The sequence below is a fragment of the Cydia fagiglandana genome, chromosome 21 (genome assembly GCF_963556715.1).
Source record: "Cydia fagiglandana chromosome 21, ilCydFagi1.1, whole genome shotgun sequence".
Taxonomy (NCBI): Eukaryota; Metazoa; Arthropoda; class Insecta; order Lepidoptera; family Tortricidae; genus Cydia; species Cydia fagiglandana.
Genome location: NC_085952.1, coordinates 4,001,427 through 4,145,605, shown reverse-complemented (window position 1 = coordinate 4,145,605; position 144,179 = coordinate 4,001,427). Strand labels below are relative to the sequence as shown.

The 144,179-nt window shown below is 38.3% G+C and overlaps 6 protein-coding genes and 1 pseudogene across 6 annotated transcripts; 5 read left to right on the top strand and 2 right to left on the bottom strand.

The window, feature by feature from the left end:
* The first annotated feature begins 7,236 nt into the window (after nt 1–7,236).
* Nucleotides 7,237–10,684, top strand: LOC134675360 (myrosinase 1-like). Its single transcript, XM_063533571.1, has 4 exons — nt 7,237–7,249; nt 8,227–8,927; nt 9,374–9,679; nt 10,436–10,684. The coding sequence occupies exons 1-4, from the start codon at nt 7,237–7,239 to the stop codon at nt 10,682–10,684; spliced, it is 1,269 nt and encodes a 422-aa protein (XP_063389641.1).
* Nucleotides 10,685–16,251: 5,567 nt separating this feature from the next.
* LOC134675201 (uncharacterized) lies at nt 16,252–18,222 on the top strand (annotated as a pseudogene).
* Nucleotides 18,223–47,137: 28,915 nt separating this feature from the next.
* Nucleotides 47,138–50,903, top strand: LOC134675359 (uncharacterized protein K02A2.6-like). The gene is made up of 2 exons (XM_063533570.1): nt 47,138–47,495; nt 47,716–50,903. Exon 2 carries the CDS (start codon nt 48,102–48,104, stop codon nt 50,901–50,903), a length of 2,802 nt encoding a protein of 933 aa, XP_063389640.1. The 5' UTR covers nt 47,138–47,495; nt 47,716–48,101.
* A 1,258-nt stretch (nt 50,904–52,161) lies between these two features.
* Nucleotides 52,162–104,135, bottom strand: LOC134675181 (facilitated trehalose transporter Tret1-like). The gene is made up of 7 exons (XM_063533379.1): nt 104,019–104,135; nt 59,561–59,716; nt 58,313–58,515; nt 56,315–56,501; nt 54,976–55,358; nt 54,348–54,456; nt 52,162–53,983 (listed from the first exon to the last, which is right to left on the bottom strand). The coding sequence occupies exons 1-7, from the start codon at nt 104,068–104,070 to the stop codon at nt 53,676–53,678; spliced, it is 1,398 nt and encodes a 465-aa protein (XP_063389449.1). The 5' UTR covers nt 104,071–104,135; the 3' UTR covers nt 52,162–53,675.
* A 6,235-nt stretch (nt 104,136–110,370) lies between these two features.
* On the top strand, nt 110,371–111,355 carry LOC134675308 (small ribosomal subunit protein mS25). The gene has a single exon (XM_063533513.1). It carries the CDS (start codon nt 110,476–110,478, stop codon nt 110,977–110,979), a length of 504 nt encoding a protein of 167 aa, XP_063389583.1. The 5' UTR covers nt 110,371–110,475; the 3' UTR covers nt 110,980–111,355.
* A 949-nt stretch (nt 111,356–112,304) lies between these two features.
* Nucleotides 112,305–134,522, bottom strand: LOC134675307 (ornithine transcarbamylase, mitochondrial-like). Its single transcript, XM_063533512.1, has 7 exons — nt 134,388–134,522; nt 128,306–128,426; nt 118,664–118,812; nt 117,840–117,993; nt 116,797–116,922; nt 113,252–113,428; nt 112,305–112,594 (listed from the first exon to the last, which is right to left on the bottom strand). The coding sequence occupies exons 1-7, from the start codon at nt 134,465–134,467 to the stop codon at nt 112,418–112,420; spliced, it is 984 nt and encodes a 327-aa protein (XP_063389582.1). The 5' UTR covers nt 134,468–134,522; the 3' UTR covers nt 112,305–112,417.
* Nucleotides 134,523–135,511: 989 nt separating this feature from the next.
* Nucleotides 135,512–143,953, top strand: LOC134675039 (facilitated trehalose transporter Tret1-like). The gene is made up of 7 exons (XM_063533185.1): nt 135,512–135,566; nt 136,194–136,349; nt 136,820–137,018; nt 137,226–137,416; nt 137,945–138,327; nt 143,145–143,256; nt 143,691–143,953. Exons 1-7 carry the CDS (start codon nt 135,524–135,526, stop codon nt 143,951–143,953), a joined length of 1,347 nt encoding a protein of 448 aa, XP_063389255.1. The 5' UTR covers nt 135,512–135,523.
* The last annotated feature ends 226 nt before the right edge of the window (nt 143,954–144,179 follow it).

The following is a 144,179-nucleotide window of genomic DNA, read 5'->3' as shown; positions in this document are numbered from 1 at the left end:
TTCGGCCCTACGCGGAGCTCAGCCTCCGGCCTTCGCATTTAGACACTTGTATTAATTACCTGTGTTTAGAACTGACCTCCTGGATGCTTCGGGCTTTCGGCCCAATGCGACTTCAGCGTTTGGATCTTGCGACTTAGACACTTGTACTTAAAAATACTTGGAAAAGTTACGGGAGGCGCGCGTCTGTCGGACGCTTCGGATCTTCGAATCGCTTCTTCGGCCTTTGCATTTAGTTAGATTCTTGTACTATTGCTTTGTGTTTGAATACCGAAGTCGAGCATCTCGCAAATGCTTGATGTATTATAATAATTTAGAGTAAGGCCAAGCACGCACCACGATTTTTTGTCCTGCGATAATTTTGTCGCAGAAATGCAACGTATGTGTTTATATGTAAGTGCGCGCATATGCGACAAAAAAATCGCTGCGATTTTAAAATTGTGATTTGTCACATTTTTCCGCGATTGTTCGCGACGCGATTGTCGCAAAGTGAATTGCAGCACGCGGAGTTGTATGGCCCCGCGCGCACTATGATAATAAAATCGCAAACCGGCCGGACCTCAGTCGGCATTTCGCTCTCCAAACCCCAACATCTCGGCACCTGCATCTCCAATGGAGTCTCAAAATGAGACGCTAGATGTTGACCATTTAATTATGGAAATAGACGGGGATCACCTGTGTGTTATAAATGCTCAAAGTCATACAGCAATCGCATATTAAAGACACGTTTCATGACAAGCAACTGCCGGCCTAGCCAAGGTTACAATCGCTATCGCTTCGACAACGAAAAGCATTATGTCTCTCTATCACTCTTCCATATTAGCGCGACAGTGACAGTTGCGTTTCGATCGCTACGGAGCGTAAGCGATTGGCATCTTGGCTACGCGGCCTGGTACGAAATCCATGTTGAGAATGAACAAATTAATCGTCGACTTTTTCATCGCAGTGCGCGCAGTGAATTTTCTGCGATATATTACAGCGCGATTCTAAAATCGTGTCGCAAAAATTAATATCGTGGTGCGCGCTTGGCCTATAATACCTTAAATGTATACTCCTTCAATTTGAATTTAGAACTCATTATTATTTTTTATTTCATTTTGTTTATAGTTCTATGCCATATATATATAGACTTTAATATTATTTAGAACTGCTAAAAAACAAGATCGGCTTACTTTAAATATTTCGTCAATTTTACCTTTGTTTCTAAAAACTGTGATATTTAACTGTCATATTCATATACTATTAATGTCTTCCAAAATTATTTTCTCGTAACAGGACTGAGGGGCTACCGCGAAAACCGAAATTCGCAATTTGCGGGGATCTTTCTCTTTTACTCCAATTAAGGCGTAATTAGAGTGACAGAGAAAAATGCTCGCAATTTGCGAACTTCTATTTTCGCGGTTATAGCCCTGAATCTTGTTGCTCACCGATCCGTTCAAAAATATACATAAGTACTGAATATAATTAATAGATATTATAATTATACAATTAATACAGAAATGTAATGGTACTTAATGAAAAGGAATATTGTGTATATTGTTTCGACGAATCAGATACTCTCAATAAAATCTATAACATGAGGCCAAAGCTGTTCATAAATATTAAAAGACTTTATTATCTCTATACGCCTTACTAACTCTATGTGTCCTATTGTGGAAAAAAAAACACAACGACAGTCAAGAACGGAATTCTTAATTTGAATTTGTCAGATTTTTGAGTCCATTGGTTGGAAAGCCCGTTCGAAATTGAAACTTATTTGCAATATAATAAGGTCGTATTTTGTACATCTCTCTCATACTTATAGTATGCTATTGAGATAAAATTAAATATCCCATAAAGATAAGCAAGCAGAATTAAACTTTGTGTCAAAGACATAAGTCATAAATTTCAATGCCAAAGTTTTAACTAAGGATGTTTCTCGCCTAATATGAATTGACCAGTGTAAGCATCAGTTAGCTAGCCCTAAGCAACCAAAGGTCAAGCTGCAGTTGAAAAACTAATAAAGATAAAGTTAAGCTGATAATTTTCCCGCCGTCTCCATGCTTCTTTAAGTTGGGTATTGACTGGTCAGCTGCCTGTTAGCTATAGTTTTCGCGAAAATCGCCAGGACAGAGGTGAAAATTTTTGTATGAAAACTTGCAACTTTAAATGCATTTTTTGACGAAACTATTGCAGTCTAAAATGAAGTCAAAATCAGTCCATCGACTCAATTTTTTGCAAGCTTTCTAATGGTACCCCACACGATTCTTACAAATGAAAAAAGTTTCAGCCTACCCCTCTCAACCCCCTAAATTTCCCCCTTTAATAAGAAATAAGCAGTTTTGACTTATTTACAATATGAGTGGTGGTAATTGCTACAACTGTTCCAAATTTTAGGTATCTATGTCAAACGGTCTCTGAGAAAAACGTATTTAACTGATTTGCAAGACCGAAGTGATCCCATAAGTGTTCCGTAAACAAAGTTTTGTACGGAACACTAAAAACTACTACTAATTTACATATGTGTACCAAATTTCAACTTAATTGGTCCAGTAGTTTCAGAGAAAATAGGCTGTGACAGACGGACAGACAGACGCACGAGTGATCCTACAAGGGCTCCGTTTTTTTTTCCTTTTGAGGTATGGAATCCTAAAAACGTAAATACTTACTTTATTGATGAAAACACAAAAATCGCTATATGTATGCCTACTTATAAGATTCGAGGAGTTCGGATAGACCCATCATCAGAAGAAGAAGAATTTGATAAAAACTACGATTCTAACCTACGAGTAAGTAGTGGTTTACAAAATTAAAAATAGGTACTTTCCAACTTTCATTATAATATAGTTTTTGAGTAAAATTGCTGTGGCATATGGACAGATAGACGGACAAGCATGACGAAACTTTAAGGGTTCCGTTTTTGCAATTATAGCTACGGAACCCTAAACTTACAGTGCTTGGTATATTTCAACTACCTATTATTGATCAAAAATTAACTATTATTCCCAAGAAGAAAGTAAGTAAGTATGTACGAGTATATAGTTTATTTTTTGTAACTGTTAGACAATTCTACCTTAGTGTACTTATGAGCTTAATAGTTAATATTTACTTACTTCTTTTTTTTACTTTGAGACATTCTTAGTGGCAAACGTATTCGCTATGGCCGAAAACAGTTTATAGATGATTATCTTATATCGATACTTTAAAATGTTGTTATACATTCCCACAGCCATCGGAAATTTAAGGCTTGGCCACATACAGAGCGCGACGCAGCGCCGCGTCCGCGCCGCGTCCACGCCGCGCGACCGCGGCACATGCTAACAGGTTACCGACGTCAAACAGACTGCGTCCCGCCGGTATCACGCCCCGCTTCTGTCGCGCCCCGCGCCGCGCGGCCCCTTGCGTCCGCGCGGCGCGTGCGCAGCGTCGCGCAAGGTCACATCAGTAGGATCGGACGTTAGGCAGCGAGCGGTGCGCCGCGTTCCCGCGCGGCCGCGCCGCGTTCACGCGCGCCTTGAGGGCGTGTTGAGAGCGTGAGGCCGGCGCGATTGGCGCGCGCCCTGTTTGACCAGGCTTCGCGTCGGCATCACGCGGCGCTGCGTCGCGCTCTGTGTGTGGCCAAGCCTTTATTCTCTTTTAAACTTTCGTTTTTCACGCTTTCCTGAAACCATAAAGTAACTATAATCTGTGCTGAAACTGAACAAATCTGTACACATGAACACTGAAGAACGTGAGATTGATGGAAGAAAATAATGCCAAAACCTGAAAAGCTGAAATCTAAATTTGTAGAATGCATTGAGCACTAGTTTGTTGATATTCCATATTCCATAATATCAATATTATCCAGAGAGGAAAATTGCGACTACGTTTGTATGGAGAACTGGACATCCCCTTGCCTCTTAATAATATGCTTCGGCACATGATTACATATATTTATATGTAGGTATTGTAGGTACGTGCATTGTATTTCCATATCTTTCAAGCAGAGAGCCAAACGGTGCTTGCTGGATATTGGTTTCTGAAATCTTCGAACAAGTCTTGGGTCATATGAAAATAAAGCTCTTTAAATAACGTTGTATAATATTTTCCTTTTTCTGAACGTGTCCACCAAAGTGGATGTACGCCCCATTACCTAGAGCATTACCAGAAGCATATAGGTATAAGGCGCTTTGACAGCCTCTCATAGAGGCAACGCGTGCTAGGCCGCCACGCCATCAGGGCCCCAGGTTTCTACCCCAAACGCTACAAATCTGAGCTAAAGTCTTAAATTCGAGATGATGACCATGAAATATTGTGCACTAGTAAAACTTAATGAGCAGTAGGAGACGGCCGGGCTGTGGTCGTGGTAGGTGCAGCATGCGTGTGCCAGACAAGCCCTGAATTAACTATTTAACTTTAACTTTGTTCACCTGTGTATCCTTTCCAAGATAATCATCTTTTTTTAAATGTAACTTGTATAATCGGTAAATCATTTCTATGCGATAATATGATTTTGCATTTTTTTATTGGATATAAATTTCTTCACTTCGATTGACGTGTTTATTATTTCCGTTACTATGACAGCGTAAATATTAAAAAAAATATAACGTGAAGGTTGAGTCCGCAGGTGAAGGCACAGTGACATTTATAAGTTGGTCAAGCAGATTTTGTCAGTAGAAAAAGGCGGCAAATTTGAAAAATGTAGGCGCGAAGGGATATCGTCTCATAGAAAATTTGAATTTCGCGCCTTTTTTAACTGACAAGATTTGCTTAACCATCTATTAATGTATAAGTATTATAATATCGAACCTCAGTATAAGTCAGTAGTAATAATAATAACCAAAACTATTGTTAACTATATAACTAAATGAACTAAATTGTTAACCACCAATTTTGCTACACCCTTTCCAGGGTCCATGTATATAACATCTGTACTATGGTATGCAAATAAAGATCTCTTATCTCTTATAACTCACACAAGCAAGAACCACGGACGACCATTTAAATTAATATGATAAATATTTAAATACCAACTTTTTGGCGTTTATCGTGCGTACTTCTATTCGTGATTTCGGAAAAATTACCACAAACAAAGGGCCTACCGTGAAACACGAAATTCCAAATTTCGTTAACTACCTACCACTCTATCACTCTTGCATATCCGAGCGATAGAGTGGCAGATAAAGAAATTTCGCTTTTCGGGTTTCGCGGCAGGCTGTAAACAAACCGCCTTGATCCATCAATGTTATATAGTTGGTCAAACCAATTTGTCAGTCAGTAATAACCGGGAAAACTATAGTCGTCCTTTTCTTTCGGGTGCTAGTACTAGTGTAAAGTATAAGACAAAGATTGAATGATTGTCTGAATCTCTGTCTATGATTGAAAGGAGACAACCTTTGAAAAAACTATATTTAGGTATTCGAAACATCTGTGAAAACTTGATTACTTATGTATGCAAATTTTGAGCTTAATTGAACACCCGGGAAGTGGGTCTTTAGATTTAATTGTTACAAACAGACAACGGGGCAAGTGAAAGTGAAACTACATAAAAGCTTGTAAAAATGTGGCTTCTGGAATTTCCAATTTCTATTCGAATTTCAGATGAAATGTCCTTATTGCATTTGAAGCATAAAGACGTACCCTTAATATTTTACGGAAAGCCACAAATAACAACCAATTCGAGGCTACTAAGGTGGCAAAATACGAGTAGGTTAAAGTAACTCGTAAGTCTCGTAACACAAAATAAGTTACACAGAACAAAATTACTTACATATAGGTACCTAAACATATTACTTTTCTAATAAAAGGACTGAAGTGTAGTGCTGCGAAGAAACGGTATTTTAATGACATAATAATGGATACCTATACTTCTTCTTCCTCGCGTTATCCCGGCATTTCGCCACGGCTCATGAGAGCCTGGGGTCCGCTTGACAACTAATCCCGTGATTTGACGTAGGCATTAGTTTTTACGAAAGCGACTGCCATCTGACCTTCCAACCCAGAGGGTAAACTAGGCCTTATTGGGATTAGTCCGGTTTCCTCACGATGTTTTCCTTCACCGAAAAGCGACTGGTAAATATCAAATGATATTTCGTACATAACTTCCGAAAAACTCATTGGTACGAGCCGGGGTTTGAACCCGCGACCTCCAGATTGCAAGTCGCACGCTCTCACCGCTAGGCCACCAGCGCTTTATGGATACCTATACATGGTAGAAGAAGTAGGCATGGAATCCTCCATTTTGCGTGGTCTGACGCATCTGGCCGGGTTTTCCCGATTTTCTGTCAATGTCTGTGAAAGACCTTTCCTCAAAAAATACCTAAAATAATAAGTTTTAAATTAATCTAAAACTCTCCAGTTTGCTATTCATTCAAACTGATAAAATCCAAATTTCTAAGTCGGTATACGACCGGTGTCTTATATGCCATTGAAAATTCAACATTAATAACAACTAATTAGGCATAGCGTCCAATGTATAGAGAATGGCACAGGCACTAGTTCTTACGAATTTTACCCGAATTTATTAATCAAAGGAACTGACCGGTTTTCCAGAGCCCATTAGCCCCTAATCATGCACCTAACATACCCTGGCTCATGGCTTAGGGCTTTTAGCTTGCTGTTGTGACAACTTAAAATTTTATAAAAGAAAAGTAGTCTAACATCACAATAAGTTCTTATTTTGCCGCATTCTTCACTATCTCTCCCTGCCATCTAACCCAGAGGGGAAAAATATATAGTACCTTATTGTGGCTACTCCATCTTCCTCATGATATTTTACTTCACAGAAAAGTAATTGGTTAAGATAGTTACATTACAACAAGTTAATAGCCGGGCCTTTTTACCTATATGATTTGTAAGTATGTTTATAATAAATCTGTTTTCTTTTTGCCATTTTGAAGTAAGTATATGTAAATTTGCTTTATGTTATTTGTCAATTATGTTTTTAATCATAGACAATTGTCACATGTTCGTTTCATGATAGATCTACACCCACGCAACTGCATGTCATGTTCTTGCGGTTTATTTTTAAAACGCCAAGATCGAAATTTGACTGCTAACTCCATCTTGCGTCCAGTAGAAGAATCAAAGTATTGTAGAAAAATGAGCATGCAGTTTACTCTATGCCGTAGGATCCCCTTTTGAATGTCATAAATCCAAATATGGCAGCCATACCCATCGACAAAAAAGTCTAGTTTCATTGACAGTTACGATCACAAGTTGTCAAATGTAACAACTTGCGATACATTGTGATCCTAACTAGAGCTGGGACACGTTGGCAAAATGCGTACCAAAAGTACGTTTCTATGAAAATACCAGTTTTACGTGTACCACCCCAAATAGGCAATTTACGTGTTTACCGTACTTAAGCGACTTACAAATAAGGGTTATTTATGCAAATATCGACTTTTCATTAGTAGGGATCTGACGTATCGTGACGTTTTGAGTCAAGGCCATTAATCAAATGACATATTAACAATGTAAAAATTATTTCCATTATTTTTTGATCCAACAGACACCCAGACGACTGTCTGTTAACAAAAAAATATTTTACTTAAAGTAAAAATAAGAATGGAGGTACGAGGTGTTGGCAACTTCATATTTGTTATATTTCGAAAAATAGAGTCCGTGCTTTTAAATACTCGACAAACAAAACGTCGTCCATTAAGAAAAACCTGTCCCAAAAACTATTTCAGTACAACACCCCCACCTCTAGTGTGGATAGAGTTCACTGACAGGTGGTGATTGTACGCGATTCCACAAGTCATGATTTATCCGCATCAACTGGATATCCCGCGGATACGTCAAATGTGCCTTCTCGAATACACCCCCAGAACTCATCATCATCATTGTTCTTAAGAGCCTAGCTCTTGTCGGTGGAGTAATCGCCATTCCGTTCTTTTCTCTGCCACTAACGAGTAAGCTCCTGATACGTCAGTACATTAATTTTCTCTTTGGCCTGGTCGAAAAAAAATTGGCTGTTTCATTCATGTTGGCTGGTACATTTTCTATGGGAGGGTAGGTAAATGTTTTTTTCGCGATTTCGGGGTTGGTTCCGTAGTAAAAGTTGCTCAGTATAATCCAAAATACTCCCTGGCAACGGGAATGCACTTATTTTTAGCCACCGTGTATAAGCGCCGGGGTATGAAAAGTACCCCGCGGCAAACAACATAGGAAAAAAGAAAAAGTGATTTGAGTCAAATCTCATGAAATTTTAGTATTATGTAGATTCAAGTCTCTGATTATTTTATTATAAGGGTACAACTCTCGCAGAAGTATACAACCCGGTTACTTCCCTTTCAGGCAAAGGCGAAAATATTTGGGACTACAACACCCACCGCGACCCGACCATCATTGTCGATCAGAGCAACGGCGACGTGGCCGCTGACTCCTACCACAACTACAAGAGAGATGTCGAAATGATGCGGGAACTCGGTCTGGACTGCTACCGTTTCTCACTGTCCTGGCCCAGAATCCTCCCTTCTGGCTTCCCCAACCACATCAACCAAGCTGGCGTCGACTTTTATAACAACTATATCGACGAAATGCTGAAATACAACATACAACCTATAGTAACCCTATACCATTGGGACTTACCACAAAAACTCCAAGAGTTAGGTGGTTTTACGAACCCTTTATTCGAAGAATGGTTTGAAGACTACGCAAGAGTTGCATACAGCCTTTTCGGTGACAGAGTCAAGTTGTGGATCACTTTTAACGAGCCGAAGGAAATCTGCTATCAAGGATATGGGTCTGTGACTAAAATGCCTCAAGTGAATGCTACTGGTATAGGAGAATACCTGTGTGCTAAGCATTTAGTGATGGGTCATGCGAGGGCGTACCATGCCTATAATAATGATTTCAAGCCGACCCAAGGGGGGCAATGCGGGTTTACGATTAATTTGCAATGGTATATGCCTGATACGGACTCGGAAGAAGACGCACGTGCGGTGGATTTGATGAACCAAGCTACTGTAAGAATATTGTTCAGATTCACAAGAGATTACTTTTTGTTTTAGATGCATTTTGTTACTGATGTTCTAATGGAAAGAAATTTTCTTCATCGCAAAATTTCTCATATTTTTGTACATACTTAAATGGAATCTTCCTTATAACTTTTTGGAAATTTCCCATCATAAATATTTAATATGCTCTTGTCGGTGGAGTAATCGTTATCGGCACTTCGCTTTGCTGGGCCAGTCTTTTAACTCCCTCGTACGACACGACAGAAATTCTCTCTTTTATTTGGCTAAGATAAGTATGTGACCCTAGGCTGTCCTCTGCGTCTTTAAAAAAATCAGATATTGACCCTTGAGAAGCCAAGAGTTCAAAATAAAATTAAAATTTTATAAGTCATGGTATAACCTATATAAATCAACATTATTTCTTTATCATATAAAAGGATTTTCCTTATTTACAGTGGGCGCTTTACACCGATCCTATCTACTCACCTGAAGGCGGTTTCCCCAAAGAATTATCAGACATAGTCGCCAAGAAAAGTGCTGAGCAAGGTTACCCTCGTTCCCGAATGTTGTCCTTCACAGAAGAAGAAAGGGTTTACGTCCAAGGCACTTATGATTTCTTAGGACTGAACCATTATTCAGGGAACATCGTTTCAGCGACGAGGTATAAGGAACCGTATGCGGTGCCATCGATATATGATGATATAGATGTTGGATGGACTGTTAATGAGTCATGGTTGAAGGGCCAAGCGGCTTGGAATTATGTAAGTATGTGAGATTACCATCTTAAGGCCACCCGAGGTTTTTATCGATTTTTGACAAGTTTAGAAATCTTATCTCCTACTTTTGCACTACAGATAAAATTATAAGACAAACGGCTATCACTTCTTGAATCTTTTATCTTCATTTTTGTGTACCCGATTTTGTAAGAAATGAATACCTACTTATTATTATTATACGATTTTTTTAAACTTTAAAAAAAAAAACTTTTTTCGTACCTATCTCGATTTCTGTGAAAGATCTTATATATATATATATATATATATATAAGTATCTAACTACGAAAAATACATTTTTGGGTACGTCTTTGACGTCTCTAAAAACTGATCAGAGGTTTTAATTTTAAACTAATTAACACAAAAGTTATGGGGGAGGGGGTGTAGGGGTGTATCTCGTTGCTGCTGTTAGGGCTGAATCCCTGGAGCTTGGCTCCCGCGGGCCGGATTGGAACGATTCGCGGGCCGGGGTTTGGAGAGCCTGGCTTTAAATCATAAACTAGTCTTATAAAGTGAAGGAGTCATCTCTAGATATACACAGATTTTCAAACAAAAGTGAACAAAAGAGGAGTTCCTATTATTCGCCGTTATAACCGACTGCCGCCTTGTTGTCGGCCTTAATGTCTTGCTATCGGTGCGGGGCGAATCACTAGTTTACTATAATATCAAGTAAATACCTACATAACCTTACAAAGATTTCTTTCTTAACATTCTGCCATATCTAAAGTCTGAATACCCTTACAGCTAGTCCCCGACAGTCTTTACAACTGCCTGACCCTCCTACGCCAGCGCTACAATGACCCGGACATCTACGTCACCGAGAGCGGCTGGTCGGGCGCTCCCGACGCTAGTCTCATAGACGAGGACCGGGTCACGTATTACGCTACCATCATGGAACAGATGCTGGCTGCTATAGATGAGGGGGTCAAGCTGAAGGGTTACATGGCTTGGAGTTTGCTGGATAATTTTGAGTGGATGAAGGGATATACGTGAGTTTTTATCCAATTTCATAAATTTATTTTTCTCTAAACGGAGATGGCGGGACGACTTTGACACATTTTGTACATAATAGCGGTGTGTATATACGTAAGGTTTTGCCAATTTCATTAATTTATCTTTCAACGAATATGACCAAAACGGAGATAATATAAGAGTGGCGGGAGTGTGCATCGGATAGGACCAAATAGCGGAAAAGAAGGAGGCCTTTGCTCAGCAGTGATACATTCTTTCTCTCTCTCTGATCTTAGTGATACGCTTATCTTGGCTGAAGCCTCAAATACTGTTTCAGAGCCCATTTTACTTCGAAAGATACAAAAGCTATTAGATACCGTAAAAGCTAACTAGACTACGACAGCAGTAAAGTTGGCAGCACTAAAGTATGAAATGAAATGCCATTATACTCGTTGCCAAGTCTAGTTCGTTAGATTCTATAATCTATACACTATTTCTAATTGGTGCCGTGACCAGGATACAACAAAATTATTATTTTAAATCTCGGTAGCAGAAAACAATCTTGTAGAAATTGTAGACGTGGAAAGCGACACCAAACACTTTAACAATTGGTATCTTACGAGTTCCCATATTCCACAGAGAATACACACGAATACAGATGTAGTGCATAATTATTTTCCATCATATTTTCACGGAAACTTAAACGAACGTGTCTTGCTATTTCAGTGTCGGTACGTAAAGCACTGACATTGACTGAACTAGCATGACAATTACGAACTTTTCCGAGGAAATACGAAGGAAAACAATTATGCACTACATCTGTATTCCTATGTAACACAATATTTGTGTCCACAGCGAGCGTTTCGGCCTGTACGCCGTAGACTTCTCCTCGCCCGAGCGGACGCGCACTCCCCGGCTGTCCGCGTTCTTCTACAAAGAGGTGTTACGCACGCGTACTGCCGTCGCCGCCGACTACCGCCCTGAAGAGTTTACTATGAAGATCGATGAGGGACATTGATAGAGAATTAATAATAGGTCACTCAGGTTTTTTAAGTCATAGAGAATTAGTAAGAGTCGACGAGAGAATTTTCGACTTAAAATAGGGTATACTGTACTACCTATTTAAAAGTTACTGATTTGACTAGTAGGAAAATACCCTGTGATTATAGTTCGTTTTTATGGTGCGTACGGTATCGGCCTGCCAGTTTTCGGAACTGTCAATATTTTGTTCTAACTGACAGGCCGATATCGTCCGGCGCGGCGGACTGCTAATCAGTGGGCCCCTTTAAATACGTGAAAAACAAACTACTTATTTCATGTTATCCATTTGATAAAAGATGACTGCAGTATAGATAATATGGATAAAACTCAAAGACTTTTGATCTGGATCAAATTGCAATATGTCAAATCAAATCTATACCTAGATAAGACTAATACCTGCAACTGTGCAGCTTATATAAATGATAGCATTGACATTTCGAATGAAGTGCAGATCTGGTATCGCATTCAGACTTGTGTCATGTGGCTTATCTAGGTATAGATGATCAAGATAGATCTTGATTGAGATAGATATGATGCGAGATGAAGTGCAGTTGGCAGTCAAGCATCTGTATTATTTTTAGAAGAGGATCAAATGTAGGTATTAAGGGCCCCCCCACATCTGGCGTCTTTCGAGTGTCGGCGTCTACAATTCTATGGCCGACGTCGACGCAACGTCGACGCAGCGTCGACGCAACTGCGCAGCGACGTCATTTTCCATAGCGCTGGACCGACGCCGACAGACGCCGACGCTCGAAAGACGCCAGATGTGGGGGGGCCCTAAGTATTAACACCCGGGTTAAAAGGAAGTAAAGGAACCTAAATTAGTAAGTTTTTTGCCAAAAATTAAATTTTTGATACAAGGTTTTATTGCTGACTGTACTTTTCTATAAACAGACAGCTAATATTGCTAGGTACTCCTAGGAGACAGTTCTAAGGTGTAAGGCGCTGTATGTACTCTAACTATTATTTGAATCAATGATGCTTTTATTCGAAACACACATACACAACAACACTAAATAAAATAGGCATAAATCTTAGCCAAGGCTAATTCTAAGCTTTACCCACTACAAAAAATAAAGGGGACGTACTTAAGTCTTAAAGATTAGTTAAAGAAACAAGAGAGAATATCGTAAATATTTTAATCAATACTTTGATTAACTTAAGTTACAACTATAATAACACTGAACAGATAGCATAGAGTATAAATATACGTACACATTTTGAGTGTATTTAAAACTACGTATTAATCCTTTCGACTCATCTTCGTTTACGTGCACACACCACATACAGCTGATCTGTAATATAAAACATAATATTAAAGATGCGTAAAATGCGGTGAGTGAGGATAGGTAAATTAACTTAAGAGATAATATGTGACTTTTCATGGGAAAAGGTACCTTAAACCGGTCGGCGCTTACGTCACGTAGGGGCTGTCCATAAATTACGTCATCGATTTTTGACGATTTTGGACCCCCCCCCCCCTAAAATCATCCAAAAATCATGCTTCAAATCACCCCGTTTCCTCCTACGTCATGCTACCGTCATCCGATGCCCAGACCCCCCCCACCCTAATTTGAAATGACGTAATTTATGAATAGCCCCGTAGCACCACATTGGTATTGGAGCGTCGTATTAACGACGCTTCAATACTCTATTAGTTATTCTGTGCCATTACCCCACCTGACCTTACGCTATTATATTAAATAATAAATAATACATTATAAATAAATAAATATTATAGGACATTTTTTTAACACAAATTGACTAAGCCCCACGGTAAGCTCAAGAAGGCTTGTGTTGTGGGTACTCAGACAATGATATATATAATATATAAATACTTAAATACATAGAAAACAACCATGACTCAGGAACAAATATCTGTATCATAATACAAATAAATGTCCTTACCAGGATTCGAACCCGGGACCATCGGCTTCATAGGCAGGGTCACTACCCACTAGGCCAGACCAGTCGTCATTATCTAATTAAATTAGGCACTGGTCCCACCGCGAGCTAGTAAGCTATGAGCTATCGGCTATAAACACGAACAAAAGATAAGCACTCCCGTGTAAATAAAAGATAAAGATAAAGATAAAAGATAAAAAATAGTTTATTCAAGTAGGCATATTACAATGCGCTTATGAACGTCAAATAAATTTACCGGCTCCAACCGTACACCTCTGCCCCGAGAAGATTTAAATCCCCCCTCAATTGGAGGAGGGTATCCCAATATGGGACCGGCAACAAACTCGGCGGGACACATCTTTTCAAAACATTATTACATCTTATAATTAACATGCATTACGAGTAATTAATACATACATACATACAATAAAAGAGACACGGCGATATTTATAGTTACTCGCCCAGCGGTGAGCTATAAATATCGCCGAGTCTCTTTTATTTACACGGGAGTGCTTATCTTTTGTTCGTGTTTAATAGCCGATAGCTCATAGCTTACTAGCTCGCGGTGGGACCAGTGCCTTAGTTACTATAGTTGGTCAAGCAGATCTTGTCAGTAGAAAATGGCGGCAAATTTGAAAAATGTCGTCTCGTAGAAAATTTGAAATTCGCGCCTTTTTCTACTGACAAGATTTGCTTGACCATCTATAATATTTATCTTTATTTATTTTCTTCATTATTATTAAATAGCGTAGGGTCAGGTGGGGTAAATAATAAAACACGGGTAAAAATAAGAGTACGTTTTTAACACTCAAATACTTATTCTATTTTATTACTAAGTATCCCATTTAAAAAGAAGCCTTGTACGTAGGCATCTTTTAAATGGAATAGGAATGAAATACAGTAAGTTTTTGAGTGTTAGTCTTATTTTTAGCCGTGTTTTATATTTACCCCACCTGACCCTAATTTTAAGTGCCAACCGCCATAAGGTACCTTTGTCCGTGGAATGTCACAGATTTATCTATTTTATACCGGGTATAATTGACAGGTCAAGCCAGGCAGAACGACAGGACGTATGATCCACTTAATACAGTGGATAGTTTTTGAATCCTAGTTTGATCTTAGTTTTTAGGGTTCCGTACCCAAAGGGTAAAACGTGACCCTATTACTAAGACTCTGCTGTCCGTCCGTCTGTCACCAGGCTGTATCTCACGAACCGTGATAGCTAGACAGTTGAGATTTTCACAGATGATGTATTTTTGTTGCCGCTATAACAACAAATACTAAAAACAGAATAAAATAAAGATTTAAGTGGGGCTCCCATACAGCAAACGTGATTTTTGACCAAAGTTAAGCAACGTCGGGCGGGGTCAGTACTTGGATGGGTGACCAGTTTTATAGATAATGGCACGGAACTTCGTGTGCGAGTCCGACTTGCACTTGGCCGGTTTTTATTATTTTTAGGGTTCTGTACCCAAAGGGTAAAACGGGACCCTATTACTAAGACTTCGCTGTCCGTCCGTCCGTCCGTCCGTCTGTCCGTCTGTCTGTCACCAGGCTGTATCTCACGAACAGTTGAAATTTTTACAGATGATGTATTTTTGTTGCCGCTATAACAACAAATACTAAAAACAGAATAAAATAAAGATTTAAGTGGGGCTCCCATACAGCAAACGTGATTTTTGACCAAAGTTAAGCAACGTCGGGCGTGGTCAGTACGTACTCGTTCCGCTACGCTTCGCTTCGCTACACTCGTTCCAAAGGGTCCAAAACGTCCCAATATTCTAGCTACAACAGTGGGGGCAGAATCCGAAGTGAAGTACTCGTAGAATCCCATTATCCTAGCTACAACAGTGGAGTAGATCCATATTTAGGATGGTTCCTAATACGTATCCATAATCGTCTACAGTTTTTGTGTTGTTGATGATCCGATGTGACTTTAACCCTATTTAAAATAATAAATATATACTCTAATGCTTATGAAAGTATATTATATTTGCATATTGCCTTTCAAGTTTGTTGCACGTGGCTATTGGTAACATGAAGTTTGTAAAACAACCTCAGAGATTGCAGTTGGATATCGTTTGTTCTTCGCCCAATAAACGCTATTTTCGACATGGTTCTCTTTTACCTGATACTATTCGCTGTATAATATGTGGTCCGTCCAACTGTGGAAAAACTAATTTAATTGTTAGTTTGCTGCTACATGAACAAGGTCTCCGCTTTCAAAATGTTTATGTATACTCTAAAACCTTATTCCAGCCCATGTATCAATTCCTAGAGCAAGTTTTAAAGCTGGTTCCATCAGTTTCATTTCAAAAATATAGTGACAATGATGAAGTACTAAGTCCTCACATAGCTAACATTAATTCAATCATGATATTTGATGATGTTGCATGTGAAAATCAAAACAATATACGCGATTACTTTGCAATGGGAAGACATAAAAATATAGATAGCTTCTATCTGAATCAAACGTATAGTAAAATACCTAAACAATTAATAAGAGATAATGCTAACTTAATCATTCTTTTTAAACAAGATGATATTAATTTGAAGCATGTTTATGATGAACATGTAGGAAGTGATATGTCGTGGTCTCAATTTCGCGAAATGTGTGGACAAGTATGGAACATGCCGTTTGATTACTTAGTTATAAATAAAGATTGTAATAGGAATTCTGGATGTTATAGGAAAGGTTTTGATACATTTATCATGCTAGATTAACATAGATACATAAAGCATAGTATTTATATTAAAAACTTATTACTTAAAATGAAGTCGACTAGTTCGGACATGAAACATACAATTAACGAGGAGAAATTATTTAAACAAAAAGTACTCCAATCAGCTGAAGCAGTAAGAAAAAAAGTTAAACTCATTCGAGATATGAAATCAAACGATAATATGATGTTGGAAGCAATGTTGAAACCAATCACAGATCCACTTAGTGAAATGGTAAAAAATAAAAATAATAATAATAATGATAACAATCTAAACATTAGTGACACAGCTTTTGATAACGATAGGTTTAAATGGAACAAGTCAGTAAAAACATTGAAATACAGTCCTTCTGAAGATGGAATGAAAGAAAGTTTAGATAATAAAACATTACTGAGAAAATCACCTGAATCTGAATCAAATTATAGTGATAATGAATTAAATGACAGCGATTCTATATCACATGAAAGTGTCGACCAAAATGATTCTGACACAACGAATAATGCTTCATTTAGAACGTCAGACTCGTATGCTTCTCCTCGCGAACATCCCGCTTGGCAAAAACAATATTTTAACATAGACATTCCATTCGGTATACGAAATGAGCGTGGTAAGCTAATGCTTGGATCGTATCCAATTTCTGTGAATGATGGCAAACTCATGATAGGAGGAGAAAGTTATTTTTTAACGCAGGGCTTAAATGATTTATTGTTTAAGAAAGTACCTGATTTAAAAGTAGTAACTGAAGATGATAAACGAGCATATAAAACTTTGTTATTGAAAACGAATGCACATAGACGTGACTTCGATCCCAATAAACCAATAAAAAGTAACAAGGGCATGAAATATTTATACGTTATAAAACCTCTTTTCAAATTAACCAAACAACGTACCGTGAGTGAAGAATTATACCTATGTATCCGGTAAAGGTTTGCCATCAATGAAAAAATTTAAAAGAGACATCTCATATGTGTATTGGGATGATCCAAACGAATTAGTAGAAAGATTAAAACTACTTATTGCATCGCGTGACGCTGGCAATACAGGGTTAGATAACGAAATAATATCTATCATTGAAGAATTACGTGAAGCAGGCTTAGTAAATAATATATAAATGAATACTCTTGTTTTTTTCATCAGTTGTTGTCTGACTATCAAGTATAAAAATGAATATAGACAAATTCGGTCACCATGTTCATAAACGCATGCGTGCTGGTGAAATCTCTGAGCTCAAATACAAGGCTTTGCTTCGAACAGAATCGGGACATTTTGATTTAAAATCTTTAAGATTAAAAGGAGTTGGTAAACCAATGTCTTCCGATGATGCAGTTAACAAGCAGTACGTTGATGAATACATTCAAAACATGTACGAAAAGAAGTACATAGACTCTTTCTTTAACACAATAAATAATCAAATTCATCAACTTGCATCTCAGTTAAAACTGAACTTTTACACGAAGAAGGAGATAGATGATATCTTTAAAAACTTAAATAATGATAAAACATCAAATAGTGAACGAGATCCATCGATCAGCGCGAAGAAATTTTAAGCGACGATCGGTTGTACTAAAAGGAATTGACGATTTATGGCAAGCTGATTTAATCGATTTACAAAATCTGCATACGGTTAACAGGGGATATAAATATATTTTAACTGTTATTGATACATTTTCAAAGTACGCATGGTGTACACCTATTAAGTCTAAAACTAAAATGGAAGTCAAAAATGCATTCGAACTAATAATAAAAATATCTAATCGAAGACCTAAAAACTTACAAACTGACCTAGGAAAAGAATTCTACAATATTTTTTTGTCGCTGACTGTACTTTTCATTCAATAGCCAAATAATATTTATCAAGACTATTCTAACAAACACAAAAAACTATTTAATCATTTTATTTTATACCATATTATAATAGCAACCATTAAATTATAATTATTATCATATATATTTAAATTTTAGGGATTAAATTGTAAGGAATTAAGATAGATAAGATAAAAAAAAATATTATTGAACAGAAAGAATACAGTGGCAACAACTCGAGTTTCTGGTAAGAGTTGTGTTGTGCATAACTAACTTGACATTCAGAAATTCCAGTGGCCTATTTTAATACAAAATAAATATTGCCTTCAATGTACGCTGACATTAGTGTGTGTCACGCTTTTAACATAACAAAATTTGCAATACATTCCGTCTTAGAATAAACTTTAAAGTCTAATAAAAATCAAACCATGAGTTATTTTCAAAAGTTGCTGAACAAATGTTGGTCAGTCTGAGGAGTACAGCCTACAGTTTAATTTATTGCTCCTGTTACAGAAAACACACTGTATAATATACAGGGTGGAAAGATAAGTCGGGCCCTGGAGGGAAACTACCTTAAATCCTTAAGCTGGCTCATTTTACTTAAAGGAGACATTCCTTTATTTTTTTGTAAGAAACAAAACTGCATTCAAAGAATTTTTATTTTTTTCTTCAATTTGGCTTGTCTAAAAAAATCTTAAGTAGGTACTAAATATTCGATTTTATGGATATTTTGTACGACAAACGAGTGTAAGACCTATGCCCTCTTTATCAAAAACTTGTAACTTGTAATACAAGTGGAAGTCCTTCTCTAACAAACGCAGTCAAAAAGGGACTTCCACTTCTAGTACAAGTTACAAGCTTTTGATAAACAGGGTACTAATGTTTCTTGGAGAAATGTTATCCTTAACATTAACTTTATCGACTAGTAGAATAAAATGGCGAGTTTTTATTTTTTGGAATTTTTAGTCGGTTCGAGTCTCGATCGCGGCAAGCGAGTTTTAGAAAATCTTTGAATGTAGTTTTGTTTCTTTTTTAAAATAAAGGAATGTCTCCTTTAAGTAAAATGAGCCAGCTTAAGGATTTAAGGTAGTTTCCCTCCAGAGCCCGACTTATCTTTCCACCCTGTATTGCTACCTACATTTGTAATAATGATACTCACCAACCGCCGCCGTGAGGAAGCCGATAGAACCAATCCAGGAAGCATCATCAGGTGTTAAAGGGTGAAGGAGAACTGTTTCCGAAGAATTCACCAACTTTACTAACACGGGGGAAGCCCAGGAGGCTCCCAGGCCTAGGCTTAGGCAGTTCAGGTTTACTACAAAAGTGGTATATAAATATTAGGTATATATAGGTATAGCCAAAGACATGTAACTTCGTATAAGATGAATAAAGTCTAAGGAAAAAACGTGCCTCGGAAATCAAGAAAAAGTCCTTCCCGGATAGATGCCGCAAACACCTTTAGCCTATGCTCGGCTAGATGGCGTGACGACACCGTTTCATATTTAACAGTTTTAACACATAGATATCAGTGAATGAACATGGATCAAAATTATATAAAAATAATAAAAACATTTATCCATATATATACATTTTTTTGATAATTTTATACGTTTTCATTTTGAGTTTTAGTCGTGTGTCGATAGATGGCAGTAAATTTACTGTGACTACAAAATTTACAATGACAGGACCCCTCTATATTATCTATTCTTGTTGCTAATATAAACCAGGTAAGCAGTTTGTAAAAATATCTAACCTAAAAAACACTTTACTCACACGCAAACACCACTGCATATTGCCGAAAAATTGCACTAGTAAACAAATTATGCATTTCTTATTGAACGAATAACACGACTGAACTAAATATAAATATTACAAACTCATTCGACAATAACTGCTGGTAGGGATCATCCATTAATTACGTCACACGAATTTCTAAGTTTTTTTTACCCCTTTTGGGTCCTTGTCACTCTTGCTTGTTCACATTTGGCAAACTTCTCCCCCCCCCCCCCTGGTGTGTCGTCACATCATTTCAACGAAATCGGCAAATCGAATTACGTATTATTAATATTTTAGCAAAATATTTTTGACAAAGAAATATTAGTCATTAGGTATATAACCCAAAATTGATTAGGATAAAAAATTTAACGAATAAACACTATTATCATTCCAATAATTTGTTATTTAACTGTAGGTACAGATACAAAATATAAAATAATATATTAATATTTTTTTCGGTTACTGATGAAGTTAATGTGACTCCCTCCTAGGGTTGAAATTTCTCGAAAAAACTAAATCAAATCGTCTCGAAAAATTCGCAAGTTCTTTTCTAAAGTACGTTTTTCCGTTTATTTCCGATTTTTTTGTTTTTTTTTTCGGATAAATATATGTACCTATATAAACTAGAAGTAACATTGTTTTTTTTTCCGAATAATACTTAAAATAGTATTTTATGCAACAGTTTTATAAGAGGGGTCAAAAAATGTGAGTGGCGTGGGTAATAAATACGCCATGAGCATTTTTTGACCCCTCTTATACGTACAACGTTGCATACAATGCTTTTTCTATGAGTAGACAATATTAAATAAAATACAAAAAATTATAAACAAAATTTTATTTATAAAAATGTCAATGTAAATTTTGGATAGTAATAGGTATTACTATATGTATGTAGCTCTTATCTGCGACAAGCACCCATAATACCAAATATTACTGCAACCTGTAACAAGAAAAAGGATTTATTAAATTTATTAAATAATTATTCAGTTTCAATGTAAAAATATAAAATGTACATAAATACTCGTATAGCTCGTTGTACTGTATACTCTAAATCAAAAAAAAATATAACATAATTATACCAACCTTGCTTAAAAGTTAGATCTGATCCGGTGCTTCCAATTAGTCTTTGAAAATACATCAATAAGACGTTTTCAGAGAATGACGAAGTTTTTTGTGCTCCAATCTCCACGCCATGAACTCATAAGATTTGTCGTATATGTGCTGCGATTTAGTACTTAGGCAACACATTTTGGTCGCTGCTTGTGCTGCAGCGGATATTTCTTCAGGTGTAGAAACAATGTTGTCCTCTTCGTCCATTTTCAACACTTTTTATGAACGCAAATCAAATGATAACGCAACGTACTCAAAGAACAAGAAATTACCGGGAAAGGCAGGAAACGTAAAAACAAACGAGTAATGTCTATGGTTATGTTTTTTTTTAAAGCCGTTACACACTATCGCACTGCACCAGGGTCATGGTGCTGTAGGGTATAAGTGTGTTACAGGCCTTAGAAGTCCACCTTCCAATAGTGATGATACCATAAAAAGTATATTTTATTATGTTGGTATCAATGAACTCAGTACAAATTTGTTTTTTTTTTTTAAATAACAACCGTATGCATTCAATCGTTTGTCACGTTGGTAGCAATGTACCGTGTCGTAATGTCTCTAAAACGACACAAGTGCTTTTTTGGGCAATAGACTATAGACTTTTAAGGAGTATTAATAATGTATGGCCTTATATGTTCGTTCGTGGCTATGTAAATGACAGATAAAAGTACACGAGTAGAAAAAAAACATAATAATATGGCATTTAGAAAAAAACGGGAATTTTTCCGGGTTTTTTTTAACCCTACTCCCGCCTCTCCCTTGTCAGAACATGTCACATTTTCTTGACTCAGCCCCCCTCTCTGACGTATGATGTAATTAATGGATGACCCCTAGTTCGTGTATATTTGTATATTAAGAAATAAATACTTTCATACACTTAATTAGCGTTTCTAATTAATTTTACGCGACAGATGCAATTGTATTGTATATAAACAAAGAACTATAAATTTCAGTATTTTAAAGAATCATACCTAGTTACTCTTGACGTCTCTGACGTATGTTTAAGAAGTACTAGTGCTCGACGCTGCACTAGTATTCGACATGCCACTTTATGTCAAAGTGACAAGGAATAAAGAATGCAGAAAAATATTCGGCGTTCAAATTTAACCTATGTTATTTTGACATAAAGTGCCCATGTTGAATACTATAGTTCGTTTTTTTTAGCATTAGAAAGAACTTGCAAGAAGGTAAGCGATCTTGACATGTCTTTTAATTGAAAAACGCTTTTTAAAAATCAAAAACTATTACTTATGAAAGCAGAAGAATATAAATGATCTTATTAGATTCATAATTGTTACATATTTGTATTATTGTAATTCATTTTTAAAATGTGTTTTTCAATTAAAAGACACATCAAGATTGTTTACCTAATTTCTAATGCTAAAAAAACGAAGTATAGTGCAGCGTCGAGCACTAGTACTTCTACCTTACACATAAGGTCATAATGGTCAACCGGGGTAAATGATACTATGGGGTTAATGCGTCTATTTCACTTTCTTTTGAACAACGTTTAGTTAGTTTAGTTCGTTTTTTTAGCATTTCCACAGAAGCAAGCGTGCAGTTTTTGTCAGGCTCTTTAATTGTTAATAATTATTGAATTATCTGATGTAGCATGGTCAATACATACATATATGTAATTTACTACAAATTATTACCGGTATAAGTGCCGGATTTGAGTAGTGTGTTTGTACCGGTTTTGGACCAGAACTTTTCCGCCAGAGGGCGACAGTATGTATGCGTAAGGTAGTGACAATTTAGTTCACCCTACTCCCCGCTAGATGGCGCCACTGTGTATGCGCAACGTTAGTTCCAAAGGTCGCCGCTAGATGGCGCCACTGGTTAGTTCACCCTACTCCCCGCTAGAGGCGCCACTGTCTATGCGCAACGTTAGTTCCGAAAATATCCGCCAGCCCCGCCGGAGGGCGACAGTATGTATGCGTAACGTTAGTTCCAAAATTATCCGCCAGCCCTGCCTGGGGGCGATAGTATGTATGCGCAACGTTAGTTCCAAAAATCCCCGCCAGCCCTGCGTGGGGGCGACAGTATGTATGCGCAAGGTTAGTTCTAAAAATCCCCACCAGCCCTGCCTGAGGGCGACAGTATGTATGCGCAACGTTAGTTCTAAAAATCCCCACCAGCCCTGCCTGGGGGCGACAGTATGTATGCGCAACGTTAGTTCTAAAAATCCCCACCAGCCCTGCCTGGGGGCGACAGTATGTATACGCAAGGTTAGTTCTAAAAATCCCCACCAGCCCTGCCTGGGGGCGACAGTATGTATGCGCAACGTTAGTTCCAAAAATCCCCACCAGCCCTGCGTGGGGGCGACAGTATGTATGCGTAACGTTAGTTCCAAAAATATCCGCCAGCCCTGCCTGGGGGCGACAGTATGTATGCGCAACGTTAGTTCCAAAAATCCCCACCAGCCCTGCCTGAGGGCGACAGTATGTATGCGCAACGTTAGTTCTAAAAATCCCCACCAGCCCCGCCTGGGGGCGACAGTATGTATGCGCAACGTTAGTTCTAAAAATCCCCACCAGCCCTGCCTGGGGGCGACAGTATGTATACGCAAGGTTAGTTCTAAAAAGCCCCCGCCAGAGGGCGACAGTATGTATGCGCAACGTTAGTTCCAAAAATCCCCACCAGCCCTGCCTGAGGGCGACAGTATGTATGCGCAACGTTAGTTCTAAAATTCTCCTGCCAGAGGGCGACAGTATGTATGCGCAACGTTAGTTTCAAAACCATCCGCTATGAAATGAATAGATGTCTCCACTTTGTATGTGAGTTGTTGAATCGCTTAAATGAATAGATATCCCTAGTGGCGCCTTCGTCGGTGGACACCGCTAGTTAGTTCCAAAAATCCCCGCCAGGCCCGCCAGAGGGCGACAGTATGTATGCGCAACGTTAGTTCCAAAAATCCCCGCTAGCCCCGCCTGAGGGCGACAGTATGTATGCGCAACGTTAGTTCTAAACTTTCCCCGCCAGAGGGCGACTGTATGTATGCGCAACGTTAGTTCTAAAACCATCCGCTATGATATGTATAGATGAGCAGCCGTCTGAGTATTTCTAAAAAAGTCCGCAGAGTCAGAGGGGGTTCATGGTAAGTTAATTAATCTTGGTCAAGCAAATCTAGTCAGTAGAAAAAGGCGGCAAATTTGAAAAATCGTGGGCTACCAACACTACGTTTGAATAGTTCGAAAATCGTGTGTCATTTATATCTTATCTGTGGAACTGTTTTGTTTACATTTCATCGCTGTTCGATGTACATTCCTGCCTTTTGTTCGTTTCCTAGGGTTACCATACTTTAGTTTGCTTTACATTGCTGCTGACATATCCGGCTTGACAGACTATCGATTCGCTTAACAATATAGATGTCGCTAGTGGCGCCTCGTCAGTGGACACCGCTAGTTAGTTCCAAAAACATCCGCTATGAAATTGCAAAAAGGCCCATCATGTTTGTTTTAAAATATGAGACATATATCGGCGTTTTTTGTTAATACCACGTCAGTGGCAAACAAGCAGACGACCCCGCCTGGCAGTAAGCAGTCACCGTAGCCTATGAACGCCTGCGAATTCTATAGTTTACACGGATGCACTTTTATTTGCGGTTGGTTTTGTCGCTTGTGCTTATCAAATGTATGGAGTTTGTAGTTTACCAACCGTAAAGGGGTTTTTCTTTTATTATACCACATTGGTGGCAAATAAGCATACAGTCCGTCTGATGGTAAGTTGTTACCGTAGCCTTTGGACGCCTGCAACTCCAGGGTGGATACAAGCGCGCTGCCGACTGCCCAAAGATTCAATAACTTTGTTTTAAAATATGAGGCTTATATCGGCGTTTTTTTTAATACCACGTCAGTGGCAAACAAGCAGACGACCTCGCCTGACAGTAAGCAGTCACCGTAGCCCATGGACGCCTACGAATTCTATTGTTACCACGGATGCATTTTTATTTGCGGTTGGTTTTGTCGCTTGTGCTTATCAAATGTATGGAGTTTGTAGTTTACCGACCGCAAAAAGATCCAGATTTTTTTTTTTATATACTACGTCGGTGGCAAACAAGCATCCGGCTCACCTGATGGTAAGCAGCCACCGTAGCCTTTGGACGCTTGCAAGTTCAGACTTTTGAAACCTATACATCATCATCATCATCATCATCATCATTATTATCATTAGACCCTCAGGAAAACCTCGACAGGGGACACCTCCGGCCCCCCCCTGCTCATGTAGTATTTAGGGTTTCTAGCACACTTATTTACGGTTGATTTTGTCTCTTTTGGTTATCAAATGTAGTTTGTAGTTTGCAGACTGCAAAAAGGCCCAGATTTTTTTTTTTTAATAATACGTCGGTGGCAAACAAGCAGACGACCTCGCCTGACAGTAAGCAGTCACCGTAGCCCATGGACGCCTGCGAATTCTATTGTTACCACGGATGCAAAAAGGTTCAATAAGTTTTTTTCTTTTTTTATATACCACGTCGGTGGCAAACAAGCACACGGCCCGTCTGGTAGTGAGCAGTCACCGTAGCCTATGGACGCCTGCAATTTCGAGATGTTACATGCGCGTTGCCGATCGTTGAGATGTAGACCGTGACGTTCGAAAACAAAAAGTCGTATGTGACTGTAAACTTCCATTCACCGTAGAATTTGACAGATAGAGAGAGAGTTTGAATTAAGTATTGTAACCTTAGTCAGATAATGAAGCTTATTTGAAAGATTATTAACTCTAAGTACTAGAAATAAAGTAGATTTTACTAATGCTGTAATTCTGTAATGCCACATGGTCATGAAACTCGTGCGATGTTGGGGGTATACTCTTCAATCTTTTCAATCGGAATGGTCAGAGGACAGAGGTCAGAAAGTCCGTGAGGGACGGAACATACGCAAAGTGACGAAATTGAAAACACGTTTTAATATACCTGACAACATATCAAGCATAACCTACGTAACTTGGTCGGGTTATTTGTTACCTAACATAAACCATACTAAATTCACTGTGGGGAATAAAAAAATGTGAAAATGTGACAAGGACAAACAATAATAACGCTTTCTCTTCTACTCCTACTGAAAGATTACATAAGACTATCTCGTTTGGTCATTTCCCCCTCCCCCTCCCCCGCACCAGTTCCAATTATAATATCATAAATGAGATCACAATACCTGCAATCTGTAACTGACGCATACGCTTTCTAAAATTAATTAAAAAATCAGAAAATAACAATGGAGTACGTCATTGAACTCGTTGCGAGGCTGTGGTTTAGTAACAAGGGGTTAGGGTACAATTATAAATGTGGAGATAGCGACGAAACAAATATTGCATTCATCTCATCAATCGAGGCGCTGGCACCTGACGTGGACATTTACAAGTGGGAGGCGGCCCGGATCGATCTCAAGAAGCTGATCAAAGAACTTCTGGAGGAGAGGAGCATCCTTCAGTTACACTCGGGATACCATGCGGAGGGGCTTTTGCTGGAGGTGCTAAGAAAACACAACATTAGATCATTCCTCTCCGTGCCTCTTAAACAGAAAACTTTAATCTGGAAAGACGCGGGGGTGTGGTTCGTAGAGGTGACCAACCCGAAAATCATCAAGAGAACTTATGTGTTTTTTGACTTCGAATAAGTGTACGTCTGTGTATGTCTGAAATAAAAAAATGTTTAAAAGTGAATGACTATTTATTTATTTACCAATCATTTAGGTATTTTATAATGTTCCCAATGCGAGTACAAAAAAAAATGCAAAAGCTGGTTTTTCAAAATTCGTTGTTAAGGGGCTCCTTGGCGCTAATGACATTCGATCTGAATCCTTTAGTTTTCTAATGTTTTTAAAGTGAGAACTTCTTTAGCGGCGTTGGGCACTTTCTGAGACAGCGATCACGTGATCGTAACGTTTAGATGGCCACTCAAATAGATGGCAATTAAATCAATAAAGAAAAACTCAATGACATTACATGAAAAAGGTTCTAATCTTGTACGGGTTGAAATACGAGGATCTCACAGTTACATTCAAACTTTATATCACTCAAATATAATTCAATAAAGCTACATCTTGATGAAATCGCTAATAAAAGTGAACTCTAGTAATGGTGAATAAAACTCAAAATATCATGATCAAATATATTTAGATGCGTGATCTGCAAGGTAACTTTACAATTTCTATTCGAATTTTAAAGAATTAACTGTACAAATTTGAATTTTAAACAAGCTCACTGACCAGCAATTTCGGACTAAAGTTTTTCAATAGAAAGGAGGATACATAGTGCTGCAGACATTTTGGCCTAGTCATTGAGTTTTCACTTCTGTCGGCACTCCCGGAGTGCAATCCGTTGTTTTTTTTGTAGCTATAATAGCAACGACTTTTAGCAATATAGTATGCCATATTTACTTCAAAGTTCATTGTCTTCGAGATATTCGACATCAAGTTGAACAATTTTAGGCCAACAACCTGGTTTTCAGGCCATAGCTTTTGTGTTAATTATTTTAAAATTTACATCTCTGACCAGTTTTTAGAGACGTCAAAGACAAACCCAAATATGCAGATTTCGTACATGTAAGATCCTTCACAGCAATCCAGCTACGAAAAAAGTGTTATTTTTAGACAATGTTTAAAAAAATCATAAAAAAATAAGTATTCATTAGTTTCAAAATCCGGTAGACAAGAATGGAGATTAAAGATTGAAGAATCGGTAGCCATTTGTCTTATAATTCTATCTGAAGTGTAAATGTAGAAGTAATGGCTCAAACCTTGTCAAATATCGATGAAAACCGCGGGGAGCCCCTTAAGGTGAGGTTGTGTAGAGCAATGTTTCAGAGTTACTAAGCGTGTGTCATCATCGTCGTTAAAAATATATCAAGTTCGATTTCAAACAAAAACAAGACCTAACCTAATCAAAGCAAGTGCTATACCATCTACATATTATGCATAGTAGGTTCTGCCATCTTGTGGGTCCCATTGGAAGTATAAACGTCACATTTACGTCTCGCGCCAAAAATCAGATGGCTCCTATGCTGTATAGTTCATGCATGCTCCCTATTGTCAGTTCAGTACGGTGGCGCTTAAGCAATGTCAATGTGAAAACAAATCCGTTTAAAATTACAAGGAGGGATCATCATCGCTAATATACGGCGAGATCGTCATCCGTCGGTGTTTGACATCACTACGATGACCGACAATGTCACATCACTAGAGGTGGTCGTCCATCTTAGATTGGTTTTACGCGAGAGCGTCCTCGCATATTATTTTCAGATCTATACTCTCATATTGTGATTCCCTAATAAATCTTGTTAATAAGTGGTGCTCTGGTGTTTTTACTCTTACAGCTTCAGAAGTGCGATAGTGATTCCTCGCCTACTATGATATGATTTGTCGGAAAAGTCATTCCTTGTTTCATTGTTGTGAACGTTATCGTTATATAAAATAATTACTCTGATTGTAATGAGTAAACGCATCAACACCACTCATCAGTTAGGGATTAAAATATACAATGTCTTACCGTCTAAGACCTACAAGGATAAACTTACAAAACTAACCTAACTAAACGAACCTACTAAACTACTGCCGCCTATCTTTTCCTTGTGTTGTGTTTGTGTTTACTTTCAGATACCCATTGCAGTTATGTTGCAGTGTATGTGTTTACGTTGCATCATGACTGTCTAAAAAAAAACACATATGGACAGTGTAATACAGCTCCAAGATGATGATGAATGATGATGATGGAGATTACAATATTCACAGCAGAAGGTTACAAGACATAGACTGACAGTATGGTGTAATGTATAATAAAATAAATCCTTGGGATTACAAAGTAAGAATTAAAGTTGACTCAGGTAAGCAGTCGTTGATCCAACACCTAAGAATGCTCCGGGGCCAAAGTGGTAAATATTCACTGCCTCTCTTATATGTTGTGTTATTTTTGTGATTCATGTGCTTTCAGATACATAACATAATGTGATTATATACACCTGACACATTAACACAATGCTATAATCATTTTCTAAGATTTGTATTCCGGTGTGAGAAGTAAATTCAAGTAAAAGTCATACAAAACAATTTTGGTAATATAAATTTAGCCTTGATTGATACTATGTGTATGGTGATGTTATGCTTTCACAATTAACAATAAGCGCCACTTAATACTTTCCCTTTACAGTCAAATTAAAATAGATTCCAAGTTTTCAAAAACACAAACCGATAAGGAAAGTGAATTGTTGTTTCACATATGTGTGTGTGTGTGTGCTTATTGCAACTGAAATAATGCTTTGTTAGTATGTTTTTGAGTTGTGTAATTTCCAGAAATTTGACAGCAATGATTCTTGAAGTGAATTACCATACCGTTGAAGGCACTAGAGCGGTTATCAGCTCAGACCTCTATAATGAACCCGGACATGGATAATATTTCAAAGTTAGTTGGTTATGGATGCCAGTTATATTATGTTCAAGTAATTCATTATATGCAGAAAATGTTGATAAGTGACTAATCTCTGATGCCATGGAAAATGAGGTATTTATTTGGAAAAAAAATGATTGTTCATGTTTTACATGCATACTAATGGTTAGTATGTGTTACATGGACTGTGGGTTGGTAAAATGCGCTTTGTGAATAAGCAAAAGGAATTATTGGCATCTATTTTATAGCTGGTTAGTATTGTCTGTGACAGGTTTATTCGCTCCATGTTTCCGGAGCCTCCTCGGGCTGAATATTTAAAAAGATGTTCCATATCTCATATAACCTCATACATCCTTACAATTCATATTAAGTTGGAGACAAACTGATATATATTATAAGGTAGTATCTCAGTAGAAGTGTCAAAAAAATTAACAAGGATAATTTCTGTCTGTACATAATAAATATAGATTATGAATTTATGAATAAAAGGTCTATCCAACCATTGCATACAACATATAGTGTGTTGACATGTTGTGATTGTTGTTTTGTTCATGGGGATGTTGGTTTAAGTTGAAATTGCAAATATTTTTCACAAAATGTCATGTTATAAAATTAACCAAAGACATATATTTAAACAGACTTACCAAACTAATGAAAATTTTATTGGCATGATATTGTCAAGTGTTTGAGTTATTGACAATGAAATCATTTGTGTTCTAACAGTATTTTTCAGATGCATTTCCTTATAACAAAACTTGATTGCTGGTGAAGTTTTGACCATAATTGTTTTGTTCATATGGGGATGTTGGTTTAAGTTGGAATTGCAAATATTTTTCACAAAATGTCATGTTATAAAATTAACCAAAGACATATATTTAAACAGACTTACCAAACTAATGAAAATTTTATTGGCATGATATTGTCAAGTGTTTGAGTTATTGACAATGAAATCATTTGTGTTCTAACAGTATTTTTCAGATGCATTTCCTTATAACAAAACTTGATTGCTGGTGAAGTTTTGACCATAAGGTGTAATCATATACTTGCACTGATGAATTATGATTACAGGAGATTCCAATGTTTAAATCTTGTCAAAAAAAAAAATGGACATATTGTATTAGATATTAATTGCGCTGATTGTTAAAGCAGGTTGCTGCTAATGGTAAGCAAGGTGAATTCATTCAGGAGTCAATATAGACTTTGACGGTCTACATGATGTACATGTCTTTTACATACAATTGCTACTGGACTCTAAACGTACCGGTCAGTTAAATGTTAAATGGATGAATATTAAACGAAGGTAAATAGCTTGGTTAAAGCTTTCTAAGTAACTATTTTAACCCGTTCACTGCTGCTGAACATTGACCGAAGGATATCATGTCATCATGAGTTACTGTTTGAAGTTATTAATGGTTTTCGTCTGAACTTGTAGTGTGTTATGGTACTGTTTGCATTATAAAACAGTACACTTATTGCTTCTGGGTTTCATAAATCAGGTTTTCAAAGGGTTTCAAAAAAAAAAAAAAACAATAATAATTATAATGTTTCTTGTTTTGCAAACTGCATAAACTGTGGTTTATTATGTTATGAACTCATTTACCTTTAAATGTGTGCTTGCATGGCATTTAACAAAATTATTTAGTTTTGTGCAGGTATAAGATGATGTGATGAGTTACCTACACATAAAATGCACATATACAGCTGAAGAAAATCAACCATGTGTCTTGGGATTGAAAGCTTTATGGTTTAAGCATATGTGCCATTGATTCAGCTGATTGATCATTATCAATATACACTTTCATGATGGTTGAAAATACAAATTTGTGAAACCTCGGTAAGGCGAACCTGGGTAACAGAGGAACCTCGATAACATGAACTTCTGTTCAGGCTCTACTGTAGTTCAACCGTGGTATAGTAAGAGTGTTGCCTTTATTTAGGGGCACGGAAGAGGCACGCCAAGTTGCACATGATCATTTACATTGGTTGCATAGTAGCAACTGCTTATTATCTTATATTTTCCATATTAACGCCAAATGCTGCTATTTCAGGTACCGTTTTCAGATTAAGAACTGACGACAAGTATATTCTCAGATTAAGAACTGAGATATAATTTTATTAGACACTCGGATTGAGAACTGAGTTATTATTTTATTTATATTACTTACTCTCGGATTAGGAACCGAGTTGTGACTTTGTTTTATTTCAGATTTAGAACTGGGTTACTGTTGTCATATTAATGTATTTTGTTAGCGGGTTTGCCGACTAATGAAGGCAAATGCTGTTATTTGAGGTACCGTTTACAGATTAAGAACTGAGATATAATTTTATTAGACACTCGGATTGAGAACTGAGTTATTATTTTATTTATATTACTTACTCTCGGATTAGGAACCGAGTTGTGACTTTGTTTTATTTCAGATTTAGAACTGGGTTACTGTTGTCATATTAATGTATTTTGTTAGCGGGTTTGCCGACTAATGAAGGCAAATGCTGTTATTTGAGGTACCGTTTACAGATTAAGAACTGACTATATTTTCAGACTAAGACTGAGTTATACTTTTATTAAAAACTCGGATTGAGAACTGAGTTTTGATTTTATTTATATTACTTACTCTCGGATTAGGAACCGAGTTGTGATTTTGTTTTATTCCAGATTTAGAACTGGGTTACTGTTATCATACTAATGTGTTTTGTTAACGGGTTTGCCGACTAAACCTAGAAAATAAACACATTGTGCTTGATTAAATATTGTAGTAACCATGGTAATGCTTGCGGTATGTTATTTATGCCACCCCACTGTTAGCCATTTTACTCTAAAGGCTGGTTCATAATTCTACCGGTTGCTTCAATGTCTGCTATAGAGCTTTAATTATTGTGTGCTCTTTAAGAAGTGCTATTACTTTTGTCTTGGCAAGGGATGCTATCCTCAAGAGGCTAGTTCCTGGCGCCGGTAATCGCAACAAAGGCTTAAAGGAGCGGTCTGTTGCTTGTCACTATCCTTAAGAGGCTAGTTTGTTCCTGGTATCTGCAGTGCAGGCCTAAAGGGGCGGACCGCTGTATGTGATATAATACTATCCTTAAGAGGCTAGTTTGTCCCTGGTATCTGCAGTGCAGGCCTCAAGGGGCGGACCGCTGTATGTGATATAATACTATCCTTAAGAGGCTAGTTTGTTCCGGGTATCTGCAGTGCAGGTCTTAAGGGGCGGACCACTGTATGTGATATAATACTATCCTTAAGAGGCTAGTTTTTTTCCTGGTATCTGCAGTGCAGGCCTAAAGGGGCGGACCACTGTATGTGATATAATACTATCCTTAAGAGGCTAGTTTGTTCCTGGTATCTGCAGTGCAGGCCTTAAGGGGCGGACCGCTGTATGTGATATAATACTATCCTTAAGAGGCTAGTTTTTTCCTGGTATCTGCAGTGCAGGCCCTAAGGGGCGGACCACTGTATGTGATATAATACTACCCTTAAGGGGTTAGTTTGTTCCTGGTATCTGCAGTGCAGGCCTAAAGGGGCGGACCACTGTATGTGATATAATACTATCCTTAAGAGGCTAGTTTGTTCCTGGTATCTGCAGTGCAGGCCTTAAGGGGCGGACCGCTGTATGTGATATAATACTATCCTTAAGAGGCGGTCCATTGTATGTGATATGAGATTATCCTTAAGAGGACCATTATTTCTACTACCGATAACTGTTTTATCTATATCGTACTATTTGTTGTTGACCTTGAGAGGTTGGCTTGAGACTTTGTTTACAAAAGGATATTTAAATGACCTTAAGACTGATGATCTCAAGGTTACCTTGAAAGGGTTGCTTGCACTAATACCTTCTAGAGATCGCTGGCGCAGTTCCGGATCCAGTAGACGTTGAGGTAGTGCCAGTTCAAGATGCCCAGTAGAACGAGTGCGTGCAATGGGCTCCGTGACAGCCTTATCGTGAAGGGCTGACTTCTACGGTCGTTGCCTCTACAATGGCAGTGATATTCTAGCCTGCATGTGGTATTTTAACACGGTAATGTTTTCTTTTTGTCCAATAATCAAATCTGTGGTTATATGCCATTAGTCACGATGCTAGAAAGCGGTGACATGAAGTACCTACTTGATTACGTCGCCATTAAGGGTGATTATGTAATTTATTAACAATGTTGCTAAAGAGTGCTCATGAGTTCTGTCCAATCATAACTGCATCTTTCTCATGTATTTACAGAAGTAGACCTTTTGACTGTGATGGTTATTACGGTATAATTTTATGGCTATCAAGCCGGACCTGTGAACAAAGGGTCTAACTGTGCCATTTGCGCATTAATATATCGTCGAAACCTTATCATGATTATTTTGAACAACATTGTGGTATGCTAATGTCAAAGCCTGTCGATGGCGCTAGGGTGAATTATAACGCCTTGTTATATTAAGGAACTGAGGCTTTTCACATGTATGTTATAGAGTTTCGTGAATAAGAGTTTGACTGTTTACATGTGCTGTATTGGAGGGCACCTATGCACAAGCATGAGACGTGTCCCACGTTAGCCTCCCACCAGTTGAGGAGCCAACTCAACGGAGGAGCCAACTACCGCCACCTGGTGAAGGCCCAGCTTGCTGCGACTGCGTTGGCTGCGGTAGTCTTCAGTGGCGGCCTTGATAACGGTGACCTGACGGGACGTAGGTCGGGTCAGAAGATGGCCGAGCTATACGGCGAGATCGTCATCCGTCGGTGTTTGACATCACTACGATGACCGACAATGTCACATCACTAGAGGTGGTCGTCCATCTTAGATTGGTTTTACGCGAGAGCGTCCTCGCATATTATTTTCAGATCTATACTCTCATATTGTGATTCCCTAATAAATCTTGTTAATAAGTGGTGCTCTGGTGTTTTTACTCTTACACTAAGTAGGCGAAAGTGTGTCTGTCTGTCTGTTTGTCTGTTACCTCTTCACGCTTAAGCCGCTGAACCGATTTAGTTGAAATTTGGTATAGAGATAGGTCGAGTCCTGGAGAAAATCAGGGAAATCATTCCTGAAGAGAGTGCAAAGGCGGGTGGAATTGAAAGGGTTAATGGCATTGCCTAATAATTGAAGTAAGCAATGAGCATATTGAATGATTGCTATTAGCATTATCCAGGCGCTATACCTACTTTAGCTGCTGTCACTAATTCCACGCAGACGAAGTCGCGGGCAAAAGCTAGTATTTCAATATTTTCGCTAGGATTTTTTTTATTGTTTAGTACAAAAATCAACTTTACTTAAATGTAATAAGGTTGACATCTGTTGCGGGGTAGCAGAACTTCTGTGATTGTAGCTCAACTATGCGACGCTAGATGGGCTACTCGTATCTTCAAAAATAAAAATCGTAGATGCAATTTCGACATAATTTCCTTTACTGTAAAGTTCAAATTATTGTAATGGGCTAGGGCTCATAGGATAATCTCTTTCGAAATAAGAAAATATGGTCAATCATCCTTTAGATAGCGTTGCGTTTGTAGTAGTGTGCATGTTGACGACATAGGTTTCCAGACCGCAGGGAAGCATCATATATTTGTTAATGCCTGGAAGATTGAGGCCTGTCTGCCCATGCTGATGCTAGCTCTGAGCTTATTGAATTGCCTTTCTTGGAACTCTTCAACGTACTTTCGGTCATTGGTTCATTTGTCTTAGAGTTTGGTAAAATGACATTCGGTGTATATGTTCAGTGGGCATGCTAAGGGTTATATTTGCAAAAACCCAGGTGTTGAGTTTGGTTAATGCTTGAGAGCTCCATGTGCATTTGACCTGTTTAGTGTCCATATTATGCAGACGCACTGCTTGCCACCATTTGAATATTGTCTTTAGAGCTCTTTGCATTAGGTTGGATATCGTGTGGAAGAAGAAGTTTTGGGTAGAAACGATGTTAGACTAATAATGGACTGACGGATATAGGCTGTCAGTAGTCCTTTTTCCCTGCTTTTGCTATGAAGTTTACCTTGACCCGAGTCCAATTATCTGGTACGATTCACCACGTGAAACTTGCTCTGAATATTATGGCCAGATGCAGATTGCTGTAAAAGCGCCGCTGATTTAAATCAAAAAGTTTGGTCTAAAGATGTTTGTTGCTATATTCCAGTCGATATTGCGTGCCACTGTGGATTCGAGGATTCCTATGGGCGCAAAGCTGTGTTTATTACTGGTTGAGTATGAACCGGGGAAGTGGGTGTCTCTGAGCAAGTTCCTCTTCCGTGTTCATAAATGTGCCATCTAGTGTTTAAGGAGACCGAGATAGTTGGTTGGTGTCTTGGAGAGTATTATGTAAGTTCATGCTCCTTTATGAGTTTGGGCAATATCAGGAGGCACCCCGTACGATTGCCCTGTCTAGACGGAACCACAGTAAAAAAAGTAACAGTGAACCGACGCTCTTGATGATTGCGTTAATGCAGACACCTCATAAGAACACAGTAGGGTTGTGACAGACTTTAACACAACTGCTCATAAGACAAAGAACATTTCAAATAAGACCCGCTAGCCCTGTAAGTGGTACCGAGCTACTAACAATGGCAATGTATGCAACTCGGGTGCGCGCGGCAACAGAACAAGTCACAACAGAACAGGTCACAACAGAACAGATCATAACAGATCAGGTTAGAACAGAACAGATCACAACAGAACAGCTCTCAACAGAACAGGTTAGAACAGAAAAAGATAGAACAGAACAGAACAAGATAGAACAGAACAGAACAAGATAGAACAGAACAGATCACAACAGAACAGGTTTTGGAATTGATCTGTTTTAATTGTTAACAGAATGGGTATGGTACTACGCGTATCATAGAGCATTGACTGAATATAATAAACAAATATGGGAGGCAAAAATAAGATAATGGAGAAGGTTCCGTCTAGACAGGGCAATCGTACGGGGTGCCTCCTGATATTGCCCAAACTCATAAAGGAGCATGAACTTACATAATACTCTCCAAGACACCAACCAACTATCTCGGTCTCCTTAAACACTAGATGGCACATTTATGAACACGGAAGAGGAACTTGCTCAGAGACACCCACTTCCCCGGTTCATACTCAACCAGTAATAAACACAGCTTTGCGCCCATAGGAATCCTCGAATCCACAGTGGCACGCAATATCGACTGGAATATAGCAACAAACATCTTTAGACCAAACTTTTTGATTTAAATCAGCGGCGCTTTTACAGCAATCTGCATCTGGCCATAATATTCAGAGCAAGTTTCACGTGGTGAATCGTACCAGATAATTGGACTCGGGTCAAGGTAAACTTCATAGCAAAAGCAGGGAAAAAGGACTACTGACAGCCTATATCCGTCAGTCCATTATTAGTCTAACATCGTTTCTACCCAAAACTTCTTCTTCCACACGATATCCAACCTAATGCAAAGAGCTCTAAAGACAATATTCAAATGGTGGCAAGCAGTGCGTCTGCATAATATGGACACTAAACAGGTCAAATGCACATGGAGCTCTCAAGCATTAACCAAACTCAACACCTGGGTTTTTGCAAATATAACCCTTAGCATGCCCACTGAACATATACACCGAATGTCATTTTACCAAACTCTAAGACAAATGAACCAATGACCGAAAGTACGTTGAAGAGTTCCAAGAAAGGCAATTCAATAAGCTCAGAGCTAGCATCAGCATGGGCAGACAGGCCTCAATCTTCCAGGCATTAACAAATATATGATGCTTCCCTGCGGTCTGGAAACCTATGTCGTCAACATGCACACTACTACAAACGCAACGCTATCTAAAGGATGATTGACCATATTTTCTTATTTCGAAAGAGATTATCCTATGAGCCCTAGCCCATTACAATAATTTGAACTTTACAGTAAAGGAAATTATGTCGAAATTGCATCTACGATTTTTATTTTTGAAGATACGAGTAGCCCATCTAGCGTCGCATAGTTGAGCTACAATCACAGAAGTTCTGCTACCCCGCAACAGATGTCAACCTTATTACATTTAAGTAAAGTTGATTTTTGTACTAAACAATAAAAAAAATCCTAGCGAAAATATTGAAATACTAGCTTTTGCCCGCGACTTCGTCTGCGTGGAATTAGTGACAGCAGCTAAAGTAGGTATAGCGCCTGGATAATGCTAATAGCAATCATTCAATATGCTCATTGCTTACTTCAATTATTAGGCAATGCCATTAACCCTTTCAATTCCACCCGCCTTTGCACTCTCTTCAGGAATGATTTCCCTGATTTTCTCCAGGACTCGACCTATCTCTATACCAAATTTCAACTAAATCGGTTCAGCGGCTTAAGCGTGAAGAGGTAACAGACAAACAGACAGACAGACACACTTTCGCCTACTTAGCGATGATGATCCCTCCTTGTAATTTTAAACGGATTTGTTTTCACATTGACATTGCTTAAGCGCCACCGTACTGAACTGACAATAGGGAGCATGCATGAACTATACAGCATAGGAGCCATCTGATTTTTGGCGCGAGACGTAAATGTGACGTTTATACTTCCAATGGGACCCACAAGATGGCAGAACCTACTATGCATAATATGTAGATGGTATAGCACTTGCTTTGATTAGGTTAGGTCTTGTTTTTGTTTGAAATCGAACTTGATATATTTTTAACGACGATGATGACACACGCTTAGTAACTCTGAAACATTGCTCTACACAACCTCACCTTAAGGGGCTCCCCGCGGTTTTCATCGATATTTGACAAGGTTTGAGCCATTACTTCTACATTTACACTTCAGATAGAATTATAAGACAAATGGCTACCGATTCTTCAATCTTTAATCTCCATTCTTGTCTACCGGATTTTGAAACTAATGAATACTTATTTTTTTATGATTTTTTTAAACATTGTCTAAAAATAACACTTTTTTCGTAGCTGGATTGCTGTGAAGGATCTTACATGTACGAAATCTGCATATTTGGGTTTGTCTTTGACGTCTCTAAAAACTGGTCAGAGATGTAAATTTTAAAATAATTAACACAAAAGCTATGGCCTGAAAACCAGGTTGTTGGCCTAAAATTGTTCAACTTGATGTCGAATATCTCGAAGACAATGAACTTTGAAGTAAATATGGCATACTATATTGCTAAAAGTCGTTGCTATTATAGCTACAAAAAAAACAACGGATTGCACTCCGGGAGTGCCGACAGAAGTGAAAACTCAATGACTAGGCCAAAATGTCTGCAGCACTATGTATCCTCCTTTCTATTGAAAAACTTTAGTCCGAAATTGCTGGTCAGTGAGCTTGTTTAAAATTCAAATTTGTACAGTTAATTCTTTAAAATTCGAATAGAAATTGTAAAGTTACCTTGCAGATCACGCATCTAAATATATTTGATCATGATATTTTGAGTTTTATTCACCATTACTAGAGTTCACTTTTATTAGCGATTTCATCAAGATGTAGCTTTATTGAATTATATTTGAGTGATATAAAGTTTGAATGTAACTGTGAGATCCTCGTATTTCAACCCGTACAAGATTAGAACCTTTTTCATGTAATGTCATTGAGTTTTTCTTTATTGATTTAATTGCCATCTATTTGAGTGGCCATCTAAACGTTACGATCACGTGATCGCTGTCTCAGAAAGTGCCCAACGCCGCTAAAGAAGTTCTCACTTTAAAAACATTAGAAAACTAAAGGATTCAGATCGAATGTCATTAGCGCCAAGGAGCCCCTTAACAACGAATTTTGAAAAACCAGCTTTTGCATTTTTTTTTGTACTCGCATTGGGAACATTATAAAATACCTAAATGATTGGTAAATAAATAAATAGTCATTCACTTTTAAACATTTTTTTATTTCAGACATACACAGACGTACACTTATTCGAAGTCAAAAAACACATAAGTTCTCTTGATGATTTTCGGGTTGGTCACCTCTACGAACCACACCCCCGCGTCTTTCCAGATTAAAGTTTTCTGTTTAAGAGGCACGGAGAGGAATGATCTAATGTTGTGTTTTCTTAGCACCTCCAGCAAAAGCCCCTCCGCATGGTATCCCGAGTGTAACTGAAGGATGCTCCTCTCCTCCAGAAGTTCTTTGATCAGCTTCTTGAGATCGATCCGGGCCGCCTCCCACTTGTAAATGTCCACGTCAGGTGCCAGCGCCTCGATTGATGAGATGAATGCAATATTTGTTTCGTCGCTATCTCCACATTTATAATTGTACCCTAACCCCTTGTTACTAAACCACAGCCTCGCAACGAGTTCAATGACGTACTCCATTGTTATTTTCTGATTTTTTAATTAATTTTAGAAAGCGTATGCGTCAGTTACAGATTGCAGGTATTGTGATCTCATTTATGATATTATAATTGGAACTGGTGCGGGGGAGGGGGAGGGGGAAATGACCAAACGAGATAGTCTTATGTAATCTTTCAGTAGGAGTAGAAGAGAAAGCGTTATTATTGTTTGTCCTTGTCACATTTTCACATTTTTTTATTCCCCACAGTGAATTTAGTATGGTTTATGTTAGGTAACAAATAACCCGACCAAGTTACGTAGGTTATGCTTGATATGTTGTCAGGTATATTAAAACGTGTTTTCAATTTCGTCACTTTGCGTATGTTCCGTCCCTCACGGACTTTCTGACCTCTGTCCTCTGACCATTCCGATTGAAAAGATTGAAGAGTATACCCCCAACATCGCACGAGTTTCATGACCATGTGGCATTACAGAATTACAGCATTAGTAAAATCTACTTTATTTCTAGTACTTAGAGTTAATAATCTTTCAAATAAGCTTCATTATCTGACTAAGGTTACAATACTTAATTCAAACTCTCTCTCTATCTGTCAAATTCTACGGTGAATGGAAGTTTACAGTCACATACGACTTTTTGTTTTCGAACGTCACGGTCTACATCTCAACGATCGGCAACGCGCATGTAACATCTCGAAATTGCAGGCGTCCATAGGCTACGGTGACTGCTCACTACCAGACGGGCCGTGTGCTTGTTTGCCACCGACGTGGTATATAAAAAAAGAAAAAAACTTATTGAACCTTTTTGCATCCGTGGTAACAATAGAATTCGCAGGCGTCCATGGGCTACGGTGACTGCTTACTGTCAGGCGAGGTCGTCTGCTTGTTTGCCACCGACGTATTATTAAAAAAAAAAAATCTGGGCCTTTTTGCAGTCTGCAAACTACAAACTACATTTGATAACCAAAAGAGACAAAATCAACCGTAAATAAGTGTGCTAGAAACCCTAAATACTACATGAGCAGGGGGGGGCCGGAGGTGTCCCCTGTCGAGGTTTTCCTGAGGGTCTAATGATAATAATGATGATGATGATGATGATGATGATGTATAGGTTTCAAAAGTCTGAACTTGCAAGCGTCCAAAGGCTACGGTGGCTGCTTACCATCAGGTGAGCCGGATGCTTGTTTGCCACCGACGTAGTATATAAAAAAAAAAAATCTGGATCTTTTTGCGGTCGGTAAACTACAAACTCCATACATTTGATAAGCACAAGCGACAAAACCAACCGCAAATAAAAATGCATCCGTGGTAACAATAGAATTCGTAGGCGTCCATGGGCTACGGTGACTGCTTACTGTCAGGCGAGGTCGTCTGCTTGTTTGCCACTGACGTGGTATTAAAAAAAACGCCGATATAAGCCTCATATTTTAAAACAAAGTTATTGAATCTTTGGGCAGTCGGCAGCGCGCTTGTATCCACCCTGGAGTTGCAGGCGTCCAAAGGCTACGGTAACAACTTACCATCAGACGGACTGTATGCTTATTTGCCACCAATGTGGTATAATAAAAGAAAAACCCCTTTACGGTTGGTAAACTACAAACTCCATACATTTGATAAGCACAAGCGACAAAACCAACCGCAAATAAAAGTGCATCCGTGTAAACTATTGAATTCGCAGGCGTCCATGGGCTACGGTGACTGCTTACTGTCAGGTGGGGTCGTCTGCTTGTTTGCCACTGACGTGGTATTAAAAAAAACGCCGATATAAGCCTCATATTTTAAAACAAAGTTATTGAATCTTTGGGCAGTCGGCAGCGCGCTTGTATCCACCCTGGAGTTGCAGGCGTCCAAAGGCTACGGTAACAACTTACCATCAGACGGACTGTATGCTTATTTGCCACCAATGTGGTATAATAAAAGAAAAACCCCTTTACGGTTGGTAAACTACAAACTCCATACATTTGATAAGCACAAGCGACAAAACCAACCGCAAATAAAAGTGCATCCGTGTAAACTATAGAATTCGCAGGCGTTCATAGGCTACGGTGACTGCTTACTGCCAGGCGGGGTCGTCTGCTTGTTTGCCACTGACGTGGTATTAACAAAAAACGCCGATATATGTCTCATATTTTAAAACAAACATGATGGGCCTTTTTGCAATTTCATAGCGGATGTTTTTGGAACTAACTAGCGGTGTCCACTGACGAGGCGCCACTAGCGACATCTATATTGTTAAGCGAATCGATAGTCTGTCAAGCCGGATATGTCAGCAGCAATGTAAAGCAAACTAAAGTATGGTAACCCTAGGAAACGAACAAAAGGCAGGAATGTACATCGAACAGCGATGAAATGTAAACAAAACAGTTCCACAGATAAGATATAAATGACACACGATTTTCGAACTATTCAAACGTAGTGTTGGTAGCCCACGATTTTTCAAATTTGCCGCCTTTTTCTACTGACTAGATTTGCTTGACCAAGATTAATTAACTTACCATGAACCCCCTCTGACTCTGCGGACTTTTTTAGAAATACTCAGACGGCTGCTCATCTATACATATCATAGCGGATGGTTTTAGAACTAACGTTGCGCATACATACAGTCGCCCTCTGGCGGGGAAAGTTTAGAACTAACGTTGCGCATACATACTGTCGCCCTCAGGCGGGGCTAGCGGGGATTTTTGGAACTAACGTTGCGCATACATACTGTCGCCCTCTGGCGGGCCTGGCGGGGATTTTTGGAACTAACTAGCGGTGTCCACCGACGAAGGCGCCACTAGGGATATCTATTCATTTAAGCGATTCAACAACTCACATACAAAGTGGAGACATCTATTCATTTCATAGCGGATGGTTTTGAAACTAACGTTGCGCATACATACTGTCGCCCTCTGGCAGGAGAATTTTAGAACTAACGTTGCGCATACATACTGTCGCCCTCAGGCAGGGCTGGTGGGGATTTTTGGAACTAACGTTGCGCATACATACTGTCGCCCTCTGGCGGGGGCTTTTTAGAACTAACCTTGCGTATACATACTGTCGCCCCCAGGCAGGGCTGGTGGGGATTTTTAGAACTAACGTTGCGCATACATACTGTCGCCCCCAGGCGGGGCTGGTGGGGATTTTTAGAACTAACGTTGCGCATACATACTGTCGCCCTCAGGCAGGGCTGGTGGGGATTTTTGGAACTAACGTTGCGCATACATACTGTCGCCCCCAGGCAGGGCTGGCGGATATTTTTGGAACTAACGTTACGCATACATACTGTCGCCCCCACGCAGGGCTGGTGGGGATTTTTGGAACTAACGTTGCGCATACATACTGTCGCCCCCAGGCAGGGCTGGTGGGGATTTTTAGAACTAACCTTGCGTATACATACTGTCGCCCCCAGGCAGGGCTGGTGGGGATTTTTAGAACTAACGTTGCGCATACATACTGTCGCCCCCAGGCAGGGCTGGTGGGGATTTTTAGAACTAACGTTGCGCATACATACTGTCGCCCTCAGGCAGGGCTGGTGGGGATTTTTAGAACTAACCTTGCGCATACATACTGTCGCCCCCACGCAGGGCTGGCGGGGATTTTTGGAACTAACGTTGCGCATACATACTATCGCCCCCAGGCAGGGCTGGCGGATAATTTTGGAACTAACGTTACGCATACATACTGTCGCCCTCCGGCGGGGCTGGCGGATATTTTCGGAACTAACGTTGCGCATAGACAGTGGCGCCTCTAGCGGGGAGTAGGGTGAACTAACCAGTGGCGCCATCTAGCGGCGACCTTTGGAACTAACGTTGCGCATACACAGTGGCGCCATCTAGCGGGGAGTAGGGTGAACTAAATTGTCACTACCTTACGCATACATACTGTCGCCCTCTGGCGGAAAAGTTCTGGTCCAAAACCGGTACAAACACACTACTGATTTGGAACCACAAGCTTACTTCTGCGAAGTTCTTTCTAATGCTAAAACGAACTATATGATTCATACTGGCCGTATTGTTTATGGTTTCATAGTTTTTATACGAATGTCTATGTTTTGAATATGTTTAGAATTAGAATTGGGTAGGTAAAGTTTTTTGAAGATAGGCAAATTATATTTTTTCCCGATAGTATTCATTATAGCGATCACGGAAATGCAGCTCTTTTATTTTTATATCATTTTATTGATTAAATATAATTTTTTAAATGATCGATATGACGTTTGTGAGGTGAAATGGCAGACTCGAGTAATTAATTCCTTGGCGAGTAGTAAATGGGACGAGATAGAAAAAAAATCGATGTCAACTGTCAGTGTCATTCTTGGAAAATAACTTGCAAATAATTGGAAAATAATGGTCGGACGAAACATTTGTGTTTTCTTGTAATTGGATGTCGGTGTGATTTCTAGAATAAGTATTTTTAACGTCCCTAGCACGATCAACACGGATATTTTGATCATGATAACGATTGCTTTCGACTACTTGGCACTGCTTCTTGGAGAACATTTTCATTAACACCTCCACCACGACTCTTGGACTGCTACACGAGTCATTTTGGATCTCAGTAACAAAACAAAAAAAGGAGACGATCCCGGAAACGTTCGAATGGAAATAGAATATTACAGAGATGAACTCAAAGTGCGTCGTACCGTCTTGTAGGAAGTACAGACGTTACTTTCCAAATTCAGCGTATTTGAGCACACCAAAGTCTTTAACAGCGATTCGGTGCCAAGCTTTGAAGATATATTGGCCAAAATGGTAACTTATACGTTTGTGAGGACTATATAAACGTGATTGTTGTATTATACATACATAATGATTAAGATTGTAATAGTGTCAATAACTAGGTCGTTATTGGCTATTATATATGGGCTCGGCAAGGTGTTCACAATATCTGAACACGCACGCCCTGATAATAGAGGCGTGTTCAGATATTTATGAGCACCCTAGCTGCACCAATATATCTGATGGCGACTGTACTTTAGAAAACTTATAATATAAATCCAAAATAATATAATATAAATCCAGTAAATTTCGTTTCGTTTTATTTTAAAATCCACAAATTATTATCCTTAAGCATTAACATTACAACAGTATATAGAATCACGCTGTGTGGCGTGCCCTTGAAGAGAGTTGAGAGGTTCAAATATGGTCAATATGGATAAGTATGTCTGTAGGGTAAATGTGCTTCACGTTGGGGCCTGTTTACATATTGATTAGTGTTGATTGCGGGTTTAATACATTTGCCACTATACACAAGTAGCAAGTGTATCAACTCGCAAAAATACTACATTTTTGCTTCCATTGAGGTATAGGTACATAGTAAGCACTATTCTCAAATTATGTGAGGAAATAAAACAAATTCAATTTAGTAAAGCGTATTTAATAGGGGTAAAGTGACGCGAATACAATTAAAAAAACAACGCATATTCTTAGTTTATATTAAATGTAGATGGCTTTTTAGTTTTCACTTGGTCACAGAAATACGCTAAAAACCACTTTCAGAGTAGGTGTTTCTTGCGTTTTGGCTGTCCTTCTTGTGTCCTTCCACAGCATGAGCATGTCGTAAGTCCTGTTGTATTTGTCCCAGGACTTAGCAGGAAGCTAGTTATTCATTATTAAGTTTGCTTCTGCTTTAAAATGAGGCGGTGCATGCCGTCTATTCCAGGTCGTTTTCGTCACTTGAACTCATTTTGTTTATTACGAGTATTAAAATAACAAGCGGTAACTTATTGAGTATTGCACAACGAATAAACTTTGCCGCCTTTTATTTGCATATTTTTAAAAATTATATTACCATAGATACAAAGCATACGGTACGCGCATGCGTCAATCCGCGCGCACCGCGCAGCGCCCTTTCGCGGTGCTAAAGCGGTATCCAGACGGGACTGATCAAATCGGTCGATTTGATCAGAAATGAAATTGGCGTCAATCTCCAATTTTAGATTTATGGTGATATTAGACCCATTTAAATTGAAAAAATGCCCCATAACGAAAATACTAGCCTCACAAATTGGTGTTCTTGTGTCCGCACCTCATTTTATTGGTCATTATCGGCGGTTGAATTCGGCGAGCCAAATTGGCGTTTGCGTCCGTACGTCCCGATTCGATCGGGCAATTTAATCAGATTGGCGAAAAATTGACTAATTTGGATACGCCTTAAGCAACATCGAGTTCACGATAATTTGACATATAATAATAATAGGTTTTTAGCATAAGTTGCATTTCATAAAACTTAACCCAAATCATTTGTACATTTTCAAGTCAAAGATAAAGACATGTTGGTTTTAAAATTTTAATAAGTATAGACCATAACATTGTCATGATCTTGTATCATTGTTAAAATAAGAGAGTCTCCCATTTTCATTTTATTGCATTTTTTATAAAATGTCTTTAGATTCTCGGGATATCTTGGTCCTAATTCGATTGCTCTTTTTTATGGAAATAATTATATCCTTCAGATTCACAGGATGCTCGAGGCTTAGCCGAATAACACTGCAAGGAAGTATGTCATGGCTCAATGGTTCTAATTAGCCATCAGTATAATACCGCCAATGAATGTTTACATCCACCTGAAAATAAGAACAACATTCATAAAATGAGGATAACCACACAAATCTAACAGATGGTTGAAATTGTTAGAAAAAATTAGACCGATTTCTTGTTTACGAACTTAACAGCTCATGGCAATTTAATAATAAAAATCAAAACACAAGTGAAGAAAGTTTTCTGTACCTATGTATTTCACGGATACGTACTCCTGTACGGCCATTGCTCCTCTAATTCAACGGCATTGTGCTTATCACTGTTATGATAATAATTTCAAATTTGTAGAATCTGCTCGCAATCTCGTATGAACTCGCTTATTTTTCTTGCAAAACTCTGTCCAAGGGTCAGCGTAGTAGGGGCCGTCGTGTAGACGTGTAGGGGGAAGAAAACGTTGTCCAATAATTTATGCAGTGCCAAGTTATCGAAAGTAAATTCAATCTTTGTCCAAATACGCGCAGATGTCGTGGGGAATCAGAAGTCCGTGGGTCGTGCTGAGGTCGCCGAAAATCTCAATGATAACATTAATAGCAATTCGCAAGGTAACATGAGGCTTGTCCGTTATTTTTCGGGAATGAGAGCTAAGTGACACTGACAGTTGACATCGATTTTTTTTCTATCTCGTCCCATTTACTACGCGCCAAGGAATTAATTACTCGAGTCTGCCATTTCACCTCACAAACGTCATATCGATCATTTAAAAAATTATATTTAATCAATAAAATGATATAAAAATAAAAGAGCTGCATTTCCGTGATCGCTATAATGAATACTATCGGGAAAAAATATAATTTGCCTATCTTCAAAAAACTTTACCTACCCAATTGGATTTGTACTGAAGATGGCTTCCTGAAATAAACAACTGCAATGAATATCCAGGTCTTTCCTTCTTAAATATAAAACATGGTGTCAGAAGATGAGTCTGAAAATGAAGAAGAACGCCATGCCAAAGACGTAGCAATAATTGGGTCGATTAAACCGCTAAAAATCGACAGTCAAGTGCCAGAAAAATGGAGAATATGGAAACAGAAATTCGAAATTTATACTGAAGCAAACAAACTCGACGACTTCCCGGAAAATAGAAAAGTAGCCATATTCAGTTTCAAAATCATACCGTCAGCAGCATCGTCGTAATAGCTCAACTGGAAGAAGCATGTCACAGTCTCGAAGAACGTCAACGTCAAACGGAAACAACCACTACCGTCGTGAAAACAGAAGTCCCAGCAATAACTACCGTCGTGAAAACAGAAGTCCCAGCAACACGCGTACGAGCACATGCACACGCTGTGGGCAGATACATCGTTTTAGGTGTCCAGCTAAAGGAGTCACTTGCAGGATTTGTAAGCGTAGTAACCACTACGAAAAGTGCTGTTTCTTCAACAAGAATGTCAACATGGTAAGCATCCGCAGGGATAATGATATCTATATCATAGCAAGCATAGATAACCCTTCCTATAAAAGTAAATGGACAATGAACTTAAAAGTAAACAACAAAACTTTGCCATGTAAGATTGACACAGGTGCTGAAATCAATGTTATTTCTAGATTCGTACTTGAAGACTTGGATAAAAATGTACCTATCATTAGTGCTAATCATAAACTTTATTCTTACACAGGTAACAAAATACCCATTGTTGGAGGATGCTACTTAAAATGCACATTTTCCAACAATGAAACAGCAACGGTCTATTTTGTGGTAGCAGATATTGTAAGTCGAACCATTATTGGACAACAAACCATTGATGAATTTGGGATAGTCAAAAGGGTATTAAACATTGAAGAACAAAAGGTCAGTCAAAATCCTAAAAAGTCGTGTCTAAAATCTTCAAAGTCAAGGTCAGTACCCAATGTCGTTGATAAATATCCAAATTTATTTGAAGGTCTAGGTTGTCTACCAGTAAAAGCTCATTTGGATGTGGATCCTAGTGTCAAACCTAAGATTAGTGCCACTAGAAGAATACCTTTTGCTTTGCAAACGCGTCTAAAAGAAGAATTAAATAAAATGGAAAAATTAAATGTCATTGAAAAAATTGAAAAGCCCACTGATTGGGTCAACTCTATTGTCGTAGTCGAAAAAGCAAATGGTACCCTTCGTGTATGTTTAGATCCACGTAGCTTGAATGAAGCTATAAAAAGACCTCACTATACGTTTCCTACTTTTAACGATTTGCGATCAAATATAGCTGGTGCAACAGTTTTCAGCAAGTTAGATGCTAGCTCAGGATTCTGGACGATACCTTTAGACGAGGAAAGTAGCGATTTATGCACATTCAATACCCCATTTGGCAGGTACAAATTCCTTCGTTTACCTTTCGGAATTAATTCAAGTTCTGAAATCTTTCACAGAACTATGGTGCAATTATTTGGTGACTTGCCTGGTGTTCAGATATTTATAGATGATTTATTAGTTTTTGGTAAAACGCAAGCTGAGCATGACGAACGATTAGCCAATCTCTTAAAAAGAGCACAGGAAGTGAACATCAAGTTCAATAGGTCAAAATGTCAATTTAATATGTCTGAAGTGTACTATGTGGGTCATATGTTCAACAAAGATGGCATTTCTCCTGATAAGTCAAAAATAAAAGCCATTACCGAAATGCCTAGTCCAACAAATGTCAAGGAATTGCAACGATTCCTAGGAATGGTAAATTACCTAGGTCAATACATTCCAAATTTAGCTGAGGAAACTAGTATTCTTAGAGATTTGGTAAAGAAAGAAAATATTTGGCAATGGTCAGAATCTCATGAAAAACAATTTGGTAAGCTAAAGTCTTTAATTTGTAAAGCACCAGTCCTTACTCATTTTGATTTAAAGAAGCCCATAAGAATGTCAGTTGATGCTTCAAAGTCTGCCGTCGGTGCTGTGATTTTTCATGGGAGAAATCCAATAGCTTATGCGTCTAAGTCCCTTACCAGGTCTCAAGAAAACTATGCACAAATAGAAAAAGAACTTTTTGCCATCTTATTTGGTGCCAAGAAATTCCATCAGTATTTATATGGTAACACTGTTCATGTAGAGACCGATCACCAACCGCTGGTGACCTTATTCAAAAAACCATTAGCCGAGGTTCCTGCTAGACTACAACGCATGATGATTGCCTTACAAGCATATCATTTAGTAGTTTCTTATACTAAAGGGTCAGAAATGTATATCTCTGATACCTTATCTCGAGCTCCTGTACAAGATGAGTCTAATTGTGAATTCAATTTCAATGATTTAGAAAAAGATGTAGAAATTCATGTCAATTTATTAACTTCTCATTTGGCTATTACTAAAGACAAGTTGAATAAAATCCTTGAACACACTAATAAAGATGAATCTTTACAAAAACTGAAACTTTACTTCAAAAATGGATGGCCTAATTCTAAAAAGGAAATTGATCCTATTGTCTCTCCATATTGGAACATCAGAGATGAGATTCATGTTATTAATAACTTAGTTTTTAAAGGTCAAAGTGTTGTCATTCCCATGTCTTTGAGATCTGAAATGCTCTCTATTTTACATGAAGGTCATTTAGGTATTGAGAAAACCAAAGGTCAAGCTAGAGGTACAGTCTACTGGCCCAACATCAATAGCGATATAGAGTCAAAGATAAAACAATGTGAATATTGCCTTATGTTCATGAATAATAAGCCTAAAGATCCAATGATGTCGCATGAACAACCTATATATCCGTGGGAAAAGGTAGCTGCAGATTTGTTTGACTATAAGTCCAAAAAATACTTACTTGTTGTGGATAGTTATTCCAATTACATTGAAGTCGCTCATTTACAGAAAGGCAGTGATAGTAATGCTGTTATTACTAACTTAAAGTCTATCTTTGCTCGCCATGGTGTTCCATTGCAACTTCTTACCGATAATGGTCCACCATTCAACTCTCAAGCTTTCAAAGCTTTTTCAATAAATTGGGAATTTGAACATATTACTTCAAGTCCATACTTGCCAAGGTCTAATGGTCTCGCTGAAGTTAGTGTTAGGATTGTAAAAAATATATTCAAAAAATGTGATGAATCAGGAACAGATCCTTATATTGGTCTACTGCAGTATAGGAATTCCCCAAGAGGAAATCTTAGCTCTCCTGCTCAATTACTTATGTCGCGGCAACTAAGAACAAAACTACCGGCTAAAGCCACTGTTTTAAAGCCCAAAGTAGTAAACTTTAAGGAACATTTGGAACATAAGAAGGTAAATTTAGATAAAACAAGATCTTACTACAATCAACATGCTAGGATGTCTCTCCCTTTGAATGATAATGATTATGTCTATTTCAAGAAAAAACCTACTGATAATAACTGGCATAAAGGTAGAATAGTATCTAAGGCTGATCATCCTCGCTCATATATCATTAAAGATAGTGATAATGTTTTATATAGACGCAATCAGCAACATATTTATCGTCCACAGAACAGTGGATGTGTAACTCGGACTAATATTAGAGATTTTGAAAATAATGATGATAACTATGATTCTTATCCTTTTGAGTCTGATAGTGAGTGTATAAGTATCAATAATACTAATGATCATGAAAATAATAACCATGATACTTATGCTTTTAATTCTGATCAAAATCAACATTCGTTTTTATGTTCAACACCAAATGCCAATAGTTCCAAAAGCCAACATTCATTTCATTCTTCAACACCTAATTGTGCACCTAACAGTCCCAATATTCCTAGTTGTGCCAATAGTCCCAATATTCCTAATATTCCTATAACTGACACTGTTATACGTAGAGTACCTACTGGTAACTATACTACTAGAACAGGTAGGCAAGTAATTAAACCAAAACGATTAGATTTATAACTTTAATAGGAATTACAACAATACTGGTTTACTCTATAATCCGTACATCTTATAAATAACATTGCTTTGTCGTCCAATATCAATGGTATAATTTACACTTATCTTAACTTGTGTTAACATTTATTCACAGATGTATTTAATTATAAGGATTGTTTCGATAAAAAAATAACTTGTAAAATTTCTGTTTACAGTATGACCAGTCATGTCAAATGTCACCTGTCACGTCAACGTCAATGAGGCGTTTTATTTTTCATTAAAAAGGGGCATGATTCATACTGGCCGTATTGTTTATGGTTTCATAGTTTTTATACGAATGTCTATGTTTTGAATATGTTTAGAATTAGAATTGGATTTGTACTGAAGATGGCTTCCTGAAATAAACAACTGCAATGAATATCCAGGTCTTTCCTTCTTAAATATAAAACACTATAGAGTTCCTGTCATCTGGAAATAAAGGTACCTACCTACCTACGAATCGTATTCAAATCTTCGACCATTTTAAAATTTTACACTACCCTAAGTAGCACTTTACCTGTCTATGTCGAAAATTTAAAGGGCCATAAATGTACTGTATTTAAAACGTTGTACAAGGTGTCCAGAAAGGGTATCGGGTATTTGTTTTAGCGCCATATTCGAAACGGAGCCACGTAAGGGAACGGGGAGGCGTTCGTGGCGTGCGCCATTTAGTGGAGTTTTAGCCACGATGGAACGTACTCGGGGACGCATAGCGCATTTTGCATAGAAGTTTGACGTTTAAAATAACACTTGCACAGTCTGGGCTACCGAAATCGCTGCAGAGGGTATCTTGGTCTCTCTCTATAGGCAAAGGCAGATATGAAAAATCAAGATACAAGTATAAATATTTTATTATTTAATACTGGGTTCACTTACATAACTATTAAGATAAGATAAGATAAGATAAGATAATTTATTGACCATGTAATATACATTACATTTAGCACGTCATACATTACATTAGATTGAAAAATTATATTAAAATTCTATGTATTAATAATATGTCAGACACTTTATGTTATTTAACATATCGTCGTCTAGTGCCTACCCACAACACAAGCCTTATTGAGCTTACCGTGGGACTAGATAGATCTGTGTAAAAGTGTGTTTAATATTTATTATTTATTTATTTATATTGAGAACTAAATGGCTATAGGTACCTACAGTCACGCTTCTAGATTGTTGAGCTATTTAGGGTTCTAGCTAAATTGGACAATCCATAGCGTAAGTATTAAACAACCAATTTAAATTAAATTAAATAATCATTTATTTCAGACAAGACCCATATAAGTGTTAGTAACAGGACTTAAATACTAATGTTAAGGTCCAATTTTCATTAAAACCTACCATGCAAGACAATATGTTACCTATTTAGAGCTAAAATAATACAAATAATACAATACCGGGTGAGCCGTGCCATACCTACATACACAAAACTTTTTGTTTACTTACATTTTTACATTTAGCGAGGACCCTAAATGGCTCAACATTCACATAGCGTAATGATATATCATTAAATATTATTATAATTCTAATTAAATATTTCTCATAATTTGCACTAAACTAAAGCTACAGTGGTGAAAACATATCACATTGTATATATAATATATATTAATTACTCTGGCAAACTCACTTTTTGCGACATTCATTTGTCAGCTAGAAGATGTTGATGTCAACTTGAGCCAGTCTTTTCCGAGACCGCGGGGACAACGCCGTCCTCGAAACGTCGGAGGTAAATCTTAAAACTTAAATACGCGATTAAGCCCCGTTCTGCAGTTTGATAATGACATTCATTTGTTCTATGAGTTATGGGGTATTTTTAAATTTGCCGCCTTTAAATATTTATTGACGGAAATGGGTTGCCAGACTATAATTCCCATACACAGACATCGCTTCAGCGCTAGAATGTACATACCTACTTATAACCCTTAGGGCCTTAAGTATATTTAGAAATCTAAATTGAAAAAAAAACTAATTTAGAAACTTGGGTACCTACGTATTAGGAATGTCGTTATCTATAATAGCAAATCTTCGCTACATAAATTCGAACTTCACTTAGTTATACCTAAATATTATAAATATATATATCTGTATATTATACAGATTATCACATAATAAAATAAATATATACATTTGCTTAGGTACATCAACGTTATTAATAGGTATCGTGATTTTCTTTAAAAATAATTTGTAGACAGTATTTTGTGTCATGTATTTATCACTTGAGAACTCAACTATGTAGGTAGAGTTAGACCTAGAAAAGTCTGCAAAGATTTTGATAGCACACGCAATGCAAGTGTTATTTTAAGTGTCAAACTGCTATGAAATTATGACGTATACATTATAACACTTGCACTGCTATCAAAATCGCTGCAGACTTTTCTTGGTCTAACTCTATCGGGTATTTTGTCGCGCAGCTTACAACTATTTTCCTATTTTTCATTTATTCTAGTCCAAACAAAGTAATAAATTAACATATTTCGTGAATTTTTTGCCTAAACTGTAGGTGCTGATCAATACATGTAGATACAGGGAATCCTAGTTCAGGCATTTGTAAACCACTTGTCTCTATATAAATTCTTAGTCTTTAAGAACAACCACTGTACTATACTTTTCTCAATAAATTATTTGTATTTGTATTTGTATACCTACTCGTATTTATCTTGACATTAGTTTCTTTCTATTAGGTAAATTATAAATTTTCAGTTTGTCTATGTCAATCTTAATTTTATCTATGGTTGAAATTCGACTCCAAATCTAAAACTTTTCTACCTGCTTCTCACTATCAATTTTCGGTTTTGCCCCCAAAGCCGTCTGAATCTCGGCAATGGTCTTCCCTTTTGTCTCCGGTACACAGAAACACACAAACAGACACATGAGCACACAATTAACACTAAAGATGCCGTAGGTTGTTGGTGCGCCAATCATAGTTGTCACGAGAGCAAAGTACTTGACTGTTAAGAAGATGAAGACTAAAGAAGTTAGCATGCTGATGGTGACGCCTACGGCGCGGGTCCGGCCTTCAAAGAGCTCCGCCAGAAGACCCCAGGATAGAGAGCCAAGACCTGAAAAAGAAAGCAACCTTAGCGACCTTCAATAAGGAGGGGTTTTGGCCGAAGGGTGTCAAGTTCCGGCGGTTCCGCGGCCGCTTCCTGACACTGCGGGGTTAGCCGCCATAATGTGTGTGTGTGTTAATAAGCTCTATACATAAGACAATCTCTCTCTCGCTCTATACAAATCGCAAGGAAAATTAGTGATCAAGTCAAGATTGAAAACAGTTTCTCTACCCAACATTGTCTTTCATGATCAAGCGTGTCATGTCATCAGTTACTTTAATTTTAAGTATTTTTACGATTTTTTTTTTTACTGTCATGTCACATTTTATATCCATTAAATGTCTATCTATCATTAGTAGAAACTTTAACGTACCGGCACTGAAGCAGTAGACCACCAGGATTAACGATATGAGAGGCACATAGTTGAGGAATCCGGTGACTGGACCAGCGTCTTTCAGCTTAAAGAATACGCCAAGTCCAACCTGGAATTGTAAAATGTACACAGTGTCTAAACAAATTAACTAAGTTATTTGTAATTTTAACTATAAAACTCCCGTGAGACACACGGTTTCCTATAACGGGTGATAGGTGATCACGTAATGCTTTCTATAGAACACTGGCATGCCGGACGCCACGGCCCGGATTCTAGCGTGAGTCATCCTTAAGTATGATTTAAGTAAATCCTTGAAATCCCTCTCTCTTCCTAGCTAACTATCTATCCCACATGGTGGCGGGGTCAGCTTTCCTGCTTAACCTTTTTGACTTCGCCCTTTCCACGACATCATCCTCGGATAACTTACAGTCACTCATGTCCTTTAACACTACATCCTTTCATCTTGTTCTAGGTCTGCCCCTAGATCTTAATTCTAGATTATAAGTCCAAATCGAAAGCTATTTTCGAGTATGTAGAAAAATCAATGCTACGATAGTTTAGTCGATTTCGAAGAATTTAAATAGGTCATGAACTCATGAAACTGTACAAAGTCATTAAATACACTTACCATCCCCACAGCTTGTCCAGCCAGCGTCGAAGCCAAAATCGGCTTCCTCCCAAACCGATCAGTCACTAATGTCGCCGAAAACGCTGCCAATAACTGAATAGACCCAATCACCCCAGACGCTATCTCTGGTCTAACACTCGTTTGCGTAGATTCCAATACAGTTTGCAAATAAAAAGAAACTGCGTTAAACCCGACTAACTGTAAACCGGCCCCAAAAACAATACCAATGCAGGCAGATTTTAAGAATATCCTATCGCTTAGTAACTCGCGTGCAGTGATTTTCTCTTCGTTCCCGGATAGAGAGTACTCTTTCAATTCCTCTTTGGCAGCAGTTTCTGTGTCGCGAAGGTAAAGGAGAACTTTTAAAGCTTCATCAGTACGACCTGAAAACGAAGATTTTATTACTTTTAGAATGGACAACAGGATACCTACTGCTACTACACATGCACGAGCAATAAAAAGGGCAATATTCAATAAAAAATCGAGCCTGTACCTGTAACGTCTTATTCTACAGGATGGATAAAAAATAACTGCATTCCCGTTGCCAGGGAGGTTTTGGGATTATACTGAGCAACTTTTACAATGGGACCAACCCCGAAATCGCGAAAAAAAAATTTACCCTCCCATTGATAATTGACCGACCAAAATGTATGAAACAGCCAAAATTTTTTCCCGGTTTCGGGGTCCCATAGTAAAAGTTGCTCAGTATAATCCCAAAATCTCCATGGCAACGGGAATGCAGTTATTTTTTAGCCACCGTGTATATAAATTCCTAGCCCCTGTTAGTTTCATCATAGCAATAGTGTTGATCTTCGGAATATAACGAGATACATAATTATAATTATAGCCAAAGCCACGCTTCAAACTTGTGTAAATGACAAATTAATTGATATCAAAGGAAAACATGAGTGCAATATCGTAACATTAATTATTATTCACAGTATTGATATAATTATTTTCAAATAAAAAGCAAAACTGCTTTTCAAATTAAAAGCGAGTAGGTAACTAACAATTCTATTAGAGAATACTTGGACATGTAAATTAAAGGAATACGCCTTAAGGTATCATTCGGATTATGACTGCACCAGCGTTACCTTTAGAGTGCAAGAAGTAAGGTCTGTCAGGCAAGAAAACATCGGCACCAACGTGACGACAGCAAATGTTAGCATCATGACGTTTAAAGTCAAGTACTCTAAGAAGGGGCCCACAGATTACCAGTTCACCGGACGATATCAGCCTGTCAGTTGTTCGGAACTGTCACCTTTTGCGTTTAACTGACAGGCTGATATCGTACGGCGAACTGGTAATATGTGGGCCTCTTAAGAAGGGGCCATCTTACCTTTAGAGTACAGGAAGTAAGGGCTGTCAGGCAAGAAAAACATCGGCACCAACGTGACAACAGCAAAGGTTAGCATCATGACGTTTAATGTGAAGTACTCTAAGAAGGGTCCAGCGCACAGCATGATCAGGATCCCGAGGGACGAGAATATTTGGAGGAAGGTTCCTAGGGAACCGCGCACTTCTTTCTGTAAGAAAAAAAAAACAGGTCCAGAACTGTTTTTTGGATTTGGCATATTCTATCGATTTGTGTTTTTTTAAGATATAACATCTTTTTCCTTTTTTTTAGCATTAGAAAAAAGGTAAACAATATTGACGTGTTTTTGTAGAAAAACACTTTTGTGAACATCACGAATAAATATCTTTTATCTTTGTCTTATCTTTTGAAAAATAAGTCACGGCAAATATGTAACAATTATGAATCATAATAATATACAATTATTTACATTCTTTTACTTTCATAAGTAATAGTTAGGTACTTTTAAAAACCGGGCAAGTGCGAGTCGGACTCGCGCACGAAGGGTTCCGTACCATAATGCAAAAAAAAACAAAAAAAAAGCAAAAAAACCGGTCACCCATCCAAGTACTGACCACTCCTGACGTTGCTTAACTTTGGTCAAAAATCACGTTTGTTGTATGGGAGCTCCATTTAAATCTTTATTTTATTCTGTTTTTAGTATTTGTTGTTATAGCGGCAACAGAAATACATCATCTGTGAAAATTTCATCTGTCTAGCTATCAGGTTCGTGAGATACAGCCTGGTGACAGACAGACGGACAGACGGACGGACGGACAGCGAAGTCTTAGTAATAGGGTCCCGTTTTACCCTTTGGGCACGGAACCCTAAAAAGTGTTTTGAAGTGAAAACTTCTTTAACGGCGCTATGCACTTTTTGTGATGGGGAAAAAGTGTTAAACTCGCGACAGGTGTCACGTGACCTGATCGAAAAACTGTTACAATGTCATTGAGTTTTCACTTCTGCTGGCACTCCCGGAGTGCAACCCGTTGTTTTTTTTTTCAATTAAAAGACACATATAATCGTGTAGTCTTTATTGCTAGAAAAACGAACTATAAAACTGGTTTTACAACGGTTTATTTTAATTAGGTACAATACCTAATAGTGTTAGCTATTTTTATCCTTACCTACTAAGTATAATTAAATCATGTCAATGTTTAATTCAATCTTGTTTTTTGCAAATGTATTTTTCCTGACTTGACTGACTCGTGGAATTAAAATGTGACGTTTATTTATGTCGATACATCAATTCCCCATAAATCGTGTGGAGAATGCGAATCACTTATTGCACTCATAAATTTATAGTCAATCTTATTCGTGTGATAACAAAAAAAAACGAACAAAAGGAATTCAATGCAATTAAAAAATCAATGGTAAGCGGAACAAGGATAATATATTTAGTAGGTACAGTCAGCCAAGAAAGTGGTTTACCACTTTCGACTCTATTATCTGATTGATAAAGCTGAAAAGTGGTAAACCACTTTCTTGGCTGACTGTACTAGAGAGACAATTTGAAATACAGAGTTACTGTCATGGTAAATTAGGTACGTGGCTACAGTACATTGTCTGTCATCTTTCGACAGACGATTAAAACTGTTAGGGGCCCCACTGATTATCAGTCCGCCGGACGGTATCGGCCTGTCAGTTACAACAAAATTTTGACAGCTCCGAACAACTGACAGGCCGATACCGTCCGGCGGACTGATAGTCAGTGGGCCCCTTTAGAACGCCATTTGACTTTGATCATTATTGATATTCACTGATATGTGTCAACTTGTTAAATATTAATATTAACGCCATCTACTCGAGAACAGGCTGAAGGTTATGGCGCCATCCCTCGATTGCACCATACCTTTGGCCTATAGTCGAGTAAATGGCGATAATATTAATATTTTATATCAACAGCAACATAATGAAAGTAAAATGACTATATTCAGGGACACATTAGTACTCCTGTCAAGTCAAGCAATAATCTGTACTCACACTAGCGATCTCCGAAGCATACATAGGAACCACAGTAAACGTGATAGCATCACACAGTCCACTCAAGGCTCTGCCCAGCAACACGACCCAGAGTTCGGAGGCGAATGTCAAGGCGACGCACATGATGATGCGAGGCACGTAGCTGATGATGACGCAGTACTTGCGGCCTATGCGGTCGACGAGGAAACATGCTAGGAAGTTTGCTGGAAAGAAATAATTGGATAGGGCAGTTTTTTTTTAAGTCATCTTTAATCGTAATAGATGTCATATACTTAGCAACTTAGACAATCCCACTAACCAGGGGTTAACAGGAGTTACCATGGTTAACGGTACAATTTGACACTGGGTTAACAGTTTAATCAGTTAACTCCGGGTTAGTGGGATGATGCAAGTGGCGCTTAGTGGTCAAGGCTTCTGCCGCGAATTCAGAAGACGCTGTTTCGATTTCAGCCCGGGGCACTGAAGGTTTTGATCACTTCTTTTTCGTATAATGATATCTATTTCAGTTTATAATTTATATATTAATGTTTCTACCTAATCCAAATCAAAATATATTCAAACAATAAAAATAATTTGAACAAATTCTAGTAGCTTGATACGTAAGAGTTTACGTATTTTCGGGCTGTCAAAAGGGCGTTCTGGGGATAACCGACTGGTGGCCGCCCGGTGGGTCGACCCAGTTATCACTGGGAAGACAGTGTGACAGCGGATCTGCTTCAGCTTCGCGTCAGTAACTGGCAGGTAGTTGCGCAGGATCGGGACGGGTAGCACGCTCTCGTTTCGGAGACCAAGATTTTTTTTTGGATCGCTGAGCCAAAACAGATATTCACCTAATCCTCCCGTCAAGAAGCCAACGGAGACGATCCAAGAGCCCTCAGATTCGGTGACAGGTCTCGGCAGGGTGGTGGTGTCATTCCTGCTGAGCTTGACGAGGACTGAAGACAGCCAGGCGATGCTGATCCCGCACTGTGAAACGACGCCATACTCGTGGTTGAACATGAATGTTTTCTGTTTTTCGATTATAACTTTTTGTAGTGTTGACAAAAAATCGTAAAATTTGGGAGAAAAAGTGCTGAACAGATTCCCAATGTCCTTGCTAAAGTTTACAAATTTGTAGAGACAGTAAAAAGTTATCGTCGAAAAACAGCCATTCTCTTGCCCAATCGCAAGTATGGCGTTGCTTTACAGTGGTCCGGTGCAAATGACGCATCTATAGATTTGCTGAAAATAATTAGGATAGGTAATCACCTAATCCCCCCGTCAAGAAGCCAACGGAGACGATCCAAGAGCCCTCAGATTCGGTAACAGGTCTCGGCAGGGTGGTGGTGTCATTCCTGCTAAGCTTGACGAGGACTGGAGACGGCCAGGCGATACTGAGCCCAGTGCAGAGGACGCATAGGTTTGCTAAAAGTAATAAGACTAGGTAAGAAAAAAATATCCATTCGTAATACAATGATTAAACCTCTGTTTTATCTAGAGATGCACCGGATATTCAGTTACTATCCGGTATCGGGCCTATCCGACTATTATTGTAACACCCGGGTCTGGCCGAATATTCGGCTTGCGAAACTTACATTTCGGCCAAACAACTATCCGTTGCATCTCTAATTTTATTTATATCCTTACTACGAGTTTGATACTGAAATATTCGCTAACGACTGCGTAAACTGACTCACAACGCATCTCCCTCGTGCTGACATTAGTGCAAACGAGATGCACTGCGTTTGAGTTGACGCAGTCGCTAGCGTATAACGGCCGAATAAAGGGGCCCACAGATTATCAGTTCGCCGGACGATATCAGCCTGTCAATTAAGGACCTACAGGTTAGGTACTAGTTCGCCGGACGATATCAGCCCGTCAATTAGGTAAGGGACCTACAGATTACCAATTCGGCCAGCCAGGGGCCAAATTCGACATGTACAACTGTCAGATTTCGCATCCACGTCAAATCAACAGTTGATTTTATTGCATACTGAGTGTTGATTCCATCAACAGTGAATAATATCATTTGGTACAACCAAAACTCAACTCTAAACTAAGGGTGGTTCGGTTTGGTTTGCTTGTCACCCTAACTGTGGATTGTTAATGTAAAATTTTGACATTGTACGTATTCGAGAACTTATGATTTTTCCCACATCAACGGGAGATCAGGGGCCAAATTCGACACGTACAACTGTCAGATTTCGCATCCACGTCAAATCAACAGTTGATTTTATTGCATACTGAGTGTTGATTCCATCAACACGATACGTCAAACGTCGCTTGTCGAATAGGGGTCCTGCACGATACGTCAAACGTCGCTTGTCGAATAGGGGTCCAGGCCAGTTGTTCGGAACTGTCACTGCGTTTCTGCGTTTAACTGACAGGCTGATATCGTCCGGCGAACTGGTAATCTGTGGGCCACTTAAAACGCAAAATTTGACAGCTCCGAACATCTGACAGGCTGATATCGTCCGGCGAACTGGTATTCTGTAGGACCCTTAAAGTCATGGTGAGGGTATTAATAGTATCTAACAGTGTATTCATCGCATAAAAGGCACGTTTAATGCACGTTTACTAAAATTACAGTTCAATAAAGGCAAGGAAGTCTGCAATGATGTCACTTGAGCCATCATTATAAGGCCCACAGTCCACCTATACTTGCAGTACCTGCATTATGATTTCGCGCATGTTTATTGCGCATTAAAACGGGTGCGTCCCACGAGATATAACTACATAATATATAATTTCATATTAATAACATTCACAAGATATAATGAACGTCTGCTATAACATCAAAATCAATATTTTTATTAGGAATAACGGTCAATTAACATAATACTCATTTTGTATAATGACTTTTTATATAACACTCAAATACTCTAAATTCAGTTTATATAACATACATAACGTATATCGATCATAGTATATACTTTTAGTATACTGATTATAAAATATAATAGCGTATGATATACTAAATAGGTTATAACTCCTACCCCTACAGGAAACAAACTGCTGCCAGAAAAGTAGGTTAGGTTAGGTTAGAACTGCGACCCCTACAGAAAACAAACTGCTGCCAGAAAAGTAGGTTAGGTTAGGTTAGAACTGCGACCCCTACAGAAAACAAACTGCTACCAGAAAAGTAGGTTAGGGTAGAACCGCGACCTCTACAGAAACCAAACTGCTGCCAGAAATGTAGGTTAGGTTAGGTTAGAACTGCAACCTCTACAGAAAACAAACTGCTGCCAGAAAAGTAGGTTAGGTTAGATTAGAACTGCGAACCCTACAGAAAACAAACTGCTGCCAGAAAAGTAGGTTAGGTTAGGTTAGAACTGCGACCCTTACAGAAAACAAACTGCTGCCAGAAAAGTAGGTTAGGTTAGGTTAGAACTGCAACCTCTACAGAAAACAAACTGCTGCCAGAAAAGTAGGTTAGGTTAGGTTAGAACTGCGACCCCTACAGAAACAAACTGCTGCCAGAAAAGTAGGTTAGGTTAGAACTGCGACCCCTACAGAAAGCAAACTGCTGCCAGAAAAGTAGGTTAGGTTAGGTTAGAACTGTGACCCTTACAGAAAACAAACTGCTGCCAGAAAAGTAGGTTAGGTTAGGTTAGAACTGCGACCCCTACAGAAAACAAATTGCTGCCAGAAAAGTAGGTTAGGTTAGGTTAGAACTGCGACCCCTACAGAAAACAAACTGCTGCCAGAAAAGTAGGTTAGGTTAGGTTAGAACTGTGACCCCAATAGAAAACAAACTGCTGCCAGAAAAGTAGGTTAGGTTATACAATATGAGCATTATGCATTTTGGTGTTAGATGATTTGAGTAATATACATTATAAATCTGAGATATTATGAACGTTATTCATAATGATCATTATATACAATGATATTATACTTAAATAACGGTATACTTAACAAAAGTATATATTTTGATGTTATATCTAACGTTCGTTATACACCTTGAACGGTATACAAAACAAAATTATACAATATGAGCGTATATAATATGAATATTATAGTATAAGTTCTTATGTCTTATATTACTTACCCCATTAAAACAGAGCCTTGCAGAGTATATTAGCAATTAGCCTCAAGCCCCCTCCAGACTATGCGCGTGAATCGCGGGCGAAGCCGCGAACGCAAGTGTGGCGTCGATTTCGCAGATTGTTCACGCCTTCGCGCCTTGTTCTCCGTTTTTTGTCGGTATTTCGGCCCGCGTCAAAGGAGACGCGAAGCGCGAACTTGCAAGACTCCACATTACACAATATTTTGGCTCCTCTGTGGCAAGATAAATATGAATTATATTATATTAAGCAGCTATATTTTACGGTTTTACAATAAAACAAAATGGAAAAACAGCTAAATCACGTATGATGCCATAGATAACTAACAGTTAAACTCGATCAGCTGATGCTTTTCCGCCATATTGCCGCAAACCAAACTGCGAAATCGCCATGAAGTGTGCGAGTGTGGAGTCATACGTCAACTTCGCGATATGTTCGCTCCGCGACGTCGCGCCGCGGTTCACGCACATAGTCTGGAGGGGGCTTCATGCATGAAGTTTATATTCGATCGAAATATTTTTAATTTGGAGGTTTGTTGCAAATCATGTTTGTTTGTTGTTATATCATGTTACAAATGCATTTAGGGTATTAAATTATAATTTAATGGCTTTCTAATCTATCTATACATATAATAAAGCTGAAGACGGTCGAAAGTCTGTACATGGAAGATATTTGAAAAAAAGTTGGCTGGGGATACTTAGAATCGATAACAGAACACGTTCCAAAAGTTTTTAGAATTTTTGTCTGTTTGTCTGTTTATCTGTTTATCTGTTTGTCTGTTTATTTGAACGCGCATCACGTGAAAACGGCTCAATGGATTTTGATGGAAACTTTACTAATCTGTCGAGAAAATCCCCGGCCAGGTTTTAGGCTATAAAAATTCAACCCCTAAAAGGGGGGGGTAGCCAAAACATTTGATTGACTTAAGTTTGCCCCTGAATCTTATGGCGCTACTTAGGAAGGAGGGGCAAACTTTTTTCAAATATGTGCTACCACTATAGAGTACCCTGGTAAACTAACAGATGGCGCTGAATTTAATACGTTTTGTCATGAATAAGCCACCGAGGAAGGATTTTGCCAAATTAACTCTAAGTTTAGAAGAGAGGGTACGCATAGTGTACGTATATCAACAAATTGAATAATTATGTTGATTTAATAATACAACAAAATTAAACGAGTAGCGCTTTCGAGTGAAGCCAAAGAGCGAGCAGTAGAAGAGACGTGATTATAAGCCACTCTTTTGCAGTTCGGCGTTAGGTCTTATGCGAGGCCTTCTTACCTTACGGCAAAGTTGATCTCCTGCTTTAATTACACTTGGGCGTGGATCCAAATCCAAGCTTTCCTCTTTCGCAGCTGGGCCTTCTGCCTTGCTCATACTTCGCCAATTCAATTCACTTGGTCAACTCCAAGCTCTGCTTTCTTGCATCTTTTCACCTCTCTTGCATCAAACAACCTCGCTGAGACCCTTAAATATCGAGCCAATAAAAAACTGTCCCATCCCTTATCTGTATGAAGTCCTGGATTCGCGCCTGATTGGGACTAAAAGTAAAAATGTACAACTGTCTATTAAATTGTGTTTTTTATATCGAAAAATTTTCGCGCTCGCTTCGCTCGCGTTTTAATAACTTTATAAGGTCTGATAAAGGTGCCATTCGGGTGGTGAATGCAGCAGCATTACTCTGTTGTAACGTAACTGCTGCAGCACTGTCAATTTTCGTGATAAAATGATGTAACTGATTTCCATACTAAAAGTAAAAATCTACAACTGTCTATCAAATTGCATTTTTTTTATTGAAAAATTTTCGCGCTCGCTTCGCTCGCGTTTTCAAACACTTTCTAACATATGATGAAGGTGACATTCAGGTGGCGACTGCAGCACCATTACTCTGTTGCTACGTTACTGCTACAGCACTGTCAGTTTTCGTGATAAAATTATGTGACTGATTTCCATACTAAAAGTAAAAATTTACAACTGTCTATCAAAATGCGTTTTTATATCGAAATAATTTCGCGCTCGCTTCACTCGCGTTTTCAATTACATTCTAAGATATGGCGACTGCAGCAGCATTAGGTACTCTGTTGCAACGTTACTGCGGCAGCACTGTAAATTTTCGTGATAAAATGATGTGACTGATTTCCATTCTCAGCTGTAATGCGGCAATCAACGTCACTCAATTTACCAAAAAAATTCAATGTAAACTTGATGACCCTAGGGAGAGGGGGCACCATGGTCTAGAAATGCTTAGGGCAACAAAATATCTTAATCTGGCACTGGCCGTTTGCGGAGTCAAACGATTTGGGACTCGCATTTTATACACATTTCCATGCCTTCCCGAAAAAAATCGAATCGTTCGCAAAAGTCTCGCAACGCATTGAGGTTACAAACGGCACGCGTCTTCCTCAGGAGTCTGAAGAAGACCACGGTGAGTGGCGCTCTAGCCAGACAGGCCGCTTCGCTTTCGCTCGCGCGCGTATACCTTACTGTATCATCCGATATACACTCTGTCGTTAAAATCACGTGTAAAATTTTAATAAGGGCGAAAAAAATTATTGATTTTGGAGTGTAGTTTTATTTAGTGGTACCTAAGTGTAAAATATTTTATCTGGACTACAGTCCTCTAGGATATCCATCTGTCAACTTTACTTCAAGTTATGCCTCCAGGGGAGAGGGAGAGAAATTAGGATTAGAAATTAGCCGCTTACTGACACAGACCGAATTCCACGCGGGCGGAGCCGCGGGCACAGCTAGTAATAAATAAAAGTACAAAAAATTGCCCGCGAAAAGCTAGTGAGCGAAACGCAACGCCATTAGTCGAAACGTCACATGACGTCACTCGTTTCAACAAATTGTTAAGACCAAGCAAGAGTGAAAGATTGGCATTATCACACCTAAATTTTTTTGGCTGGGCTATAACCGCGAAAATAGAATTTCGCAAATTGCGAGCATTTTTCTCTGTCACTCTAATTACGCCTTCATTTGGAGTAAAACAGAAAGATCCCCGCAACATTTAAAAATATTTTTAGTAATATGGGAAGGATTATAAAAGTATTTTTATTTTTTCCGGTGTTCAAACGAAATAAATAATGATTTAACTTTTTTTTTAAAGTCATGCATGAGGCCAATTTTAATTACGTACATACTTAGTTTTTGTCAGGAAATGATCCACGCAGCATGAAGACGTGGGCAGATACTAGTATCTAAAATCTAAATCTAGATTTCCTTTAACTCTATGTTACCTACGTTTAAAAATATTATAATCAATTCAAGCATTATGGAGTTTATGGATTATTTATGTATTTATGGAGTGGGTATAGAAAGGTATAGTATCATAGTCATGTAAATGTATTCTCGTAACATTATATATTAAACATTATGGGTTTCTAAATATGTAAATGTCGGCGGCCGATCGTAAGATCAGGCAGATCGTATGTTCCTGTGTAATGTTTTGACGATACTCACATTAAACCAATATACATGTAGGATAGGTTCGTTAGGTTGCTTCAGATGCCCGAAGGGCAAACTGCCCAGAAATAGGACCCCGCGTAGCGGGGCTCCGTCGACTCAGGGAACGAAACAAAGATTGTCACGTTTCACGATATGCCTAGGAATTTCACGATATGCCTGGTCTTACGATCGGCCGCCGACATAAACACAGCGTATCGAGTCAAATGCACGCAGGTATACCTTCTGAAGGTTTACATAGGTACAGAAGTAGCCTAACCACGAGCTTGATACTGTACTGACCTGACATGGACATAGCGTTGCGTTATTTACTGTCTATGCATCTCGCTTGTACTGGCATATTAGTGCGAGAGAGATGTATAGAAAATAAGTTACGCAGACGTTAGCGAATATATCAGTGTCAAAGTCGTGGTAGCCGTGGAGGTCGCATTGCGTATTTGACGGCTCTATAGGGCTATACAATATGTACTTTGTTATGTCTGACCATATTTCCTACTGAACAGTCGCCATCAGATATATCGGAGCGGCCAAGGTGCTCACAAATACCTGAACACGCCTCTATTGTCAAGGCGTTAGAGTGCGTGTTCAGATATTGTGAACACCTTGGCCGCTCAGATATATCTGATGGCGACTGTACCTATGAGACATCAGACTTTTTTTAGCTAGGCTAGCTGTAAATTTATTTTATATGGGACATTATAACCACTTGCTACCCGCCCGTATGATTTTACTATCAAACAGTATGTACTGAACGAAAATTACTCAAACCCGTTAATGTTAAGGTCATACTAAGCAACTTTTACTATGGGACCAACACCGAAATCGCGAAAAATAAATTGACTCTCCCATAGGAAATTTCAATAACAGACGAGCAAAATCCAATTATTTTTCCGCGTTACAGCTGTCTCGGCGCCCAATACGAATTCGTCGCATTTGGCGTCGAGACGCTTGGTTCGTGGGGCAGAGGCGCACATATGCTCCTCAAGGCGCTCGGGAAATGGCTGAGGGAGGCAACGGGCGACCCCCGAGCGGGCAGCTTTCTCGCGCAGAGAATTGCCATCGCAATCCAGCGCGGGAACGCTGCCTGCGTGTTGAGCACCCTCCCGAAGGCACCAAATTCTGATAGGTATTTAAAATTTTTAGTTTTAGTTATTTTAATTGTAGTTAGTTTTAGTTTTATATTCCTGTTTATGTCTTTTAGTAATTTAAACATATGTAATTAAAGGCAATGGAACGATAACCAAAGAATTACATACCTACTGTATAGTTATACAAAGTACTACCTACAAACTGTACATAAATTTTAATTGCGTTGCGTTGAAAAAGTAAGAATGTAAAGGACGATAGTTTTAAACATTGCGTTCCCACTAATAGCTAGTCAAGGTATTACCTGAGGCGGTATTCATATTTTTAAAATTCGTTATTGACATGACATAACTCCTTATGCACATTGAGATTAGAGATGCACCGGATATTCGGTTACTATCCGGTATCCGGTCTAACCGGCCATTATTTTATTATCCGGCCGGATACCGGATAGTGACCTGCTATCCGGCCGGATACCAGATACTAACATTGCTTGATTTCGGTGTAAACTAATTGGATTTAAGAAACAGTCTTGATCATAATCGTACTTGTTAGTGTTCCGTACAAAACTTTGTTTACGGAACACTTATGGGATCACTTCGGTCTTGCAAATCAGTTAAATACGTTTTTCTCAGAGACCGTTTGACATAGATACCTAAAATTTGGAACAGTTATAGAAATTACCACCACTCATATTGTAAATAAGTCAAAACTGCTTATTTCTTATTAAAGGGGGAAATTTAGGGGGTTGAGAGGGGTAGGCTGAAACTTTTTTCATTTGTAAGAATCGTGTGGGGTACCATTAGAAAGCTTGCAAAAAATTGAGTCGATGGACTGATTTTGACTTCATTTTAGACTGCAATAGTTTCGTCAAAAAATGCATTTAAAGTTGCAAGTTTTCATACAAAATTTTTCACCTCTGTCCTGGCGATTTTCGCGAAAACTATAGCTAACAGGCAGCTGACCAGTCAATACCCAACTTAAAGAAGCATGGAGACGGCGGGAAAATTATCAGCTTAACTTTATCTTTATTAGTTTTTCAACTGCAGCTTGACCTTTGGTTGCTTAGGGCTAGCTAACTGATGCTTACACTGGTCATTCATATTAGGCGAGAAACATCCTTAGTTAAAACTTTGGCATTGAAATTTATGACTTATGTCTTTGACACAAAGTTTAATTCTGCTTGCTTATTTTTGTGGGATATTTAATTTTATCTCAATAGCCTACTATAAGTATGAGAGAGATCTACAAAATACGACCTTATTATATTGCAAATAAGTTTCAATTTCGAACGGGTTTTCTAACCAATGGACTAAGCATCTCAAAAATCTGAAAAATTCAAATTAAGAATTCCGTTCTTGACTGTCGTTGTTTTTTTTTTTCCACAATAGGACACATAAAGTTAGTAAGGCGTATAGAGATAATAAAGTCATTTAATATTTATGAACAGCTTTGGCCTCATGTATAGATTTTATTGAGAGTATCTGATTCGTCGAAACAATATACACAATATTCCTTTTCATTAAGTACCATTACATTTCTGTATTAATTGTATAATTATAATATCTATTCTTCTTCTTCTTCTCGTGTCGATGGTTTCGTTCATATTCAAACCATTCATAATATCTATTAATTATATTCAGTACTTATGTATATTTTTGAACGGATCGGTGAGCAACAAGATTCAGGGCTATAACCGATAACCGCGAAAATAGAAGTTCGCAAATTGCGAGCATTTTTCTCTGTCACTCTAATTACGCCTTCATTGGAGTAAAAGAGAAAGATCCCCGCAAATTGCGAATTTCGGTTTTCGCGGTAGCCCCTCAGTCCTGTTACGAGAAAATAATTTTGGAAGACATTATAATAGTATATGACAGTTAAATATCACAGTTTTTAGAAACAAAGGTAAAATTGACGAAATATTTAAAGTAAGCCGATCTTGTTTTTTAGCAGTTCTAAATAATATTAAAGTCTATATACCTATATGGCATAGAACTAGAAACAAAATCAAATAAAAAATAATAATGAGTTCTAAATTCAAATTGAAGGAGTATACATTTAAGGTATTATAGGCCAAGCGCGCACCACGATATATTAATTTTTACGACACGATTTTAGAATCGCGCTGTAATATATCGCAGAAAATTCACTGCGCGCACTGCGATGAAAAAGTCGACGATTTGTTCATTCTCAACATGGATTTCGTACCAGTCGCTTGTCATGAAACGTGTCTTTAATAGGTATGCGATTGCTGTATGACTTTGAGCATTTATAACACAAAGGTGATCCCCGTCTATTTCCATAATTAAATGGTCAACATCTAGCGTCTCATTTTGAGACTCCATTGGAGATGCAGGTGCCGAGATGTTGGGGTTTGGAGAGCGAAATGCCGACTGAGGTCCGGCCGGTTTGCGATTTTATTATCATAGTGCGCGCGGGGCCATACAACTTCGCATGCTGCAATTCACTTTGCGACAATCGCGTCGCGAACAATCGCGGAAAAATGTCACAAATCACAATTTTAAAATCGCTGCGATATTTTTGTCGCATATGCGCGCACTAACATATAAACACATACGTTGCATTTCTGCGACAAAATTGTCGCAGGACAAAAAATCGTGGTGCGCGCCTGGCCTTACTCTAAATTATTATAATACATCAAGCATTCGCGAGATGCTCGACTTCGGTATTCAAACACAAAGCAATAGTACAAGAATCTAACTAAATGCAAAGGCCGAAGGAGCGATTCGAAGATCCGAAGCGTCCGACAGACGCGCGCCTCCCGTAACTTTTCCAAGTATTTTTAAGTACAAGTGTCTAAGTCGCAAGATTCAAACGCTGAAGTCGCATTGGGCCGAAAGCCCGAAGCTTCCAGGAGGTCAGTTCTAAACACAGGTAATTAATACAAGTGTCTAAATGCGAAGGCCGGAGGCCGAGCTCCGCGTAGGGCCGAAGGCCCGAAGCCTGCAAGATGCCAGTGGTTAAACACAGAACTGACAGCCTGGACGCTTCGGGCCTTCGGCCCTACGCGGAGCTCGGCCTTCGGCCTTCGCATTTAGATACTTATACTATTGTTCTGTGTTTAAGTACTAACATCCTGGACGCTTCGGGCCTTCGGCCCTACGCGGAGCTCGGCCTTCGGCTTTCGCATTTAGACACTTGTACTATTGTTCTGTGTTAAAGCACTGACATCCTGGACGCTTCGGGCCTTCGGGCTACGCGGAGGTCGGCCTTTGGCCTTCACATTTAGACACTTGTACTATTGCTCTGTGCTAAAGCGATGACATTTTGCTAAAGCTCGGCCTTCGGCCTTCGCATTTAGACACTTTGTACTATAGTTCTGTGTGTGTGTAGTTGAATACGGTATCCTAAAAACAGGCAAACAACCTCTGTAAAATGTAACGATGCGAGCGGTACGGCTACCATCAGTTTGGCATTGACATAAACGCTACCGTGGGCGTGAACGTAATTTACTTTCTATGTATCTCGCTCGTACTGACATATTAGTGCGAAAGAGATATACCTATAGGAAGTAAATTACGTTCACGTTATCGTTTATGTCAATGCCAAACTGATGGTAGCCGTACGGAACACTAAATGCCTCGAGCTATCTCGGACTTGGCCAAATTATTTTTTATTTTAAATAAAACAATTTAAACATTTCACTGACTTGCACGCGCACTCATTTCGAACCTAGAAATATGTCCGCGCGACCGTTCACTAGGAAACAGGTCAAACCTGCAGAATGCGCGCCTGGAAAACCGAAATGTAGGTCTAAGTTCCGCTGGCCGAATATTCGGCGGCCGGATACCGGATATTCGGCCGATTGTCAGGCCGAATATCCGGTATCCGGTATCCGGCCAAACAACTACCTATCCGTTGCAAATCTAATTGAGATGCACTGGCGGTAATATTAAATTAAGATCAGATCAAATACTTGTAAGTAGTTTGGTAAGTAATATCTTTTAACTATTTCATATTTTTCATTGATTTTATTGAAGTGATCTGGTCCTGGCAGAATATCAGTGCCTCTACCATAGGGTGAAGCGTAATACTTACCTACTGAGCCAGAACCCTTTTGTTTTGCTGCGACGCATACAGGGGGTGTATTCGAGAACGGACATTTGACGTATCAGGGGGATATCCAGTTGATGCGGATAAATCATGACTTGTGGAATCGCGTACAATCACCACCTGTCAGTGAACTCTATCCACACTAGAGGTGGGGGTGTTGTACTGAAATAGTTTTTGGGACAGGTTTTTCTTAATGGACGCCTTTTTGTTTGTCGAGTATTTAAAAGCACGGACTCTATTTTTCGAAATATAACAAATATGAAGTTTCCAACACCTCGTACCTCCATTCTTATCTTTACTTTAAGTAAAATATTTTTTTGTTAACAGACAGTCGTCTGGGTGTCTGTTAGATCAAAAAATAATGGAAATAATTTTTACATTGTTAATATGTCATTTGATTAATGGCCTTGACTCAAAACGTCACGATACGTCAGATCCCTACTAATGAAAAGTCGATATTTGCATAAATAACCCTTATTTGTAAGTCGCTTAAGTACGGTAAACACGTAAATTGCCTATTTGGGGTGGTACACGTAAAACTGGTATTTTCATGGAAACGTACTTTTGGTACGCATTTTGCCAACGTGTCCCAGCTCTAGTTAGGATTACAATGTATCGCAAGTTGTTACATTTGACAACTTGTGATCGTAACTGTCAATGAAACTAGACTTTTTTGTCGATGGGTATGGCTGCCATATTTGGATTCATGACATTCAAAAGGGGATCCTACGGCATAGAGTAAACTGCATGCTCATTTTTCTACAATACTTTGATTCTTCTACTGGACGCAAGATGGAGTTAGCAGTCAAATTTCGATCTTGGCGTTATAAAAATAAACCGCAAGAACATGACATGCAGTTGCGTGGGTGTAGATCTATCATGAAACGAACATGTGACAATTGTCTATGATTAAAAACATAATTGACAAATAACATAAAGCAAATTTACATATACTTACTTCAAAATGGCAAAAAGAAAACAGATTTATTATAAACATACTTACAAATCATATAGGTAAAAAGGCCCGGCTATTAACAATTAACTTGTTGTAATGTAACTATCTTAACCAATTACTTTTCTGTGAAGTAAAATATCATGAGGAAGATGGAGTAGCCACAATAAGGTACTATATATTTTTCCCCTCTGGGTTAGATGGCAGGGAGAGATAGTGAAGAATGCGGCAAAATAAGAACTTATTGTGATGTTAGACTACTTTTCTTTTATAAAATTTTAAGTTGTCACAACAGCAAGCTAAAAGCCCTAAGCCATGACCATGAGCCAGGGTATGTTAGGTGCATGATTAGGGGCTAATGGGCTCTGGAAAACCGGTCAGTTCATTTGATTAATAAATTCGGGTAAAATTCGTAAGAACTAGTGCCTGTGCCATTCTCTATACATTGGACGCTATGCCTAATTAGTTGTTATTAATGTTGAATTTTCAATGGCATATAAGACACCGGTCGTATACCGACTTAGAAATTTGGATTTTATCAGTTTGAATGAATAGCAAACTGGAGAGTTTTAGATTAATTTAAAACTTATTATTTTAGGTATTTTTTGAGGAAAGGTCTTTCACAGACATTGACAGAAAATCGGGAAAACCCGGCCAGATGCGTCAGACCACGCAAAATGGAGGATTCCATGCCTACTTCTTCTACCATGTATAGGTATCCATAATTATGTCATTAAAATACCGTTTCTTCGCAGCACTACACTTCAGTCCTTTTATTAGAAAAGTAATATGTTTAGGTAGGTACCTATATGTAAGTAATTTTGTTCTGTGAAACTTATTTTGTGTTACGAGACTTACGAGTTACTTTAAACTACTCGTATTTTGCCACCTTAGTAGCCTCGAATTGGTTGTTATTTGTGGCTTTCCGTAAAATAAGGGTACGTCTTTATGCTTCAAATGCAATAAGGACATTTCATCTGAAATTCGAATAGAAATTGGAAATTCCAGAAGCCACATTTTTACAAGCTTTTATGTAGTTTCACTTTCACTTGCCCCGTTGTCTGTTTGTAACAATTAAATCTAAAGACCCACTTCCCGGGTGTTCAATTAAGCTGAAAATTTGCATACATAAGTAATCAAGTTTTCACATCAGATGTTTCGAATACGTATAGTTTTTTCAAAGGTTGTCGCCTTTCAATCATAGACAGAGATTCAGACAATCATTCAATCTTTGTCTTGTACTTTACCCTAGTACTAGCACCCAAAAGAAAAGGACGACTACAGTTTTCCCGGTTATTACTGACTGACAAATTAGTTTGACCAACTATATAACGTTGATGGATCAAGGCGGTTTGTTTACAGCCTGCCGCGAAACCCGAAAAGCGAAATTTCTTTATCTGCCACTCTATCGCTCGGATATGCAAGAGTGATAGAGTAGTAGGTAGTTAACGAAATTTGGAATTTCGTGTTTCACGGTAGGCCCTTTGTTTGTGGTAATTTTTCCGAAAATACGAATAGAAGTACGCACGATAAACGCCAAAAAGTTGGTATTTAAATATTTATCATTTTATTTAAATCGTCGTCCGTGGTTCTTGCTTGTGTGAGTTATAAGAGATAAGAGATCTTTATTTGCATACCATAGTACAGATGTTATATACATGGACCCTGGAAAGGGTGTAGCAAAATTGGTGGTTAACAATTTAGTTCATTTAGTTATATAGTTATTAGTTAACAATAGTTTTGGTTATTATTACTACTGACTTATACTTACTTAGGTTCGATATTATAATACTTATTATATACATTAATAGATGGTCAAGCAAATCTTGTCAGTTAAAAAAGGCGCGAAATTCAAATTTTCTATGAGACGATATCCCTTCGCGCCTACGTTTTTCAAATTTGCCGCCTTTTTCTACTGACAAAATCTGCTTGACCGACTATAAATGTCACTGTGCCTTCACCTGCGGACTCAACCTTCACGTTATATATTTTTTTAATATTTACGCTGTCATAGTAACGGAAATAATAAACACGATACGTCAATCGAAGTGAAGAAATTTATATCCAATAAAAAAATGCAAAATCATATTATCGCATAGAAATGATTTACCGATTATACAAGTTACATTTAAAAAAAGATGATTATCTTGGAAAGGATACACAGGTGAACAAAGTTAAAGTTAAATACTTAGTTAATTCAGGGCTTGTCTGGCACACGCATGCTGCACCTACCACGACCACAGCCCGGCCGTCTCCTACTGCTAATTAAGTTTTACTAGTGCACAATATTTCATGGTCATCATCTCGGATTTAAGACTTTAGCTCAGATTTGTGGCGAATGGGGCGTACATCCACTTTGGTGGACATGTTCAGAAAAAGGAAAATATTATACAACGTTATGTAAAGAGCTTTATTTTCATATGACCCAAGACTTGTTCGAAGATTTCAGAAACCAATATCCAGCAAGCACCGTTTGGCTCTCTGCTTGAAAGATATGGAAATACAATGCACGTACCTACAATACCTACATATAAATTTATGTAATCATGTGCCGAAGCATATTATTAAGAGGCAAGGGGATGTCCAGTTCTCCATACAAACGTAGTCACAATTTTCCTCTCTGGATAATATTGATATTATGGAATATGGAATATCAACAAACTAGTGCTTAATGCATTCTACAAATTTAGATTTCAGCTTTTCAGGTTTTGGCATTATTTTCTTCCATCAATCTCACGTTCTTCAGTGTTCATGTGTACAGATTTGTTCAGTTTCAGCACAAATTATAGTTACTTTATAGTTTCAGGAACGCGTGAAAAACGAAAGTTTAAAAGAGAATAAATTTCCGATGGCTGTGGGAATGTATAACAACATTTTAAAGTATCGATATAAGATAATCATCTATAAACTGTTTTCGGCCATAGCGAATACGTTTACCACTAAGAATGTCTCAAAGTAAAAAAAAGAAGTAAGTAAATATTAACTATTAAGCTCATAAGGCCCACTTGCACCATTCCTCTTACCCGGGGTTAACTGGTTATACCTGGAGTCGCAATGGTTACCAGTACAATTTGACGCTGGGTTAACGGTTTAACCGCTTAACCCCGGGTTAGTGGGATGGTGCAAGTGGCCGTAAGTATACTAAGGTAGAATTGTCTAACAGTTACAAAAAATAAACTATATACTCGTACATACTTACTTACTTTCTTCTTGGGAATAATAATTTTTGATCAATAATAGGTAGTTGAAATATACCAAGCACTGTAAGTTTAGGGTTCCGTAGCTATAATTGCAAAAACGGAACCCTTAAAGTTTCGTCATGCTTGTCCATATGCCACAGCAATTTTACTCAAAAACTATATTATAATGAAATTTGGAAAGTAGGTATTTTTAATTTTGTAAACCACTACTTACTCGTAGGTTAGAATTTCAACCGGTTGGCGGTGGTGAACCGATTTGGAATTTTTTTTGAAAGTATAGGTATATGTAGTTCCAAGTTGGTCCCGTTTTTATCAAATCCCATTCTATGATGGGTCTATCCGAACTCCTGGAATCTTATAAGTAGGCATACATAAGGTAAATGAAGGTATTAACGCCCCCCTTAAGCCAGTTTAAAATTCGACCATAGTTTTTAAGTATACAGGTTGCCCTCAAATTCTTTTTTCCATTTTTATATGTTAATATCATGTTTGTAAAAGGTAATTACTAAGTTACCTATACATAAATAAAGGATTAAGATGTAGAAAATAATTTCTAAAGTTACTGAGTCAATTGTTACTATTACCGACCCATAAAAATGGCTGTGAAGTTATTAACGATTTTAAAGCTGCTAATTCCGATCGTATAAGAGAAGGTATGTGCCCAGCAGTGAGACGCATATGGTTGCTGGTGTAGGCTGGTGTGGTGAAACAAAATAAAAATGCAAGTATTTGCTTCTATATATTATTCTATTTTTTATTTAAAAAAATAAAAATAGTAAGTACCACTTCTTTGCTAAATAATTTTACTTTTAAGAAATAATCAACATGAATTTATTATGATTTCCAAAAAGATATCAAATTGATGTCATGACATCAATTTGATATATTCTTTGGGATCATAATAAATGAATTTTCAGACTTACTTCACTATTTATAATTGGGTTCACCTCTTATAATTTATAAATTGCAACTTCCTCTCCGAATCTAAAAACTAAAGTTACTTAAAAAATACATTCATCTTCAGACTCACTGCTGTAAAAGATTCGACGTTTAACTATCTCTCTTGCAGAGTCAGAACCTGCCTCACATGCGGTGGTTTCTGATTCAAAAGAATCTCTATCGTTTATTAAAGTACTATTAGAATATTGGTGCCCGTTTTTAAATTCGTTTTCTAACTCTTCACATATTACGCCACGCTTTGTTGCTTCTTTTGAACGCAAATGAAAATCTAAATCGTCATCTGATTTATATTTACTAGGTCCTGCTATAGGAGAGTCTTCTTTGTTGGCCGCAGCCGGTTTTTTAACAGCCTTTTTCTTCTCTAAAGCTGTTGTTTTCTTAGATAAGCCTTCTGACTTTTTTGTTTTCATCAATTGTTCTTTTTGTTGCTTTTTTTCCATAATTTCCTGTTTTCTTTTTTGTTTTTTCTTTTCTTTTTCTTCTTTCTCTTTCATTGTCCTCCTTTGATATTCCATAAATTCATCGGCTATAGCTACTGTTGGCGTAAGTTTTTTATTTACTGGTTTCTTTTTAGTGTCGATATTATTTTTTGGAAAATAAAGGGAATTTTTAAAGGGCGTTGCAAAATTCTTAAACGGTGTAGGAATTGCAGAGTTACCACTTGTATTTGCTGTGGCTTCTTTAGATGATGCATTTTTGGGTGATGGTGTATATTTCTGAAGTCCTTGTAGAGGTTCCGTGGTTATTTCAATTAAAATATCATTTTCAGGTGCAGGAATTGAAGTGGACAAGGATGTAGTTAACTCGTTATTAGATGGTAGCGGTATGTTGTCCAGTTGTACAGTTAACAATTTAGCATCAGACGATGGCGTAGGAAGAGGTTTTTCAATAAGCAAAGATAAATTAGAGGCCTCTTCCTCCATTCCTTCTAAATCTTGCTCCATTGGAAGTATTAGATCATTACCTGACACTATATCCAAATTTAAAACTGCCTCAGATATGTCTCGTGTTTCTTCCACAAAATTGTTATTTAGTGTTGTTTCGCCTAGCTGCAAAATATGTCCATCGTCTGCATTGATCGCATTTCCGGGAAGTTTTTTCCAATATTGGAATAACTTTTCATAAGTTGGATCTCCTTTCCATTGGTCTCCTGAATTTTTGAATGTTTGTAGCGTTACAGGTGACAATCTAGCCTCGAAATCACATTTAAATTTTTCTTCATTTGCATCAGACTTTCTTGATTGATTACTTGTTTGATTCATGTCTTCAGTATGTTTTACACTTGCCAATAGTTTACTGTAGTTCACTTTAGACGGATCAAATGGATACAATCCACAAGATCGAAACCCACTTTGTATTGTTTCAGCCTTAAGACACTGGTCAAAGCATTTTTTTACTGCTGGCGCAAAATCAGCGCGTTTGAGCTTAGCATAGTTATTTTTTATTCTGAAATTGTGGACAACAGTCCTCCATGTACCCTTGACTGGCCTGAAAACTGCTACATCGAGCGGCTGTAGGATATGTGTAGTATTGGGCAGTAAAGCTACCAGGATGATCGCTTTTTCTTTACAGAAAATAGACAGTGGAAGTGATATGTGAGACGTATGACCATCCAAAAACAGTACTACTGGAAACGGTATTTCATTTTTCACGAGCCAAGGATAGAAGCAGTTAGTAACGTATTCATAAAATGCTTCTGTGTTCATCCAACCCGATTCCGTGTGACCAAGTCCCCATCCACGAGGTAATGTAGGCGCAAGAGTTGTTGGTAAACGCTTGTACGGAAAGAGTATCATTGGAGGTGCTAGATTTCCGTCAGCTGAAACGTTCACAAGCGCAGTCAAGCACTCTTTTTCGTCATTTGCGACACGATTATATACTCGTTTGCTACCTCTGCTAACCAAAACTTCTTTCTCTTTTGGACACAAAAAGAAAGCAGTTTCGTCACAGTTGAACACTCGTCTCGGGTCTTCGAAAACATGAAGCAGGTTATTCATCATAAAATAATGACTCACTCTATCAAACCATGCACGTATAGCCACTTCTGTGACTTGATTTCGGCTTGTAGGAAGATTTTGTGCAACGCGTTTTGATACCGTGGGATGTCTTTTTATAAAATTATCAAACCAGTATCTGCCAGGCACACCGTTTTTAAAAGGGTTGGGTCGATTTAAATTCTTGACTAGTTTAGCCACTGCTTCTAATAATTGTTCTTTTGTGACTGGAAATCCCAATTTGCCAAGATAGTGAATCCAATCTACGAGCTGTTTTTCTTCACTCAAATTGAGAACCGGCTGAATTCCACAAATCTCATTCTTGTACTTCCCATCTCGTTTGTCTCTTAATGTAGTTTTTGGAATATTAAACATTTTTGATGCTTCATATACACTCGTACCTTCATTAACTGCCTTGATTGCTGCAGCAAGTTGTGCTTCAGTGTAAAGTTTACGCCGCTTATGTGGTTCCATATTCCTGAAAAAAAATATTATTACGATACTTTCATAAGATAATTGTGACGTCTAGGTTCTGTTGTTGTATTGCGAGGTAATAAATAAAACTCAGTTGGTCAGGCATGTGCTCCGCGACCCGTCTGCACGCCATGACAGTTGACAACAGAATGTCGACCTGCAGGTAGTTCGCATTGCACTTTTATTGTGTAAACGTCACATCTCTCCCTTTTTATAAATGATTTATTTATTTTACATTATGCAACAATAGTTCAACCATCTCACATCTGTTGATCTTATAACTGCTAGGTTAATTTAGATTCTAATTCCGACTTACTGCCACCGGTCCGGAAAACAGCGTTAACCTCAGACCCGAGAAGAACCGGTGGAAGAAACTCGGCTAGGTGTATATATATTTATTTCTCAACAGTTCAACGATAAACATTTTTAACAATATCAATCTTGGAATATTTAGAACTCTTCCTAGTATCTCTCTCAGTTGCTTAGCGGTCAGCTCGAAGAGACCCCTTAAAAGGATAAGTTCATCTTTGTACATATTTATTATATTCTCTTTATAATTCTCTTATTGTTATGTACTTGTTTAGTGTAATAAAGTGTTTTAATACAATTATGGTTTTACTTTTACAATGTCAGTCCCTGTCCTTCTCCTTTTTGCAGTTTTGAGTCTGTTTTCTTTTATGCACATTGATAACTCGGGTTTAAATATCTTACGAGTTTAACCTTAATTGCTACATATTTTCTTTGGATGCTTACAATTTTCTAGGTTTTTCCATTTGCATTCAAGCTATGTACATGTTTCACACATTAATATCTATTTCACGAGTTTCCAATAAAATTGTTACAAGCAGGTTGCTTTCTAATAACATCTCGTACCTGTACATTATTTATTGGCAACAGCCGTTTGCCTCAGTTTTACTTGGCTTGTTTGATAGGTAATACAGTATAATATATAGATAGGATGCAATTTATAATATACGTAAATGGTCCAATGTTAAATAAGGTAAAAAGTCTTACAAGATACACCACAACCTGTTTAGTTTTACTTGTGTATTGCCGGCCTAGCCAAGGTTACAATCGCCATCGCTTCGACAACGAAAAGCATTATGTCTCTCTATCACTCTTCGATATTAGTGCGACAGTGACAGCTGCGTTTCGATCGCTACGGAGCGTAAGCGATTGGTATCCCGGCTATTTACGCAACCATGATCTATACCTACCTACAAGTAGATTTCTATTACTCAGGTATAATGATGTAGGTACCTACATATTTGACCGTTATTATTATAAATTGCATTGGATTGGATATATTATTTTATTACCGTTTTTTAATTACAATACTTGCTGAATACAGATCAATACCTGTTCTGTTAATCTAGCAACTTACTGTTACTCATATAATGAATGAGATTATTTATGTCATGAAAACAACTCCAATACTTGCTTACTAATTGGAAGTTGATTTTAGCCTTGACTATAGTCTACAGTAGCCCTTGACTACAATATACAGTCTTAATTTGATCATGATTACAGTCACATTAATTATTATTATTTTTATAGACATTTTGTTTCCATTAGGTTCAATCATTTAAAAATATATTATAGAGCAAAACTAGCACTTGTGTATATTCATTTTCCTGCCTTGATTGTGGCATATATTGTTTAACTCTAATTATTTATATTTTACAAGGAACCAATGGAGTGTCATTACCATGAACACGGTTTCACTTTACTTTATTATTTTTCCGTTGCTTTAATAAAACCCTAGGCCATTTTGGGTTTTCGTTCATATTTGGTACTAAGTACCGAAAGTACGATAATTATTAAACAACGACTTAAGTAAATCACTCTCTGATAATATATGTAATATAATATATGTACTCTTGAAAATATAAAGAGGTTCGATCTGCAACCTCAATTTACAAGGTTTGTTTGATTTGTTAATCTCAACCTCAATTTGGCAAACTGTAGTTTGGTGCAATCAAGATCACGTCTGGTCCTTAGGGTTTTATACGTACACAGTATAAATTTCCCTCTAACGTGCCTTTTTATTACACTTAAAACTCATGGCTATCTGGGTAATTGTCCGATATTGATGCCATCACTTGGCAGTCCGTTTTACGAACTTGGTTACTATTTTCGTATGTGTATGTTTTCACGATTAGGAACAAGTCATATAGAAAGTAGCCCAGTGGGAGTGCAAGGTTTCACGCATCGCCACAGATTGGTACTTGTTTTTTATTTTCAGCATTTACTTTAGATACCTACACGATGTGTGGCATTGTGACAGACCCAGCGTCTATTTATTTACCCTTAATTTACCTTTGACCTGATTGTCAATTTATAGAATTATGTGTTCTTATGGCACTAAAATTAGTTGATTGGCTTTAGGTAATTTATTTATTTCGGGACTTTTATCTAGTCGGCCCGTCGACTTTTATCGGTATTCGTTTAGTCCTAGTGCTTTGCATTTTGAATTGGCCTTTGTAGGCACATTTATCACATTTTATCTTTTAGGGGGTAGGCGGCGCCATTATCGCAATCCTGTCTACCTGTTTGTTATGTTGGCCCAAAACACTTTCCGTTGCATCCTAACATTTTATCTATATTTTTTCCATAATCACTTGTTTATTGTAACTGAAACCCCTAGATTCAACATTTCTTTTAGATCCACGGAGGCTCAATTTTCAACCAATCTGTCAATAAGATCGTTTTCCTTTTCCGCATTGAAATCACGTTTAGAATCATTAGGAATAGATTAGATTAGACATTTTCAAAGTCCAGTTCCTGTTGCATCAGTCGAATTATGAATTGTTCATACCAAATCTGTTTCCGTGAAAGGTATTAGTGTAATTCGTCGACAGCAACTTTGAAAATGTCCATTACACTAGCTTCTAAAACGTGCGTACTTGGAGGAGTGCTCGCAGCTAGCAGGCACACGACACTTAGGCACATTCTAAAGCGTACAATTAAGACATCATTGTAAAACTATCCGTAAGTAAGCACGGAACATGTGCGTTAGGTAAGTACCTTCTAACTACCGGGTTTCTGTACTTAAGGAGTTATCGAAGTAACACAACGTGTAAAAACAGAACAGGTAGACACATATACATAGGATTGGACCCCAAGATATTACATTAAAGTTCCACGAGTCTTTGTGACAATAACCTGAGTTTCAATCTTTAAGGTTAATTATAGTCACATATTACTAACAATGTTTTATGGATTTTTTCCTGAAATATATAAATTTTTAATTTTGAAGAACTTATCATTTGCACTACATGGGCCGATATCCCATGCAGCACTCGCGGAGATTTCACTCCAATTGTAGGTATTTATTTATACGGAACTCGTATCTTGCATAAACTATGCATTAATACCTTTGGCTTTTCAGTCTATGAAACTCGACTTTGCCTGTTTGTCATATTTACAGGCAAGGTTGTGTCAATGTGTAGTTAGTCATTTTAAATACACCATAGTCGGCATCCGCAACCCTGCCCCACCACCATAACCGCGGTACTTGCATTTGAAAACTCGTTTTTAAATAAATAACTTATTTAAGGAGGACAGGGTAAGCATTTCATGAGTGTCCAAATGCAATCGATCACCGTGTAATCATTGCTGGCGCGGCAGAATTATTAACCATACCTTCCCAAGGCCCACGGTCCTACCAGATGAAGTAGGTAAGTAGATACTTTCTAAGGTCGGTAAAATTTGAATTTTTTACATCTATTAGGAAAATGGATATTTTTATATAATTATTTTCAGGAAAATCTGTTTACTGCATACATGTACGACTCTAAACTTCATAATCTCAAGACTCTTAGACCCTTTAGATTCTATAGACTCTTTAGACCATTTAAACTCTTACAATCTTTAGACTCTAATTTAGACTTTGTAGACTTCTTAGACTCTTTTGACTATTAAGACTATTTAGACTCTTTGGACTCTTTTAGACGTTTTAGAGACTCTTTAGATTCTTTAGACTATTTAGACTCTTTAGACCCTTTAGACGCTTTATACGCTTTAGACTCTTAAGACTCTTTAAGTTCTTTAGACTAGACTTTTTTTTTTCTAATATACTATGTGATGTGAAAAACAGTATGGGTCACATGGTAGCAAAATTATTTTCACTTTGGGCGTTAACCCTTCAATCCCTCACTAAACTCCCTTCGCGCCTACATTTTTCAAATTTGCCGCCTTTTTCTACTGACAAAATCTGCTTGACCAACTTATAAATGTCACTGTGCCTTCACCTGCGGACTCAACCTTCACGTTATATTTTTTTTAATATTTACGCTGTCATAGTAACGGAAATAATAAACACGTCAATCGAAGTGAAGAAATTTATATCCAATAAAAAAATGCAAAATCATATTATCGCATAGAAATGATTTACCGATTATACAAGTTACATTTAAAAAAAGATGATTATCTTGGAAAGGATACACAGGTGAACAAAGTTAAAGTTAAATAGTTAATTCAGGGCTTGTCTGGCACACGCATGCTGCACCTACCACGACCACAGCCCGGCCGTCTCCTACTGCTCATTAAGTTTTACTAGTGCACAATATTTCATGGTCATCATCTCGAATTTAAGACTTTAGCTCAGATTTGTAGCGTTTGGGGTAGAAACCTGGGGCCCTGATGGCGTGGCGGCCTAGCACGCGTTGCCTCTATGAGAGGCTGTCAAAGCGCCTTATACCTATATGCTTCTGGTAATGCTCTAGGTAATGGGGCGTACATCCACTTTGGTGGACACGTTCAGAAAAAGGAAAATATTATACAACGTTATTTAAAGAGCTTTATTTTCATATGACCCAAGACTTGTTCGAAGATTTCAGAAACCAATATCCAGCAAGCACCGTTTGGCTCTCTGCTTGAAAGATATGGAAATACAATGCACGTACCTACAATACCTACATATAAATATATGTTATCATGTGCCGAAGCATATTATTAAGAGGCAAGGGGATGTCCAGTTCTCCATACAAACGTAGTCGCAATTTTCCTCTCTGGATAATATTGATATTATGGAATATGGAATATCAACAAACTAGTGCTCAATGCATTCTACAAATTTAGATTTCAGCTTTTGGCATTATTTTCTTCCATCAATCTCACGTTCTTCAGTGTTCATGTGTACAGATTTGTTCAGTTTCAGCACAGATTATAGTTACTTTATGGTTTCAGGAACGCGTGAAAAACGAAAGTTTAAAAGAGAATAAAGGCTTGGCCACACACAGAGCGCGACGCAGCGCCGCGTGATGCCGACGCGAAGCCTGGTCAAACAGGGCGCGCGCCAATCGCGCCGGCCTCACGCTCTCAACACGCCCTCAAGGCGCGCGTGAACGCGGCGCGGCCGCGCGGGAACGCGGCGCACCGCTCGCTGCCTAACGTCCGATCCTACTGATGTGACCTTGCGCGACGCGGCGGGCCGCCGCGTTCGCTCGGCGCAGCGCTGCGCACGCGCCGCGCGGACGCAAGGGGCCGCGCGGCGCGGGGCGCGACAGAAGCGGGGCGTGATACCGGCGGGACGCAGTCTGTTTGACGTCGGTAACCTGTTAGCATGTGCCGCGGTCGCGCGGCGTGGACGCGGCGCGGACGCGGCGCTGCGTCGCGCTCTGTATGTGGCCAAGCCTTAAATTTCCGATGGCTGTGGGAAATTGGGAATGTATAACAACATTTTAAAGTATCGATATAAGATAATCATCTATAAACTGTTTTCGGCCATAGCGAATACGTTTGCCACTAAGAATGTCTCAAAGTAAAAAAAAGAAGTAAGTAAATATTAACTATTAAGCTCATAAGTACACTAAGGTAGAATTGTCTAACAGTTACAAAAAATAAACTATATACTCGTACATACTTACTTACTTTCTTCTTGGGAATAATAGTTAATTTTTGATCAATAATAGGTAGTTGAAATATACCAAGCACTGTAAGTTTAGGGTTCCGTAGCTATAATTGCAAAAACGGAACCCTTAAAGTTTCGTCATGCTTGTCCGTCTATCTGTCCATATGCCACAGCAATTTTACTCAAAAACTATATTATAATGAAAGTTGGAAAGTAGGTACCTATTTTTAATTTTGTAAACCACTACTTACTCGTAGGTTAGAATCGTAGTTTTTATCAAATCCCTTCTGATGATGGGTCTATCCGAACTCCTCGAATCTTATAAGTAGGCATACATATAGCGATTTTTGTGTTTTCATCAATAAAGTAAGTATTTACGTTTTTAGGATTCCATACCTCAAAAGGAAAAAAAAACGGAGCCCTTGTAGGATCACTCGTGCGTCTGTCTGTCCGTCTGTCACAGCCTATTTTCTCTGAAACTACTGGACCAATTAAGTTGAAATTTGGTACACATATGTAAATTAGTAGTAGTTTTTTTTTATAATTTTAAAATACATTATTTCGAAGTTATTTAAGAAAATAGCCTAATAGTTACTTATCTCCGAAACTACTAAGTCTAAAATTTTGAAATACAAAAAATACACAAAATAGTTCTTCACTCGTAGATGACAGGAAAACCTATTACAAATGTGCAGTCAAGCGTGAGTCGGACTTATGTACGGAACCCTAGAAACGCGAGTCCGACTCGCACTTGGCCGGTTTTTTTTAAATTACGTGTAGGTATGTTAGTAAGTAGATTTTTTGGTACTAGAAATAATATTAGTATATATATAGGTATACATACTTACCTTAATAGTTTTTCTTTAACCTATAATATGTAAAAGGGACCGAAATATGTAATAAGAGGTGTAAAGTAAATACGAGTATTACTATACGATATGTCCAAACAAAGAGCGCTATGATAAGTACAAGTTATTTTTTTAGGTCTCGTACCTCAAAAGGAAAAATCGGGACCCTTTAAGGATCAATTCGTTATCCGTCCGTCTATCCGTCTGTCCGTATGTCTGTCTATCCGTCCGTCCGTCTGTCTGTCTGTCAAGTCAAGGCCCTTTATCTCGGGAACGGGTGTAGGTATCGAGTTGAAGAGGAATAAAGTTAATACGATTATTACTTACTATAAAGTACTCGTATGTCTAAAGAAAGAACGCTATGATAAGCAGAAAGTAATTCTTTAGGTTTCCGTACTTCATAAGGAAAAAACAGGACACTTTTAGGATCACTTTATTGTCCGTCTGTCCGTCCGTCCGTCCGTCCGTCCGTCCGTCCGTCTGTCCGTCTATCCGTCTGTGCATCCGTCCGTCTGTCCATCTTTCTACCTATCTCTGTGAATGATCATTCCGTAAGAATTTATTCCTAACTCGTCTAATCTTACAGACATAATACATTTAAATTTGTTGTTGAATCATATGATGATCAAGCATTCAGATTAAATAAAATGAGTGATATTTAATGAAGTGGAACTGCTGATGAAGACCAGCTGGAACACCCTAACGACGCGTATTTCGCGTTTGGCAATATGCCTTCTTCGTTATGTTTAATCTGCAAGTTATTTTTAAGCATCATTTTAGTCGAGACCTATTTCTGGTGATGGGTTCCAGAAAGAATAGACGAAACTTTTCAAATCTTTTATATATAGGTAGTTATAGTATATTTTTACATTTGCATTTAAACAGTGCTATTTGGTGAATGGAACTTTTTCATGAAGACCAGAAAGTAACTTCTCCATGACAAGATTGACAAGTATTTAATAGGTGTTTCGGCTTAGGCTTTTAATTATTTATTATTTATACCCTCCCGGGCGGAAGAGAGGGAGGAAGAGAACTGACCAAATTCCACACGGGCAAAGCCTTGACTACAGCGAGTATAGAATCACTCCAACTTATAAAACCAAGTCCCCCGCCGCGCTGTTTGTGTATGTATGTTCGCGATAGACCCAAAAACTACAGATCGGATTTTCATGCGGTTGTCATCTATCAACAGAGTGATTCTTGAGGAAGATTTAGGTGTATAATCTGTTAAGGTTTTGTGTAACCCGTGCGAAGCCGGGGCGGGTCGCGGGGTTGGTACTAACCAATATGGCGTAGTGGTATCGTCTTGGGTCGTCCTATTCGTTTTTCGCCAAGTTCTTAAATTAGTCCTATTCTGCTTTCGTCACGCATTCTACATTGAAAGCCACCGACGATTGTGACGAATGTAGAATGGGTGACGAAAGCAGAAGAGGACTAATTTAAGAACTTGACGAAAAACGAATGGGACAACCCAAGACGATACCGGCGTAGTTGGTGTTCATTATACGTAGGTTTAGGAATTTGTCGCTTTTTTCAAATTTAATTTCCAAAATATCGATCCTAGAAGAAAAATTTTGAGGACCAAACTTGTAGATAATCAGCGAAATGCTATACATGGAAGTATTCTGTCCGCTCAATTATGACCCAACGCAAACTACCCCGCGATAGGCGGTACTTACAAACTGCTGGATTGGCAATCTCAGTACGACCGAGATGACAGTCAGTGACAAATGGCTAAATTGATTTATAAAAACAACGTTTTTTTGTAATTAAAAATATATTCATGTGTCGTGAAGTGGTGCAGAAGTTATTTTAGTTCATACAGTCAGCAGCAGAAGTCGCTATACACTCCAGGTGCTAAAAGAGAGGTAAACGTTTAAACTGTCAAAAAGTTGTTGACTGTCATGGTAGCATTTACTTGTGAGCGCTCAACATGTCACAAATATCTTAACAGTCGCTATTCATTAATTTCTACACTTACAACAAATCATCGATACCTTAGCTGTCAAAAAAACCATTGGTATCTAAGCGGTCAACGTGTCAAATATATCTGAACAATATGGAAAAATAGACGTTTAAAGCATACATGTATGGTCGTATATTGAATGAATAATAGCTATGCTAATTTCAGGTAAAGCGTTTTGACAATCATCGAAAGCAGTACAGTCCTGTCATCACATACATCTATCTCACGTTTTGCCCTTCAACCATTGACAGAGGCCTGTCAGTCAGCTTACTGCAAACTATTTCTTTTATTTAATAGAATCATCAAAACGAATGAGTGACACATAGCGAAAGCTAACTGAAGCCGAATTTAGAACCTATTGTCAAGGCACGTTGTGGTCTTGTTACTAAGGCGTTTGCTTTTCAAAGCAGAGACCGCGGGTTCAAATCTCAGTCGGATGCACTTAGAGATTACAGCTTTTTTTTGGGTTTCATTTCTATTATTACTTAATTTGTGGTTTTATATTAATTTCGCATACGTTTATATGTTTTTTGAAGATATGTCACATGTAGAGTATGTACGACTTTCTAACAGGACGTTGTAGGTTTGAACCCGCAGTAAGCGTTCCTTAGATTACTCCTGTGCGGAATGCCATTTGATGTTTACTGCTAGGTTATACTGGTTATACTAACAATAAGTTCAAAGATATGCAGTATGTTGATACATACTGTATATCTTTGAACTTATTGTTAGTACGAACGTTAGTTTGAACGAAAGGCCAAGAAAGAGACCCATTAATGTTTAGGTCATACTGAACAACTTTTACTATGGGACCAACCCCGAAAACGCGGAAAAATACTTGGAAGTTTCATACATTTTGCTGGTCTGATGTTGAAATTTTCTATGGGAGAGTAATTTTTTTCCGGGGTTAGTCCCATAGTAAAAGTTGCTCAGTATGACCTAAACATTAATGGGTCTCTTTCTTGGCCTTTCGTTCTGATACATACTGTATATAACTCCGTATACTCTATACTCTCTGCTAAGTTGTAAAAACAAAATTCGTCATTCCAATGGTCAACAGTTAGCATATTACGTAGGGGTATATGCATGGCAGTGATGGTTCAACCGCTAGCCTCTATTACAGAGCCATAAGGTTTACATGTCAGATTGGGAATTTGGGACAGAGAACGTGTTAAGTTTCAATTCTATTATTTTCTCCTTCGTTCTTTGATCGATTCGGAGTATCGTATTTTAGTACTATATAGTATATTTTAGTACAATAAGCGGGCTAAATGAATATATTAACATATAATATGCTCTACGATTTGGAAGAACGGCCGCCTATGACAGTTAAAATAAAAAACCTATCATTCTCGTAAAACGTTAAACGTTATTTATTGTCTAAGTTTGACACTTGACGATAAAATACTTCTTTAAGAAAGGAGGTGTCAATTCGTAGCTGCTACAGTATTTTTTTAAAAGTTAAACAGATAAAATGTTGATGCTTAGTTACCATTGAAATAACAACTGCTTAGCAACTGGTGGCACCCTGGCTGCTGACATACGTGATTGGCAGTGCGTGTAGGTATTAATGACAGCAGCTTGAATTTGAGTGCTTAGTTACGACTGAATTTCTAACCGTTATTGTAATTGTGATTACTGATTAAATAAGGGTGTATGTGTTAAAGAAAAACTCAGAAGTTAAGATATATGTGACGAACTGAAAGCCTAATATGCTAAAATGACAACTTAGATGTCCTTATTTTTGTGACGATTGAAGTGTATATGTTTTCTTGGACACCTTACCCGCTCAGGTATATCTGATGCTGACTGTACCAAGGACAGTGGAATCACTTTTCACTTGTAGTAAACAGATAACTTCAGTAGAATTTGGATAAAACATGACGATTTGTTTTCAATACTACCGTGCTAAGCTAAAACGTAACAACTGCATACGACTTTCATAACAACATACGACTTTTTAAATTGCGAAGATAATAGGGATGGTGTTATGCTAAATGAAGTAGACTATTTTATTAACTTGTGTTTGGTTTAGGTATTTTCTATATAATTATAAATGTAGTAATAAATTCCTTCTTACAGATTTGTATTTTCCTTTTTTATTTCATGAGATGGAGCTATAAAAAAACTACCTAGTTATTAACTCACATTATAGACGGGTCTAACGCAAATTATATTCAATTACCTTTATTCAAACTTTTCCATACACTTTTCGTCGGGTAGATGCACAAATCTCTGTTTTGACATTTTGCTGGGACAATCAGTCAGCCGCGACCACGACCAGTGAAACCTGTGTCGAAACGTCGGTAAATAAAGGTAATTGAATATAATTCGCGTTAGACCCGTCTATAATGTGAACGCGAAAGTTTAAAATATTATAAGAGCGGCAAATTTAGAAAATGTAAGCGCGCGAACGGCTGTGGTCCTATACAAAATTTTAATTTTGCACCTTTTTCTACGGACAAACTTGCTTGACCGGCTATATATGTACATATAAAATATTCTGAACTGAAAGTGGGGATTTATTGTGACTCCGCCTGTTCAAATATTTTTGACCCGATTCGTGTACCCATGTACATTTTGCAGACTGTATAGCCAGTCCTATTTCTAAGATCAAGTTCGCCATACATTTACTATGGCGTACTTGATCTTAGAAAAACGGACAGACTATACCTGAACGTGACTTCGCACTGCCATGCAGATTGATAATAAAATATACAAAATACTTATTATAGCGGAATACATTTATACAACAATGATATATTTACTTATGTTGAGTTAGTCTGTCATGTCATAACAACATTTTAACTAGTTATCTTTTAATCTGCATTAAATTATTATACGTGAATTATTTGACTGGTTCTTCAACTGTATGGCATAAACCTATCCCTGTCCAAGTCATATTCTAATCAAATATGAACCGCGAACTCTCAGCGGCCAGTACGTACAGCAAGAAGGTTATTAGCGGATTAATGTCGCTGATTGGTAGTTATTGACATTATATGCATTTCATCTACACTTAGCTATGTACCATTAGTGTAATAATGATGACTATTATTTCGTTTACCAGCTTTGATTACAGGCTCTGTAAACGCGTCGTCTTATTTGAATGTAGGCGTAATTGTGTATGTGTGCTAATTTGGCCCGAGAATTTGAACGGTAATGTTCCTAAAGGCGGTATCCTTAGTTATATATGATCGCAGTAGATAATCAAATTTCCTACAATTTTTGTCCTCACGGTTTTACTGTAAAATCAAAAATGCCCGAGTTATTCAAGAAAAACCGTTTTTCGAATATACACAGAAGCCTGAACATTTTATTTAATTAGATGGGTGATGGGAGGCATGTTTGACCTTACAAATGACTGTGCCCAAACATTTCCGAAACATATCGAACGTTTTAGTTGCAGTTTTCAGTAGTGTAAAATAATTGGTATATTTATCGTACCTCGTGTTATAAATGTAAATATAATATATTATTTTTTAGGTTCAATGTACTGGCATTGGTTTCACCAAGAACGATGAGCGAGAAGCGATTAGAGCTAGAAAACTGGAAACGAGTTGGGGCGTCCGGCTGCGACCGAAGCGAGTTTTTGAATGCGAGTTTGACGTTTTAAACACCGTATTTAAGGTTAATAAGGTCTATAAGCTTCGAGAAGGAGGTCAACCGCCGAATCCAACTCGGTTGGGCAGCGTTCGGGAAACTACGTAATGTCTTTTCGTCCGACATACCTCAGTGCCTCAAGACGAAAGTCTTTAATCAATGTGTGTTACCAGTGATGACTTACGGCTCCGAAACGTGGTCTTTCACTATCTCAAAATTCAAAGTCGCTCAACGAGCTATGGAGAGGGCTATGCTCGGAGTTTCTCTGCGTGATCGAATCAGAAATGAGGAGATCCGTAGACGAACTAAAGTCACCGACATAGCCCACCGGATTAGCAAGCTGAAGTGGCAATGGGCAGGCCACATTGCGCGCAGAGAAGATGGCCGATGGGGTCGAAAAGTGCTCGAGTGGAGACCACGGCCTAGCAAACGCAGCGTAGGACATCCACCCACAAGATGGACGGACGACCTTGTTAAGGCCGCCGGAAGACGCTGGATGCGGATCGCTTCCAACCGGTACGAGTGGAGGTCCAAGGGGGAGGCCTATGTTCAGCAGTGGACGTCTTATGGCTGAGATAATGATGATGATGATGATGAAGGTCTACAAGCAAATATCAGCCTTCGTGAATTAAGTATTGTAACCTTAGTCACAGAATAGAAGTACAGTGGAACCTCGATAGCACGGATCTCAAGGGAAACGCCAAAACTTCGTGTTAACGAGGTTTTATCTTATAGAGTGCATCGACTTAGAGAGGTTCTTGTAGGTTTTTGTTAGTCTTAAAAACACATTAAAATTCGTGTTAGGTAGGTGATTATACATAGAAACGTAAAAATACAGTTTCTTTTTTTTGAGTTACAGAGGTTCGTTAGTAATATCGATATAGATGTGGTAAAACAATACGACTATTTTTTCTAGTTGCATGGTCTCTCCGACCGCCAAGCGAACATCGCTTAGCGCTACGCGACCTACCGCTAAGCGACTTTATCGTTGACAGCTTTTATCGCTGCGAGTAAAGAGTGCAAAGAGAGTCCTCGCCGGCAATGTGAACAGCCAGCGATCAACTATTAATATAGGTACCTATCTATTGTCTTTTACCGACACGGAATCTCTATCTTATCGCTTACACGCCCTTGGTGCTTGGACTAGTGCATATCCATACTTAATATTATAAAGGCGAAAGTGTGGCTGTCTGTTTGTCTGTCTTGTCTGTTACCTCTTCACGCTTAAGCCACTGAACCGATTTATTTGAAATAGGTATGGTATAGAGATTGTCTGAGTCCCGAGGAAGGACATAGGAAAGTTTTTATTCCAGAAATCATCCCTTAAAGTGGTGGAACTTTGTATGGGGACTTAACACAAACTGGACAACAAACTTTGTCAATAGGAACTGCCCCGCCCGCGCGGTGTAGCAGCGGCGCTGGTGCACGATTTAGTTGGGTACATAGAGATAGTTTGAGTCCCGGGGAATGACAAAGGGTAGTTTTCATTTAAGAAATCACCCTTTAACTGATTGAATAAAATAATAGCTACCTACCTAAATTAAAAATTCCACGCTGAAGAAGTCGCGGGGAAAAGCTAGTATATATATAACAGAGATGAGCCACTGAAAATATTATTGATACACAATTATGTAGACACCTAACCTATTTTATATTAAGTAAGGATATATTATTACTAGCTGTTGCCCGCGACTTCGTCCGCGTGGAATCTTATCTTCAACATTTTACATCTTTAGTACCTATAATTTTCATATCCAAGCAATGTTGAAATTAAGTACTTTTCTTTTTTAGCAAGTTGTATGAAGTTTTAAGTCAAGTGGATTTTGATGTTGGTTGCTGAAATTACTTTTCTTGTATTCTCATTATAGGTACCTATGCCCTTATACAAAGATTCAAGTTCCGCATTCCGCATTCACAAAATATCTGATCTCCATACAAACTTTCAACCCCTTTCTCACCACAATGGGGGATGATTTTCAAAAATGCTTGAATTAGTTTTCATGTTTTTTAATTTATTACCTTTTTTTCCAAAAAGTTAAAGTTCCTAGCTTAAAATTAAATTTACACCCCAAGACGTATTTTCATCCCCTTTTTAGCCTCCTTAGGGATTGAATTTCCAAAAACGTTGCAATTACTTTTTTTTTAATCGGCTATTATGCCTTTCTAAGAAGTTTCAAAACCATTTGTAATGGATTCAAAATTTCAACCCCTTTTTAACCCTGTTAGGGGATGAATTTTACAAAACGCTGAAATTATTTTTCTTGTCTTCTAATAATATCCCTAAATACAAAGGTTCAAGTCCCACACTCGAAAAAATGTTTGATATCCATACAAACTTTCAACCCCTATTTCACCACCTTAGGGGTTGAATTTTCAAAAACGCTGAAATTAGTTATCTTGTATTTTAATAATATATCTTTTATCGAAGTTTCAAATTCGTAGCTCAAAAGAAAACTTTAACCCCATACAAACTTTCATCCCTTTTTAACCCTGTTAGGGGATGAATTTTACAAAACGCTGAAATTACTTTTATTGTCTTCTAATATTATCCCCAAATACAAAGATTCAAGTCCCGCGCTCGAAAATTTTTTTGATATCCATACAAACTTTCAACCCCTTTTTCACCACCTTGGGGGATGAATTTTCTAAAACGCTGAAATTAGTTTTCTTGTATTTGAATTTGATACTTTTTTACAAAGTCTCAAGTTCCTAACATAAAATAAAATTTGCACCCGAAGACGAACTTTCATCCCCTTTTTAACCCCCTTAGGGGTTGAATTTCCAAAAACGTTGCAATCACTTTTTTTTGTAATCGGCTATTATGCCTTTCTACGAAGTTTTAAAGCATTTGTAATGGATTAAAATGTTCAACCCCTTTTTAACCCTATTAGGGGATGAATTTTACAAAACGCTGAAATTACTTTTCCTGTCTTCTAATAATATCCCTAAATACAAAGATTCAAGTCCACCACTTGAAAATTTTTTTGATATCCATACAAACTTTCAACCCCTTTTTCACCACCTTAGGGGATGAATTTTCAAAAACGCTGAAATCAGTTTTCTTGTATTTTAATAATATATCTTTTTACGAAGTTTCAAATTCCTAGCTTAAAAGAAAACTTTAACCTCATACAAACATTCATCCCCTTTTTAACCCCCTTAGGGGTTGAATTTCTCAAAATCGCTTCTTATCTCTTGTACACTTTATAAATGCAATCTGGTGTGCAAATTTCAACTTTCTGGCTTTTGTAGTTTCGGCTCTGCGTTGATGAATCAGTCAGTCAGTCAGTCAGTCAGTCAGCCAGTCAGTCAGGACACTTGCATTTATATATATAGATAGAAGATAGAAGATAGATCACTGCCAAAATAAGGTTAAAGGTGCCGCCCTGTAGTAGTAGAAGGTATTGTGATAAATATTTTTTTCTTTCATATATATACTATGGACATTCCTCGATGGCACCAAGTTGCAACCAGAAAGCGATGATCACACGGCAAATCAAATCCTGAAGACTATAGCAGCCACGTCAAAGGAAGATATACCTACCTATTCAAAGAATGTTTATTGATCCTATTTGAAAGCAATCCTACAATCATGATCATACACGCTATATTTGTTAAGATTGTTGTTATTTAATTACCCTGTGATTAATAATTTAATTTATTTAAGGCCAACAAATGATCAATTTCGTCATTTTAATTTAAATCTTACAACAAATGTTAGTAGGATACACGCACAAACTTATTAACTAACTACATATTTACAGATGATGGTGTAATAACAACAATTTTGACAAATTTGGCGTGTATGACCATAATTGTAGGATTGCTTTCAAATAGGATGCCATATACAGGATGGAAAGATAAGTCGGGCCCTGGAGGGAAACTACCTTAAATCCTTAAGCTGGCTCATTTTACTTAAAGGAGACATTCCTTTATTTTTAAAAAGAAACAAAACTTGGTACAAAACAATTTTTTTATGGTAGTCTCATTGCGGCCTTTGTATTAGAACAATAATAATCCAACCAAAATTTCGGGTCGACAATTGAGTCCAGGCCTGCTACCAAAACCTGATGTCCTATTTAAGGTGAGGCGGCACTAAACATAGGTCCGCTCGTGCATGGAATACTGCTGCCAATGGCTATCAAATCTGCTGCAGACTTTTTTTGGTCCGACTATCAGCTGGCAGCCCTGGACTCGATAGAGCGCCGGGCTCATATACTTTTTGGCGATGGCTGTCAAATCAAAGTTACAAAGCCTCGATCATATCATCGCCGACGAGTTACATGTCTATCGGTGTTCTATAGGATATATTCTAGGGAGTGCGCAAAAGAATGTGTTATTCCCACTAGTTACCACCAAGTTCTTACCAGTGGTAACTACTGGGCATTTTTTCCCACCTTTTACCACTGGTAAAAAAAAATCCCACTAGTTACCACCAAAATACTGTTAGAATTCAATACTAATAAAAACAGTATAAATAGTTTAGTATAAATGTAGCGTGCTGAAATAAATAATTATGTGTCGGTTAGTGATTCAGTAAACTGCTTTAAAAGTGATCAAAAATATTAAAACAGTTTTACCGGTATAAGTGTAAAAACTAAAATAGAAGAGTCTCATTCTAGTTAACTAGAAATTAACTTATTATCCGAATAAAATGTATCCTATTAACTGTAAATTGAATTACATATTTATACAAACGAACAAACCAATCAGTCAAAAACGGACAGAACTGATTTCGTTTTATTATTTAGAGCTACTTCATTTCGTTCTATTATAAGTATTATAACACCACGTAGAGCTGGAATATGTAGGTATTCATAATTTGTAGTCAGGCTAAATAAAAGGGCATGGGCATCGCTAGGTCATGTTACGCTGGTTGGCTCGATTGCTTAAACACCCAGGCTAGCGGGATGGTAATAACACTCTACCAGTGGGGCATCAGTAGTCAGAGGGTACACTTCTTTTTTTTTTTTTTTTACTTTTATTCTTTTGGAAAATATGTTTATTGGAAGACCGTGTAAGTAATTAAAATCGCATAAAACAACCTTAAATTGAGTTTTGAGAATTGTACGTTTGTATAAATATGTAATTCAATTTACAGCTAATAAGATAAATTTAATCCGGATAATAAATTAATTTCTTCTTAACTAGAATGAGACTCTTCTACTTTAGTGTTTACGCTTATACCGGTAAAACTGGTTTAATATGTTTGATCACTTTTAAAGCAGTTCACTGAATCACTAACTGATGCATAATTATTTATTACAGCACGCTACATTTATACTGTTTTTATTAGTATTGCATTCTAGCAATATTTTGGTGGTAACTACTGGGAAAAAAATTCCCACCTTTTACCAGTGGTAACTAGTGGGAATAAAAATTCCCAGTAGTTACCAGTGGTTTACCACAGGCGGGAAAAAAATTCCCAGTAATAGTTACCACCCGTAAGAACTTGGTGTTAACTAGTGGGAATAACGCAAAAGAATTGCACGACCTGATCCCACCTTTCCCTTTTCATCATCGGACGTCATAGAGGTACAATAATACACCGTGTTTTTTTTTATTTCCGTTAATTTCAAGGGTGCACCCTGAGCTTAAATCAAATTACTTTCTCAAAGACACCAATATTCTAATTAACTCAATTTCGGAGATAATCAATAATTTATTTTTTTCCTATAAGGCCTCTACAAGCGTGTACACTTGCCTTAGTGCCGGTTTACATATTGATAAGTGTTTAGAATGAGTTCATACATCTGCTATTAAACTTAAGTACAATCTCGGTCGATTGATGTTCAAAATAACATTGACATGTCACAGATTTCAATTGTTTGGTTGAGTTAAATGTAATGCCCGTGTTACTACAACGCTATGTGCTACATTTAATTACTTTTTAAAACTTAACACGTTCGCGGACGCTCAGTCACACCAGTTGGACACCTAAATTTTGTATGGAAATATTGGGACTGTTATAGCATTCCTGTCACTACAAATATATCTTTTAGGTTTGTATATGACGCGTAATGCTATGCAAGGCGAATGCTATGCAATCCGCGTCAATATGAAGTATATTTTTTATACGCTATCTGACAACAAATGCTATACAATTCGGATGCATAAGCATGTCTGTCACATGACGTAGTCAAGATGGGATTTTATATGACATCGCATGTTATAGCATTCATACATCGTGCTCGATGGACTTGATGGCTGAGACTTCTGACTTCCTAAGGGCGCGATTTTTGCTCTAAAGACTCATTTGCTGACCTCTTCAAACAATTTTCTTCTTCTGTTTTGTTCCCTCTTTGCTTATCATTGTAATATTGAGTCCATCTCATACATGCCCCATGCCAAGCACGTTCGCTGTTCATTCGACCTCAAATTATGTGATACTACCTACAAATTATGCGTTGGAGACCGGCTCTAATTTAAAGGCCCAGTCATGGGTCTCATAGCATGTTGTAGAGAGCCGAGTTGCAATGTTGAGCTCTCTTAAAATGAGAGGTTTGTTCTTCTAGCTGTCCAAGGTATACGCAGCATTTTACGCCAACACTACTTCTCAAAAGTGTCAATATGTACCGCATTATACTTTTTCAGTTCCCTGTAACGCACCGCCGCGTTAAGTTCTGGACGTAAAGCGTCCACCACTTTTCCTGCCAAGCGATGATTCACCCAACTTTATATTCTTTTTCGGATGCATCTGCACCAAATACAAGGCATGAAATATACACAGAATGATACCACAAATGCGTGTCATAAGGTGCTTACCTTGTGGGAGGTGATCATCGAGCGCCAACAGGCTATAATTCACAATTATATGACCAAAACTATGACTAGTAACGTAATTATTTCAATAATAGGTATACACATTCATGCCTCACTTTTTCACATTAATCGTTATCAAAATTTTACTGTAGTATAATTAACAGCAAGTAAACACGTTTGTTTATTAAAACACAATGAAAAACTTAAAGAAATTGTAAGAAAAATATTAATTACGATTTTATAAAAATACGTCAAAATCGCTATCGCGCACGAAATTGACCCAAATTACATGTGTCCACTCCAAGACGCACCTGCCGGGCTACTAAGGGAGCTGCCATACAAAGACGAATGCTATAGCATCCGCGTCACAGAAAGGGGGGCCAATTTGGAGACGTCACAGGATAATTTTTAACTTCGATAAAACTATGTAATATGGCAGTACGCATTATTTGACTCTGGTGACTGGTAGAGGAAAAGTTGATGAATAATATTATACTGTGGTTAAGCGGATTGATAAGCATTTCAACGAAGAAATTTAAAAAGAATAACGGATGCAATAGCAGGCGCGTCACCAGGAGGAGTACAAAAACGGATGCTATGCAATCCGCGTCCGCGAACGTGTTAATATTTCTACAAAAAAAGGAAAAAAAGATTTTTTTTTATTATCTATGCCATTTAGTTCTCTTAAGGTGGCCACTGACGAGCCTTCCAACAGTCCAAATAGCGTGGCTGCAATCCAAAATCGGTCCGTGAATGTCAAAAACGTACAATGTTTAATATTAGGATGCCTTCCATTTGGATGAATCCATTGTAACGGCATCCATTTGGAAGGCTCGTCAGTGGCCTGCTTTAAACGTACTTATCCATACCCCGAAGGTAACGGAATTCAATAAAAACACGGTGTATAGAGATGACACGGGGGAGGGGCTAAACGACCGAACCAGATGTACTTATGGCAATTTCAGTAGAAGTTGCAGAGAAAGCGGTATTATTGCTTGTCCTTGTCACAGTCTCACTTTTTGTTTGTTCCCCACCAAAATTTATTTATATGGTTTATGGTGGGCAACAAATAACCCGACCGAATTACGTAGATTGTTTTTGGTATGTTGTCAGGAATGTTAAAACGTGTTTTTAATATTGTCGCTTTGCGAATGTTTTATCCCTCACGGAGGCACGCGTATAGCTCATCTATGTACCTAATACTAGGTCTATGTCGGACGTCCAGGCGGGAGGAGCAAAGCGACTGCACCCGTTCGTTGTTAATATTCTATAACTATAAGGCGGCAAATTTGAAAAATGTAGGCACGAAGGATATCGGATATCGGAAGGATAAGGTAGGATATCGTCTCATAGAAAATTTGAATTTCGCGCCTTTTTCTACTGACAAGATTTGCTTGACCATCTATATTATTTGTCCGCACAAAACGATTTGCCTCATCTTTTTTGTAAGGACGATTAAGGAATGGAATGCGCTCCCGTCATATGTGTTTCCTGGGAAATTTGACCTCGGTGTCTTTAAAGCAAGAGTGAATAGGCTATTATTACTTACTGAGCCGGTAAGCTCCATCATCTTAGGCTCTGTTTTCACTTTCCATCAGGTGTGACTAGAGCTAATCCCCGTTTAGTTTATTATAAAAAATATATATACAAAGAGTACTATTGTATTATTTCAGTAGTTAGTGCCTATACCCAAAGTGCGACATAAAATAGTAGAAATTAAATAAACTGGAACTAAAAATATTCGATACTAAATTGATGCCATTTTGAAGCATTTTACGTCAAAAAAGGGACAGTAACGTAGAAAGTGGCGCCCTCATTTATATTCTACTGGTTTTTGTCACACTGTAATTTGAGGCAGGAAATAGGCAATATTACGCAAAACCCTGCGTAGAGGGCGTTAATAGCACATCCCAGGGCCTACCGCGAAACACGTAAATCGAAATATCGTTTTCTGCCTCTATCACTCATGGCCATTCGATCGACAGAGAGGCAGATAACGAAATTTCGATTATCGCGTTTTGCGGTAGCCTATCTGTAAACATAGGTACTGTAAGCAAATCACCTTGATGCATCAATGTCATAGTGAAAATTGTCAAGAAACTCGGGGGGATCAGGGCTTTGCACATAGCAAGACCGACCCGGGCCCGCACCGTGCCACTCCCGAGCCCTGGTGATGACATAAAGGTGGCCACTGACGAACCTTCCAACAGTCCAAATAGCGTGGCTACATTCCAAAATCGGTCCGTGAATGTCAAAAACGTACAATGTTTAGTATTAGGATGCCGCCGTCCATTTGGATGAATCCATTGTAACTGCATCCATTTGGAAGGCTCGTCAGTGGCCTGCTTAACGCTTTGCATAGAAAAGGAAGCTCCGGTAGCTCCGGCGGCCCGGCCACAGCCCGGTCTAACGTGAGTCATCCTAAACTGGAAAAAAACCGGAAAAAACGAAATTTTGTGAAATTTTGTGTTGTTTTTTGTGTGTGCGATAAGCATTTGTTTTTTTCCGGGATTTTCATCCCTAATTCCACCCAGTAATAAAAACTGACTTTTCTAAATATGGTTTAATTACAACTTGCGTGAATAGGCATTTTTGAGCGTTCATAGGTGAATGTGTGGAGCGAGCATTATTTGACGTGTAGGTGTGGGTTCAACAAAAAGAACACTCGTCAATAAGGCGTTCGTGCTGTTAAAATTCAATTAATAATAGCCTTTATCGACCATCAACAGTGTAGTCCCCTTTTGATTGAGGGAAATTGTCACGTATAGTTCCACTACTCGCCGCCGCACCGTCAATAGCGCGTTAGTTAATCTATCGCTCACAAGATGTCATTAATTCCTGTAAACGTATATATTGAAAAAAAAAAGCTTTACTCTATGCTATAAAATACCCTTTCGCACGTCAAAAACTCCAAGATGGTGCCCAAGCCCATGGACAAAAAAGTCTAGCGATAGTATCCATGCCTGTCAAAATTTGACATTAGCAATCCACAGTTAGGTGACAACCGAACCAAACCGACTTAACCGACCTACCCCGAGTTCAAAGTCATTATAAACCGTATAGTAGTAATAAAACAAAGTTGATTTTTTCTTACTTATTTTTTCGATCACAAGTTTGCGATAGAACGCGATTCCATTGAACAATGCGATACAATCATCTGTTGATGTGATGTTGATTCGAAATGTCAGCTTTGCACAAGTGGAATAAGGCCCCAGCATTCCATTTGTGTGAATCAACATTTATATGTATTTTTTCCTTTTTTTGTATAAATCTGTCTGACTCTTATTTGTGTTTGTATTTTCTGTTTTTTCTATTGATTGTTTTTCTCTTCTGTCATTTTTGTATTTCAAATATTTGAATATTCTGTGTGTATTGTGGTTGTGGCAAACAAATAAACAGATTATCTATATCTATCAGATGTTTTACGTTCGAATGCCGCTCAAGGTTTTTCTACGTGTTCGTGCATTTAATATCATTGGGTTCATGAGCATACATAATTATGTCAGAACGGAAGTCTCAGTTTCGGCACGTATAAAAATCATGTTTCGGCTTCGGTGTTCACGGTACGCCCTCTGATATTCCAAAATGTATGAAACAGCCAATGATTTGGCTTAAAAAACACATTGTATTTTTTTACGTTGGTGGCATCAAAGTCAGCTCGCCTGATAATAAGCGGTTATCAAAGCCTATGAACGCTTTCCACTACAGGCTGTGTCAATTGGGCAACTTATTAAAACTTGATAATTTTCACTAATGATGTTTGCGTGTGTGTGACATTTTAAGATGATTAAAATATATGGCAAGGTTTTAGAGCATTTAATTGAAAAGAGCTTACCCCTCTGCCGAAAAACTTGCACAGTTGTGCAAACTTTTGTATGGACTGACATCTTCTTCCTGACGTTATCCCGGCATTTTGCCACGGCTTATGGGAGCTTGGGGTCCGCTTGACAACTAATCCCATGATTTGACGTAGGCACTATTAGTTTTTATGAAAGCGACTGCCATCTGACCTTCCAACCCAGAGGGGAAACTAGGCCTTATTGGGATTAGTCCGGTTTCCTCACGATGTTTTCCTTCACCGAAAAGCGACTGGCAAATATCAAATGATATTTCGTACATAAGTTCCGAAAAACTCATTGGCACGAGAGCCGGGGTTTGAACCCGCGACCTCCGGATTGAAAGTCGCACGCTCTTACCGCTAGGCCACCAGCGCTTCTCTTACCGCTAGGCCACCAGCGCTTCTCTTACCGCTAGGCCACCGGCGCTTCTCTTACCGCTAGGCCACCAGCCGGCCTAGCCAAGGTTACAATCGCTATCGCTTCGACAACGAAAAGCATTATGTCTCTCTATCACTCTTCCATAGTAGTGCGACAGTGACAGTTGTGTTTCGATCGCTACGGAGCGTAAGCGATCGGCATCTTGGCTACGCGGCCAGCGCTTCTCTTACCGCTAGGCCACCAGCGCTTCTGGACTGACATGGCATAGCTATTTGTACGTTACGTACAAATCTTGTAGACATAGCAATAAATTTGACGTCTCCTCCCCCGCAAAAATCGGCAGACTGTTTGGTACAGAAAATGGCAGCGTTGACATCTCCAGTTACTAAAATGCTCTAAGGGCTTGCCCGATTATTAACTTTGGTTAATAAGATGTGTTTGAATAAGGTCTAGTGTAAACTATAACGCAGTTCTAGTTCATGTAACCTCCATTGCTTATAGGTTATCTATTTGGTTCCATACCACACTGTGTTGCCGTGTAAATGAAGTAACAGAGTACAGTACCTAATTAATTTTAATGTTTACTAATTAGTAGCCTGAATGAGAATGATATTTATTCTATCAGAAATATAGGTACAACTGCAATAATATGTTACACAACGAAAGGCAGCAAAAATATCTGACACGATCTTATTTTTAGAGCCAGAATGGCCCACTGATATACAGTCCGCCGGACGGTATCGGCCTGTCAGTTGTTCGGAACTGTCCAAATTTTGTTCTAACTGACAGGCCGGTACCGTCCGGCGGACTGTTAATCAGTGGGCCCCTTAAGAGCGTGTCACATATTTTTGCAGCCTTCCAAGAGTACCTAACATTGCAGATGACTGTACCTACTTAATTAATAGCAAAATCGTCTTTGTTTACCTACTAACTTAAAATTGTAAATTGTTGAAGAGGCTAGAAATAAGTGACCAATAGATTGGACGAGTTACTTATACGAGTTCATCTTTTCCACTTTTTTGTGTCCTTTGAGTGTGGCGGCCAAAAGCAAAGTTACAATATAAATTAAATGTTTTAATGTAATATTCTAGTAAAGTTTACTACAACCTGTTACTTATTGACATAGTTATGTTAAACGGCCTCCTAGCCTAGTCGGCAGTGAGTGTAGTGAGCCTGCCTACGAAGCAGGTGGTCCCGGGTTCGAATCCTGGTAAGGTCATTCATTTGTGTGTTAATCACAAATATTTGTTCCTGAGTTATGTATATTTTCTATATATATAAGTATTTATACATGTGTGTATATTATATATACCGTGGACTAGTACCCACAATAAAAGCCTCATTAGGCTTTCTGTGTAAAATTGTCCTATATTATTTATTTATCTATATGTACTTACATGAACACGGTCGCGGCGGCCAAAAGGTTAAAGTTCGCTTCAAAATACCTAGGTAAGTAATTATGATTTTTTGCGTTGAATAAGTACGCAAAAAGTATTACAATACTGATTGGTAAAAAAAGTTGAGTAAGTGGTGAATCCCAATATTACATCGGAACCGGTTATAGGTGTTATAATATTAAAAATCTGATTGTCTAAGCTAATATATAAGTAGGTATTATTATATGCAGAAAGTAATGTGTGCTTGGCATTAGGGTCAAACACAAAACTGTTTGCATCTTTCCTGTAGACATACACAAAAGTTAAGGGCTTTTAAGATTAATTTTCTTATTTAACCGTCATCCGCGTGAAAAGATACTCTTTTATTTGGATAAGTATGATAAAATTGATGTTGGTCCGAAATAAACAATTTTTATTTTATTCATAAATATAAAAATTATTTATTGAGCTATAAATTATACAAAGGTAAAGGTTAATGTAAACTACATTACTCATTTATTCATTATCTATACCTACTGCATAAGCTGTTAACTATTGCCCACAAGAGGGAAAACTGTACAGTTCGCGCGAACACACAAGTTTTCTCTCTTTAAATAGTTAAGATTGAAGATTTCAACTATTGGGACAATGTCCAGCGCTAGGTTTGTGTTATCTAGTTATTTTATAATGTGTATTTATGTATAAATCACGTTAGCTTATGCGGCATTGTTGGATAAATAATCATTTAATAAAGTTTCATTGAACTCAAGGTATTAAATTAACGCTGGGATTATTTTTTTACTGCGCACAATATAAACTAACAAAAAAACAAACCTGTTATAACAACGGCATATTGCCTAAACAAGGATCCTTTAACTTTAAACATGGTCACTACATTAATACTTTCTGAAACACTTCGCGACTTTACACACGCACGTATCAAGCCTTCTCTACATCTACTGCACGTAGAATCGTGGACCATTGAACAACACTTATAATTATAGTTACACAATTATCGACTCTATTACAAAGCGCTAAAGTTCCTTATAAAGAATAATTAGCACCTGCTATTTAACTTCTACTATGACATCATTGCCATCACGAGAGCAGTCTACTTTAAAACAGTGTTACGCATCCATTGCTTCTCAACGCTACCTGTTAATAGTATACATACGTATGAAGCCAGCAATGTATGTCGCTTTTCAGGTCATGAACCGGAAATATACTTTCACTAGCTTCCACTGTATACCTTGGTTGCGAAAGAGCCGCGTTCACTAATGGTTGATGTTTTTGATCGCTGCGGCGTGCAAATTCAAGTTCTGATACGGGTTTCCCCAAGTACCATAGTAAACACAATTGACCATTTGTGAATCTTATTTAATCGATATAAGGTTGAGTTTCGGTCAATTTTCTGTTAGTACGGCGTAGAACTTCCGAGGAAAACTTCTGAGAGTTGACTTCTTGGTTCTTGGTATACCATTAGATTATATTACTGTTTAAAGTATTTGTCTCTAAATGTTAATATATTTTTCCTTTTTTATTATGGGACGTTAAAACGTTAGCCCGAAAACTCAAATCGGGGACCTGGCAGACCCTGCCGGCGATGGCGGGATGAACTAGACTCCTTCTTAAAAGGAGTGGCCAGACATAGCACTTGACAGAGATTTGTGGAGAAATTGGGGGAGGCCTTTGCCCAGCAGTGGGACACGACAGGCTCCAAATAATATAATAATTATGGGACGTAAGTACCATTATTACCTACAATCTATTTTCGCAATCTATAAATTCGTTTTTTTCTACATATTTTAAAATTGTATTATTTTTCTCTTGCCAACTATAAATATCATGGAGCATGGATAGGACGTTTAGTGAACTGATCGTATGTACAGAGATTGGACATTCGGGTAATTGGACATACGAAGGACTGGACGTTCGAAGAATTGGACATTCGAGGTCAGAATCAAAATAAGTTTGACAGTAGACAGTACCACAAAATAAATAATAGTACTAGGTACAGAAGACTCACTCTCTAACAAAACGCGTCTGTCACGATCAGCACAGATATGGCCGCTATGGCAAACCCCAAAATTGGGGTCGAACGGATGTACTTTTAGCTACCTGTAGCAAAGCGACGAAATCGCGGAGTGAGCCACGTCTGACAGTACCTAGTTTATTGGTAGGTAATTTATTAGTTGGTCTGTTTCTGGCTTATTTGTATTTTATGTGCAGGTATGTTTTCATAGCTTTGCGGACGTTGATTTAGTAACAGCCACTCTGTGTGGAAATTGACACTTAATTTCATACCATCTCTAATAAGAGACCAAGAAAAGTCTGCAGGGATTTTGATAGCCCACGCAGTGCAAATGTTATTTATACGTCATAATTATATAGAAGTTTGACGTTTAAAATAAGACTTGCAATGCGTGGGCTATCAAAATCTCTGCAAACTTATCTTAGTGTAACTTTAAATAATTTTTATGTAAATAAATAAAATCAGACAGAAAACTATAATTTTTGGTTTCAAAATGTTAAAATTTTCACTTCAGCTTCAGAAGTAGCGGCAAAAATGCGTCTTTATGTTTATGCATTCGGCTGCATGCTTTGAATTCATTCGTATTTGCAAATATGGGAGCTGTGTTCATTCCACAGACCACGTTCCAATTAGACGGCGCATATTAATTACAAAACGAATCACGCTCGTTTGTCGTTTAGATGTAGACCTCGCATCCCCATGACCTTGACATTTCGCCAAATTTCCAAAAAAAATGTCAAAAAAACTATAAAGTTAGGTACTTAATCGTCTTAAGCGGTTGAGAAATACGACTTGTAGAGGAGAACAGCCGGACATTTGGAAGCATTTCATCCAAAAGCTGATGGCTCCTCTACACGATGGACCATCATACTAGCCCACTGAGATAGGCCAGCGTGTAGAGAGGGTAGTGGTGTCGGATGGCTTATGGAGTGGCGGGATTGCGACGGCGGTGTCGGTTTTTCGTTCGCACATCAAAGGTAGTTGGCCAGCGATACCATCGCAAAATATGTGACACGCTCTTATGGCTCTACAAATAAGATCGTGTCAGATATTTTTGCGGCCTTCGTTGTGTAATATATTATTGCAGGTGACTGTACGTATCTACACTTGGCCAATAACATGGTGCGTGCTCTCAACCAGCGGTCCATTGCTGGGCCATCGTATAGAGAAGCCATAACCATCGCATGGACTTCATATTTTTTTAAGTTATTAAACAAAAGTGTCATCGTTTATAATCTATGTTTATATTATTTGCTCATGTTACAGGCCACATCCGGTATATTGTGTAAACTCAAGTAAGTGTAAATTTTTATTTTGAGCGAAGTACTATAGACCGACCGCTTAAATGAGCCCTCGCCTGCGCGATACGGGGGCGATGGGGTAGGACGACTAAGGGCGGTGGGGAAGTTGCGGATGCCCCTTCCCGCCACCCTCGCGCGCGCGATTTAAGCGGTTGGTCTATAAATAGCTATGAGGAGTCTATGAAAGTTAGTCCATTTTATATTCCAAACGTATTTGCAAATACAATTTAATCCGAATCGAACATGATGTACATGTACGTGCAAAAGCGTTCATGCAATCCATAGGGGCAGTTTGGCACCATTCGTACACGGGGAACCTACGTACAGTCACTACTACAGCGTACTAGGACAACCGTATCTGTGCGGCTTTGTGTGTGTGAGTAGGTGCCGGTAGCGACCTGTATCACACGAAGTTAGCCGTCAGTGCGGCCACCGCGAGCGACACGAGAGGACGTTATGTGTTTTCACGCACCCAAAGTAATTTATTTATCGATGTTCTCGGATGTTCCGTGCTTAAGTGAAGTGTCAAATTCCATAAGTTTATTATCCAACGGTAAGTAATTACTATCATATTCATAATAAAGTACACATTTTGCGTATTTATCTGCATGCTTTCTGTATAGGTAAAAATATTTTATTTTTGACCTTCGGGGAAGGTTCGTACGCCTACATCTGGGGCACGTTCATACGCGTAATTAGTACTTAGGGTAGGTACCCACACAATAATTATATAATAATATTTGTACTAGATTACTAGATGCTTAATGCATCAAATAACTGAAGGTTCCTAAGATTGATCTCTTGTTGACTGATTATAATTACATTAAAAATGATAAATAATTAGTATAGTTTACACTGTGTTGTGTTTTTTCTCTACATGGTTTTTTACCTAGAAGAGGTATTTGTTTTTATTGATAGAAGATTTTGTCACTTAGTTAATTACAATATTAATGTTAAAACGGCAATTAAAATATTTTTGATATTTATTTTGCTGTTTTATTTAACATGCTTAGTAGCTACCCCGCACTGTCTGAATGTTCCCCGACCTATGTACGAACCTGCCCCTTTTGAGGGGTAGATTCGGGCATTTGACAACTTCTACTAAAATTGAATTTGCTCTTTTGTTGTAAAATTTACTCACTTCTAATTTTTTTAATAAGTAGCAAAAGGTATCTGCTATGTCATAATGGCCGAAGGAATAGTCTCCCTTTAAAACCAACATTTTTAAAAATCTTAATCTAAAAAGTGTACGAATGGTGCCAAACTGCCTATAAAATCCTTTGAGCGAAACCACAAGAATGCAAGTAGGTACGAAGTTTCAAATGAAATCTGATGCTTTTCTATTCGCTCGCTTTGCGTTTTATGGGCTTTTGTTGATACTGGATGATTCTGAGAGCGATTTTATGGATAAAAACCGGCCAAGTGCGAGTCGGACTCGCGCACTTAGGGTTCCGTACCATTTACGCAAAAATCACGTTTATTTCATGGGAGCCCCACTTAAATATATATATTATATTCTGTTGTTATAGCATGATTGTAGCGGCAACAGAAATACATCATCTGTGAAATTTTCAACTGCCTAGCTATAACGGTTCATGACATACAGCCTGGTGACAGACAGACGGACAGACAAACAGACAGGCGGACAGACAGACGGACAGCGGACTCTTAGTATTTAATAGAGTCCCGTTTTTACACTTTGGGTACGGAACCCTAAAATATGTTTATTAGGATTCTGTGGCGGTGTGGTGGTGTATATGTCGGCGGCCGATCGTAAGATCACAAGATCAGGCAGATCGTAATGTTCATGTGTAATATTTTGACCATAGTTACATTAAACCAATAAATAGGTAGGATAGATTCGTTAGGTTGCTTCAGATGCCCGAAGGGCAAACTGCCCAGAAATAGGAGCCCCGCGTAGCGGGGCTCCGTCGACTCAGGGTACGAGTTAAAGATTTTCACGTTTCACGATATGCCTAGGAATTTCACGATATGCCTGATCTTACGATCGGCTGCCGACATATACACTAATACACTTTTTATTGAATGCTTAACTCGTTCGCGTTTTTCCTGTAGACATCGCAAAATCATAATAATATATACTTACTTAGCAAATTTTTTCGCTGCACGTTTAACTAGATGCCGACGCTCGGGAGACGCTTGTTTTGTATGCGGTATCTCTACCAGACCTAGGGTTGCCATATGGAAGAATTAACTGTCCTGATAAAAATCCGGACATCTCCCTAAAAATCCGGACATTTCTTGTAGCAGAGATTTGGCGTAGCTTGGACGACGCCCGGTGGCGCGCTGCTCTCTGCGATGTACTGTATCGTGGATCTAAGTACTCCCTTTCCATTCGCCCGATCCCTTAGCCCCGTCCCGGGCGCGCATTTTATTTTTATAAGGTAATTCTTAAAAATTCGGACACATGCCAAGTCCGGCCGCAATCCGGACAAAGGGTCAAAAATCAGGACATGTCCGGACAAATCGGGACGTAATGGCAACCCTAACCAGACCAGATCTCTTCCTATACGTTTTGCCGCGCAAATGTTGATGCCGCATCAGGATATTTCAAGCGCACGTGTAAGGAGATTTTGAACGCAATTAAAAATGACGAGGGTCAGGGGTAAGAGGCAATTTAAAAGGTACATCCGCAGAAAAAGTGATGGTGCAGTTTTACCTTGTATCCTGTATAAAAAAGGGTTTAAAAATACATGGCTATTTCCCGACAATTTAGTCTATGTACCCTGATTAAATATGGCCATCAAACTTCTTGTGGATAAAATGCAACATTCTCATCCGTTTCTAAAAAATAATGAGAGCGTTTACAAGCTGGTGTGGTGTGGTGAAAATTATATTTAACTCAACACGAAACAATAACCTTGCGTTTCAATTCAGAAACGTGTTAAAATGAAATGTAGCTCCATTCCAACACGTAGGTACAGATACAGAAAACAATTTCTCAGCAAGCAGGTGAGAAACATCTAACATTTAATAAATTTAGCGTCAGTCTAGAAAATTGCTTTTTAAAACCCAGCCGAATGCATTTCTGTTACATTAGGTACCTTTAGAGTAGACTGCACACTCTGCACAGTCATGTTTTACGTCTCGGCGCATCTATTGAAAAACTTCTCCCAACGTAATTTTCTGCAATACCTATAAAGTATACCTACTATTAGAGGTCGATTTAATTTAACAATTTATTTGGTTATAAATTTAATTTCCACCACCGTCTCTTCAAAATCCATGTTGATGGATGCGGAAATTTTAAAGAAAAAGTTGTGTTGCGCTCGCTCTAGTGAGCGCATCTTTTAAATCTCGGCCAGGCGTGGCTCACTCCGCGATTTCGTCGTTTTGCAATAGGTAGCTAAAATTACATCCGTTCCACACCAATTTTGGTGGCTAGCCATATAAAGCCACGCGTGGTGCTGTCGCCACCTAGCGGCCATATCTGTCCTGATCGAAAACAGACGTGTTTTGTTAGAGAGTGAGCCTTCTGTACCAACCAAGTGCTATTATTTATTCTGTATCTCGGCGAGGAGACATCGACGGAGACGAAAAAGTTGCGGAGACAAAAGTTGCTCGTGTCATAAATTAACACTTGCACAGACTGTGCTATGAGAATCGCTGCATAGTTAGCTTGGACTAACTTTATTACAGTCGTCTTTACAATAACACAATATTTTATTTTTCTAATTCTGCTATTCTAATCACTGTAGTTTCCATGTCTACTGCGCCGTCTGCGCCTTAACAAATCTCGCCGATAAGTCAAATTTGTTACATCTGTAAACCTTATGGAAGTGTAATTTTTTTTTCGTATAACGAAACGCAACGGCTAGCACAGTGACGTGACATTGACATTGACAGTATTTATATTCTGCATCCCACATTTTGAGGTTAGATAATCCACAGAAAATACAATAAATTGGGCATCAAAAAGTTAAAATAAACTAACAAAATGCCGTTCATGAAAGGGAGAGCGCCGATTCGTCGCACATTAAACTATCTAAACGCCGGAAAACTCGTTTTGAAAGACAAAATCAAGATATTTTCCGTCGCATACAACATTGCGGGGCAGAATAACGCTGGTGCAAAGGATTTCGTGTTCTGGTACTTACCTCAGATACAGTACAAGAATCCTAACGTGCAGGTCGCGACCTTGAAGAATCTAACGCCTTCACCATTCATTAAGTGTTACTTCGAAGATGGTCGGCAAGTTTTGATAGATATAGATAATAAGTCAAAGGAAGATGTTTTAGAGCATTTAATGAATACTGTGGGGAAGAGTAAGGAGGTGTTGGAAGCGGAGGCGGTGGCTGCGGAGAAGAAGGATAACCCGGCGAACTTTGGTGTGGGTTGTGAGCGCGCTTGTATGTGTGAGAACTACGGACAAGTCCCCTGCTCCGGTGTAGTGACATTGCCTAAATTTATGAGAGGGAAATACAAGAATCCGGCCAATTAGTTTAGTATAGTGATTGAGATATGTTGGAAATGCTTATTCATATTTTGAAAAAAGAACATAATATGTAAATAAATAAATTGAGTCGCGTAACTTCAAACTCAGGTATATCGGGATCGGATTTTGCGATTTTAGTATTAAGAAAAGGTAATATGGTAGATTTGTTGAGAGGGTAGAATGGATTTACCCGAGTTTGAAGTTAAGCAACACAATTGTAGATGTCTAAAAAACACAAAAACAATATTTTAAATTCTGTAAAATGATTAAAATTTTAAAACCTTTGCATTTTATGAAGAAGCATTTTCAATAAGGTAATGTAAGTATTTTAGTAATTCAATAGATAATTTTATTGTACATTTAGTGAAAAACTTAATCTCAACTTGTCTTTCATTGAACTAACAATAGAAACTTTCATATCAAACTCTCTTTGTTTGTATGTCTTACTTCCCCCGCTGTATTTCAGGACCAATACAACCTTAAAAACAATTATCATACTCCCATCGTAAACCCCGGCAACAACCTTGCAATGTTGCAGGTATCCATTATTTTAGTACAATTTAGTCGCTTAACTATATAAAGGAAATAATGAAAAATAAAGATATCAATGTAACTATCAAGCGGAAACTCTTTGATACCAGCATACTTCCTATACTTACTTACGGCTGCCAAACCTGGGCTCTCACTAAAACACACATTAGAAAGCTAGAAACTTGCCAAAACTCCATGGAAAGAAGTATGCTGGGGAAAAGACTATCGGATAAAATAAGAATAAAATCCATAAAGAAGATCACCAAAACAAAAGATGTCACAAAAACAATAAAAAAGTTAAAATGGAAATGGTCAGGACATACAATTAGAGGCAAAGAAAAATGGTCGAAATCGATAATGAACTGGTTCACAGGCCATAAGAAAAGGAAAAGAGGTAGACCATTTAGAAGATGGGTGGACGACATCAAAGCCACAGCAGGAACCACATGGACGAGAGTTGCCAAGGATAGAGAGGAATGGAGAAGGTTGGAGGAGGCCTTTTGCCAATAAATGGCACACAGACAGAAAAAAAACGCAAGAACTGTAGAAAATAATGCAATCTACTGTCTGAAATAAAGGATTATTACATTATTACATTACATATAGTCGCTTAACTTCAAACTCGGGTAATAAATGCCATCTGACAGATTATGCAAGATTGGTATTAAGAAAATGTAATAGGGTAGATATTTGCTCAAAGGGTCAAATGGATTTACCCGAGTTTGAAGTTAAGCAACACAATTAGCACTGAAAGGAAAATAAAATAAATTTCGTAGAGCACCTGATTGGAAATAAACAATTCGAAAGTTTATTTAATAAATATATTATTTTGATTACAACTTTAAACACAGTTCACTTACTTTTTTCTGATTAACTATCACAGAGTGTTACATTTCCAACATGAAAAAGCCGTCTAAAATAGATACCCTTTGACACCATTAGCCATGAGAGCGGCTGCAATGAACTGCATGTTCTCAAAACATTTAAACGTCCGTGTGTTTCCGTGGTAGAAGAGGTCATCCGTCACCTCGGCTCCTCTCGGGCAAGTGTGAAAGAAGATCCAGTGCGGGTTACAACCACTTTGAATATCCTGGAACCATTTTATTAGCTTTTATTTGTTTTAACCGCTATATTGATAGATATATTATATTAGCCTTGTAATTACCATTTCGCATCCGAAATTAATAAATTAATTCTGTACTGTACATACTGCACAAACGTATGCAAACGATGCTATTAGGGGGGGGGGGAACATAAACTCTAGCCTATGCTCTGCCATCTAAGCTACAGAGACAGGACAGCAAATATTTCTGACCATTAATTAGGTAAGGCCCTAATTAAGGGAGGCACCCTAGCGACATCTACCGTAAGAGTGTACCATACCACTTACTACAAAAGTATGGCGCGCATACTTATACTGCGCCATCTACTTCAACTTTCAAAGTGGCAGCTGCATTAATTTTCAATATGTAGGTACTCTAGGGGTCAGGGGAGGGGACCGATTTTTTAATTTCGTTCGCTCGATTTCGTGTATTTCCTCAATATTATCTCCACTACTAGGCATTTAAATTCTTCTAACTAATAAACGAGTGGTCAATACCTACCTCGCTCGTATTTCCAAAACTAGAATTTCGCCTTTTTCCACCGATTTTCGAGTGACGAAATCGAGCGATCGAAATTCAAAAATTGCCCCCCTGTATTTTTCCTTCATGGGTAGACTTAAAATAATGAATAAACAAGAACTTACTTTTAAACTAAAGGTAAAATATTGAATCTTCTCCTTTTTCTCGGTAGTAGGGCCGGCGATAACAACATCGGTCTTCTGCAACACTTCTGTTTTCTCTTTACACTTCGTTACTTCAGTGTGGGTCGTGTCTTTGAGGTCTTTACTCGCTTTGTAGAGCAGTGGGGTTACTGGACACTTCTGTGATAGTAAAAGAGTAAAAATATCATCAGCCTTTTTACAAGCTTTTATTTAGTTTCACCTGACCGTTGTCTGTCTGTAATCAAATCTTGCAAGTTAAATTTGATCCACTTTCCGGTTTCCGATTGAGCTCTTTTGCATGCATGTATAAATCGAATGACAATGCACTATTATATCGAGCTGATCTGATGATGGAGACAGGAGGTGACCATAGGAACTCTGTGGATGAAACAACGCAACCTAATTGTGTTAGGGGTTTTTAGCATTGTCTCGGTGAGTATTATTAGTTGTCTGTCGTAAGAAAAGTAGGTACCTATTATATACTATATATTACAGTCAGCGATAAAAGCTTGTACCAAAAATGAAATTTATGCCAAAAACTTATTTATATTTCAAATAATTACTCAAATATCCTTCTTTTGTACTAAAATGACATATCAATATATTATATTGGGACAAAAAGTTATTTTAGTATCTGGAATTGAAAAACTACCTAGGTACCTAACTTTAGACTTGGCCTCCTAAAATAAAAGGCTACAAAGAAATTTACAATAAAGTATGTATAATAGCTATTTTAATAGGATTGATTTTGACAGTATAACCACGTATAGCAGAGTTGGAAGCTTTTTAACCGACTTCCAAATCTCAAAGAAGGAGGTTATCAATTCGGTTGTATGTTTTTTTTTTTTATTTTTTTTTTTTTTTATGTTTGTTACTCCATATCTCCGTCATTACTAGATCGATTTTGAAAATTCTTTTTTTGATTGAATGTATATGCATACAGATTGGTCCCGTTTTTGTCAAAACCCAGTTCTGATGATGGGATCCATGAGGAATCGAGGGAACTCCTCAAATCTTAAAGGCATACATATAGTGATTTTTGGGTTTTTATCAACAAATCAAGCATATACATCCAAAAAAGTGACATTTGATGAAGTGGAACTGCTGATGATGATCAGAACGGAACTCTTCAACGACGCATAGTTCACGGTTGGCGATTTGTCCTCTTCGTTATGTTTGTTAAGCAAGTTAAGTTTTTAAGCCACATTTTTGTCAAGCTCGAGTTCTGATGATGGGATCCATGAGGAATCAAGGGAACTCCTCAAATCTTAAAGGCATGCGTATAGAGATTTTTGTATTAACATCAGAAAATCAAGCAATTTCATTAAAAACTGTTGCATTTGATGAAGTGGAACTGCTGATGATGATCAGAACAGAACTCTTCAACGACGCATAGTTCACGGTTGGCGATTTGTCCTCGTCGTTATGTTTGTTAAGCAAGTTAAGTTTTTAAGCCACATTTTTGTCAAGCTCGAGTTCTGATGATGGGATCCATGAGGAATCAAGGGAACTCCTCAAATCTTAAAGGCATGCGTATAGAGATTTTTGTATTTACATTAGAAAATCAAGCATTTTCATTAAAAACTGTTGCATTTGATGAAGTGGAACTGCTGATGATGATCAGAACAGAACTCTTAAACGACGCATAGTTCACGTTTGGCGATTTTTCCTTTTCGTTATGTTCGTTAAGCAAGTTAAGTTTTTAAGCCACATTTTTGTCAAGCTCGAGTTCTGATGATGGGATCCATAAGGAATCGAGGGAACTCCTCAAATATTAAAGGCATACGTATAGATTTTTTTGTATTTTCATCATAAAATCAAGCATTTACATTAAAAACTGTCGCATTTGATGAAGTGGAACTGCTGATGATGACCAGAACAGAACTCTTCAATGACGCATGGTACACGTTTGGTGATTACGAATTTCGATTTTGACTTGGACTGGGACCCGGACTCGGGACTCATACCCGGATCCGGTTCGGACCCGGATCCGGTTTGGACCCGGACCTGGACTCGGACCCGGATTCGGACTCGGACTCGGAACCGGACTCGGACCCGGTCTCAGACCCGGACACGGACCCGGACTCGGACCCGGACCCGGACTCGGACCCGGACTCGGACTCGGACCCGGACCTTGATCCAGAAAACCACTATGATACCTTAACTAAATAAACAACTATGATTACCTACCATAAAATTAATGTAGGTATAAAGTACGATGATGCCAATCTTACTAGCCCCTCCCGCTTAAACCCCCGTACACCGCACGGCATGCGCCATTAAGTGGGATAGGTTTGAACTGCGATCCTCACAGAACCGAACAAGGATTAGGTTAGGTTAGAACTGCGAGCCTTACAGAAACGAAATGCTACTTGAAAAGTGGGTTTGATTAGGTTCGAACTGCGATCCGCACAGAACCGAACTGCTATCTGTGGGTTAGGTTAGGCTAGAACTACGACCCTCATGGCTCCTCTTCACGATGGGCCAACGCCGGCCACTCCAAGGGACGCATTTATGCGTTAGAGGGAGCAAGTGATATTGCTATCTCATTCTACCGCATGGCTGCGTCCCTTGGAGTGGCCGGCGTTGGCCCATCCTGTAGAGGAGCCATTATACAGAAGCGAAATGCTAGTAGAAAAGTGGGTGGTTTTACCTCCTTTTCTACATAGTGTACCATCTACAGTAATCTTTCATCGGCCCCCATGGAAGTCGGTTTTTTTTTCTTAAAAATTATTTAGTTTTAAACACGTCGTTCAAGAAAATAATAATACCTAATTGCCTCTCTGGGTCGCGCGTGTGTAAACCAATTCTAAGTTGTCAATGTCTACGGGCTCCTTTAGAATACAATCGGGAAAGAGGAGCGGTTTATAGTATTGGAGAACTTATACTTTATCAAACTGCACAACGGGACTTAATCGCGTATTTAAGTTTTAAGATTTACCTCCGACGTTTCGAGGACGGCGTTGTCCCCGTGGTCTCGGAGAAGACTGGCTCAAGTTGACATCAACATCTTCTAGCCGCGCGAGTTTTTCGAACTACCCGCACTTGGTATTGGTCTTGGTCTTGTTTGTTTGGTCTTGGTCTTAAGTGCGGGAAGCCATTGAAATCAAAAAACATTGCAATTTTAATCGGGACGAGGGTTTTAAGATCTCATCCACATGGAATCCAGTCATTAGTAAATGTAAGCGGAAACGAATATCGACAGTCGATAAATCGAATATCGTTAGTGTTGTGTGTCGACAGAGTGACATCCCTAGTGCGCAAAACGTTCAAACTGATAAACAAGACCAAGTGCGGGTAGTTCGAAAAACTCGCGCGGCTAGAAGATGTTGATGTCAACTTGAGCCAGTCTTCTCCGAGACCACGGGGACAACGCCGTCCTCGAAACGTCGGAGGTAAATCTTAAAACTTAAATACGCGATTAAGTCCCGTTGTGCAGTTTGATAATGTTTAATAATCGTGAAAGTTTAAACTTATACTTTCTTATAAGAATCGTAACATATTATAGAATTATGAAAAAAACTTACTGGACAACAGCAGCAAAACTTGATATTGGCTCCAAGCATGGGACAGAGCAGAAGATACGAGTTTAAGACCGGGTGCGGAGGTCCTATGAATCCAAGGTTTAGACATCTCATCTCGCCAAATTCTTCCTGTAATCAAATTGTTCGTAATAGAATAGAATAGAATAGAATAGATTTATTCGTAAGCACAAACAATCGGAACAGTACATAGTATAAAAGAAAACACAAAATAAGATTAAAGTGCCACGAAATGGCCCCATCTCAACATGTTGCTGGTGGCTTCCAGCGCTGATCTTCCGATGAGACCATCAAGTGAGCTAGAAGAATCACGGAAGCCACATTTAACCAAACTTCTTTAATAGGTACAGTAGAGTTAGACCAAGAAAAGTCTACTGGGATTTTGATAGCCCACGTAGTGCAAGTGTTATTTATACGTCATAATTTCATAGAAGTGCATGTATGGTAGCCCAAAAAATGGATGGATTCTGTGAAAGAGGATATGAGGAAGAAAGGTGTGAGTGCGAGGTGACGAAAGATAGAGGAGAATGGAAGAGAAAAACATGTTGTGCCGACCCCACATAACGTGGGATAAGGGCAGGAAGAAGAAGAGATGATGATGAAGTGAAACATAACGCTTGAATTGTGAACAATAATTACGCTACAGTAAACGTTGCAGTGAATAATTTTGCAGGCGTCGTGTTTTATTCTTTTACTGTGATGCCGTTCCGCTCCAGTATATAACAGAGCTTTGCACGTAGGTAGCTATATAGCGATACTAGCTTATGCCCTAACTTTGTTTGCGTGGAATGATGATGATTATTGATAAAAACTACCGTCCTATTTCAAACTATTTCCATACCACATCTAAATTGGCGTGTAATAGATGTAACAAATAGAATTACTTTCGCATTTATAGTATTCACTCGTAGCGATTAGCGATGTCTAGCTCGCACACCGCAGCGGCGTGCGGATCTTAATCCAATGCCATGTAAATTTGTCGCGACTACAGGTAGGTAAATAAAGGTAAAACAAAATGGAAAACTTACAATAATAGCCATGATAGTGGAGAGCGCTTGGATGCTGGCGTGCGTTCTGGATCTCATGCACATCACCGGCACGGTGGCTTGGTTTGCAAAGCGCTGGATGCAGTGGTGGGTGGAAGTTGCCACGAATATCGCGTCCGCCATGTATGAGAAAATACTAAAACACAATAGGTTTTGTATCATACGGAATACACCCAATTTATTAAATTGCACTTTAATATTTAAGTACCTTAATTATGTGTTTTTACGTTGCTGGATTCGTCAATATATGCGTCCAAAGTTAAAACGGCCGTTTTTGTTTTGAGTTCATAGATGGATGAATCCAGCAACATAAAAACTAGTTTGATGTATTCAAAAGGTATGTACCTAAATACAGTACATAGCGGCGCTGTCCATTTTTCAAATATCTATCGTAAAATTTAAATAATCACAATTATTTAGCAGTGGCACTAGTGAGCCACCCGGGTATGTCCTTAAACTACGTCCAAGAGGCCATCGGTGGACGGGCAGCAGCGTCCCTCAAATTCGGTGTACTCGACTGCGATCGCCAACCCGCCTGCCAAGCGTGGCGATTATGGCATTCACCCCCCATCATGCAGAACACAATAAAACCACGGCCCCGAGGTTCCGGCGACCCCCGGTGGTATCCTATGGTAGCGGTCAGGGCATTAGCGGGGTCAGGGGTGCTAATGGAGGTCCATGGGGGAGGCCTATGTTCAGCAGTGGACGTCTTATGGCTGAGATGATGATGATGATGACTAGTGAGCACGTTGACGAGTTAAATCATCTGTCAGGATGTTAAAGGCCTCATGATGATGATGATCTACCTGCCATTGTAGTCCTGGTTCCAAATAACGTGGTCAATAATGCTGCAATCGTACGCGCCGAGCAAAGTCGCGGCCTTCGAGACCGCCATGTTCAGAACTGGCTCATTTACCTCCTGCAGCACCATGATCTTGCAGTCTTGGAGAACATTCTGGAAAATCATAGAAGTTGGTAATACGCGTCAGTGAAAAGGCAGCCTCGGCGCGTCAGTTAGAATAAAAATTTTACAGTTCCGAACAGGGATGTTGCGAATGCAGATTTTTTGACATCCGCGGATGCGGATATTTAAAGCCTCACATCCACGGATGCGGATGCGGATGTCAAAATTTGGTACTTAAAACCGTCAAATATCACATTTTTAGGATGTTTTATTAAAAAAAAACGAAACGTTTAGTACCTATTTGAGCAAGAATATAGGTGCGCTTTATTTAATCAACAGTATCTTGGCCGACTTTTCGGGATCTAGACGATTTCGTTTAATATTATCCCATCAAAAACATAAATGTAAAAAAGGAGAGCCAAGTTCAATACAAAAATTATGCTTGGCTGTGGGGTTCGCCGCAAAAAGAATGGAGATCTAAATGAGTGCCAAGTTCTAGAGAGAAATAGAGTTTAATACTTGTTTATAATGTTATTTTGATCCTATAAATACATATTTGGATTTTGCATAGAACTTGGCACTCATTTAGATCTCCATTCTTTTTGCGGCGAACCCCACAGCCAAGCATAATTTTTGTATTGAACTTGGCTCTCCTTTTTTACATTTATGTTTTTGATGGGATATCAATACTTTTTGTAAAGAAAACTAGGCAGGTATTGAGATTTAATGTTTTTTCTTGTGTTTCCGCTGCATGTTTTTTACTTCTGTTCTTTGTATTAATTATGTGGTGCCGCGCGCCGCCAACGACACACCGTTGGCCGGTTGTTTAGCGCGTATTACAGGTTTTTTGTATGGGGACCCCCCCCTATTTTTTAACTTTTTTTATTTTTAGATTTTTTCCTACGCTTACACACAATTACCGAGCTGGATTCCAAATTTCATCCTTCTAGGTCATCTGGAAGTAGGTTAGGTTTAGGCACTATATGTCAGTCACAATAAAAAAGAAATTTGTATGGGGACCCCCCCTATTTATTAACTTTTTTTTTGTTTTTAGATTTTTTCCTACGCTTACACACAATAACCGAGCTGGATTCCAAATTTCATCCTTCTAGGTCATCTGGAAGTAGGTTAGGTTTAGGTACTTATATGTCAGTCACAATAAAAAATGGTGTTTTTGTATGGGGACCCCCCCTATTTTATAACTTTTTTTTTATTTTTAGATTTTTTCCTACGCTTTCACACAATAACTGAGCTGGATTCCAAATTTCATCCTTCTAGGTCATCTGGAAGTAGGTTAGGTTTAGCTACTATAAGTCTGTCAGTCAGTCTTAAAATTTACGACTTTTTGACCTTCATATCTTTATAACCGTTTGAGCTAGCTTCATGAAATTTGGGCTGCTAGATGTACTTATGGATATAATTAAACACACGTAGTTTTATGTGTTTACGTTAAAGATGTTTTGAGTTATAGAAGGGTCAAAAGTGGCACCAAGTGGTTCGTGTAATATTACACTTGGCGCTGGCTAGCCAGTTCCTTTGCTTGAACTTGGCTTGACACGCTGCCGCGTGTCTAGATGACGAAAATACCTAGCACTTACGCCGGCGGCGCCGCCGCTAACACGTTCCAGGGGGCCGATTTTTGAATTTCGATCGTTCGATTTCGTCACTCGAAAATCGGTGGAAAACAGCGAAATGCTAATTTTTGAAATACGAGCGATCGAAATTTGGAATCTAGTGGTATGGACCACTCGATTTCAATTCTATTGGTAGAATTTAAATGCCTAGTAGTGGAGATATTAATGAAGGAAATACTCGAAATCGAGTGGTCGAATTTCAAAAATCGGCCCCCTGTTACCGACTTGGTCGACATCCGCATCATGCGTATGCAGATGCGGATGTAGAAAATAATGCGGTTGTTCCGCGGTTGCGGATGCGGATGCGGATGTTCGCAACATCCCTGGTTCCGAACAACTGACCGGCCGATATCGTCTGGCGGACTGTTAGACAGTGGTCGGCTTTAAGAGACGAGAGATAGGGGACGATCGATTCTCCATACAAACGTAGTCCTCATTTTCCGCCCTGGGTATTTAAATTATGGAAAATATTTTTACACAATTTGATGCATTTTAATCATAGCTATGCCCGACCGGTTGATGTTTTTTCGATTGTTACTTTATTACAAGAGTAATTAAGACGAAACAGGACGTCAGCGCGATCTCAGTTTTGAGATTTTGAGGTGAATATCGCCGTCGCGCTGACGGGGGCGGCGCTGCGTAGTGAAGGACTATCCCTGTGTGTGTGGTGCGCGCACACAGACGCAGACGTCATTTGCCTTCACGGGCCTCGCGAAGCGGTCGGTCCGTTATAGCTTTGCTACACCTAGTTCTTTTCTTATATTTACAAACTTATTCTTCGGTGGTAACTCGTTAGCTCGCTACCGCCACTAAGCGTTTACTTATTTGATTCGGTCAAATTGTGTTTTTAGAAAAACTAACTATAGCCAGCATTTTATGAATGTAGTATGATACCTTTGGGTATGGTGCTTTACGCACACTAGCGTCCTACCCCCTCCCCATGACGCACCCCCCCCCCTTTTAGCATGAAATATGTCCCGGTTGGCAGTTTTTTTTATTTTTGGGGGGGTTGCGTCAGGGGGAGGGGTCGGGACACTAGTGTGCGTAAAGCACCATACCCCAAGGTATCATACTACATTCATTGAATGCTGGCTATAATTTGTTTGTCTTCCCCATACATTAGAACAGAATTTGACCGAATCACATTCCCTGTTATTGTGATTTAACTTCTTGACTTTAGGTACCTAACTGAATTCAATATCCGTCTACAACCTGCAATCAAATTAAAATCTTAATAACTGTTTTATTAGTGGTCCGATATTTAGACTTTAGAGTTGCGTAGTCACCAAAGAAACCCTTATTGTTTCGCCATGTTCGTCTGTCTGCCTGTCTGTCCGAGGCTTTGACTCGTGATCGTAAGTACATGAATCACGCATTCCGACGGAACGGTAAAATAAAAACTATTAAAAAAGAATTGCAGACCTGAGACCTCCCATACAATATTCGATACCTTTGGGTTCAAGTGGCGTAAAGGACAAAATGCAATTTTTCAGTAGACAGAGATTTATTTTTGTTGTTTATGGAGCTATATTTTTAATGTGTATTAAAAAAGTACTCAACATGTTAGTCTCTTTAACCTGAATTAGCAATCATATGTATAAATTCAAAACGAAAGAAGTTAATGTCCTATAGAATTGGTCAAAAACACTATGATGTCCTTTACACCCATGCTGCGTTTTTTTGATAATATAGTGTATCTTGTTTAGTAGGGGTCGTAAGTGACATTCTGAGACTATTTTATTCCAAATTCGGGGTGTATTAGTTACCAGCCACGGTACCTACACATGTTAACTGTTTTCAGCATAGTTTATAACGAAGCTTAAAAATGTATCAAACGGTAGTTAATGATGCTAGGTATAACCCGATTAGGTACAGTTGTTATTAATATTTTTCTAATAATATAGTAATAATAAAGAAAGCACAATATTTTGAACCAATTGCTCACAAAGTAGCTAATATTCGGGAATGAATGTAAATTAAATGTCCCAGTGCTTAAAATGCCTCAGTGTCGAGCATCTCAAGTACGCTGGAAGTCACCTGCCTAGAGTTCTATCTCTTTTCTATAACATGTGTATTAGCCATAGTTACTTGCCGGAGGATTTAATGCATACTGTTGTAGTTCCTATTGTAAAGAATAAAACTGGAGACGCTTCTGACATATCCAATTACAGGCCCATATCGCTTGCTACGATTGTCGCTAAGGTACTGGATGGTTTGCTTGACGACGTGCTGGGAAAACACTTGAACATCCATGACGCTCAGTTTGGCTTTAGGCCGGGCTTATCTACTGAAAGCACAGTGTTATGTCTCAAGCAGACTGTCCAGTACTACACCACTCGCAAGACGCCAGTCTTCGCCTGCTTCTTGGATCTGTCAAAAGCATTTGACATGGTGGCTTATGACAAGCTATGGCATAAGTTACGAGACCATACCAGCGTACCTCGGGAGGTCACGGCTTTATTTAGGTATTGGTATGGCCACCAGTCGAATACTGTAATGTAAAATGGGCCGGCGTGCACTCTGACGTGTATAGGATGAGCTGCGGGGTGAGGCAAGGGGGGTTGAGCTCACCTAAGCTGTTCAATCTATACATGAACGAGTTAATCGGGGAGCTCAGCAGTACCTATGTCGGATGTCACGTGGATGGGGTGTGTGTTAATAACCTCAGCTACGCGGATGATATGGTGCTGTTGAGCCCCTCGGTTGGTGCACTACAGAGATTGGTGAAGATATGTGAAACTTATGCAGTTACCCATGGGTTAAGGTACAATACTTCGAAAAGCGAGGTAATGCAATTTAAAGCTGGGCCAAAATCATACAAAATGACACCTGTTACCCTTTGTGGTACCGCTTTAAAAGTTGTACAGAAGTTCAAGTACCTTGGCCACTGGGTAACAGAAAACATGACAGATAATGATGACATAGAGAGGGAGCGAAGGGCGTTGTGTGTTCGTAGTAACATGCTGGCCCGCAGATTTGCTCGTTGTAGTAATGAAGTGAAGCTAACGCTCTTTAAAGCATACTGCCAAACATTCTACACGCAATCTGTGGGTCAGTTTTACGCAGCGGGCATACAGCGCCCTTCGCGTACAATACAATAACGCGTTTAGAGTGCTGTTTGGGCTGCCGCGTTACTGTAGCGCGTCAACTATGTTTGCCGAGGCGCACACCGATAGTTTCGACGCAATAATTAGAAAACGGTGTGCGTCATTAGTCGACCGTCTTCGCCACAGCCCAAACAGTATTCTAAACGTGCTGGCGCAGCGCTGGGACTCGCCTATGTTCGCGCGCTGGGTGCGGCTGCACGCGCCGCTAGTCGCCGCACCACGCCGCTTTTAGTTGTAAGTAAATAAGTAATTATTTTTGTTTGTTTTTATGTTCTTTTTATTACTAATATAGATTTATAAGTGTTGCTTGTACTAACAATAATATGGATTTTTTTTTTATTCGAAATAAAAATATTGAATTGAATTGAATTGAATTAACACTAGCCGCCTTCAATCATAACATGACAGCCTTTAATCATAACAAGGGAAGTATAAGATCAGCTAACGATGATAAGAATTAGCATACCAAACATTTGGAACGTCCTTAGTGAATTCTATAGTTTCAATTTTTCAAGATGTGTTTTTTCAAAATACGAAACAATAAGATATTAAATCGTTTTTTTATTCCTATTTAAGTAGTAATTTCTGTGTTATTTCATCCCTGTTAACTGTAGCTGCAATAATTTCTAATTAAAAATATCTTCTGTTAGAAATTATGAAAGAAGTAAGTAAACGAATTAATTATAACCGATTCGGTCATTAAGTATTAATTACCACTTCGTCCAGATACGTTCCAAATTTTGTGAGTGTGTTTGAAACGAAGCATTGTTCTTTATTTCAACTAGTTATTGTAGCGGAGCTCAACCAATGACACAAATAATTAAATTACGCACAAGAAACAACTTCCATTGCTCAGGAACGGATAATAAATAGTCAGGAGCGAGGCAATGGGCAATCGCTGATACACCTTACCTACAATCCTAACTATAACATAAAACGAACTTTAATTAATGTAGCGAGATCTTCTCATACTAGAACAACCTTTGCGAACTCACAATTTAACACAAAATCCGCTTCATATATAATAAAATCAATAGAATCCTAAACATTTACCCTAAACAATCCCATGAATGTACATAAGTCTACTGTAACCAAATGGCTCAAAACTAAAACATATGAGAAAACAGAGAGACTTTTACGATGAGTACCATCACTCACACACACACACACACACACACACACACGCGCGCGTGCAGGCTTGAGTACTTTTCTGATCACATATTTTTATTGTTGTCTTTGTGTTGCTTATAGTTAATAGTTATAATTAATGTATTGCTTGTAATTAGTATATAATTATTATTTGTAAATAGTATAGGTAGTAAATATTTTGTGACTTGTAAATAGTGTAGCTTAGTATTAGTTAGATTTCAATAATAACGGAAGAGCGGTGCCTCCCAACACAGGCACATATTGCTTACCGGGAGACACCATCCCTCAAATTATATGTACAGCTTTTTATGAAATAAATAATTTTGTATTTTTTGTATTTTGTACCTGTCTCGTTCTCCTAATCAACAATAAATGCGAGTCGGAAAGGTTCAGAGTGTATTATGCACAGGCTAGTACATATGTTATTGTCGCAAGACTATAAGAGATTCCAGTGCGAGTAACACAGTAATAGGTGCGGAAAATCACTCTGGAGCTGAGTTTTCTAATTTGAAGGGCAAACGTTATATTTTGGTAATAAAGGACCCATAAAACTATTTATCAACTTGGCTTTATAGACCTAATTACGTCCATGAACAAAGATAACTGCGGAAAAAACTCTTGCGTAAATGCTTTCAAATTTGACGGCAAACATTACATTATAGTAATAAAAGTCCCCGAAAACGACTTTTTTGATAGTCTACATACTGCTACGTCCATGTTATTTGTTTGCAATTTGGAGTTTAAACGACACAAAAATTAGAAAAGTCCTTTACAATTTGTTCGCCTCGTATAATTAAGGTAAAATCATTTTTAGGACGGGTCGTAAAGGGCAAGTAAAATAATTTCAATAGTCAAATAATGTCCTTTACGACCATCTTGACCACTCGATATGAAAAATTATCGTGACAAATGAAGGGCTAAATGACGACAAAGGACATGTTAGTATTGTTAGTCCTTTACAACATAATTTATTTACAAAAAGAAGAAAAAATAACTGGTCATTTACGCCCCTTGAGCTAAGCCGTTTTTGCAAGCTCATAGTGTAAAAATTGGGTCGTAAAGGCAACTTTTTACGAGATATCGATATTCTAACTATACAGAACAAAAGCGCTTGGAATTCTGAACAAAACTGTATATTTATTTATTTAATCGTATGGCATGCATGATTAGGCAATCAGAGTACAGCTTTGAGGTTGTTAAGCCAGGTATTAAAACTGTATATATAACTCATTTTCGCTAAAATGTCCTTTACGCCAATTGAACTCAAAGGTATATACTCGTATATATATATTTTTTTATTTGCTTAGTCCCCTTACCCCCTTACCCTTACCCTACCCTTGGATAGGTGTTTCAAAACGAATTGAATAAAGGTCTCCTTAAAACATTTTTTGATAAATTTATATATTTTCGGAAATAATCGCTCCGAAAGAAAAAAAAATATCCCCACCACCCTGTAACTTTTGAACCATGGTTCAAAAACATGAAAAAAATCAACAAACGCTTAATAACTACTTTCAATGAAAACTATATAGCGAATATGCCCGGACTCCAGTCGGTTTTGAGTTATTGCAAAAAATCTTCTGTTCTTAGTAAAAATCTAAAAATACGTAAAACGCTGTGTAGTCCCTTGTAAATGTATGATACTGACTTGTCGCCCCGGTTTGGCCTATTTTGACAGAACGGTAACTACGAAACTCTACACTGAGCATAGCCCGACATGCTCTCGGCCGATTATTTTTTTTGATTCAGATTTTGATACATTTAGGTACCTATGTTTGAGGAGCTCCTGATTCTGGTCGGAATAAATACGAAACCCCAATTTGGGACAACAGTATAGTACAAGTTCAAAGGTGTGATACCTCATTGGATTCGGAATGATGTTTAGAAAAATGTATTCAAAGCGTTTATTACCACAGATATGAAATCAAAAATTATTATTAAATAAAAGTGCGTCTACTCAGCTTTGTATGAACCAAGAAATAATATTGTTAAACGGTTTCCCCTGAGGCAAAAGTGCAATAGGTATTACTTACTTCACTAACTTCGCCTACTAAGGGGCAAATCGCGACTTTGTTATAGTTTATCGATAACTTCTCACATCACTAGATTATCGATATTGCATGTCGACTATTGCCCATCACTTTTCTGTCTGTGTACGTATTTAGGAACTTGAACCCGCCCCTAAAATTAGTGCGATAGGGACAACTGCAGCTGAGGCGAAAAATCCTGCGTAAAAATGTCAAAAATCGAGGTTTCGTAGTCCTCTTTTTCCTCCTCCAAATCTTAACCAATCGTAACCAAATTTGGAAATCTGAATGATTATGAAATTATCTGTGTCGGACCGTTTTGCTTTTTTGGCTAATTGATATCAGTTTTGAATACCACGCCTCTCATTGCGGCATAGTCAATTAGGCCATTTTGGCCATTTTTGAAGGGCTCTAGCGCCTTAAAAAACAAAAATATCAAAAAAAGCAAAACGGTCCGACACAGATATTGACAATATTAATCTGTGTTGAAAAAATCATTGCTCTAGCTTCAAAAACCACGGAGGAAAACGAGGACTACGTTTGTATGGAGGAATGCCCACTCCTGTTGGCTCTTAAGGGCCTTTTAAAAATTTGTATGAAACCTGTTTTTCGCTCCTCTCTTTTTATAATAAAGTAAAAGTTTCAATAAAGTTAATAACCAGAAAGGGAAATAGGGTACGTTTGTGTGGAAAACGGGTTTCAAGGCGTCCCCTTTCGTCTTAAGCGTGCCCCCTACGCATGCTCCCTAGGGGCACAAATTATATAATAGTTCTCTAGGGGCATAAATCTGCGGAGGCGTAATGCCAGCAAATTAAAAGAGGGACTTACGCAGTGGCGTAACTAAGCGTGGGCGAAGCGGCTCCTTAATTGCCTACGGCTCGCGGGCACCAACCCTTTTTATTACCTTGAGAAATACACATCGAAAGAAAAAGGCCTCACATGCGTCTTCTTCTACGGCTAGATTCAATGGCGTAGAGTGAACTAATCAAGCCGTGGGCGAAGTCGCATCTGCGAGGCTCTTTTCTTTCAATGTGCCCGAAGGGGCCGCGCGCGAGGCCACACTTGGGTCGCGAGGCCGTGGGCGACGCGGCGGCCAGTGTTGCCAACTTGGCATAAATGATGCCAGATCTGGCATATTTTCACCGACTTTGGCACCAAAATTTTCCATTTAGCATCTGGCATATTTTTTAGCATAATTTAGTCTAAGCCAAGTTTGCACCAACTTGGCAGCAACAATATGCGCCATCGCCTTATGTGGTTCATATTTTCATATGAATTTTGACTTTTGTGGACGGATGGACGTCGACGGACTAGGTATACAATTGTATAAAGTTGGTCAAGCAGATCTTGTCAGTAGAAAAAGGCGGCAAATGTGAAAAATGTATGTGTTTTAAGTGTCTAATTTCAAGTGACATAGGATTTATTTAGCATGTTTCAAAAAACTTTGACATAATTTTGGCATAATCTAGACATTATATTCTAGCATTTTTTTTTTTAAATCCGAGTTGGTAACACTGGCGGCGGCTCACTTCGCCCACGCCTAGCTACGCCACTGGCTAGATTAGTTCACGCTGGTTTTAAAAATAAACGTGTGGGTCAATAGAGATGTGGATGACGGAATCCTCACCATTCGCTTGCACTGAGTTTCTTTATAGCAGTACTTCAGGTTAATAGCACTGCTTATAATGTTCATCACCATTTCGGCCGTCCACTGCTTGAAGCATATTAGATGGTTAGGTTTTGACATTCTGCAACAAGCAACGTGTAAAGGCAGCATCAGGCACTGGTCCCACCGCGAGCTAGTAAGCTATGAGCTATCGGCTATAAACACGAACAAAAGATAAGCACTCCCGTGTAAATAAAAGAGACACGGCGATATTTATAGCTCACCGCTGGGCGAGTAACTATAAATATCGCCGTGCACAACGGAGCCACGCCGTTTTTTCGTCTAAAGCAGGCCACTGACGAGCCTTCCAAATGGATGCCGTTACAATGGATTCATCCAAATGGAGGGCATCCTAATATTAAACATTGTACGTTTTTGACATTCACGGACCGATTTTGGATTGCAGCCACGCTATTTGGACTGTTGGAAGGCTCGTCAGTGGCCACCTTAAATAGTGTTTAGTTTTAAGTTTATAAAATACATATGTATGTTAGTCTGTAAGGTATTTGTAATATGGGCCTTGTTGCCTGAATTAAATATCTAAATAAATAAATAGCCGATAGCTCATAGCTTACTAGCTCGCGGTGGGACCAGTGCCTTAGGTACATAGTGACGGATTTCAAAAATTAGTGCAGGATATGGAATCTTTCCGGATAGTTGCTGCAAGGGGCCAGAATGGTGCTGTGAAGTAAAAACTTTTAGAGGTATGGAGTTTACCTACCTACATATAAAAGTTATTTTGTTCCTAATTGTAGACTGCACGACTGGCTTGCATTGGTTGAGCACAAATTTTCGGTTGGTTGAGGTTGACGCGATTTGACGACGCCAACCGCCGAATCCAACTCGGTTGGGCAGCGTTCGGGAAACTAATACGTAATGTCTTTTCGTCCGACATACCTCAGTCCCTCAAGACGAAAGTCTTTAATCAATGTGTGTTACCAGTGATGACTCACGGCTCCGAAACGTGGTCTTTCACTATCTATATGAGCAAATTTGTGAAAAATTAGAGAAACATTACCACCCTGTTAAAAATTATGCACTGGAGCAAGCTGAATTCAGAAAGAGAAACCAGAAAAAAGGCGAAAATTTAGATAAATACATACTTGAACTAAAGAAGTTGTCCAAAACTTGTAATTTTAAAAATCTCAATGAAGAGCTCAAAGAACGGCTTTTAAATGGCACTTTGTATGAAGCAGTGAAGTTTGAGTTGCTTAAACAGGCAGACCTACCATTGGAAAACTTATTGGAAATTGGAAAAACTGTAGAGACCGCATATAATTTAACCTACAAGAGTCAAGAAAAAGAGACCCAATCACAAATATTCAAGGTAGAAAGGGACGGAGGCTATGGTCCGCGACATGAGGAGACCAAATTTAAACCACAGCCAAGAGAAAGCGCTGGAGTTTGTTTTTGTTGCGGAAAACAGGGGCACATGAGAGCTGAATGCACTTTGCGAGGGAAATTCTGTAGCGAATGTGGTATGAAGGGTCACATTTTCAAAATGTGTAACGGAAATAAAGGTAATTGGAGGATGAAAACCTTAAATATGGCTGATGAGGTAACGACTTATAATTCAACTGTTTATGAGGAAAAGTGTGAGCAGAAAAATGACACTCCAGGACCGGAGCTCTATGACATGTTTTGTATTAGTGAACAAGAGAAGATTCCATCGGCAAAGTTATGTATGCAAGTGAGTGGCAATTTGCTGGAGTTTGAAGTTGATACCGGACCAGATGTAAGCACCATTACATGTTCTAATAAGGAGCAATATTTCCCAAATTTAGAAATAAAGCAACCAAATGTAAGTTCTACAAAATTTGACCAATCAACCTCAACGCCACCATTGCGTGTTTTGGAAGAGTTGAGTTTTTCGTATGAAACGATAAATGTAAAAAAACAAATATTTTATACGGTAAAGGATGGATTAGCAAGAATTATGGGAAAAAAATGGCTCTCTGTACTTAAACTTTGTCTTTACTATATCATATTGTGTAACATCATTCAATTCTGTAGAGATGTATGGCCTGATAGGAATAATTTAAGACGAGAATATGATTGTTATTTTTCTAAAAAAAAACGAAATTACCACGGACCAGGAACCTGAAGAAATAATGAAATATAGTAATGATAGTGAACTATTTCTGTACGGGGAGAAGGTTATGGCAAGGCACTACCTCAAAAATAAAAAGAAGTGGTTGCTCGGTGGCATCACAAATGTTATTGTACCCGGTGTGACTTATGAGGTCGAAGTGGAGGGGCAAAGTTGTTAAGGCCAGATTGTTATATTTGTACTTTTATGGATGTAATTAATTAATACACCATTTCGAAAACACAAGACCGTTTATTTCACAAAACATAAACTGACAACTCAAACACTGACAGCACTGTCCCAATGGCCATAGACTAGCTATAGCTTTATGTAAACAAGAAGTATTTATTGTTATATTTGTACTTTTATGGATGTAATTAATTAATACACCATTTCGAAAACACAAGACCGTTTATTTCACAAAACATAAACTGACAACTCAAACACTGACAGCACTGTCCCAATGGCCATAGACTAGCTATAGCTTTATGTAAACAAGAAGTATTTATTGTTGCCACACTCTTCCCCACTTAGTAAAAATCTATTCTAAACGCTGACTACATTTTAGTAGCTGATTAGTATGCCGTTTCCAACTTTGCCCCTCCACTTCGACCTCAGTTACAACAGGAACAATAACATGTGTAATAAATAACCTTAAACCCATAACCTCTACCCCGTCTCCCCGGACAGAAATATTTCACTATCATTATTATTTTTCAATGCCTGTTGTAAGTATCTTTTATCAATTAAGCCAGCTACTGGGTGAGGCCTAAGCAGTGAGAAACAGATTGTTGTATTTGTACTTTTGTGGATGGGTAATTAATTAATACTCCATCATGAAAAACACAAGAACTTTTATTTCGCAAGAAACATAAAACTAAACTGAAACACTTCAAACATTGACAACTGCCACAAAAGGCTATAGGCTAATCCTACTTATACAAAGAGTATTTATTGTTACTACACTCTCCCCCACATAGTTAATAAACGTTTAAGTAAATATAACTGTTCTAAAAAGCTGACTACATTTTAGTAGCCGATTGGTACGCCGTTTTTCCAACTTTGCCCCTCCACTTCGACCTCATAAGTCACACCGGGTACAATAACATTTGTGATGCCACCGAGCAACCACTTCTTTTTATTTTTGAGGTAGTGCCTTGCCATAACCTTCTCCCCGTACAGAAATAGTTCACTATCATTACTATATTTCATTATTTCTTCAGGTTCCTGGTCCGTGGTAATTTCGTTTTTTCTAGAAAAATAACAATCATATTCTCGTCTTAAATTATTCCTATCAGGCCATACATCTCTACAGAATTGAATGATGTTACACAATATGATATAGTAAAGACAAAGTTTAAGTACAGAGAGCCATTTTTTTCCCATAATTCTTGCTAATCCATCCTTTACCGTATAAAATATTTGTTTTTTTACATTTATCGTTTCATACGAAAAACTCAACTCTTCCAAAACACGCAATGGTGGCGTTGAGGTTGATTGGTCAAATTTTGTAGAACTTACATTTGGTTGCTTTATTTCTAAATTTGGGAAATATTGCTCCTTATTAGAACATGTAATGGTGCTTACATCTGGTCCGGTATCAACTTCAAACTCCAGCAAATTGCCACTCACTTGCATACATAACTTTGCCGATGGAATCTTCTCTTGTTCACTAATACAAAACATGTCATAGAGCTCCGGTCCTGGAGTGTCATTTTTCTGCTCACACTTTTCCTCATAAACAGTTGAATTATAAGTCGTTACCTCATCAGCCATATTTAAGGTTTTCATCCTCCAATTACCTTTATTTCCGTTACACATTTTGAAAATGTGACCCTTCATACCACATTCGCTACAGAATTTCCCTCGCAAAGTGCATTCAGCTCTCATGTGCCCCTGTTTTCCGCAACAAAAACAAACTCCAGCGCTTTCTCTTGGCTGTGGTTTAAATTTGGTCTCCTCATGTCGCGGACCATAGCCTCCGTCCCTTTCTACCTTGAATATTTGTGATTGGGTCTCTTTTTCTTGACTCTTGTAGGTTAAATTATATGCGGTCTCTACAGTTTTTCCAATTTCCAATAAGTTTTCCAATGGTAGGTCTGCCTGTTTAAGCAACTCAAACTTCACTGCTTCATACAAAGTGCCATTTAAAAGCCGTTCTTTGAGCTCTTCATTGAGATTTTTAAAATTACAAGTTTTGGACAACTTCTTTAGTTCAAGTATGTATTTATCTAAATTTTCGCCTTTTTTCTGGTTTCTCTTTCTGAATTCAGCTTGCTCCAGTGCATAATTTTTAACAGGGTGGTAATGTTTCTCTAATTTTTCACAAATTTGCTCATATGTGAGAGTCACTGGAGAATCTGGAGTGCATATAATTGTAAGAAGCTCGTAGACACTCGCTCCAAGCTTTGTGATAAGTAGTGGTGCTTTCTTACTGGCGTCAATGTCATTTAAAATGAAGAAACACTCCAGTTGTTCTTTGTATGCATTCCAGTTGCCTCCGGTAAAAACTTCCAAGTTCGAAATCAAGTACATCTTATAATTTGCGTGTTATTCTGCAGTGCAATATCGATATTCCTCTTTCTTTTTTGTTTGGATCTAGGCTTTTTTCCGGATTTTATAAATTCGCCTATTACCTTTTGTCGTTTGTTTTTTTCATAACCTGAAAACTCCACACTCGAAATTCAACACATTCACTTTTAACTATTATTTATGTTATCACACGTTGTTCGTAGTCGACTCGTCGCCAGATTGTTGTATTTGTACTTTTGTGGATGGGTAATTAATTAATACTCCATCATGAAAAACACAAGAACTTTTATTTCGCAAGAAACATAAAACTAAACTGAAACACTTCAAACATTGACAACTGCCACAAAAGGCTATAGGCTAATCCTACTTATACAAAGAGTATTTATTGTTACTACAGGCCTCATCTCAAAACTCAAAGTCGCTCAACGAGCTATGGAGAGGGCTATGCTCAGAGTTTCTCTGCGTGATCGAATCAGACATGAGGAGATCCGTAGACGAACTAAAGTCACCGACATCGCCCACCGGATTAGCGAGCTGAAGTAGCAATGGGCAGGCCACATTGCACGCAGAGAAGATGGCCTATGGGGTCGAAGAGTGCTCGAGTGGAGACCACGGACTAGCAAGCGCAGCGTAGGACGTCCACCCACAGGACACAGGACCCGTAGGACAGACGACCTTGTTAAGGTCGCCGGAAGACGCTGGATGCGTGTCGCTTCCAACCGGTACGAATGGAGGTCCAAAGGGGAGGCCTATGTTCAGCAGTGGACGTCTTATGGCTGAGATGATGATGATGATGATGAATGGCTGTAATATATCCGACGCAGTGAGGCACGACAAAGCCTGGCTCGACAACCTAAGGCAGAAAAGGCTTCTCTGCAACTGCATCGCTGCTCTGCTGATTCACGCTTCACATGTGCCAGATGTGGCAAAAAATGTCACGCTGCCATCGGAGCATCGGACCACTAAGCCACCAATAAATTCCCTGACAAATATCACTGTTAGCTCTACTAAACCCGATAGGACGCCGCCCGGTCGATCGACCTATGTAGGTATCGATGGGCGGATGTGGTGGACGCTGATCTGCACGAGCTCCGGGTTGGAAACTGGCGAGAAACGGCACAGGACCGGGATCAGTGGCGAGCAGTCGTGTTGGAGGCCTGGCCGCGAAGCCAAGATGCCAATGGCTTTCGCTCCGTAGCGATCGAAACGCAACTGTCACTGTCGCACTAATATGGAAGATTGATAGAGAGACATAGAGCTTTTCGTTCTCGAAGCGATAGCGATTGTAACCTTGGCTAGGCCGGCAGGACACACTTTGGGTCGCTGCGCCAGAGGAGTAAGTAAGTAAGTAAGGTCTACTTTAAGTCATCGTATTAGATAATAAAATTATACAAAATAATTATACTTTATGAAGATACTAACGGGAAACATTGCCCTGTTGTCAATTTTTTCATTTGAAATACAACAGGATAGAATTTAGCAAAGTGCCTGAATATCTTCATTTTTCGCTTTAATCTTAAATAACCGACGAATTTTGTGTCTAATTAATAACTACAAATTTCTAAAAGCCCCTAGGTAGTCGGAGTTGGTACAATGTCATAATGAAATATCTTGTCATAATACAGTATTCGTTTCGTTCGTCAAAATTCTATGAAAATATGAAGCTTATAACGACAGTCCCACACTCTGTTCAGTTCAAATTGGTGTAAAGATAGCTTAACAGATTCTACCACCTTCTACCATCTGTGTTCGTGGATGCTAGATATTATATGATGCAATTAAAAAGTTATTTTAGGACTATAATCATAATAAATTTAAATATAAAATTAAAATTGACGACCAGTCTGGGCTAGTGGGTAGTGACCCTGGCTGCGAAGCCGATGGTCCTGGGTCCGAATCCCAGTAAGGGCATTTATTTGTGTAATGAACACTAATATTTGTTCCTGAGTCATGGGTGTTATCTATGTATATAAGTATGTATTTATCTATATAAGTATGTATATGTGTTCTTTTATAATTTAGACGTAATAGTCCATGGCCCCGACGGAAGACCAGCGCTAGCCTTTAGGCTAGCACCTGCTGAGTCGGGACCATTTCGTGACCGTGGTAGTATTACCTGTTGTTTTATCTATTAAGTTTTGTCACGAATAAAAACATTCTATTCTATTCTATTCTATTCTATTCTATTCTATTCTATTCTATATCGTCGCCTAGTAGCCATAGTACAAGCTTTGCTTAGTGTGGGGCTAGGTTGATCTGTGTAAGATGTCCCCAGATATTTATTTAAAATTGATAATCATGACTAGTCAGTAGGTAATGTAGGCATTCTTTGATCATAATCAGGACCATAGTTCTACGGAACAAAAAAACCAACATAATGTGTCTCTTATCACAATCCAATCATCTAAAATCGTGTATCATTAAAAGATAATTCTGTATTTTGGTGATAACGACCACTTCATATGAGTCAGTCGAATTATATGTCTGCATTTCTGCAATGACTCTTGTGTTTATATTGATTAAATTTTAAGTGTTAGTGTTGTTTTTATTATATTAAAATGCAGCAGTACTTAAGGAAACAACTAGTGATAGCCGGTATAAGTAAGTATAATATTTATTTTATGCGTGTAACCCATAATATATGTATAGGGTAGCTAAAAACTAAGTGCATTCTCGTCAGCAAAATGTGTGAAACAGTCAAACTTATTTTCGCGATTTCGGGGTTGGTACCATATTAAAAGTTGCTCAGTATAATCCCAACGGGAATGCACAATTTTTTTTTGCCAGCCTGTATAAAATATTGTAAATCAGTGGGCGTACCGCGAAGCGGCGACAGAAATACATCATCTGTGAGAATTTCAACTGTCTAGCTATCACGGTTCGTGAGATACAGCCTGGTGACAGACAGACGGACAGACGGACGGACAGCGAAGTCTTAGTAATAGGGTCCCGTTTTACCCTTTGGGTACGGAACCCTAAAAATATACCCTTACCGGGAGTCGAACCCAGGACCATCAGTTTCATAGGCCAGATATTTCATTGTCAAAATTGTGTAAAACGTATAACATGTTATAAATTATAAAGGTATCAATAATTTTGCCCATTTCGAGCGTACAATAAATCTTATATACCTAACTAAATTCAATGTCTAAGAAATACTTAAATAAAGTTCAAGTTTAGATCGGTGGTCAATGCTTAATTTATCCATGTTATTTCCTTTAATTCCAGTCTATATCGGCCAGATGCTAGTTGGCTTCGGCATGGGCTGGACAGCCCCGGTTTTGCCGAAGCTCCAGGATCCGGAACAGTCTCCTATCTCCACTGAGATCACGCCGGCATTAAGCTCTTGGATTGGCTCGCTGCTGTACATTGGATGTATTATTGGTCAGTTTTCAACCCTGATGAAGAAGATTAAGCAGCATTTTAATTAATTAAAATTCTTTTGCATTTGTTTTTTGCAAAGCTTTTGAGACGGTTGGCACATTATGTCCATAAATTTTATACTCAAAACAAAGTAAATATTGCTGTCAAATTAACGAAATATAATTTTGAGGTTCTTTGAATTAGTCAGGTATTTTTAAAAAGATCAACGACAAATCAGCTATATTTTTGGATCAAATATACTTAAGAGGTGTATCACAGGGCACAATATTCGATCCACTTTTGTTTCTTAGTGATATAATTATACATATAGTCTAGTGTCATTTTTCGGCGTAGGTCGTAGGCGTAGGTATAATATTTAATTTTGATGGATTGATTTCAATATTTTTTTCTTTGTTTTTCAAGTATATAGGCGAATAGGTAATTTAATTCTAAGTAGATTATACTAATGGTTTTTTTTTCAACTTTTGCAGGTCCCTACATCACTGGTTACTTTTCCAACATCATCGGTCGGAAGCCATGTCTGTTGATCGGTGGCGTGGTCACAGCGTTCTCCTTCATCCTTGTCATCTTCACTGGTAACCTGACCATGATCTTTGCCGTCAGAATCATCAAGGGTTTCGGTATTGGCATCATCGCTGTTGGCAATATTGTCTATATTGGAGAAATAGCGTAAGTTAATTATAAACTTTTTGATTTTCATTTTTATTTTTAGGATATCAGTACCCGTTGACTCATTCCTTATCTTTATTGCAAAGATATAAAGTATTTTACATAATAATTAACCACTAAATGTAATAAAGTCCTGTGCCCAGCAGTGGGACGTGTAAATGCTTAATTAATGTTTGATTTTTGTAATTATTATTTTGATGCTTTTAGATCAAAAAATATACGGGGAATTCTTCTAACAGCCACTGGAATCGCCGGTACTCTGGGTACTCTAATAATATTCTCCGTGGGCCCATACGTTTCTTACAAAGGCACTGGATGGCTCGGCTTAGGGCTGACATTAATGTTTGTCGGCTCTGTATTACTAATTCCGGAGTCTCCGATGTTCCCTGTGATAAAAGGTCAGTATAAGGCAATCCAAGGGTCTCCAATTTCTTTGTCCAAGGTGTAGTTTGTCTCACATTTTGCTTAATAAGAAAGAGAGGCGCAATGATATTGGACCAAGATATTGAACAGATGGAAATACCACTATAAGGAGCATTGGGTACTTCGAAAGCGGAGTAATTTTGAAAATGGCAAATATCTACTAAACTAGAAGCACTTTCTATCGTAGAAACAGCAAACAAGATGCCTTGGTAAGCATTTCAGTAGCGTAAGTATTGATAAAATTTGTAATGACTCTAGTTTTATAGATATTTCCCATTTTCAAAATGATCAAGCTTTCGAAGTTACCCCAACGAACCTTAATGAAATACCAAGAGGCGAAACATAGGCGAAAAACCATTTCGTTGTAAAAAAACTGATCAGAATTACAAATAATAATTATACTTGTTTATCAATACCAATCAATACTATCAGTCTGAAATAAACGTAATCTGCAGATGTACATAATTAACGAGATATAAAAATTCTATTAATAATTTTTGTAGATAGAGAAGATGAAGCTAAAAGAATACTCATAGAGCTTGGAAGACACGACGAAATTGAAGAATTTTTAGCGTCAAAAATCGAAAAGACAGAGCAGAGAAATGTCGCTGAATGGAAAGAATTGTTCTCAATAAGATCGAACAGAAGAGCTTTATTTATGTTATTAACGTTGAACATATTCCAACAGATGAGTGGTATAGTAGCTATGTTGTTCTTCACTACATCCATATTTGAATTAGCTGGATCATCAGTTACTCCGCATATAGCGACAATTATTATTGGAGTAACGCAATTGGGTTCTAGTTGTTTTACACCGTTGTTTGTGGAATGGTCGGGCAGAAAAACGTTGTTGCTTTTATCAACGGCTGTCTGCGGTATGAGCTTAGTAAGTTCATTAATTTATAACTTCAATACTCTCGTGATAGTAACAATATTCAATTTATTTCTTCAGCCTAGTCATTATTAAATTGTCTGATGATATTTAGTTATTCTTTAACTTTATTCATATTTGTATTTTGTGAGCCTTCCGTCTATGTTTCTTGTTGTTAGTTGTAGTTCTTAAAGTGTTTATTTTTGTGTTGTATAATGTAACTACTGAGAGTTAAAAATTGCTTATTGATTTTACAACAATTGGGTAGGTAAAGTTTTTTGAAGATAGGCAAATTATATTTTTTCCCGATAGTATTCATTATAGCGATCACGAAAATGCAGCTCTTTTATTTTTATATTATTTTATTGATTAAATATAATTTTTTAAATGATCGATATGACGTTTGTGAGGTGAAATGGCAGATTCGAGTAATTAATTCCTTTGCCGTAGTAAATGGGACGAGATAGAAAAAAAATCGATGTCAACTGTCAGTGTCATTCTTGGAAAATAACTTGCAAATTATTGGAAAATAATGGTCGGACGAAACATTTGTGTTTTCTTGTAATTGGATGTCGGTGTGATTTCTAGAATAAGTATTTTTAACGTCCCTAGCACGCTCAACACGGATATTTTGATAATGATAACGATTGCTTTCGACTACTTGGCACTGCTTCTTGGAGAACATTTTCATTAACGCCTTCACCACGACTCTTGGACTGCTACACGAGTCATTTTGGATCTCAGTATCAACACAATAGATGGAGACGATCCCGGAAACGTTCGAATGGAAATAGAATATTACAGAGATGAACTCAAAGTGCGTCGTACCGTCTACAAGACAGTACAGACGTTACTTTCCAAATTCAGAGTATTTGAGCACACCAAAGTCTTTAACAGCGATTCGGTGCCAAGCTTTGAAGATATATTGGCCAAAATGGTAACTTATACGTTTGTGAGGACTATATAAACGCGATTGTTGTATTATACATACATAATGATTAATAGTCTTATAACTAGGTCGTTATTGGCTATTATATATGGGCTCGGCAAGGTGTTCACAATATCTGAACACGCACGCCCTGATAATAGAGGCGTGTTCAGATATTTATGAGCATCCTAGCTGCACCAATATATCTGATGGCGACTGTACTTTAGAAAACTTATAATATAAATCCAAAATAATATAATATAAATCCAGTAAATTTCGTTTCGTTTTATTTTATAAATCCACAAATTATTATCCTTAAGCATTAACATTACAACAGTATACAGGGTGATCAATCTAAATGGGTCAGTATGGAGAAGTCAGAAACTATAAGAGATAGCGAAATCTGTTCTTAGGAACCATGGCTCCAATTTTGGATTTAATAATAATGGCATTCAATTTTTTTTTAAATCTATCATACATAACCGGGATTCGAACATGGTCAATATTCTTGTTGTTTGTTTGTATGGAAACTTTTAAACGATGCGTGATAGGTGGGGGGTGCTCGACCAAATATCATAGAGGGCCCCGAGACAAAACAAAGTACATTAAAAAAAATCAAAATGGCAGACTTTTTTTTAATTTTTTCAAGTTGGTCCGAGCGCGCTGAGAATTGGCATGCGGCGAGCCTGAAGGCCCAAGATTACAATGTCATAAAAATATTTTTGGAAAAATCCAAAATGGCGGCGGACACGGGCAAAGACAAATTTCCAAGTAGGTTAAGCGAGCCTGAAGGGCGAGCTTCAGGCCGGGAGGCCGAAGGCCGACCCCGGTGGAGGGCCGAAGGCCCGAAGCCTCCACCCCGACGCCCAAAAAGCGACTCCCAATAGGAAAAGTGTTGGGTCGTGTTTAAGCTCCAACTTCCCCCTCTCGTGTGACGCTTCGGGCCTTCGGCCCTACGCAGAGCTCGGCCTTCGGCCTTCGCAAGCCTCGACGCTTCGCCGTGGGGCATTCGGCCCGCCGGCTTCGGTCATCAAGACAGTTGACTTGGTAGAACGCTTGGAAGCACCGAATTCACGCAGTTCGGCCTTCGGCTTCGCGTTTTGGGAGTAGGGGTGGAAGCTCAGGGCATTCGGCCTTCCACCGGGGTCGGCCTTCGGCCTCCCGGCATGAAGATCGCCCTTCGGGCTCGCTTAACCTACTTGAAAATTTTACTTTTCCCGCTCGGACCAACTTGAAAAAATTAAAAAAAAAAGTCGGCCATTTTGATTTTTTTTTATGTACTTTGTTTTGTCTCGGGGCCCTCTGTGATATTTGGTCGAGCACCCCCCACCTATCACGCATCGTTTAAAAGTTGCCATACAAACAAACAACAAGAATATTGACCATGTTCGAATCCCGGTTATGTAAGATAGATTTGAAAAAAAAATTGAATGCCATTATTATTAAATCTAAAATCGAAGCCATGGTTCCTAAGAACAGATTTTGCTATCTCTCATAGTTTCTGACTTCTCCATACTGACCCATTTGGATTGATCACCCTGTATAGAATCACGCTGTGTGGCGTGCCCTTGAAGAGAGTTGAGAGGTTCAAATATGGTCAATATGGATAAGTATGTCTGTAGGGTAAATGTGCTTCACGTTGGGGCCTGTTTACATATTGATTAGTGTTGATTGCGGGTTTAATACATTTGCCACTATACACAAGTAGCAAGTGTATCAACTCGCAAAAATACTATATTTTTGCTTCCATTGAGGTATACATAGTAAGCACTATTCTCAAATTATGTGAGGAAATAAAACAAATTCAATTTAGTAAAGCGTATTTAATAGGGGTAAAGTGACGCGAATACAATTAAAAAAACAACGCATATTCTTAGTTTATATTAAATGTAGATGGCTTTTTAGTTTTCACTTGGTCACAGAAATACGCTAAAAACCACTTTCAGAGTAGGTGTTTCTTGCGTTTTGGCTGTCCTTCTTGTGTCCTTCCACAGCATGAGCATGTCGTAAGTCCTGTTGTATTTGTCCCTGGACTTAGCAGGAAGCTAGTTATTCATTATTAAGTTTGCTTCTGCTTTCAAATGAGGCGGTGTGCCGTCTATTCCAGGTCGTTTTCGTCACTTGAACTCATTTTGTTTATTACGAGTATTAAAATAACAAGCGGTAACTTATTGAGTATTGCACAACGAATAAACTTTGCCGCCTTTTATCTGCATATTTTTTTAAATTATATTACCATAGATACTAAGCATACGGTACGCGCATGCGTCAATCCGCGCGCACCGCGCAGCGCCCTTTCGCGGTGCTAAAGCGGTATCCAGACGGAACTGATCAAATCGGTCGATTTGATCAGAAATGAAATTGGCGTCAATCTCCAATTTTAGATTTATGGTGATATTAGAGCCATTTAAATTGAAAAAATGCCCCATAACGAAAATACTAGCCTCACAAATTGGTGTTCTTGTGTCCGCACCTCATTTTATCGGTCATTATCGGCAGTTGAATTCGGCGAGCCAAATTGGCGTTTGCGCCCGTACGTCCCGATTCGATCGGGCAATTTAATCAGATTGGCGAAAAATTGACTAATCTGGATACGCCTTAAGCAACATCGAGTTCACGATAATTTGACATATAATAATAATAGATTTTTAGCATAAGTTGCATTTCATAAAACTTAACCCAAATCATTTGTACATTTTCAAGTCAAAGATAAAGACATGTTGGTTTTAAAATTTTAATAAGTATAGACCATAACATTGTCATGATCTTGTAACATAGTTAAAATAAGAGAGTCTCCCATTTTCATTTTATTGCATTTTTTATAAAATGTCTTTAGATTCTTGGGATATCTTGGTCCTAATTCGATTGCTCTTTTTTATGGAAATAATTATATCCTTCAGATTCACAGGATGCTCAAGGCTTAGCCGAATAACACTGCAAGGAAGTATGTCATGGCTCAATGGTTCTAATTAGCCATCAGTATAATACCGCCAATGAATGTTTACATCAACCTGAAAATAAGAACAACATTCATAACATGAGGATAACCACACAAAACTAACAGATGGTTGAAATTGTTAGAAAAAATTAGACCGATTTCTTGTTTACGAACTTAACAGCTCATGGCAATTTAATAATAAAAATCAAAACACAAGTGAAGAAAGTTTTATGTACCTATGTATTTCACGGATACGTACTCCTGTACGGCCATTGCTCCTCTAATTCAACGGCATTGTGCCTATCACTGTTATGATAATAATTTCAAATTTGTAGAATCTGCTCGCAATCTCGTATGAACTCGCTTATTTTTCTTGCAAAACTCTGTCCAAGGGTCAGCGTAGGGGCCGTCGTGTAGGGGTGGGGAAGAAAACGTTGTCCAATAATTTATGCAGTGCCAAGTTATCGAAAGTAAATTCAATCTTTGTCCAAATACGCGCAGATGTCGTGGGGAATCAGAAGTCCGTGGGTCGTGCTGAGGTCGCCGAAAATCTCAATGATAACATTAATAGCAAATCGCAAGGTAACATGAGGCTTGTCCGTTATTTTTCGGGAATGAGAGCTAAGTGACACTGACAGTTGACATCGTTTTTTTTTCTATCCCGTCCCATTTACTACGCGCCAAGGAATTAATTACTGGAATCTGCCATTTCACCTCACAAACGTCATATCGATCATTTAAAAAATTATATTTAATCAATAAAATGATATAAAAATAAAAGAGCTGCATTTCCGTGATCGCTATAATGAATACTATCGGGAAAAAATATAATTTGCCTATCTTCAAAAAACTTTACCTACCCAATTCAAAAGTTATCAATACTTAGTTCATATTTGCAAATTAAATTTAGTTCTGACTATTTTGTATTTGGGCTTTCTTGTTATTATATTTTATTATTATTTTCAGGCGGTGCTAGGAACATACTTTTATTTTGCTGAACGTGGCTATGCAGTCGATGAGACAGTCGGCTGGCTACCGCTTTTAACTTTAATTGTATTCTTCATGTTTTATGACTTTGGTAAGTTAAGTTCTCTTGGTCCAAAAATTTATTAAAGAAAATAGAGCAATGGAATGAACATATCTAATATTCGTCTAAAATTCTAATATTTAGCAATATAAAAGTTTATTAAGTAATATAGCATGGTATCTCGCTGAATATAGTCAATACCATACTCGTAGATCAATACTCAATAATTTATTCTTTAAACAAACCCTATAATTTTTTCTTTTTTTTATTAGGAAAACTTACAGCTAGAGTAACAAGTTAGGTAATAACATAGAAACAGTAAGCCAATTACAAGTTTCCACAGGTAGGAAATAATACCTATCTAATACCCATGTTTCATAATTAAACTCTTGTAAGCCTTTAATTTGTTGTTTTTTTTATTTTGTAGCCTCATCTTATTTTTGGTGTGACATTACATGGTATCTCATAAAAGTAACCCTTCCCAGGTTTCGGCATAATCCCCGGAACGCTGACCGGCGAGATGTTCCGCTCCAACGTCCGCAGCACAGGCGCGGCCGTGACGTCCACGACCGCGTGGCTCGTCGGCTTCGTCGTCTCCTCCGTGTTCGGGTACATGATGGCCGTCGGCATGCACTTCATCTTCTGGATGTTCGCGGCGTCGTGTTTGTGCGCGTGTCTGTTTACGGTGTTCTGTGTGCCGGAGACGAAGGGGAAGAGCTTGATTGAGATACAGGAGATGCTGGAATGATGGTCTGTGATATGATAATTAAAAAAAACATAATTATTACTTGTTTTCTCTGCTTTATTCAGATTGTCACTGAAACCTTAATATAGCGCGACATAAAACAGAATTAGACCAAGAAAAGTCTTCAGAGACTTTGATAGCCCACGCAGTGCGTTATTTTAAACTACAAACTTCTATGAAAATATGACGTAATAAATAACACTTGCACTGCGTGGGCTATCAAAATCGC

What these genes read in the sequence shown, in the direction of transcription:
- LOC134675360 (XM_063533571.1), top strand. An exon ending in ATTTGATGAACCAAGCTACT is followed by an intron (nt 8,928 to 9,373) that starts GTAAGAATATTG and finishes CCTTATTTACAG; the next exon opens with TGGGCGCTTTACACCGATCC. An exon ending in GCCAAGCGGCTTGGAATTAT is followed by an intron (nt 9,680 to 10,435) that starts GTAAGTATGTGA and finishes ATACCCTTACAG; the next exon opens with CTAGTCCCCGACAGTCTTTA.
- LOC134675359 (XM_063533570.1), top strand. Translation starts at nt 48,102, where the DNA reads ATGGAAAAATTAAATGTCATTGAAAAAATTGAAAAGCCCACTGATTGG.
- LOC134675181 (XM_063533379.1), bottom strand. Translation starts at nt 104,070, where the DNA reads ATGTTTAAAGTTAAAGGATCCTTGTTTAGGCAATATGCCGTTGTTATA. An exon ending in ATATGCCGTTGTTATAACAG is followed by an intron (nt 59,717 to 104,018) that starts GTTTGTTTTTTT and finishes TATTACTTTTAG; the next exon opens with CAAACCTATGCGTCCTCTGC. An exon ending in CTTCTTGACGGGGGGATTAG is followed by an intron (nt 58,516 to 59,560) that starts GTGATTACCTAT and finishes ATTTCTTTCCAG; the next exon opens with CAAACTTCCTAGCATGTTTC.
- LOC134675308 (XM_063533513.1), top strand. Translation starts at nt 110,476, where the DNA reads ATGCCGTTCATGAAAGGGAGAGCGCCGATTCGTCGCACATTAAACTAT.
- LOC134675307 (XM_063533512.1), bottom strand. Translation starts at nt 134,467, where the DNA reads ATGAAGATATTCAGGCACTTTGCTAAATTCTATCCTGTTGTATTTCAA. An exon ending in ACAACAGGGCAATGTTTCCC is followed by an intron (nt 128,427 to 134,387) that starts GTTAGTATCTTC and finishes TGCTTGTTGCAG; the next exon opens with AATGTCAAAACCTAACCATC. An exon ending in AACCAGGACTACAATGGCAG is followed by an intron (nt 117,994 to 118,663) that starts GTAGATCATCAT and finishes ATTGTGTTTTAG; the next exon opens with TATTTTCTCATACATGGCGG.
- LOC134675039 (XM_063533185.1), top strand. Translation starts at nt 135,524, where the DNA reads ATGCAGCAGTACTTAAGGAAACAACTAGTGATAGCCGGTATAA. An exon ending in ACTAGTGATAGCCGGTATAA is followed by an intron (nt 135,567 to 136,193) that starts GTAAGTATAATA and finishes CTTTAATTCCAG; the next exon opens with TCTATATCGGCCAGATGCTA. An exon ending in CTGTCTGCGGTATGAGCTTA is followed by an intron (nt 138,328 to 143,144) that starts GTAAGTTCATTA and finishes TATTATTTTCAG; the next exon opens with GCGGTGCTAGGAACATACTT.